General features: G+C 37.6%; 3 protein-coding genes across 8 annotated transcripts in view; 2 read left to right on the forward strand and 1 right to left on the reverse strand.

Moving 5' to 3' along the window:
• Positions 1-2,124: 2,124 nt before the first annotated feature.
• On the reverse strand, positions 2,125-70,425 carry cdc42bpb (CDC42 binding protein kinase beta (DMPK-like); the record flags this gene model as incomplete). 5 transcript variants are annotated; one of them, XM_084431585.1, is made up of 38 exons in its annotated part: positions 69,602-70,420; positions 48,145-48,236; positions 42,270-42,353; positions 39,531-39,626; positions 38,420-38,568; positions 33,175-33,268; positions 30,850-31,050; positions 30,205-30,453; positions 29,826-30,060; positions 28,953-29,072; positions 28,558-28,691; positions 26,935-27,177; positions 26,017-26,127; positions 24,832-25,079; positions 23,754-23,859; positions 23,552-23,676; positions 23,273-23,378; positions 20,442-20,590; positions 19,756-19,853; positions 19,388-19,467; positions 17,689-17,739; positions 16,161-16,244; positions 15,901-15,975; positions 15,653-15,758; positions 15,335-15,471; positions 15,069-15,208; positions 13,276-13,357; positions 12,960-13,176; positions 11,927-11,989; positions 11,238-11,834; positions 9,080-9,177; positions 8,897-8,981; positions 7,578-7,698; positions 7,370-7,487; positions 5,882-6,073; positions 5,017-5,125; positions 4,848-4,918; positions 2,125-3,784 (listed from the first exon to the last, which is right to left on the reverse strand). In XM_084431585.1, the coding sequence occupies exons 1-38, from the start codon at positions 69,774-69,776 to the stop codon at positions 3,656-3,658; spliced, it is 5,370 nt and encodes a 1,789-aa protein (XP_084287711.1). In that variant the 5' UTR covers positions 69,777-70,420. The 5 variants fall into 5 exon arrangements, with proteins under 5 accessions (XP_084287711.1, XP_084287712.1, XP_084287713.1 ...); XM_084431586.1 differs by lacking the exon at positions 17,689-17,739 and having other exon boundaries at positions 69,602-70,425; XM_084431587.1 differs by lacking the exon at positions 5,882-6,073.
• Positions 70,426-79,094: 8,669 nt separating this feature from the next.
• On the forward strand, positions 79,095-93,651 carry LOC311305112 (protein LBH). Its single transcript, XM_084432606.1, has 4 exons — positions 79,095-79,958; positions 85,644-85,747; positions 91,410-91,575; positions 92,681-93,651. Exons 2-4 carry the CDS (start codon positions 85,661-85,663, stop codon positions 92,731-92,733), a joined length of 306 nt encoding a protein of 101 aa, XP_084288732.1. The 5' UTR covers positions 79,095-79,958; positions 85,644-85,660; the 3' UTR covers positions 92,734-93,651.
• Positions 93,652-133,824: 40,173 nt separating this feature from the next.
• The window catches only part of tnfaip2a (tumor necrosis factor, alpha-induced protein 2a), a 14,574-nt gene continuing 4,219 nt past the window's right edge, over positions 133,825-144,179 (forward strand). Inside the window, exons 1-11 of one of the 2 annotated variants that reach the window (XM_084431590.1) lie at positions 133,829-133,946; positions 136,056-136,154; positions 138,569-138,754; positions 139,217-139,363; positions 139,857-140,493; positions 140,617-140,731; positions 141,747-141,869; positions 142,014-142,108; positions 142,191-142,283; positions 143,758-143,884; positions 144,080-144,179. The exon at positions 144,080-144,179 is cut by the window's right edge and continues 26 nt beyond it. In XM_084431590.1, the coding sequence (XP_084287716.1) occupies positions 133,922-133,946; positions 136,056-136,154; positions 138,569-138,754; positions 139,217-139,363; positions 139,857-140,493; positions 140,617-140,731; positions 141,747-141,869; positions 142,014-142,108; positions 142,191-142,283; positions 143,758-143,884; positions 144,080-144,179 (1,747 nt within the window). In that variant the 5' untranslated portion in view covers positions 133,829-133,921. Of the gene's footprint in view, positions 133,947-136,055; positions 136,155-138,568; positions 138,755-139,216; positions 139,364-139,856; positions 140,494-140,616; positions 140,732-141,746; positions 141,870-142,013; positions 142,109-142,190; positions 142,284-143,757; positions 143,885-144,079 lie in introns of both variants that reach the window. The other variant, XM_084431591.1, reaches the window with a different exon arrangement.

Genomic DNA, 144,179 nt, shown 5'->3' on the forward strand with positions numbered 1-144,179 from the left:
TTGTTTGCCTGTTTCTCCTGCGTGTTTTGTTTTTCGATTTTGTGTTAATAAAAGATACTGCTGCAACTAAATCCTGCCTCAACTCTCCCTTGTTGCAAACCCCTTATTCGCAGTCATTTTGAGGATGTGTGCATCAAAATTGCACCTATAGGGGGCGTTACAGCAGAAAATATCTGTATAATCGGTAGTTGAAAATGGATGTGCATATTCCTTAGGGGACGTCAGAGCCCGTCTACGGAGAGCCTGCCCACTCCCTATTAAGTCCTATTGTACCGAATTTTGGTTGTAGTTCCACCAGAGTTCCACTGGGGGCGATCGCCCATGAGTGCAGAATGAATGGGAGTCTATGGGGCTAGACGGCTAAATTTGTCTCTTTCACCCGATTGCCGTTGAGAAATCTCAGATTCGATAGTAGTTTTTGCAAGTTCAACATGGGTTATAGGTCGAAAGTTGAATGAACGAGTACTTATGTCCTTTCGATTTCTTACAGGTTGAGTTGTTGTTGCCCATTACACGCTAGCATTCTGCTAATGAACGCTGATTGGTCAGTGAAGGACTGATTACGGCCAGAGACCGTATCAAGACGCTTGATGGCATCGTGGCATCCGAAGTGGGACCAGAAACAAACAAAACAAAAACTCGTCTAGCACGTGTATTTACCTGTGTCAGCTGTGTTGTCGATGACTCGAGAGAAAAGAAAGTGCAGAGCGCGAAAGCACCAAAGTGACTGAAGGATTGCCGTAAAGCAGTATCTCTGGTCGTACGATGTGTATGATGTCATTGACACTTTAAAAGACTTTTTAAAGCAAATAAGTGACTCTAAAAAATATAACACCCAGCAATGTGTAATTTCTTTGCATCTCCTTTCAAATACAATATTCAAATTACTAGACAAAAAATTATATCCTGAGAAAAGTGGATTTTGATGGGTATACTCTGCCATACACCTCCATTCATTCTGCACTCGTCCTTGTGAGCGCCCTCATATGGAACAAGAGTGGAACTGCAACCAGTTCAGAAGCCGGAAGTGTACTGAGTGAAACTTCGCGCCTTATTAGACATTCTCTGGGGACGTCATAACATATTTTCTAATTACTAATGTATTACTTCGAAAAATCTGGTCTGCCAGCCCAGGAGCCAATCAAACTTCAGCCACTAACCACATTAAATCTGAATCAATATATTTTCTGAAAATGAATGTATACCAAATATCGTGGAAATCTGCCACAAGGAGGCGATAATGTAAGCAGCAAGTGCGTTTTTTTGTTTTGTTTTTCTGAATCCTTGACTGAATCTTGAGCTCTAACAAGTGTGTATCTCATATTGATGTTTATGTGTAAAATGTATTCTCCATTTTAATTTCCTGAAAACCATATTTTGTCAAACTCCTCCTAGGCCTCGAGTCAGATCTTCACTAAACTTTGCACACATCTACACTAGACCAAGCTGAAAACATATTTGTCAAGTGGCCAAACATGACAATGTATTGCTGTCCAATAAAAAGAAAGATAGTGTATACTTTATTATGCTTGGCACCGATTCCTACTGTCTGTATCTGTACTATCTATGTTCTTTTGTATAGTCAAAAGAAAAGGAGAATAATAAAGAATAAAGTAGTGCATTGTATATGTCATTAATTTACTATAGAAGTCCAGTGCCATCCTAAGGATTTTGTAACTGCAATTAATGTACATAATGTATAAAATAGTTGATACTATCATACTACAGTTCTTGACCAATAAGAGTGTGATATTGGTTACAGAATAATCAGCCAGCAGCAAGCAGTTTTGAACCCATCAAGACAAAAAAAAAATGTATTTCCCTATGTGGATTCATCAGTTGCTCAATCATTCTCTTAATTATCTAACACAAACTGCTTAAATTTAGAATAGAAACTGTTCAAAAACGTTTTGAACTTCTTGGTTATGCAAAAAGCTGTCTGGTAAATGTGTTGTCAGCACCGTCCAAACTGCTTACTCGATGCAAATAAAATAAAACAGTGTCAAATCTCAAAAACACTGGCATTTTTACCCTTAAGTGTAATATTTTTTGTGTAACTTTGACTTATAATGACCAAAGAGTAATTTTATCCTAGATATGAAAGATTCAAATTCAACAAAAAAAGCACAACAGGTACTCTTTTATTGTTCGTTCAAATTTATGTGGCTAACAAGTCAATAATTACAAAGATTTCAACCTGTGATTCTTTTTTTTCTTTTTTTTTTGAAGTAAAAGCAGTAGTGTTCTGAGGATAAACTTCCATCTGATGAAGCGGACAAGTGAAGTATGGGAGGGGAAGGAGGTACAGGTAAAACCATTCACACAAAATTATTTCCTTGGACTAAAAAAAAAATGTGCAAGTGTTTTACAGTATTTCAGAAGGGTGGGGGACAACATAATACATTACCGTCAGCCTCGTCAAAACCACTAAAATGCTTTAGCAGACAGTTTATTACTGAAACGGAAGTTGGCACTGAAGGCACACTTGAGTGATAATGGATATGCCGGCCATGCATGCGGATCTCAAGCATGTCAACACACAAACTCATATCAGCGTTCCGATAGGAGTCTTTAACAGTGACGGTCCCACATGGCTGCTCGCATGTGTCAAACATCATAAACCAGAATCAGAGCATGGCTATGGTGAGATAACCTTATCACATATATATTTTTGTACTTTTATTTTTAAATAGAGCACACAAAGCAGCAGTAGCAGCTTAAGATGAACTACTGAAATCCTATGAATAGTTGAAGCTGTGTGCCGTTCTCTTTTGTATTCTTATTAAAACACTTATCTATATGTAAAGTCTTCATTTTTGTTGCTTTCTTTTTTCTCCGGGTGATAAGCTGAATTAGATATCTTTGTGGGAAACATCTAAGTTAAAACATGAATATTATAAAGGCTGGTTTAAATGAAGAACTGGAGAGAGAGAGAGAGAGAGAGAAAGAGGAATTATATGACAGTAAAAGTGCCCTCTGGTTTAGCTTTGAACCCTAAAGTCTCTGTCACTGATCTATTGCTCATATGAGATGAGGCGAGACGTTTCACGGGTCTGTGGCGAATCATGTTACGGGTCCAATTGGTTTGTACAAGAAAGTCACAGTCCTATATCATCCTCGGTTCCTTTCTTCCTGATACGCTCCTCTCTTCGGCCCCCTTGATGAGTGTTCCTGATAATATACATTTAAAAACAGCATAAGAAGTCTCTTTCTGAAGGGAAGCTACGAATCCAGAAGCAATTCTGACACAGCAGATGTAATGCATGTTCATTTACTAAAGTAAAAAATTGCAATTAAGATTTAAAATAAAATAAAAGTCCATTATACTGCTAATCTGACCCAGTTAGTGTAATACCATGACATTTCCACCAGGGGGCAGGCTTTAATATTGTATCTTTTTTTCTTCTTTTTTCGGTGGCTCTGACACGCTCAGGTGTTTCGTCTAAGCCTGCCAGCACAAACCCAACACCTTCCACTTGTGGCGATTGATGCGTCTACCCAGCAGCAGGATTTAGGGTAAACCTTTGGCCCTTGTGTTGAGTGAGCAGGTGACTTGGAAGAGTCTTGGCACTTTTTAGTGAGTCCTAGCAGAGCGGATTGATAGTGGGGAGGGTTGGGGGGGTGTGCAGGGTGAAAAAGAGGGAGTTGTCCTTTTTCAGCCGTCCAGTGATTGATCCAGGCTGTCCAGAGTGAGCTGACTGCGGTGGGGAGAGTTGGGACTCGGGGGGCTGCTGGGGTTGGAGCTGTTGGAGGGGGTGGAATGTTTGGTCGAGTCAGAGTCGGGCTACAACAAGGATAAAGAAGAAAACAAGATTAGCAGATCAGTTTCTTGTTAACTAGTTAGTTTTCAAATTCTTGCAAAGTATAAAATACCTGGGTGGGATATTACAGAAGTGTTGCTATTGTTACCTAAAACTAAAAAAAATATTGAATAAAGATAAAAAAAAAAAAGTAAAAAAAACTTTAAATTGAAAGTAAACTTGAAAAAATCTTAAACCAGAATTAAGTATTATGATTACTAAAATAATACTGAAATAAAATAAATTAAAGCTAAATAATAATAAAAAACAAAGTTAGGGGTGTAACGATACTTTCATGTCACAATTCGATACACATCACAATACTCACGATACGATATTATTGCGATACTCCAAGACATATGATAAAAGGTTAACAATTTTTTTTTACTGTTGATTAAAATGCTAAATGTTATATTACATTGTGGGTGTAAATGAATAGGCTTGGACTTGGTGCTGGTAACCCAATGCACAGGACAATGTTGACATTGGAATAAAAATATTCATGATTCTGAAGCTGAAAATACTGAATTTTTTTAGACGCATATGCTTGCATTCTGTCACTGACTAGATATATTTAAAATAAAGTTTTTTTACACAATTATTCCCCTATTGCATTATTATACATTATATTCAACATTATATATAGTAGTTTAATGTAGTACTGACACTAAAACTCTGAAAACTCCCCCCCCCCTCACACGGTAATTTTTATTTTGGGTGAACTATCCACGATACATATTGTTGCATTTTTGTATTGCGTTATATTGTTACACCCCTAAAAGCACAACCAATTTACTAAATCTTATATTGAAATGAAGAAAAAAATGAAAGCCCATTCAAAATATTGAAAATAGTGCATAAATACTACTAAAATAACACTGGTTTACAGCTGTAGTATGTATTACTGTGAAAACTGGGGCAGTTATTACGGACCACAAAATTAGGACACAAGAAAACTCGTTCCTCTAACCATCCATCATGTCACCTCAAGCAGCGAGTGAAATAAATCCATATTTGACATCACTGGGGAAGTCATTAAATTCGTACCTCTCTGTCATAGTCTTGATCTTGATCAGAAATACTGCGAGATGACCCTGCTCCTCCAAAATCTCCTCCTCCTTTAAACAAAGTACACATTTCGGGCATTTAGAAGGGTAAGCCGGTGTGTGTCGTCTTGCCTGTGCTAGTCAGTGTGTTTTTAAGGAATGGCACCCACCTGAGGCAGTGCGGGTGATGTGGGTCTTACTCCTCTGTTGCCGTGAGATGCTGGACAGAGGCCGCGGCTTGTCTTTAGACAGGTCGTCCTGAGAAGAGGGCATCACACTCTGCAGCAGAGGTACAAGAAGTCAGACAGAGTAGGCCACAGTAAGAGCTACTGCATGTAATCACTCTTTTTTCTATCTTTTAAACTAGAAGACTATTTTAAGTGCTTTAACTTCTGTCTTTCTTCAAATTAATATTGTGTTAATTACAAGTTAACCTCAATCAAAGGCATTTTTTAGCAATATTCAGAATTATGGGCTGTCGCAATATATACGTTTTGTCAATGACGCAATAATATTGTTGCCGTGAATTATTTTACCCACAAGAATCGTGTACTGAAAATCTTATATTTTAACAGCCCTAATTTGGAAACAATTTTACTTGGACGTAGGCCTGGTTTCACAGACAGGGCTTAGATTAAGCCAGGATTAGGACTTTTATAATCGTGCCTTAGAAAAAAACATTACTGGTGTGCATCTTGAGAGTGCATCCGCTAGTTTACATCAATAAGTTTGACAAGCTAATAGCACACACAAACATAATTAGAATGATCGATTTTAGATTTTTTTAACTTAAAATCAGTGTGAAAATATGTAGTCAAATTATAAACGTGAAGTATTACGGTTTATTAACCTCCTGATATGGCTCATTTGAAACATTTTCACTACCCAAAAAAAACAGAGTTCAGCAGGACAGGGATGGTATAACACAGGAGAAGAGGGAGGAAAGGAAGTCCAGGGCCTGGAGGGTGTGGTGGGGGAGGGATGGGGAATTGGGAGGAAGAGGAAGTGGGGTGGGGAGGGGTGTTGCTAGCCTACCCTTCCTAGGGAGGATGTGGAAGGAGAGGAGGAGGAAGAGGAGAACTGAAGTAGGCTCTGCTGGGAAGAAGGCTCTTTCTGCAGATAGAGCCCGGCAGATACGGGACTCATGTGATAGACGTGCTCAAAGTTGATCGGAGGGGAGATCAGGGCATGGTGGCGAGAGGATGAGGGGGAGGGAGTCTCGCTCTGCTGCTGCCACGGCAACCAGAGGACAGAGCGAATCCACGACCAGAGCGAAAACAGAAAGAGAGACATGAACAGGAAAGAGAGACAGAGAAAAGGGTGTGAGGGTGGAAGAGTGGGGCTGGCTGGCTTTGAAGAAACATGCAGAGAGAAGGGAAAGATTTTGGCGCTGTGCAGTAAAATGAAAGAAAAAGGATGTTAGGATGAGTAATAAAACCCTAGAAGTCAATGGTGTGTCCAAATAGCACTTCTGTAAATTATCACAAACCCAACTGTACAAACCTCCACCACTGAAGAGCATTCAAGACTCAATTTAACTGGCAGAGACTCATTTATTAAATAAACTTTACCTGGTTCTCTCATTTAGGAGGCCATAAAAAAATAAAAAATAAAAATAAATTATAGTGGATAAACTGCATAATCAGTTTTCCTGGAAACCGTAAGCTGAGATCATTTTGAATACAAGTATTTCAGAGGTGGCATGATTGCGGTCTACTGATTGGCCTTAATTAATAATACAATAACTAAATGTTAAATCTATACATATACACACTAAATATAATAAATGATACATTCAATTTGAACTACAAAGTACAATATTATGTATATCTTTATCTACATACTGTAACTCAACCACTTAGTAAGTAGACTGATTCATGTCTCAATGTAACAATGTCTGATTAGAGTCATTTGCTCGGGAATCGTTTGGACTAATCTGGACACACTGCATGTTTTTGATTCACTAACAAGAACGACTCGTGAGAATAATTTGTTCAGAATCAGTGATCAGACTGCAATGGCTGTGCTGCAAGTTTTGTGGCGTGCTGTAGATTAATTAGCGGTGTTATTGCGACTGAATAGTAAAAAAAAAAAAAAAAGTGAAATTATGTTCTGTTCCATGGTATGAATAAAAATGAAAATGGTCTAAATAAAAGGTGGTTCTTGGATTCCTCCTGCCCTAATTAGAACAGTGTTTCTTAATTTTGCTCCTGGGGACCCCATAGCGCTGCGCATTTTGAATCCTCTAGCTAACACAACTGATTCAAATAACTGGGTCCATGACCTGAATTAGATGTGTCAGATTAGTGAAACACCTGAAGAGTGGGGAGGACCACTCAGGCAGCAGAGTTTAGAAAGACACTGCCTTGTAGAAACTCAAGGGCACATTGTTGACTCTGGTATTTGCAGGATGAAGATTTCAAAAACTCTTCAGCTGATGGGTCGCCCCATGCAGATTTGACAATGGCATCTGTGTATTTCCGAGCAATTCCCTAAGCTTTTAGCACCAGGTATGTTTATTACCAGAGGCAGATCCATGAGGACCTGCATGCCGTCGCCTGGGCCCATGTGAGCAACATGGTTGAAGTTGGTGGGGTTTGAGATCAGCTTGGATCTCATTTCAGGATCCCTCAGCATCTCTCTATAAAACGAAAAGAAAACAGCGTCACACGGATTAGGAGAAATTCAGGAGTGCGGCAGCGTGAGAAATGTACACCTGAAGCCACCGTACCTCCTCTGTTGCAGCCGCTCCTCCTCAGGAACTTTAAAAAGGAACTTCCTCTTGCTGCGTGTCCTCACCATCAGCTTCTTGCTGCTGTCTGAGGTCTCGGGGATGGCTAGGTCACAGCCATCTGTGGAAACAGTGTGAATGAGGTTTTAAAAAATGGTTATGGTTGCTAAAATATTGCAGTCCTGGGTTTCTGAGCTCCGTGCCACTGTTTCTCAACGCACTGTGAAACTTGTTGGCAGTGAGCCTAGAGGAGGTGTGACAAATGAGGTCATTTTAGTTTACCAAACAAAAGCGTCTTTATCAAGAGGGCAATCTGCCAGAGTGGGTAGGGAGTGAATTGTAAAGGCACCACAAAGGGTGGAGCCGTACATTTTATTACCTGGGCTGCTCTTATGGATCAGTGTTTCTTTCGAATCAGTTTTTGAACAAATCTTGTAAATGAACAAATCGTTCCCAATCACTTCTATGTAGTGACTCATAATCCGTGTTTTTGAACAAATCTTGTAAGTGAACAGTTTTCTTTCACTTTAATGTAGTGACTCATAATCCGTGTTTTTGAACAAATCTTGTAAGTGAACAGTTTTCTTTCACTTTAATGTAGTGACTCATAATCAGGGTTCTTAAACAAATCTTGTAAATGAACATCATTCTCTTTACTTTTATACACTCATTCAGTGTTTTTGAACAAATTTGTAAGTGAACAAAATAAAATCTTTTTCATTGAAGGCAGGAAACCATGTGCTTTGCAAAGAAGATATTTCAAAGTATGACTATTGAAAGAGCCAAGAGCGTTCAAGAGTGGGATGTGAAGAAATGTTTCAGTGGTTAACTGTACTGAACAAATAAGTCCCCTTACTAAGCTTCAAGTCTGAATTGAACAAGACATCTAATGAAAGACATCTTATGATGTTTTAAACCCCTTTTAAAAAAATCAGTTCAGTGAATAATTCAGTGACTCATAACACTCATTCAATGATTCATAACGTTCAACTCAAAGGGCCACTGAACGAAACAGTGAACAAATCATTCTAGTGAACCGATTCAAAAGACTCAAGTTACTGAGATGAATCAAAATCTCCACCACTACTGTCCTCTAAGCGTGTGTGGGCTTGCTAGTATTTATATACGCGTGCGTCTGTGTCTGTGTAGGTGGGAGTGATTGACATCACTGTGGAGGACTCATATCTTCACAGGTGGACTATTGTGATCAGCGACTCTTGCTACATTAAGCAGGGAAAGAAATTCGGCATCAGCAGTGAAGCAGACGCAAGGTTCAGTGTGTGTTGACATGATGAAGGGTGTGTGCGGTGGGATCAGACCTGAGGAGTTGTTGCTGAAGTAGATGAGGTGGGGCTGCTCAGAGCCCAACAGGTTCAGACTGCCCTCCACATTCAGGGGCCGAATCTAGACATATATTTTAAAGTCAGATCAGTTTATCTCATAAATATTAATTACATTAAACACTGCTTTCACAAACCGTAAAATTAGGATACTCGACTCACCCTTCTTAATGAGATGGTCTGGACCCATTCTGTGGTGTGGACGTCAAACACATCTACACCATAATCGCTGTACACCGTCAGGTAGTTCGAGTTTGAGCCTGAAAATAATGAATATGGGTTTGAGATCTCATGCACATGGTCAGAAGAATGCCTAGGCAAATCATTAATGATGCCATTCTCAAAGGATTGCCTGACATGCAGTGAAACTGGGTCATTGGCCGGAGAGTTTTGTGGCTCACTATACTGGCTGAAACATCTGGGGCCTGATTCTCATAATACTCTTAAGTACCATTTTCTTCTTATTGTCTGACTTCAGAAAAAAGTGGAAGGGCAACTAGTGTCTAAAAGATTTATTAATGATTTGATCTTTTTTACTTAACATCATTCCTAAGAAAAAAATAATTGTAAATAACTTAAGGATAACCAGTAACACTTCACAATAAGGTTCATTAGTTAATGTATTAACTAACATGAACTAACAATGAGCAACACATTTGTTACAGTATTTATTCATCTTTGTTAAATGTTAGTTAATAACAATACAGCTGTTCATTGTTTGTTCATGTTAGTTCACGGTGCAGTGTTTCCCCTACCATTATATAAGGGGGGCGCCCCGCCCTCCTAACGGCTCCCCCCGCCCCCCTTGGAGGTCAAGTAAATTTGATTTGATTTTCTTTATAGCGACAGATTACAATTTGTTATTTTATAAAAAAAAAAAAAAACCTAAATGGCCCTTAAGTAATATGTTATTTATCTTATTTCCACGATGGCATGTCTTTTCTGTCTGTGTTTACAATTATCCCAATGAGTGGGCACACTCACACACAAACAAACACTTGCGTCACATACAGTTGTGAACGCGCTGTGAAGGCGCGTTCACAGCAGTGGTGCGTCTGACAGGATTATTCTCTCCAATAAATGCATCATAGAAATAAAAACTTCTCATAAAAAAAGCCCATTTAAAATTTATATATATATTGGTTAGTATTTATAAATCTTTTTTTAGTTGTTAGTTAAAAAATAAAACTATTTAAGCTCTGGTCCATTAATATTAACAAATACTTCTATAAATTTAACAAAGGTTATTTGCAAAAGTCAATTTTAAAAAGATTTAAATATGTTTATTTATTTTTTTAAAGAGATATCTTATGTTAACATTTTTTTACTTTTACAAACCATTACCCTCCCAGACAACCAATTTATGTGACAGATAGATAGATAGATAGCGTCTGTGTCAATTTTCCCCAAACCAACCAACCTTTGATTTTAATAACATTAGTAAATGTTGAAATTAATATTAACTAAGATTAATAAATGCTGAAGAAGTATTGTTAAATAAAGTAGTTAAATAATGTTAACTAATGAACCTTATTGTAAACTGTTAACCGGATAACCTCATACTTTAATGGATTGATTGGATTTTTATATACTAAGCGTTGCAACATTGTATAATACTAGGTACATATAACAATATTGCCCTTATCTGCTCCCTTGACCATTCTGCTTCTTTCCGTTTACTGCTGCCCATTTTCCGCCCACTCACATCCCTGAATGGAGTTGGCGACAGCTTTCCAATGGCCGCCTCTTACTTTACGACATGATATCAAGGTTCTCGAGAAGTACTTTCTTCTTTGCACTAATTACCTTAATGAGAATTGTCAGCGTTTGCCTACTTTTGAATTTTCATACTGTACATAATGTAGTGATGGCTAAATGTACTTCAAAAAATGATTGATTTTAGTTACAGTGCTTTTTTATTTACTTTTTTAATATCGAATTTTAATATCTGTCAATTATTGGTCATAACATGAAATTGGTATAGACAAAAGTAATTTGATTGCTACCGGTCATTTAACTCATAAGCTTATTATTAAAATAAACTATTTGAGAACCATTTGATATTTTTTAATAATGAAACCAGCTCCTGGTTGTTCATTTATTTCTCTTTTAAGCCACACATTCTCTTCTTTGTCTTTTCTACCTCCTCCCTGCTTTGCTGTCTCTCCTCTGTTCTTTCCTACTCCTCCCTTCCTCCAAGTCTACACATGAAAAACACTGGAATTTCAGGAGGGCTGAAAACATGAAAACAAACACCGTTGCTTAGAAACTTTCAACAATTATTTCTTCCTTCCCACACAAGCACTTTAAAAACACTTACTGCAGGCAAGTGGTGTGGAAGGCCACATCAGCTCCTGTGTTCGAGAGCGTCGTCCTGTCGCATCCACGTACACTCCCAGCTGACTAAAGCACAGCAGCAGTTCATTTGCCCCCACCTCCATGGCGTGCAGTGCGTCCAGTGGCTGCTGGGCCAAAAAGGCTAGCGAGGGATCTGCTGGGCCGACCAGACTCACTGGTGACGACTCCCCCTGCATGGCCAGCAGAGCAAAGCCTGATGGGTAACCCACGCACAGCCGATCACGAATAATCCCCAGCCACTGGGCGATACCGGGCGCCTGCACCTCCCACAGCTTGCGGTGATGGGGCTTTGCACGTGTGATTTCATAGCAGATGACCTGACGCTTCACGCCTGCTAGGAGACACGCCGGGCCACCGGGGCGTAGGGTACCTATAGTCATCGCCTGGCAGCCTTTCGTTTCGGTCAGCTTGGTATCGAAACCACCCTCTGCACCCTCTAGTGCCGCCCAAGCGTATAAATGGACATGCCGATTACGGCCAGAAAGCAGGGCCACCATCTTCTCTTTGGGGATGAGCTCAATCTGGCAGACTCTTTTACAGTCGGCAGCACGAACAATGACTGAAAAAGGATAATGGGAAATTAGTTAAAGTGAAAACAATGGCAAAGAATTAAGATAAGAACTAAATCTGTGTAATACAGAATACTCATACTATCTCTGGTGAGCTCGACTACAAACAGGCCATCTTCTGTCCCCAAAATAATTCGTTCTCGATCTGTAGAGACAATAGCAGGACAGATAAGATTTGAGAAGGGTTTCTTCACCCAAAAATGAAAATTATGTTGTCATTTACTCATCCTCATGCTGATCTAAACCCATAAGACTTTTGTTCTTATTCAAGACACAAATGAAGATTTTTTTTTAATGAAACCTGTGAGATATCTGTCCCTCTATTAAAAGTCCATTCCTCAAATTTATAAAGCTACTCCCAGGTAAAACGGTCTCTGGCTATGAATTGCCATTTTTAATTACTGAAAATATTAATGCTAGATATTACTATTAAAATATTAATACTATTACAAGAAAACATGTCCAAATGGACAAATGTAAATGGAAGACATATCTATATTTTCAGAGGAAAAGAAAAACAAATGACAATAAAAAAAAAACTAAATTCAATAATGAAACTCTATGCTTATTTGCACAACCGGAGATGAATTTGAATTTAAAAGTTTACATTTAAAAGAGAATTCAATGATGAATTTTACATTTAAAAGAATTCAATGATGAATTTAAAAGTTTACATTTAAAAGAGAAGCTTTTCTCTTTTTGCCTGTTCTAGTTTATTTTAAATGGTCCTTTGGTGTGACAAATTAATTTTAAAGTACAGATATCCCATGTAGTCTCTCAATTAATTAGTAATGTGCCATAGGTATGCAACAATTAGAAAGGCAGTCAAATTCTAGCATGTCACAGGAACAACTTCTGAAAGGCATTTCATGTTAACTTCACAAAAAAAGTGCTGATTAAAATCACTTTGAGCTAAATAGGGATAATGGACAAAAAGCGGCATAAACAGTCTCACATTTACAAATTCAAATATGTGAAAATGATCAAGTATTCAGAAATGCTCATTCCTCTCTTAGAAAATGCGTGAAAGTGGTACATTATATTGATTTGTTTGACTAACTAATAAGTAGCAATCACAGAGGTTAACATCCCCGCCTCCCAAACACTGTACTCGCCTACGATGGCGGCAGAGAGTGTAGTTTTGATGGCAGGCAGGCTGCTGTCGTAGGCCTCGTGCAGGACATGCACCACGCGGTTCTTCAGGCGGTTCTTGGCCAGGATGTTCTGCAGGCCCTCTAGGATGCCCACCCACTTCCTCTTCTCTGCCTCACTCTCAGCTAACACCAGCAGAGGCACCGGTCGGATCGGGGAGTTCAGAGTGGAAGATGATACCTGCGCAGTTCAGGGCAAATATTGACAATTATCGTGATGTATGATTAGGCAGACATAGCAATGGAGTATTTAAAGAACAGGAAACATTTCAGAGCGTACCCGGAATATGCAGGGAATGTCTTTACGACTAGCATGGATCACATCAGATGCCAAAACAGAGCTTACGGAGAACTCCTCGTCTCTGTGAGGAAAAGAACGAAAATGTCACACAAATAAAAAAAATACTGTCTGGGCTTATTTTGTGACAATGACAGAAAGTATTCTTTACTTACACTACTGTTAAAAAGTTTGGGGTCAGAATGTTTTGTTTTTTTTACCGTTTTTAATGTCTTAAATTGATCAAAAGTGACATTAAGGCATTTATAATGTTACAAAAGATTTCCATTTCAAATAAATGCTGTTCTTTTGAACTTTCTATTCATCAAAGAATCCTAAAGAGAAACAAAAAGTATCACAAAAATAATTTCTTCTGGATAATGTGACTCTGGAAGACTGGACCAATAGCTTCTGAAAATTCAGCTTCACCATCACAGGAATAAATTCCATTTTAAAATATATTAAAATGGAAAACTGTTATTTTAAATAAATTATCCAAATTGACAGAGTGTGTTAAAGATATAAAAGATTGGATGACGCGTAATTTTCTTTTATTAAATCCAGACAAAACAGAGGTACTACTTATCGGTTCAAAAAACCGCCCACAAAACCTCTCGCAATACAACTTTAATATAGTAGGATGTCCTGTTACTTTATCCTCTACAGTAAAAGACCTGGGTGTTATACTCGATTGCAACCTGTCTTTCAAAAATCATATTTCATATGTTACAAAAACCGCCTTTTTCCACCTTAGAAACATTGCTAAGCTACGTAATATGCTATCAGTTTCTGATGCAGAAAAGTTAGTTCATGCATTCATGACCTCGAGACTAGATTACTGTAATGCTTTATTAGCCGGTTGTCCTGCATCCTCAATTAACAAGCTACAGTTAGTCCAAAATGCCGCCGCTAGAGTTCTTACTAGATCAAGAAAATATGATCATATAACACCGATTTTATCATCACTGCATTGGTTACCTATAAAGTTCCGTATTAATTACAAGGTATTGCTACTGACTTATAAAGCCCTAAACGGCTTAGCTCCAGTCTATTTAACGGATCTTCTATCGCCCTATAATCCATCGCGCTCTTTAAGATCACTAAATTCAAGGCTTTTGGTCATACCTAGGATATCCAGAACCACCAAAGGAGGGAGAGCATTTTCACATTTAGCTCCAAAACTCTGGAATAGCCTTCCTGATACTGTTCGTTGCTCAGACTCGCTCTCCCAGTTTAAAACTAGATTAAAGTCGCATCTCTTCAGCCAGGCATTCATATAATATTTTTAATCTTACAGTCCAAATTACAATCCGGCCTCTAGTTAATAAACGCCAGAGGAGAACTGGCCCCCGACTGAGCCTGGGTTCTCCCAAGGTTTTTTTTTCTCCATTGGGTCACCTGATGGAGTTTTAGGACACCAGTAGGTCACTTGATGGAGTTTTTCGGTTCCTTGCCACTGTTGCCTTTGGCTTGCTCAGTTGGGGATATTCTGGATATCTAATTTGATTTTATCAATAAATTCCACTAGAAACAAACCTTGTTGTATTATTTTAATTTAATACTGTGAAGCTGCTTTGATACAATCTGTATTGTGAAAAGCGCTATACAAATATACTTGACTTGACTAAATGGCAATAATATTATGCAATTTTATTCTAGTTTTGATCAAATAAATGCAGCCTTGGTGATCATAAGACTTGAATGGTAGTCTTTTGAATGGTAGTGTAGCAGACCACTACATTATTCATTGACTGTGTGTTGAGTACATGCCATTTGAGAATGTGACTAATCCTAACCTCAAATCGAGGACCTGACTGGCCATCACAACAGGCTGAGTGGACTTCCCTTCTGGCACCTCATAGAGGAAGAGTTTACAGTCACACACTACAGCATAAGCCCTCTGCCAGCCCTTCTTCACTCCAGTGGGCTTCGGGATCTGAAAGAGCAGTAAACGCAATTTAAGTTACCGGATGGCATTTAGTACGAAATATGGGTTCAATGCAATTGTTCAGGTAAAGTCAATAATAAGTGACCAGAAATGTTACTACATTGTCATTCTCACCCTGACAAAGCCTTTGTAGGCTGTGCCAATGCCCCTTTGCACATCAATACCCAGAGGCCTCTTGGCCTGCTCTGGAGGAATAGGGCAAACCTGGGGTGCGTTGTCTTTACAAGACACATGGCAGATGAAAGAGCATACTAAAAGAGATGCAGTGAGGAAGAGAGAATTACTAAACATTCACATCACTTTCTTACACTGACAAGTGAAGCTTGCATATAAATATTTCATCTTAGTTCAAAAACTCCTTATCAACTCGCTAAGCCACCATTTTAAAGACACTGTCTCTGATCTTTTTTTTATCACTAACACTTAGCTCACCCTCGCAGGCGTAGCCTTGTCGGATCTGGCCCACCATCAGTGAGGTACAGTGAGTGCACTGGGTCGGGCTGGAGAAGGTCTTGATGCTCAGCTGATGAGCTTTAGGCTGTTGACACAAACAAATATTAACAATCAGAGCAATGAACGTATGCTTGAAGGCTGAGAAGCCAATAGGAATACACTGACAAACATAAAGACCTAAAGGAACAGGCTAATGATGAGTCAGACACATCCTATGGCGGTTTTACCTTTGGCGCACAGAGAGTCGGCTGATACATTGGAGAAGGTGTAGCAGGGGTGGTCGCTTGAGGCTTGACTGGTTCCTAAAGGATTACAACAATTCCACAAATAATAATTCTAAATTATTTTGTCACATTGTCACACATTTTTTTTTTAAGCTTCGTCCTATCCATTACTATTCAGGAAATGACTCAATCAATGACCAATGTATCAGACAGGAAGTCTGACAGCGGCAGAATGTAATAGGAAGTGTTAGGTGGACACTCACATCCTGTTCTGAAGCCACTGATGGGGAGGAAGAGGGAATGTCAGTCTTCTGGGGTGTGGCGTCCACATCACCGATGGAGCTTGTCTGAGGGAAAAGACCACATTTGTGAAACCGCTCAAAATGTGTATGAATCATTTGGTGGGGGGGTATTTTTATTCCATTGACTTGGTTTCTTTATGGTCAGTAGATGAGGTCAAAAGCTTTAAAAACATCCTTTAATTTCCTCAAAAAGCTACATTAACACATTTAAGTCACGCAAACATTATCACAACGTGACTGATGACATTTGTGAAATGTATTATGTCATAACTAATAATCACACAGCAGTCATGTGCTTACTCATTATTACAATTTACAGTTTGAAAACAGTTGTTCTGTAAATATTTTTGTGGAAATTTTTTTCAGGATTCTTTGATGAACAGAAAAGTTCAAAAGAAAGGCTTTTTTTTTTTTTTTTTTAATGAAAAAGTCTGACTGGCTGAATAAAAGTATTACTTTTTTACTGGGTTCAGTAAGAAAAATCTTACTGAACCCAAACTTTCAAATGTTTACATTATATAAATATATATAATGCTAATGGGTTTGTTAATGTGTAAGCAATCAGCAATAAGGCTTAGCAAACACCACTAATAAATGCCACCTATAATTCAACTTAAGATCCATTAGTAAACACTAAAGCACAATACTTGACTGACATTATCTGTAATTAAACCCCAAAATGACACAAAAACAATACTTACCAAGCACTGTAAAACAAAAGTTACTGATATGGTCTAATCTATGCAACATTTAGACAACAGTGTCAAGGGTGATGCAGAATTTTAGGATGCAAAAAGAATGGCGGGTAATTAAAAAACAATTAAATGACATCACACTTTTTCCTCAGAGAATTACTGTCATATTCAATTAGCTTACAAGCACATACTCACCATCACCTCCTATATTGGTAAGTTATGAATAATTGTGAAGCATCCTCACAACTTAATCATCTTTCATCATTTTATTTCATCTGATTCATTTTACGGCTGGTTGCCGTTGTCATTCTAAATTATGGATGTTTATTGTCCTAGCAGACTCCAAGAGTTAACTAACGGCTTAGTGCATTTGCAGACTTGACAAATGAAGAGTGACGTTATTCACATTAGCCGTTTAAGAGGTTAGAAGGCAATGGGGAGGTGGTTAATACTAATTGTGAGTCTCTAACCTTTAGCACCTACAATTAGGCTGAATTGGATCTAGGGTCTGATTGCAATTCGACAGAGGAATGCAGTCAGCAGACAAAATGGACGAAGGGCATGCTGGTTAGGCTAAATGTAAGTTGTATAGTCAATGTCCGGCCTTTAATGGGGAGTCAGGCATTGTTAATGCAAGTATAGTAAGTGCCGTTTTATTTTGACAAAGCAAAAGAGGAACTACAGTATGAACTTCTTGACCATAATGCAAACTTTTGAGATACTTTGTCTGCTGACAGATCACTCCTGCCGAGGTTAAAGGTCACAGAGGGAGGAGCTTTGTTTAACAAACTTACTTCATCCCAAAATGCAAGCAGAGAAGATGCGGATGAGGAGGAGACAGAGTCCTTTTTTTGAGGGGGACAAAAATAAGATGACAAGTAACAGCTTTTGTCTTTATAAACTTACTGTCACTTTAGGCCTTTTCCCTACAATCCAATGAGTGTTAAAAGTGTAGCTTGGCTACATCGGTAGACCTGGTCCCTACTTTAAAGTGACACAATAGGGCTCCTCTCAGATCCTCAATATGGAAGCAGTTTCGTTTAACTGAAAGATAGGCATCTGTCTTGCAAAACTCTCAGCTGCCTTTGTCTCTACTTAGGCAATCAAAGCATGATGGGACATCTGGCCCAAAGTAGAAATACAGCGGCTACACTGGTTTCCCTCTGTACATCAAGCAGTCCTGTGCTAATAAACACCACTTTTTAGGCATTATACAGAGGTAGGATGAAAAGGAAATGCCATCAAAACTTTTCTGAAGACAATCAGGAGAGGGGAACGAGATTGGCAAAGGACCTTGAGCCAGGAATCGGCACAGTTGTGCTTATGTCGAAGTGCTGCCCATGAGGCTATCGGCTCTGACTACAATCATTTTACAAACAAAAAAATCATGGAGGGTTACGCATTACAAGTAATTCAAGCTTTGCAATCAGATTACTTTAAGTAACTAGTAAAGTAACACATTACTTTTAAATTTACACCAAAATCTGAGTAACTTTTTCCTGTCCCCATGTAGAGAGAAATTGGGAGTAAGGCACAGAGGCCTTCTGTAAACATGATGGTTACTGTAGTTGCATTTTATTCATCTCACTTTCACAAAAACAGTTTTCCTCAAAAGGAATAAAACCAGTGAAATGCAAACTCAGAATATTGCGCAAACCATGTCCATGTACTAATCTCACTTTAACCAACGTCTTTCCCACTAGCCTTTGATGATCCAATTCAATCATACCAATAAGCAAAAATGACTTTAGATAAACATCACATTTGTGTTTCTTTCTTTCTTCTTTTTTTGAAGTAAGAGTGTTAAACCTAACTTTCTTCTACGTCTTATTCTTCTGTGATCCAGATTGGCAGCACAGCTAAAAGGTTTGTTTGAGCTGCGCCCTCTACTGTACAGGCGTGAATTTGGATTTCCTTCAGCCTGAGACTTATTCATTTCACTTTAGGTGTGAAAGGGCCTTTACAATTGCCAAAAACATAACTTTATTTTTTTGGGGGGGTGGATGGGGGTATTAAAAAACAAACAAGTAAGTCCAGCCAGGTGATAAGTAGTAATGCATAAGTAACAAAATGCATTACATTTCCTAAAAAGTAACTAAGTAATGGAATTAGTTACTTTTTGGGGAGTAACACAATATCGTAATGCATTACTGCGAATGACCAATGACAAATGACAAATTTCCATTGTCAGAACGGCAAATTTTGCCTAATGGCGACAAGGTATGGGAATCTACAGTCTTACGCATTTCACAAGGCAATTGAGTGAATCGGGGATGTCAAAATCAGTATCCATGTGCTAGACATTCATAAACATGTATACTCCAGTGTTTCTGTCTGGCTACTATGGACGTCATCTCATCGTTTGATAAACAATCTATTAGGTCTCTGATGTTCTGAGGCTGGAGGTCATAAGGTTGATTAAATGAACAATGGGAAGCTTGTTACGGCATGTAACGCAGTAGCAGATGGCAAGATACTTTCAGAAACACTCACTCTGAACGTCAGGTCATGGGCGAGGGGAGAGGTATTGAAGTACTCAAAGATGGAGTCCTGGAAGTCTGGAAGTTTCAGGCCTACAGTAAAAAAAAAAAACATTTTGTTAAGAGTAATTTCTAGTTTCAAATAATAGAAGAATCCATTGTTAAGAGTAATTGTTCATTTCAAATAATAGAGGAATCCATTGTTAAGAGTAATTGTTAGTTTCAAACAATAGAAGAACCCATTCATTTAACAATCAGCAGCAGCATTTATGAAAGGTTCCCTTCAGATGTTCCTTCAAAAGGTGACATAATATGCTCATGGTTTAAGGACACTCAAGTCTATTAAGGGTGAAGTAATAACATGTGTATCAGCATTTTCACCTTTGTCTGATCGTGAGCGGCTCTCCTCCATCTCTTTCTTCATGCTCTCAAGCTGTTCCTCTAACTCTCTGTTCTTGGCATCTGTGTCTTTCAGTTTGCTGTAGGTGTGTAGGTGAGGGAGTCAAAAAAGTAAGGCTATCACAAAAAGCTACATAAGGGGTCAGCAAACTATGGCATGTATGTTATCTTGCCAAATGTAAATGGAACAGTTTTAACAAAACGGATATCTATCCGATCAGCAAAAACGCATGAATGACCAGGTGTAAATTGGCCCATTGGAAATATGTTCTTCAAAGTCTAATTTAAACCTGCAAGCCAACAAACTAAAGGATGTTGACAAAATTATAAAACAATATATACTTTTTTTATTTATTTTTTTAAATGCTAAATTGCTTCAGAATTATTTATGGTTCCGCACTGCTTCTATGTTAGTCATTATTAATATTTGAAATATGTTTGTGCGTATGGCAGTGATTAACTCGGAAACTTGAAAATGACACTTAAAATGGCAAAAAGGTTGCCAATCCCTGAACTAGATCATTTTTACTAATAACATGCACTCATTTGTATTATGCACATAAGACTGAACCAATACCATGCAACACACACAGCGAGCGTGTTTATTATGCATGTATGCATCTAAATAAATGAAAAGGCTGCTTATTATCGCAGAATCAAAGACTGACCTCTCGAAAGAGATGTTGGCAGCTTTAACCTTGCGCAGCTCATCCTGAACCAGTTGCTTGGCACGGATTTCAGCTTCCAAGGCCGACTGCAGCTCCAAACGGGCAGACATGTCCAACTTTTGACTGCGGCGCACCTTCCACAAAGGATCCTGCCAAGGAATGGAGATGCAAGTTTTGAAAAGAAACCAGAAAAAGGACCATGTGTACACTGAATCATGACGTTGTCGCCTTTAAAACATAATTTGGTACATTGGTTGCTGGGTTTTTAATTTCAAGTAGTTATTACTTAAAGACAGATCATATTGTGTTTGTTTAGGAACTTTCGTGGGTTGTCTATAACAGCTAGGGACCATAAAATATTGTTTCTACAGTGTCAAGAAGCAGTGCAATGAAGTAGTTATTCAATATCACAAAACAAGATGCTTTTCCTACAATAGTACAATGAAAGCAGCGTGCATGGAAAAAAATGCATGCCCAACAGACTACATCACATGACATAGATACCGTAAATCCTCTCTAGCACACGAATGAAATCCCTTAAGATGCATTTTCCATAAATCTGATGGCTCACGAGGGCTTATCTTAGATCTCCAACAGTTTAATAGCTATTGATCTCAGCTGTCACCAAGGCTCCACAATTTACACGTGTTGCTACAAGACAACATTTGTCTACGTGACCTATGTAGTGACTAGACAGTCGTTTACAAAAAAAGAGACAGTGAACGGCTGCACGACAGCTGAATATTTGCAATGAAAGAAGAGGATTACATCCATTTCATTGATTAAACAGATGAAGTGACTGCGGCTCATGTGCGAGCTCCCACAGCTGATGAGAATTGAGGCAGTGAAGGGCATTCATGGGAGTGTTCCTGACCGAACTCATCAGCTTTACATTAGAGCGGCTGGTATTTTCCAGTCCGGCTCTCAAAAACGCTCACGATTAGGCATAATGCTGTGGCACTCACACTTTTGTTTAAGCTTATCAAATTAGTGACTTCTCAGCGCAACTGATTTGATGTCATACAATAGCGTGCAAGCGGAAGGTTAAGGGTATACATACTTGACCTCATGAGAACAATGGAGGCAAGCCTATCCAAAATGTTTTCCATGTTTTGTGAATTATGATCGGTAATGAGGAGAGCTGATGAAGCATTTCCATTCATCTGCCCTCTGAAACTTCAGCTGTAAATACGTTTGCTATTCATAACCCTGATAGTTTTGCAAATTAAGTAAGCAGACAGATGAATGACAGATTGATTGGCCAATAGCCAAGATAACAATCTTGTGCGCCGCCTTCTTTTTGGAGCTGCTCCACACTGATTGGAGGTTTGATGGATAAACTCACCCGCTTGGTGACCCGAGGTGCCACCATTGACCTCTGGGTTGGGATGCTTACTCCAGGGCCTTGCTGATTTAGCAATTAAAGTTTACACAAAAAAATATAATACATTCTCAACAAATCTATATATATAAAGTTTTATAATAAATATGTATTTTTAATATAATAGTGACAAATATTTAACTGTATACATTCATACATACATTCAAAAGTTTGGGGTCAGTAAATTCAGTCTCTTATGCTCACCAAAGCTGAATTTATTTGATTTAAAAAAATACAGTAATATTGTAAAATTTGTTATTCAATTTAAAATGTTCTTGTCTTTTTAAATATATTTTAAAAATGTATTTATTCCTGTGATGCAAAGCTGAATTTTCAGCATCATTACTCCAGTCTTCAGTGTCAAATAATCCTCCAGAAATCATTCTAATATGACAATTTGGTGCTCAAGAAACATTTCTTCTTATTATCAACGTAAATTTTTTTCAGGATTCTTTGATGAATAGGAAGTTCAAAAGAACAGTGTCTTTAGTAAATGTCTTTACTGTCACTTTTGATCAATTTAATGTATCCATCCATGCTGAATAAAAGATTTAATTTCTTTAAAAAATATATTACTGACCACACACTTTTGAATGGTAGTGTATTTTATATATATAATATATAAAACTGAACAGCCTATTAATTACATTCCTTAAGAGACATTTGAGCGGGTATGAAGTAATGTTGTCATATTTGAACAAGAAATGTCAATTTTGTTTACAGAAATTATATTTAAAATCAGAAAAACCACAACATGGCATTTTAATGAATTCAATCTGTGATTTTTTTTTTTTTAGCTCTATGACCCAAACACAGGAATTTTATGGCATACTTTGCATACAGCATTTGCCAAACTCTATTTGTACCATATCCTGTAGCAACCCTGTAATTAAGCCAATTAGTTCAATTTGAGAATAAGCGACGTTGACCACATCTTTGGACGATGGCTTCAACCCAAACCTTCAGGGCTGCAAATCAATAGTTCTCATCAGCAGATCCCACTGTGGCAATAACAAGAGGGGGAGGCACTCGTGTCAATGTCCTACAGTCTGTCCTTAACCTCCTTAGAAAAGGATATTAAATCAAATGTGACCTCCATCACCTACAACATGTCACTTCCCTTCAATCAATTTCCATTAGATTTGCTATTTAAAGCAAATCTAATGTTACTGTGCTACGGCTCAAAGGAGTTAGAGAGAGCTTTCCACTCACTGACAAAATTAGAAGTCTCACTCTATCATCACCGATGCCCTATATATCCCTATAAACTAAAAAATGGAGCATAACAGCAGATCAGCTGTTTAACGAAGTTCAGAGGTGAAAGCCTGATTATGCAGTTGTGGAAGTAAGGCTGGATATCGGCACTGATTCCTCAAATCAATCATCGGTTTTATCCTCAGATCACAATGTAACCTCCCCTCTATTAATTTGAACTTTTTTAACTGTTTACCAGAGTTCTGGATCCCAGACTGGAGCTTCGCAGAGACTCCAACTCTTCCGTCATCTTGGAGGCCAGAGCCTGAAGGTAGCCACGGGCATCTTTCTCATCGCTCACCCTACAAAAACACACACAGTCTCACATTCGGCCATTTGACTGCAACGTAACCAAACCAAGATTTCCATTTTAGTGCAAAGTTCACCCCAAAAATCCCATTTTAAGATTTTTTTTTTTTGCGGACTACAAATGGTTATATAGATAACACTGTATACAGATTATAGATTATCTCACCATTGGATAATCTCAGCGATCTGTGCTTCCCAGTGTGCTACACTCTCTTTCTTTGATGCTAGATCCTGGAGCTCATCCTCCAGCTGCCTGTTCTGAGCTGTCAGCTTGTCCACAAAAGTGCAGAGCTACAGGGGAGGAGATTTCACGATCAGTGTCAAGTCGTGAATATTACTCCTGATATACATGCAATACGGTGTCCTACCCTGTCTGTTTCTGCTGTGAGTTTACGGTTTTCATCACTCAGGAGGTTGCGTTCACGTTCATACTTCTCCTTCAGAGCACCCATGGACTCGTCCATCTCGGTTTGCCTGTGGACATAGAAATAGGGCTGGAATTAGTGGTCAATATGAATAGTTTTTTTTGGCTGATGATAGTGCTGCATTAAAACTAAATTGTTATATTAAAGTTTTGACCTAATTAAAAACATGAATTAAATGTAAAGTGAATGGGGAGGTGCTTAGTTCTGTCAGTAAAATATTTCAAACACACAATGATTCATAAAATGGGAGTGCAGTGTTTTTGAACATTGTTCATTTCACTGGGCAACATGTAAATGCTCCACACAAATCCCATCTCAGACTTGGTTCGATTTAAGTCAATGTTGGATGTGCTTTCAGCATGCATTGAGAAAATGAAGAGCTCCAGGTTTATATCCTGGGTGGAGTTAATAGCATTTGACCATGTGTTAAATGAGGAGAATATTATTAAAAAGCTAATGTCTACTATCCATGCAAACTCAAAATCTTTGCTTAGTTTTATGCCAAAATAAAGGCATGAGCATTCATTATGGTTGTATAACAAAAATGTATAATATATTATAATATAATTAATATAATATCATTCAAAAGTTTGTGGGCAAGTAAAAAAATATTTGTATTGATTTTTATTCAGCAAGGGTGCATTAAATTTATCAAAATTGATCAGTAAATACTTTTCAGTCATCAACGAATCCTGATGGCAAGTTACACAGATTTTACAAAAATGCTGAAAATTTAGTTGACATCACAGGAATAAATTACATTTTAAAATATATTAAAACAGAAAAGTTATTTAAAATTATTATTTTTAAAAAACGACCCTCAAAAGTTTGAACTGTAGCGTAAATTTGCAGGGTAAGTACATAAAATGTGGAGTCAACTTCAAAGTACAATGTGCATGGGTTTCTCTCAGATTTAGGCCAATGCTGATAACCTCATAAAGGTTAAATATCAGTCAGATAATCAGCCTGGCCAATATCAGTCGCTGGAATCACAACCCGGACTGTTGACAGAACAGCTTACCGTTCTCTCTTGGCCTTTTCCAGTTTGTCTTTGAGCACCAGCAGCTCTTTGTGCAGGGACAGATGTTGACCCTCAGAGTCATGAAGCTCCTTCCTCAGATTCTTCAGCTCTGTAGAGTGGCTGGCATCACGTCTCACCAGCTCCTCCTCATAGAATAACACCTTCTTATCCAGCTCTGACTTCACCTTGGTGAGCTCCTGCTGAGTCTCAGAACTGAGGCTTGAGGAACGACCTGTTCCCTGCTTCACCTGAAAAAGAATCAAACAATCTAAATCAGATGAAATCCTGAGACTTTAATCAATTCAGGACAATAATTAATAATTAATTAAAACCCTAATACCATATATAAATAGAAGCATATCAATGGAAAGCAAAGGAAGAGGAGGAGTGAGCAAGGAGGCAAAGGAGAGAGCTTGACTTTCAAGCAGATGGAAAAAACATAAAACATAGCAGGAACATCCTGCTAAAAATAACCCCACAGGATATCCTACACAAGGCAGGAGGAAAAAAGAAAGATGGGAGGCAAAGTAAGGCGATGTTTGAGGTTAACAGGGTGAAAGGCACTAGAGAGGTAGATAAAGATCAGACGAATGGAAGAGGAAAATAGTGAATCTCAGAGAAGCTGTCAAGAACATGCCATATTTTAGCCAAAAATCTGAAGAAATGAATAAGATATCATATTTTGCTGAAAATTAAGCATGCACAATATATTGGTACAATAGGCCTGTGCGCTATTAGACGATATTAAAGATCAGTATCAGTCAATATAAATCCTTTATTTTCACATTTAGATTATCTTTGCTATCATCTTACGCTCACTTCTTTAGATAAAGTAGTATAATTTATGGCAGGACTATCTGTAAACTGACCAATGGCAGACAGGGTACTGACCAATGGCACACAGTAACAGGTTCAGGAAACCTGTATCAACAAATGCATTATTTTTGCAAAACTATGCCCTGATCACAGTGATGCAGAAACTACACATTTTACTTTTAAATGAAGAAGTACATAATAAATAACATTACAATAAATAAGGTATTTTTTTAAATCACAATTTATTTTTATTTATACCATTTTAACTCTTTATTAACAGTATTTTGTTACCATGAGATTCCCCATTGAAAGATTCACAAGTTGGCTGAAGTCAGTAGAGAGGCAGTGTATGAATGAGTGCACTCTGACCTTGAGTGTCTCCAGTTCACTCTCCAGTTGTTTAGAGTAGACTTCACTGTGCTCTCTGAGCTTACGCTCCTTAGAGGCTTCGGCACGCGCATCCTCCAGCTGAGACTCCAGCTATCACACACACACACGAAAAACAATCAATAAGGAAAAAAAACAAAAAACAAGGACTCGTATAGACATTCTCATAAACCCTTCAATCTTGACCTAATTTCAACCGCACATGCCCCGTGTGAAATTCAAGCACTGAAATGTCTTTGAGGCATGTCTTTTGAGTCTTCCTTGATGTGAAGACTTCACATAAAAAAAAAAAAAACTTCTTTTTCCCCAAGACGAGTCCATCTAAAGTCTAGTGCATGGGAGAGAGAGAGAAAAGAGACAGAAAAGAAACATAAAAAAAAAAACATAAAAAAAAAGTGTATAAAAAGGGGGAGGGTCTGAATCCAGCTGCAGTCAACAGTGGGCCTGCACTGCGGTCAGTGTCGCCCATCTGGCTCGAGTTAGACACTGCGGTCCAGAGGAGGTCATGGGGTCCGTGAGGCTGGCCTGCAGGGACAGGAGGGGGCGGGAAGGGGTGTGAAGACATTCCTGCTGTCGTCTAGGGAGATCTGGGGCTGCCGAGCCTGCCTTTCTCTGGAGCGTGACTGATGAACTTCAAAAATGTGGCGCATTCCAAGGCCTTGTTTTCATCTGTGCCCTCAGTCAGCCCCGGGGTGTTAACATGATGACGATGGGTAATAAACACCCGGTGGGAGCCGGACAGCACCGGTTCGGAATCCCAGGATGACACATGCAGCGTGGATACGATTTCTTGATTGAAAGCCCCTGGCAATTCATCTCTATTTACTTTGAAAACACACCCAAAACAGTCATAACATTACAAGAGAGGGTGCATGACCCCTTTTCAATCATGCCACTCACCTCCTTGCGGGCCTTCTCGGTTTTGCGGATGTCCTGGCGCATGGACTCGATCTTCTGCATCACCACCTCCATCTCCTCCTCCTTGTCCCGCAGCTGCCGCGACAGACGCTGCTTCTGCGAGCGCAGCTCGGCCATGCGCTCGTTCACCTCGGAGAACTCCTGCATGGCCAGCTTCCTCTGCTGGTGGGCGTCCTTCAGCTCCTTGGTCTGAGACTTCAGGCGATCCAGAGACTCCACCAGTTGCTGGAAAGGGAGAGCAAGAGAAGGGATTGAGGTTGAAGATATTAAAACGTAAAACGATAGCAGGGAAACAGATGCGCGGGTACAACTGTGAGAGAGGAGCAGTGGAAGGAGAGAAAAAGAAAGAGCAGCCGCGCCTGGAGAGAAAGGACTGAAAAAGAGGCTGAGTGAGAAATAGAAATCATCAAGAGAATTGGGAGTTATGCGCTAGCTAAGAGAACGGGACACACACTCGTAAGGACGATATCAACTGGCACAAGTGAAATGAACAAACTTTACAGGAAGTATTTCGACTGAAAACAGACTCGTATGGATCTCATACAACAGCCTTGCAGAGCTTCGGCGGGTAATAGCCAATCGGGGCTCAGGGTCAACAGTCAAGTGGAAAGGCCCGACAAATGCGATTAGCTAAAAATGTGATGCACAGTGAGAGAATTTTGACCTGCCTTATGTGAGGGGGTGATGACATTAATCTTGATGAACGAGCCCAGTGTTTATGAACTTCCTGATTGAATAAGGCTGAAGAGGACATGTTATCTTCAGCACGAGGACAGGAGAGAGGAGGAAGAACCATTCTATGGCCGTTTTGTAAAAAAAATGATTTAAATTTAAAGTATATGAAAACACTCATTCTGAAGGTGTTCATAGGATTTTAACACCTCAGTATCACTGTACAGCAGGATTGAGAACTGAGAATCTGTTCTTCTGAACAGCTGTATTTAAAAAAGAAAAAAATACATTTTTGTGAACCAAAACTATACAGAATGACCAGTGTAGTCAAAATGATTCTCGAGCATAAATCAAACACACAAAGTTACTTAGTCATCCTGGAACTGAAGTAGTGGCAGATCTTTTCTTTCGTATTGTGATGTACATCCGAGTGTAATAGATTATAAAAAAAGAATGTACTAGGGTGGGACAAATAAGATCAATAAATATGGATTTTAAAAATAGATACAGTGAATCTCTTTAATCTCATGCAGACTTTAAGGCATGTAAGACTTTAATCAGTGTATTTACTGGCTGGTTGTTTATTTGACAAAATATAGTTAACAATAAATAAATAAATAAATAAATAAATATTCACTGCATCTCATCACCTGCCAATGAAATTGCATTATTTACCCAAAAATTTCTTCCTCGAAGTACAAAAATAACTGTTAAATGGAAAAGCTTTAGGGAACTAGAATCGTAAAGAGGAAGCAGAAATGTTACATTTCTTTTTGATTACCATCTTCCCATCCAGAAAGGAACTTGATCTAATGTTTAGGGGGCTGAATTTCTGGGCATAATTTCTCTTACAATGAGAAAGTAGTTCTTGCACACAGTAATACCTACACTCATACATTTTGGCGGGTAATTAAACTCTCTAGTCAATCATACCTTATGGATATCCTCTTTCTCCAGCTTGAGGGCTTTGACTTGCTTGTCCAGGGCCTTTAACTTGGAGGAGGAACTTTCAAAGTCCTGTCGAAGAGTCACTGCCTCCTCAAGTTGGTGCTCCAGCCTATCAGAGTCTGAGGCGGGACAAGTCAGAGTTAGATGGATGTGATTAATTAGCTGACACAAAATGAACAGCCAAATAATCAAATTATGATAAGTGGAGACAGCAATGACTCATAATCGTAATAATATTCTTATCGAAGCACTTTTCTATGAGTGACCATAGTTAATCTATAACGTAGGCGTGCGTTTAGTGCTTTGACATGACTCATAAGTTAACTTACTAGACTTTATCATATCATATATCCACTGACAATGATTGAGAGACCCATTACCTGCCAGTTTCTTTTTGAGCCGATCGATTTCCTCATTAAGTTTTTTAATCTCTTTATCACGACCTAATGTGCCGGCCCCACGCCCAGAGCCATGGAGGGACTGAACAGCCTGAGTGGATTCTAGGAAATCACATGTGGAACAATCAATCATTATATACTCAGAATACAATTTACTGATGCATTTACAAAAATGAAACAGAACTGCTGAAACTACTAGATGTTATTACAAGGGCTTAAGGTCATAATTCACCCAACAATGAAAAAAATAATAATTATCATAATTTTCCAAACACTTAAGACTTCCAATCATCTTCAAAACACAAATGAAGATACTTAAATGAAATCTGAGAGATTCCTGTCGCTCCATTGAAAGTCCAATTCACCAAAACACTGACGCTTCAAGAAGTTCGTTAAGACATTGTAAAAGAATTGAGCGGTGTTCTGAAGAGAAATAATCACTTTATAAAAGGAACAGATTTATTTTAGTCTTTTATTAACATATAAACACTGATCAATGCACATACATACAGCAAATCGAATATGGTAAATGGAAGCTTAAACGTACTTGCATGATAAACCTCAGTGGTTCTCACACGTCAAGCAAGCACGTTTGAGAAACCACTCAATTCAAATTACTGTTACTATGTCTATATTAACTTTTTAAACCATCAATGTTTTGTTGGCATTTCCTTTCAATGGAGGGACAGAAATCTCTCTCAGGTAAAAATATCTTCATTTGTGTTTTAAAGATAAACAAATGTCTTTTGGGTTTAGAATGATGTGATGGTGAGTAATTGATAACAGAATTTTCATTTTTGGGTGAACAAACCTTTTAAGTGAATGCTTTCTTTAGATATCAGGCTTATTCATTACCCTGCAGTTTACGGTTGAGCTCCTGTTTCTCCTGCTCCAGGCAGCGAATCCTCTTTTCAAAGGCTTCCACCTGCAGACCCCCATCCGGGAGATCCTCCCCGGCGCCTCCATCCACCAGCGAAATCCTCCTCACACTGCCACGGTCCGAGAAACAGCTCTCTGTGGTGTAGGTGAAGCCCACGAAGGGTAAGTGCTGCCCGGTGAAACCCGTGTGAGATACTGGGGGTGCAATGTCCTGCAAGGTGGAAAGGAAAGTAGTCAAAGGTCAAATACGAACAAGCGAGCAAGAGTATAATCAAGGCTTCAGGTTGTTCTTGATGTAGCATGTAACAAAATAACTTTTCCTTCAACGATAAAAGCCTTTCAGAGTTAAACCAACCGGGTTTTTCAGGACATCATCGTCTACATCAAAGTTGGAGGTGTCTGAGGGAGAGCTGACGTCAGGGATGTACGGTGCCTCCGTGTTACGGATGTTCTCCCAGTCGATGCCGGAAAAGAAGGGATGCTTCTTGAACTCCTCGATGCCTTGCTGACCCAGCCGACGCTCTCTACTGCAGATCAACCGCTGGATCAGGTCTTTAGCCTCCTCGGACACATCCGTGATGTGGGACGGGAACTGGAAACGCTCCTAAATAGTGCAAATTAGACCAGTTTACATTCGACATCAATTTTTCCACATTTTCCACTTTGGTTAAGGAACCAAAACATAGACCAATGAAAAGAAAAATACTATTCTGAGTAGTGGTTTAGGGGTGACCAGATGTCCCGATAAAATTAGCACAGTCCTGATTTTATGAGCCATTTCACATGTCCCAACGGAGTTACAGGCGGGATGTTATTCGTCATGATAATTACCTTGAGCTTTATTTTTTTTATTGGCTATAAATACATTTTTAACTGTGTTTCATGCTTTTTCTATCATGAGAAAACCCCAAGATGCAAATGTGTGACTGTATATGGGTCAGTGGTGGTGAACATGTAAACTGGACAAATACCAAAAATACACAATGATGAAGCATCTCACCTCGTGGTTCATGATCTTCCCGTAGGTCTCCACCAAGGATTCGGCGTAGAAGGGCGTCTCGCCATAGAGCATCTCATACATACAGACGCCTAGAGACCACCAGTCACACTCCGGCCCGTATTTCCCCATGCCATCCTCCATGGCCTGCAGGATCTCTGGAGAGATGTAGTCTGGTGTGCCCACAGCCACTGACGACTGGACCTGCACAGGGGATGACAGGAAGCAAAATCACAAACGAGACTGGATAGGTCTTCATTTGCAATTAAATGCGACTAGAGCAGGGGACACTACCGTTCAAAAGATTGGTGTCAGTAAGATTTGGTTTTTGAAAAAAAGATGCATTAAAATGATAATGTTAATAATGAAGATTTCTATTTCAAATAAACATTTTATCAGGATTCTTTGATGAATTCAAAAGACTGAGTATCGTGGTTTCTACAAAAATCTTAAGCATAACTGTTTTCAACACTGACAATGTTTCTGAGCAGCAAATCAGCATATTACATTTTAACATATTAAAATAGAAAAGGTATTTTTACAGTATTTCACAGTATTACTACTTTTACTGTATTTTTTAATAAATAAACACAGCCTTGGTGAGCATAATAAACTAATGAGACTTTTGAATGCTAGTGTACTCAAATGAGTTAGACACATTAACTTTGAAAATTGCACAATAACAATACTATAAAGAACAAATCTAGACACATCAAATTCACCATGCCAAGTCTTGCTCAATCTCACTCATAAAACATGTAAGCACTCAAAACACGTCTTGACTTTTACGGTTATTTTTGTAATATTTAATTGCTGAGAAGACAAAGACTGTCAGCTGATGATAACACTGCAACATATTGAGAGAATTCTATTGCCTTTAAGCAATATATAACGATCCCAATCCCCTATTTAGGGAAATTATTAAATTGGTTTGCTCTGCTTATTTGTAGGCCTGCACAATTGGGGTAAACATGTTGTGATTATATACCAATACCAATATGACTAATAATTATTATTACTATTATTATAATATAATTTAATAACCATTTTATAATGTGTATTTTTAAATCTTTAGGTTTCAGTGCTATAGAGAAACAATGGAAGATCCAAAGCTCTCATTGGTTTTATGGTGTTTATGCTACAAAAATGGTAAAATTATGTGCCTGGGTACTTGTAATGGGATGGGCATGGGTATGGGTATTCATGAATCGAATTACCGTACTGTGCGCGCGTTTCAAAAGTGTGATATAATATAAAAAAGTGTGTTATATCATCAATGATGTGGGCGCAGTAACCTGGTTCCCTAAGGATTCAACCCCAATCCCAATGAAGGCAAAAACATTAATTTTCTGGTTGTCATACTCATTAAGTTACAATTAAAGTTAGTGAGTCCATGCGTACAAACCTAAATAGCTAACTGTTCTCACGTCATGTACAGTGTAGGTCAAAAACACCCGATGGCTCAAAAACAGCCATCTGCGATCGTGCTGACCGTAACATGAGGCTACTCGCGCTTGCATGGTGATCTGTAAACCCCTCGCCCATTTCTAAACCCATTTCTACCATATTTATTTTAAAATATTTTATATATCCCTCCATGGTATATTTAAGTCCCAATTGAATGCTCCTCGACGAGAGGTGGTCCTTCTGTGTCCAAAATGTATCAAAAACATCTTGGGACAAGGTTTTCATTCTGACAGCTGTCATTGTAAGATAATTAGCAACTCCGTTTGTTTGTCCGAGATAGCAACAGTAACTAAGGGGGGGTTGTGGGGGGGCTTACCGATAGGTCAATTGCAATTGCAGCCTTTGTGATTTGATAATTGCACTAAATATCACGATTTGGGTTTATTTTTCGATTAATAGTGCAGCCCTACAATCTCTACTCAATATCTAAATGAAAGAGTAACATCCACAAATATACAGGGATCTGCTCAGTTGGTGGAACACAGCACATGTACAGCTGAAAAACTAAAGCCCTGTTCTGCCCTTCCACATGCTGCTGGCACAAAGGACACACACACACACACACACACACACACAAGTAGATAAAAGCAGTTTTGGCCTTGGTCTTGTTATCAGTGCACTATGGTGACTCATCAGTCTGTGAGCCAGAAGGGTGGGCAGTGACGGGCCTTTCTAATTAGCCCTCCCCTTCAAGGCCAGAAGGGCCAAAAGCAGCTCTATTAATGTCAGAAGCAGAGAGAGGAGAGGGTAGGGGCAGTGCTTTCACCAAACAGATGGAGACCACCCTGCAAGGATGACAAACAGGCTCTGGTTTTAGACTGACACTGGAGTTCAAAGATGGGACTTTCATCACATACTGACCGTGCCATCTTGCATCATCTTCAGACAGGAGCCGAAGTCAGCGAGACGGATGTGACCGTTCATGTCCAGTAGCACGTTATCTGGTTTTATGTCCCTGTGGGAACAGAAAACACAACACATAATTCAAGAAAAGCTTTAAAAAGCAGCGGTTCTCAACCAGTTTAGCTTTACATCAAGTGATGACCCAACTCTGCACCAAAATGTTTAGCTCACAAAAATGTCATTAAAGATCGGTAATTAGAATTATTTATTAGAATTAATATAATTAAATGAACTGCATGAGCCCACTAATATGTAAAAGTACTAACATGACACGGACTGAAAATAAATCAATCTACAATTTTGGTTTCTAAAATGTCTCTTGAATTTCAGTGGTTTCATGCTCTCAGTAATTACACAAACACAGTGGGGTCAGCACAAACTGTGTTCATCCTCATTGCATCTTAACTTGTATTTAATAAAGTCTGGGTTGCATAATTTTTCTTTTAAACCATTAACCACAGATTTGTTTTTGAGGATGAGAGGATATCACGCAACCTGTCCAGGTCGATATTTGCCTTATTTGTCTAGATTGGCAGATGAATCCGCTCCAAAATAATGGTTCATTCATAGTCTCATTTGTTAACATGGGTTAAAGGTATTGCAGAGGATTTTCTTTTTCCGGGTGGATCATCAAGACTATTGGTCCTCCTAGTTGTGAATCATTCTGGTGATATGTTTACGTAAGGCTGTCGTACGTGCTCGTCTCTAGGTAGTTTTCGCTTTCTGCGCATGCGCATTTCCGTATGTGTGTGGTGAGCTACGGTTTCAGCCATTCATTGAAGCTCGCCCGTTCTCACCGGGTTTTTTCAAAATGTCTGAGGGTCGCAAGAGAAAAATTGTCTACAAATTGTATGACAAGAAGAGAAAGGCCTCTGAAGAAAGAAACAAGACCAGAGTGTTTTTGGGAGAATATTTCACACGCTGGCGTGCGCTAAAAGCACAGGTTGGGCTTCCCACTGATGCCTCAGTCGCGAAGTTTCTACTCGACAGGTAAAGGAAAGGTTTGCAGCCGAGTGTGAAGCGGCTGGGATGAAAATCAGCACCTCCAAATCCGAGGCCATGGTTCTCAGTCGGAAAAGGGTGGTTTGCCCGGTTCAGGTTGGTGGAGAGCTCCTGCCTCAAGTGGAGGAGTTCAAGTATCTTGGGGTCTTGTTCACGAGTGAGGGAAGGATGGAACGGGAGATTGACAGGCGGATCGGTGCAGCTTCTGCAGTAATGCGGTCCCTGTACCGGTCTGTCGTGGTGAAGAAGGAGCTGAGCCACAAGGCGAAGCTCTCGATTTACCAGTCAATCTACGTTCCTACTCTCACCTATGGTCATGAGCTGTGGGTCATGACCGAAAGGACAAGATCCCGGATACAAGCGGCCGAAATGAGCTTTCTCCGCAGGGTGGCTGGGCGATCCCTTAGAGATAGGGTGAGAAGCTCGGTCACTCGGGAGGAGCTCAGAGTAGAGCCGCTGCTCCTCCACATCGAGAGGGGTCAGTTGAGGTGGCTCGGGCATCTTTTCCGGATGCCTCCTGGACGCCTTCCCGGGAAGGCGTTCCGGGCATGTCCCACCGGGAGGAGACCCCGGGGAAGACCTAGGACACGCTGGAGAGACTGTGTCTCCCGGCTGGCCTGGGAACGCCTCGGTGTCCCCCCGGAAGAGCTGGAGGAAGTGTCTAGGGAGAGGGAAGTCTGGGCATCCCTGCTTAGACTGCTGCCCCCGCGACCCGGCCCCGGATAAGCGGTAGAAGATGGATGGAGGTAAAGGAAAGTAGGCTTGTATGAGCCATGCCAACAGCAACTTGTAAACAGAGCGTGCACGAGGAGAACTAGGCTCGTGCAAACGTTTAATAGGCGTTACCTTTCGGGAGTAGGTAGAGTGTTGTGCATGTGCATGAAGGCGGTTCTTTTCTAAAATTCGTGAAAATCCTCCGCTATACCTTTAACTACATAAACTATTGGTTAAACTAACAATGATCAATACTTCTATGGCTACAGCATTTATTAATTTTAATTATTTAATGATAATTATTTTCTAATACATTTAAAATAAATTTAAGTTCTGTTAACATTACTTAATGTACTGTAAACTGATATGAATGAACAATGAACAATTGTATTTTAACTGACATTAACAAAAACTAATAAATGAGATATATATATATATATATATATATATATATATATATATACACATATATTATAAATAAATAACATACAGTCGTCGTCAAAAGTTTACACACACCTTGCAGTTAATTGTTAATGTTAAAATGTTAATTATTTCAACAAAATAAGAGGGATCATACAAAAATGCATGTTTTTTTTTTTTTTAGTACTGTCATGAAGAATATATTTTACATACAAAGTGTTAACATAGTCCACAAGACAAAATAAAAGTTGAATTTATAAAAACTACCCCATTCAAATGTTTACATAGCCTACACTTGAATCTTAATACTGTGTGTCGTTACCTGGATGATCCACGGCTGGTTTTTTTGTGATGGTTGTTCATGAGTCCCTTATTTATCCTGAGCACTAGTTTATCTTTTCACACTGAGGACAACTGAGGGACTTATACGCAACTATTACAAAAGGTGAAAACATTCACTGATGCTCCAAACGGAAACAATGCATTTAGAATTCAAATTTTTTTAATTTGAAAATCAGGGTAAATTGTACTTATTTTGTCTTCTGGGAAACATGCAAGTATCTTCTGTAGCTTCTGAAGGGCAATCAACATGTGATCAACTGCAAAATTCAAATCTGCATTTACGCTTTGGCTGATGCTCAGCGCTCGTGATCAGTGTTCTAAAGCATATGTTTTTGATTGGTGAGACAGTCCAAAATTGTACAAAATACAAATTTCTAGCCCTCTGTTAAAATGACAGAACGCAGCATACGCTAGGTAATGGAGGACGCCAGGTTTGAAGGACTTCGTTCAAAGAACAGCCTCTGATTCACAAAATGTGCTGTCAAACGCCTTGTGGTGTCAGTGCTTAGAAGCTTTAAATTTGTTTGTTTCTATAAGCTACAAAATACGCGGAAGACCGAATCAATGTAGGACTTAGGCTTAACACCCTATTCTCAATGTTCTGGAATAGCGACAGTAAAAGCGTTAATAATGCTATTGCTTCAATAATTCAAAAGTATAATCAGATATGATGGCATTGGTGTAATTATTACACTGAAAGCTTAAATAAAGTTTTATTATAAATATTAATAGTTATTTTTATTTGGGGGTTGGTTTTTTTCCATTTCTGCTGAAAATAACATGGAGCTTGATTGGATGCACATTCATGTCTACAACAAAAGGTGTTATATATGGTAGGTTGCATATTATTTGCATTCAGAATTCAGAACAGACCTGCCACAACCCACCAGTTGAGAACCACAAACATGGCATTTTGTGCCGTTCATCACACAGCTGACGCAGCCCTGCACTGTGAGGTGTTATTACACCAGTGGGCAACCCACCCTGACAGCAGCTCTCCAGGGTGGCTGTTTCTCCATGCCCAGCCATGCCCTGCTCTCCATGTAAACAGCCTGCCTTTGTTCAACATCCCCCTTTCACACACACTCAGTCCCTGTCTATCGACGACTGGGCCACACACACAGTGCCCTCTGATTCACAGCCCTGGCACCATGGCGAGCACAGCGGGTACAGAGTAAACATGGTGTCAAAACTCATCGCGCACACACAAACCACACCATTCACAACCTCACTGGGTGTCAGTATAAGCAAGAAGGGTTGTACCGTGGAGACACATGTATACAAGCACTTTTATTTTCATTTCGTCAGTCGCTTTGGTCTGGCAGGGTGGTTACTATCGGTGAGAATAACGGGATGAGTTTAAAAGGCTGCTGTGACTGCTGTGATGGGCTGATCCATCAATATAAATAAAAATCAAATAAAGTCATAATTTACTCATGTCATTACAAACCTGTATGACTTTCTTTTGTGAAACACAAAAGGAGATGTTTTGAAGAATGTTCACGCAGTTCTTTTCCATACAATGAAAATGGAATGGAGCTGTTACCCAAAAATAACAAAAACAAAAAAAACACACCATAGAAGTAGTTTGGATGACTTCCACTATAATCCAAGTCTCCTGAAGCAATATGATAGTTTTGTGTGTTAGTTATTTACTAAACATATTGGTTGACAGCAGTACTCCCCATTCATATCAATTGTAGGGAAAAGAGCAGAGTGAACATTCTGCTAGGGCCGCATGATTTGGGGGAAAACCTAATAAGATTGTTCTAATAAAAATGCAATTCCAATTTAAAATGTGATAATAAATGTTAAAATAAACCTCTAGGCTTGCTGTGCTTGTTTGTTGGGCTTTTGTGTTTGTTGTAATTTTGTGATTACACATCAATATGAGAATAAAATATATTTATATGACTACAAATAATAATAATAATAATAATAATAATAATAATAAAAATAATAATGGTTGCTACTGTCACTTTTGTGGGTCAGTCATATGGGTTTGTAAAATCACATGAGGGTGAGTAAACTACCCCTTTAACGTCGCTACTGTTTCAGAGGAGAAGCCCTCGTAAGCTTCCATAGGAGGAAGGAAGAGGGGGCTCAGCTGGACCGGATGGCAGCCCAGGACAAGCAGCCAGGAAGAGGCCCCTGAACCTGAACAGATCTGCAGCCCAGAACACCACAGTCTACTGCGGTCATTTCATTAAATGTTTCATTTGGGAGTGGACATGTGGGTGGGGTGCTGTTGATCTCCAGTGTGCCCATCACTCAAACAAAGGCAATAACCACTCTGTCTTGATTGTGAGTACATGTTCAAACAAAAGTGCAGATCTTGATTGAAATGTTGTTTTGGTTTGAAAAGCTTTTAGGGGCTGGTAAATATAATTTATAGAACAAATCAAAACCATGCTGAAAAGACCAGCACAAATGCCCAGGTATTGTTTTATCATAGCTAAAACAGCAGAACACTGTGCTAGCAACGCCTAGGTCATGAGTTTGATTAATGCAATGTAAGTCTCTTTGGATAAAAGCGTTAAAATGCATACATGTATATGTCCAGGCTGGTTTATGCTGGTTTTGTGCCAGTCTACCAGCATGGTCTTTGTGGTAAACTGGTTGACTAAGTCTTACTGGTAAAATCCAAGTAAGAATCCAGTCTGGGTCTAATTCTCATTTGTTCTTTAATTCCCTCTTTACACACACAAACACACAGTCATGTCACCTGTGTACATAGCGTTGCTGATGGATGGAGTGGATGGCGAGCACCATCTCCGCCACGTAGAACTTGGACATGTCCTCTGGGAGTCGGTCTTCAAATTTACTAAGCAAAGTCAGCAGGTCCCCGCCCACATAATAATCCATCACCAAGTACTGTAGGAGGAGACATTATCATCTCTTATCACACAACACCATTTAATTACACAAACACTGACTCAGCACTTCATAATATCAACCAAAAGACATCAATGAGTAGCATTATTAGTAGGATATATTTATCACACAAGCACACAAGTCGTAACATGCAGAACTCTGGATCAGTGTGTTTGAGGATTGCACTTTTGCTGAACTGAGGATTGCATCAGAGGTTGAGTTACAAATAATCATCAGTCACTCTGATAAACTTGACATTTTAATCGTGGTCAATTATTTTCCATAATTTCCTTGACAATTATTTAAATATCACAAAATTATATATTAATTACATTATATAAGCCATTTTATTTATGAATGTAATTAAAGTAATTAAATAATTCTATTAATAAAAAGACTTTATTTCATAGCCTACATGCTTACAGGTTTTCTCTGGATAGCTTATCTTTTAATTACACCCAGAATGGACGTTATTTATGCATTAGAGGTGTTGTTATTTTTACATAAAACTAAAAAAAAAAAAAAAAAAAAAAAAAAACATTTTTTATTCATTTGAAAAATAAATTAAGATAATAATATGTTATGAACTTAAGCTTATTTTATTACAGTTAGTTGGCAAGGCAAAAATTCGCATTTTGGTTTAAGTTTTGAGTATTAAAATGACTATACTGAAATCAAATCAAATGAAAGCCAAGTTGTAAATAAATAAATAAATAAATAAATAAATATATATATTTTACATTATTTTATTTTTTTAACTATTAAATATGACAAAATGTCACAAACTAAAATTAGTATTAATTTAAAATATTAAGAAATATTATAAAAGCATACAATTAATAGTAAAACTACTGCTTAAGGTTTTAAAATATGACAGTTGAAGTTTTAAAATGTGATAAATGATGGCCAAAGTTCAGTTACGTGCTATGAGAATAAGTGCATGTAGGGACAGAGATGCACACCAGGTAGTTGTCATCCTGGAAAGCGTAATGCAGGGTGGTGATCCACTGGCAGTCTCCATTCACCAGGACGTTCCTCTCTTCTCGGAAACACGCCGTCTACATGAGTTGCAAAGAGACTTGTTAAATCAAAATATTAAAAAACAAACAAAACAAAAAAACTTTGAAAACCTTATAAAATCTAATTGGCACAGCAGCCCATTTCCTTTCATAATGCACCTGAACTTGTAAGTAGATTTTGGTCGACCTTTCAGTACCTCTACTACTACTACTACTACAACACTGAAGATTAGAACTTTATTAAATTCTTTATTAATAATAATACATTTTGTTAATAATATCTAATGAGATATTAACATCATTATTATTATTATTATCATTATTATTATCATCATTATCATTATCATGAATTTTATTATAAATAAAAAATATATATATATATTTGTGTTACCATGAGTTATTTTTAGGAATTGTAGTAAAACCTTAAGGCCTCTTTTATGGTTTAATACTGAAAAGAGTTTGTGTATTTCAATATGTCCCTCATTTATTTTATTAATTGTGCAGCTCTAGTTTTTAGGGGGTACAGAAAGATTGGGTAACTCATTCAATGAATTAAACTACATCCAGTGTAGTGATGATGTACATGGCTTTCCCATTTCAGATGTTAAGATCAGCTATCTGTTTGAACTGGGACTCTGGACATGTGAGGAGGAATAAAGAGAGCCCAGTGAAGCTCAAATAGGATTACTGACAAGCCGAAGAGACCAGAGTTCTCCTGACACGCCTCTGGGAGGCCCGTGGGCACTGTCAGAACTGATCGGGCTGAAACTGGGGCAAGAAAGAGCAGGAGTAGAAAAGGAAAATGACCTTGCGCTTCTATACACTTCACTAGAGAGGTTTGATTGCAGTCAATAAGCCATTAGGAAGAAGCTTGATACTGACTAGAAGATAGTGTTGCAAAACATATCAATATTTCGATATGAATCGATACTAAAATATCTGAAACGGTTCCAATACTCCTTTTCTGCAGTATAGATACACCGATGCCAGCTGTGCATTCACTCTATCTTCTCTCCGACAGCAAATTGACACACACACCCGCCTACTATCACTTCACGGTGCAAACGTTTTCAATTCATTCCACAGGAATTGATACACCCTCACTTGTCTCATTCGCTCCGATTGAATTATTCCCACAGGTTTCGCGCTCAAACCAAAAGCATGTGGCGCTCACATACAGTCGCCTCTCAAACAGCTCGCGAGTATCAAATTGACTTTTTTTTTTGTGGCTTAATGCGCTTAAACGGTCAAATGCATACAAAATTGTGTCAAAGTGCCGTCTTGCAGAGTATTCAGGTAAATACAGTCGGGTTTGTGACATAGTTGAGAAAGAAAACGCATGTTTTGTAACATTACATTGGATCCGTGCTTAAGCTCTTAAAGTGACAGCAGCCTAATAATCCTGCTGCTGTCTGTCCATTTACCATGGATTTACTGTAGTCACACTAACTGGACCATGGTATAGTGGCAGAAATGTGGGATATTCATATCGAATTGTATAATATTTTTAATGTAGATATGTATTATATGTATTTAAGGAGTAATGGAATATAATAACAGTATTTTTGTGATTAAGATATAGCGCTTGTGCATTTATACTAAATGTATTTAGGCTACTGTTTGTTTTTCTTACAAAAACCATAGAAACCATATAGTAAAAATGTCCCCATGTTAGTGAGGTGCTATATGCATGGTTTTAACTGTGGTTATGATCTAAATTGATGCTACTATTGAAGACCATTGATTAATTATTTTTAATAAAACTCAAGCAGTCAGAATATTGAAATTTTACCATATAAAAGTTTGGCTGTTACAATTTTTACAGATGTTATTGTTAAATGGACATAAATTTACATCTGCATCCAAACACAAGCTACTACCACTGTCAACTCAAGCTACTCAAATCAACAAAAAGTCAAATGTGCATTTCTAAGAGACAAAACAAAAATGTATATATTGCATACAAACTGTGCCAAAGATACATGTCAAAGTCAGGCAACACAAACCTATTTCATGATTTGAAACAATATCACCCGTTAGAACATGCAGAAACTAAGAAATACATTTTTCTATTAAGATATTTATTTTGCTAAGGAAAAATGACAGGAAAAGTGTACAATATTCCAAAACGAGAAGTGTTTGACATGCTCTGACAAAGTAGTTTAAAACCACAATTAACAGTCTGGTTTCTACAGCTTTCACTTAAGAGCAAAAATCGGCCTTGAAACTTGAAAGAACAAGATTTGACATTTATATCACTGAAATGAACAAATAATTACGATAAAATTTGTCCATATCACCCAGCCTCAGATGGATTGTATTTTTTTTGGGGGGGGGGACAAAATGTTTAGTGCAATTTAGTTAAATGCACATTGTTAGATACATAATCAGTCAATAATAATACTAATATTAAGTCTGACGAACCTAAAGTACATGGTTCATTTGGTTCACAAAACAAACAGTGGTTCAGTGAAGGACACAATAACAGATCTGAATGATTCACTGAATGAGTGAGTCTGGTTGAGTGCTAACTCCTTTGCAGGTTTGAGCTTTGTTAATCATTTTGACTGACGTGTTAAAAGGAACGTGTTAATAAGAGTCTTTTTTTTTTTTTTGACATTTTAGTTGAAGCCCTGAAAGATCTAACAAATGAAAAAGACCCATGAGCAGAAATCTCTTTACCTCGGCCCTCTTCAGCATCTCCCACTTGTTTAGGATCTTCATGGCGTAAACACGCTCGGTGTGTTTCATCTTCACCACAGCAACCTAGACAGTTGAGATGAGGAGTTAGCCAATGCATACAAACAAATTAAAACTCAGCATGATTCAGAGGCTGTGGGGAATTTGACCATTTTTATTTCCCTCATTTATTCATCGTATGCACTCGTGGCCCACTTAGACCGAAAGCCCACAGGGAAAGAAACTCTGAATGAGATGCTTTTGATCTCTGATGCCTCTGAAATCAGAAAAAAGGAAAAGCTGAGACTCGAGACAGCTGACTTTTTGCCTAAAAAGAGAGACGGCACACAAGAACTGGCTAATTTAGGCCACAAGTCTGCAGTGCACCAAAAATGACAAGAGTGTGGGGTCTTCCCTTTAAGGAAAGTGACTCAATATTAGGAAAGGAACAGTTTGGAGGAGTGTTCAGTTGGAGGTTATTCATGTGGGGTGGGGAGAGCAAACACTCTGCCGGCAGGAAGACACACCAGGCAGGGAGGAGATGTATTAATGCAGTGATAACGCAGTGAGGGACTGTCAAATTGGTGACTGACATTAGTACAAAATTTTCATCTAATCACAATGTGTTATCGATTAACTTGCAGTTAGTGAAGGCGGGATATTCGAGAACGCGGAGGAGATCAAGTCAGACGTGAAGATGTCCATCCCGTCCAGTATTACACCATGAGAAATCTGGTCACCCTACATATGGACCACATTTTCTTTTTTTCCCCTTTAGAGACCCACTAAATAGATAAGAGCTGCGAACATCTCAAAACATGTTTTGAAGAAATGAAGTTATATGAGTTTGGAACAACTTGAGGATAAGCAAGTTTTTTTTTTGTGTGTGTGTGTGTAATATACGCCTTTAAATCGGACAGGAGCCATTCATAAAACTATATTATAAACCTCTCTGTGAGATCCAAGTGTTTGCTCCATGACTTATGTATGCGTGACCTTTATTATTCTGATATCTTCTGTCCACTAGCTATGTGTGACCGATTAGTCGGCTAATGTTAAGTGGAGTCATGAATTTCCCTGTACTTTGCCTCGCTGCTCGGGACACATCACATGATGTGTTTACCCTCAGTGGAGGAACAGTGTCCCCCTCACGTGGACTCGCATACCTGCCCAAAGCACAATGTGCTGCTTCAGCAAAGAACACAGTACAAACTGTAACTTTGCATAGTAAGGGCAAATTAGGAGCCCTGCTGCTGTTTTTCCGCTTTTTTCGACCCTTTGATGTTCTCTAGAGTGTGTTTGTGCATGTAACAAACTCAAACAGTCTTAAATCACACACATGCTTCTTATCTGTAAGGCTCCTAACCGCAGAAGATAACTGACCTCATTACAAAAACAAACTGAACCCTGAGTGCTCAGAAACCCCCAATTCCTCCTCCCACAGTGCCTCCTGTCCTCTTTCCCTCTCCTTTTTTAGACACACACTTCCACAAAGGCAGCTTGACCTGATTGAAAAGGCAAGGGAGGTGCATGAAGGAGAGAAAGCGGGTGACCAAAGTGGACGCTGCGATGCGATTGTCACCAACACACTCAAGTCCAAATAAGAGATCATGTAGGTAAAGCCAGAAGGTCAAAGGTCAGAGCGTAAACAGTAATTCTGATGTAAAGATCTATACAGTGAGACAGGTGCTAAGCAACCGTGCAAACCCGAGGATATGGAAGGGGTTGCTTCATTCTGAATATGCAATGTAAAATTGCACAACTTAAGAGTGTGATGCAGGGCTCAACATTATAAATCTGTGATACTGGTACAGTTGGATCAGTAGTTCAGATTTTAACTTGCCAAATTTTCACTTTCTCCCAATATATTATTGAAAAACAAAAAAAGAAGAGAAAAAACAACATTAGTTCTCTGTAGTTTTGCTGCTTTCCTGTAATTTTAATGTATTTGACTACATCATAAGTAAAATAATACTTAAATTCCAATAAAAAATAAAAATTTGGTTTACAATTTCCAGCCCCTTCTACCAGAGACTTCCAAGACAGTCATAAGCTACTTGCGTAAATTCACAAAAAAGCTGTAAATAAAGATTGTGATTTTAACAGTAAAAGACTGAAAATATTACAGTAAAAACCTGTTAATTGTTTGTAAGTTTTCTTACTATATTTGGTGAATATTAGGGCTGGGACGATACACCCATCTCCCAATTCGATACTATCACGATACTTGGGTGCCGATACGATATGTATTGCGATTTTTTGTAAGAATTGCGATTTTACAAGTATTGCGATTCGATATTGCGATTTTAATCGTTAAATCATTCACTTATACAGACTGTACATCATGTATATGTAAAATTCAATATCGGTAAAATTCTAAATAAGTCAGTCAGTCAGTAAGTGAATAACTAACTCAAATGTTAAATGTTAAATACACTTAACCAATGAATGCAACATCACTGAAACAAGAATGTAAATGTTGACCCAATAGGGCAAGAGTGTCCAGTGAATTGTCCCAAAATCCTGTCACACCAGTCCAGGATCATTGGACCATCCTTAATATTGAGCCCTGTAACAGCTGGGAAACAGAGTTTCATATCTTTAAATCCATTAAAATTTCTTCCATTTTTTTATTTTTTTATTTTTTTTGCTAGGCTCTTTGAAATGAATTACAGCCCTCTTTTTGTTCTATACCAGATTTGATATTGGACAAGTCAACACCAAATAATAATGCTATTCAAGATGCTTTGGGGACAACAGGAACCCTGCAATAAATAAAACACTGGACTTCTGCCAGGACTCACACTAGAACCAGCATGTGGGTCTGTGAATCAGTCTCCAGCTTGTTGTTGGCAAACAATCTTAATTATGTCAGTTTACCTTGAGAGAACAGAAGCCGGCATCTTCACTAAATCAATATGAAGGACAGGGTCTGCGCGTACTTTGACCTAACCATTCATTACATGAGTGATTCACTCAACTGAACAGATAAAGAGATCAACGCTCAACCTCAACATAGAGCGTTCTGACTCTGTAGTGGTCATTACAGGCTGTTTTGTTTGCTATGTAGTGACTCACAGTGACGTTATGTAAAAAATGTCTGCTTCAATCTAGTTCTCCTTGATTCCCCTCCCTGTTCCATATTTTCTTTCTTATTCTAGTCAAAAGAATAATTATTCTGAGCAAGTCTCAGGTGAGGCAAAAGGGAGTGCCATTTAAGTACGTCAACCACTAGACTCTACTGCAAAAAGTTAAGTCTTTCAAAGGGTTAGCTCAGTCAAAAAAAAACAATCATGTAGTTACAAACACTAATGACTTTCTTTTTGGACACTGATGGACATTGTCAAGCTTAAAAAAAAAAAAAAGTGTCACAAAAGCACCATTAAAAAGTAGTTAATATGACTATTCAAAATTTCCTGAAGTCATACGTTCTCAAATCTTACTTCCACAAATTGTGGAAGTGATCATTTATTGGTATCGGTAAATATTTCATATTTAGATTTAGAAAAAGGTAGGTTCCATTATTTTATTTTTTTCAAGATTCACTTTAAGCACTAAAAATGATTTTAGGCTTTCATGGTTTATTAATTTTATGTTTTATTTAAACCACATTTTTCATAATTTCAAAATCAGCTATTAATCTGTTATCGGCATTAACCTGAACATTTCTGGCTCAAAAACTTAACATTGGGTACATCCCTACAAAAGTGAGATTTGAAAGATAATCAATATAAAACTATGACTCAAAGTGACAATGAAAAATGGAAGAAGTGACGAATGTGTCACAATAAGGAGGAAAATATCTGAGTAAAACAGATTTTCGAAAACAGATTTGATTCTATCCATCGGTTGTTGACTTTAAGAAGACTAAATGATTAGATAAGTCCTTTATCCTTCATCAGAGAGAAGTATGTAAATTTACCAGATGATCGAGTTATGACTATTTTGATTAGGATTGCAAGATTTAAAAAATTAAAAACAGAAAGAAAAATATGCTTGGCTAAATTGTTTGCAATAAGATCAATGATAATTTTATGACTTCAGAATCTTGGAATATAGATCAAGAGTCGTATGGACTCTTTTGATACCGTGATGGTGCTTTTGCAAAAGACTGAAAGTTTCAGCAAGAAAGAAAATGAAGCTTAGAAAAAGTGTTTGACTGAACTATTCTTTTAAGCAGTCCCAAATTCCAGGCCTTCAGCTGAGACCACAACATCAATCATAAACAGGAAATGCAAGAGATTTTTCTGGAAGTACATCCTGTAATGCTAGAGCCACAGGAAACGGCTGGAAAAGGGAACAAAACAGCAGCATCATGTTCACACATGAGCCTGAACGCTCTGAAACCGACACAAGCAGCAGCACAGGCAACAATAGCCTGGCTTGATGATAACAGAAAGACTGCAAAAATCCCCCTAAGATCTGAGTCATCATTAGATCCACAGACAAAAAGCCCAGCGACTGAGAAGGAAGGGTTATTGAGGTCTCGGCGGCTGAAGAAGGGACAATGAACCGCACAAATTACATGCGGAGTGAGACACTATTTTTACGAAAGTCACTCCTTAGAGACGGTTCTGGTTTCCGGAGCCTTTCCTGACAGCTGCACCGTCCTGCCCTGCTTCCTGTGCCACCACTGCCATTCCTGACAGGAATCTACAGTAAGGAGGAGAACTATGGACAGATCTCTCCCCAAAATAAAGTCTTATTCAGCTTCAGAATCAAGCGATGAGACGCCCTAATTGTTTTGTTTAAGCAGAGTTAACTTCTGCTTTTTTTTTTCTTTTTTTTTTCCAGATGAACAGAAATACGGAATTGTACGAATTTGGAAATGAGTCAATTACACATTCATTTACGAGGGAGGTGTAATGACAGAGCAGAGAGGTGTGACACAGCAAAATGTTTCTCCTAATTCAGAAATATCTGATAATCTGTCCCCACATGATTGTTAATATTAACTGGGAATTTTCAGTTTGCTGAAATCGTACCAGTCCGTTTTTTTTTGTTAAGTCGACCTAACAGACCTGTTTTTTTTTTTTTTGCTTTGAAGCAAAAAAAGTATTTGAAAATCAGACAAAAAGACTTCATACTTAACAAGTATGTGTACTTAACAGCTTTAATTAGGGAAATAACTACAATCCCCTGAAGCACTGCGAATGAAATAAAAAACAACAGAGGAAAAAAAACGTTTTATCGTTAAAAATCTATTTCCCTGTGAAGAAAATTAATACGATTTTTACTTCGAGAACCCAACTGTTGCACTGTACCATGATTATAACTGTGCATGTAAAAATACTTATAGATGATGCAAATTTATTGTGATTCGGTTCCAAAAAAACTAATGGGTTGGGGTTGAAAACAAAGGGTCTGTTCGCACTTGTAGTTCGGTTCCCGAACTTCAATCTAATTCAATTGTGGTGAGAAAAAAGAAAAAAAAGAAAATGTAGGCGAGAAACAGTGATGGAAGGCAGATTGGCAAAGAAAAAGAAAAGTGAACCGTGCGTGTAGTGAATAGTCCAAGTGTTATAGTGCAGGAACGAGTAGCACATTCCCCCTGTAAAACAAATGATTAGCCTAAAATGCCTAGATCTGTGCCGGCCCAAGAATAGCAGTCGAACGCCAGGCCAAGATCCCTGGGGAATTGGCAGGGGGGAGAGAAGGGAAACTCAGAGGAGAGGAATGGGTTAGGTTTGTGGCTGCTGATAAGATTCTTGAGGGGGACATGAATACTTCACTGATAGTTTGGGGTTTTCATTGGACACACAAAATGGGTCATGAAAACAAACCACAAAATATGGCAAAGGCTGGAGAGATTCAGAGGTGATTTCCCTGCACTTTTAAACATGCCAAAAAGGCAGCAAGGGTTCACTGAATTCCTTACCTCCCCAAAGGCTCCCCGGCCGATCACTTTGAGCATCTCAAAGTCGTCTCTATGAAGGCGCATCTCCTTCACAGTGGTTGTGAACGGCTTCACTGCAAAGAGAGACAGAGATCGTTAGTTATGATCTCTAGTTTTAAGTGGTCGTCAATAGAGAAAGATGCTGACACACCAAAAGCAAACAGCCAAAATTTGAGCCACTGATATAGATGCACCAATACTAAAATTCTGGCATACAGATAAACTAATTATTCTGTTATGGCCACTATTTAAAAAACTCACACACACACTTGAAACAATCATAAAAAGCTACAACTGCATTTAAAGCATTATAATATACAGTATGATAAACGAATATTCATTTTGCCTAAAGATTTAACAGTGCTATTAAATTATAAGTATTTTTGAAATATCATCTTATCAGCACTGGAAATGAGCATGCACAATAAAATTAACATAAATGTACATAAAATATATATATATTACATGAATACTAAATAATAAAGTAATACATAATACTCTTAATAAATAAATAAAAACAAACAAATAAATAAAAAGAAAACTGATATGATACCAATATATTGCCCTATACAATATAAATAAATAAATAAATAAATAAAATAAAGTGTGTGTATATGCTACTAAATGGAGTTTGATCTCAATGTCACCACAATCTGAACAGAGACAATGTAACCTAAACAGCGTGTGATACATTTCATGTTGTCTTACTGTCGTCCCAGTTTTTGCCTTTACGAGGCACTGCTGGGGGCCTGGCGAGCACCCAAGATACCGCTAAACCAGCTTGAACGCCTCGCCATATGAGGACATACGCCGAGTCACATGTAGTTACAAAAGGCATTTATCACTCATAAGGGCTCTAAACTCCAAACACACGCCAGGCCTGCGCCTCAGCCGTTCAGACAGAACCGCACGCTCGAAGCTGCATGGAAAGAACATCATCTGCTTTTAATGAGAAGATCCCTCAAAGTGGCCCAGCATCTATTGACAGCTTTATAGCCCAGAATGCACGAGGCCAGCTCACTGGTATGTCCCTCCCAAGACAGCAACAACAGAAAAAAAAAAAGTCTGACATTATCGCTCATTTAGGAAGCTACTAACAGCACCATTGACAACAGGACTTACAATGTTGACTCATGAACTGGTGCTGATCCACTACGTCAACCCATTGACCACGCAGTGTTTCTTCCTGTAACCTATTCTTAGCCTCAGACGCTGTGGGCCATACATGGAATTATATGATGCAAGTTGTCATCTTCTGAGAATTAGGATGTATAACTACTCGTACTCATCTTAAGGAACTGGACTGTATGCATGAGGCATGCGATTCACAAGCTACTCTTCGCTGTTGATAAATCTGAATAGTAGTAGACCAATATTACATTTTTGAAATTAGACATTTTGCTTTTTATTTTATAACTTAGATCAAATAAATTGATAATGAATAAATAAATCTGTAAAATAAACAGACTTTAGATGGCAACTAAAATAAAAATGTAAACAATATATATATATATATGAATAAAAAGTGTAACCAACAGGGCACTCAATAATCTGGTAAGATTGTGCGCAATAAAGCATTTTTATTTATTTTTTTCAACTAAAGACAAGGTAGCTACATTTTACATACAGCACACAGTGAAAATGACATGAATATAACATAGTGGGCAACTGGATATAGCTTGAAATAGTTTGAAATCAAGGGTTTAAAGTTTGTCGATCATGCGTCTCCAGTGAAGCTGAACTCTTCAGGAGTCTGCATTCAATTCACACGGACCGACCGACGGTCACGCTCAGAGTAACACACGTTCATGCAGGCTACAAATGAATGCTGATGGTAAATGAAGAAGTATTATATAGTGTTTGCCTTTCAATTACTAATAAGATAAAAGCAAACACTATAATACTTTTTTCTTATACGGTTTACTTTGTTGAACAGTTTTATCTAATATTAGAAAGAACTGTTAAACAGAGACTGTAGATTAATAAAGACGGTGAAGGAGCGCTGTGTGTGCTCAGGTGCCGGCGTTCTTAGCGCAGTCAAAATAAAAGTCTGGTCTGGCGTCTGTGCCACAATTCAGGAGTTAAGTCGTCATGTGTGTCATGTTCTTTAACGGTCTGCCTAGAAACAAAGCCGTCATGACGCCAAACCCCTCATCGAAAAAGAAAGTTTTTAAAAGTATGTGAAATTTGTGGCTCCAACGCTCTTGAATGAATAATAGAGATGCACGCAAGTCTGTTATTGTAGGGACTTCACATTTTCATGGCCCTAAACGATGCGGAACAAAATGAACTGTGATTGGTTGCTTTACATGTCAGTCAGACATCCTCTTGGGAGGGCCGTGGCGTATAATGAAAGCTGTGATGGAGTCCAGACCGTCAGCCGTCAGTCTGAAGGTCTGGCTACGCGAGACTAGCTGAGAAGTAAATCATTACAAATAATGTTAATCCTCAGTACAAAAACCTGTACACTCGCATACACAATTTTAAAAGCACTCCTTGGGGACCAAAACAGCTTTTCATATTCAAAATTGTTTGCTTTGTTTTTCATACATGTAATCTGATAATCCTCCCAGCCCCCAAATATAATGAGGCATTTCTCCAAGTCTCCAGGTCCATGCATTCGCTATTACAATAAACTCTCATCACTCACATACTAAATGATTATGGCAACATCAAAACACCAGCTGCAGGACTGAAAATATGAAAACGAGCTGTTAGAAAAGTTCAGGCGTCCAACAAAAACATGGAGGCAAAAGTGAAACTAACAATTCACTTATATAAATGCACACCAACACACACACTTAAAATTAAAAGTTTGGAGTCAATAATACTTTTTTTTTTAGGGGGAAAAAAAAAGATTACACACACATATATATATATATATATATATATATATATATATATATATATAAATAATAGATGTGAAAATTTGTGATAATTATTATAATTTTTTTTAAGAATGTTAAAAAAAGTTACAAAAGATTCTGCACTATTTTTCCACTTCCTCGTCTTTGTTTTTTTATATTGCATAAATTGACTATTCCACGGCAGATCACACCATAAATAAACACATAATAGATTACTCTGATGTCCTCCGTGTTTACTTCCGTATGACAGCGTGATGCGTGACGTCTTTTAGAGTTCTTTTGCGCATGCAAACAACAATGTGAACAGCTATACAAAAAAATATGATCTGAGCAATAAATCGGAATTGAGCACTAAGGCTAGCAGTGTGAACGTAGCCCAAGAGTTCTTGTCTAAATGGTTCTGGCTGTCACGCTGTATCACTTCCTGCATCCAGAAGAGTTGTGCGGTACTGCGGTTAGCATGCACGCTCCATTAGACAGAACACTGGAGCACTGTGTACAAAGACTAAACTGTGCTAGATGAAGCACTGAACCGTCATTCTAAACCTGTCTCAATGCTACAGACACAGAAACTTCACTCACTGTAACTGCTATTCTTAAAAATATCTTCACACACATCATCTTACGATGTTTTCATGAAGGACACGCTTGACCTGACATATAAAAGCTCCAGCTTTATGAGTTTAAAATAGACTGCTTGATCCCATGTGTGTCAGAGCGGAGCGTCTCCAATCAATATGACACAATTAAATATTTAACAATGATGATGGGTCACAGCACAACTAAAGCCAAATTAAAAAATACTCTTCCCTATTTTATGTCTAGTTGCTTTACCACTTTACTAAAAGGTTCCATTTGTTAACAATAGTTCACTACATTATTTAAAAATGCTTTTAAAGGTTACATAATATTCTCCCTTTTCACAAGATGTAATCTATGGTGTCCCCAGAATGTGTCTGTTGAATTTCAGCTCAAAATACCCCCAGATCATTTATCATAGCTTGTAAAATTTTCTCCTTTTTGGGTGTGAGCAAAAACGCTCCGTTTGTGTGTGTCCCTTTAAATGCAAATGAGCTGCTGCTCCCCGCCCCGTGCAAAAGACGGCCCATCCTTTACACAAGCTTCGGATACAATAACAAAACACGTGAATAATCATTCATCCAAAATCTCAGGAATAACCAGTAGCGGAGTGCAGCCTACAGAGAGACTCAGGAAGAGGTTGCAACATTTAGACGCACTTGGACGTTTCTGAATGGTTACTAGATACATTTATGTAGTTGTTGTGGAGTTACATTGATTCTGGGTGATGTCCGTTGAAAGTAAAATGAATCCACTGCTCTCGTCTCATCTGAGGCTGGGGCTGTAAATAGTGTTCTGTGCTCGTCTGTGCAGCCAACCACAGAACAGTTTGCGTGCTTTGCTCGAACTTTTGTCATTGCGTTAGAACTGGTTACACTGTAAGTCACCTGCAAAAAAACAAATGGCGGCGCCGTGGGTGGAAACGTGCAGAGGGGCGGTAATATTATAATAAGATCCCCTTCATACTTCAGAAGGGGAACGAAATCTGATCGGCTTATTTTTTGACATGTTTGCAGAGAAAAGCTTACCAAAACAAAGTAACTAGGTTTTCACTTTTCACGTTTTCTGGGTTGGTAGATGCATCCGGGACACGATTATAGCACATAAAGACGGAAAAAGTCAGATTTCCATGATATACCCCCTTTAAATCATTTAGTAATATTAGTTTTTTAAGGGATAGTTCACCCTAAAATGAAAATTCTGTCATTAATTACTCACCCTCATGTCGTACCAAACCAGTAAGAAATTTGTTCATTAAGAGATCGTAAAACTAATTCATATGAATTGAGCAGTTTAGGCAAAATTTTCTAAAGAGACTCGATCGCTTTATATGATGAACAGACTGAATTGATGCTTTTATTCTCTTATAAACATTCATCAACTTGCATCTATTGAGGTTAACGGAAGCTCAAGCATGTTTCGCTTGACATGTTTCGCTCATGCATTTAGTTAATGGATTAACTAAAGTTGACCAATGGAACCTTTTTACCATTTTGTTTAATGCCACTCCAATTTGTAAAGGTAGATTTTGTGTCATTAGCCTATCATCACACTTTCCCCTTCACACAAATAATAGGGATATTTTCCATAAAAAGAGATGTTTGGAGCACCAAGGACATTGATCTTCATTTAGAGTTGGGATGATTTACTGCATCAATCAGAGGAAGCAGACCACTGTATGTTGGCGTACCGCAGAAACAGAAAACCATTCACTTCCAAACAAACAGCGATTTGAATGACTGTGGCTCTCTGGATGGAAATTTTCCCAACAGCACGTCTCTGTAAGCATATGAGCGTACACCCGGAAACACCCGGAAAAGATGACGAACAGGACAATATTAGTTTTACATTCACAACTAACTGAGTCATTCATCTAAGTGATTTTTTGCAACGGAGGAGATAAGAAGACTATTGTTCATAGTGAGGCTTTCCTCTGGGTCTGGATAACACAACCCACACTGTTCGGCCATACCCACCAGGTCACAACACAGAGCTAGAGTTGCCACACTACGATTAAGGGCACGAATAAAATATGTGTAGCAGCATAAGAAAGGGAGAACGGAAGAATCAAGAGCTTGTTGCCTGAAATAAATTGTATTCTTAGATGTAATGAAAGAGATATTTGTACATGATCTGTATGAAAACAAATTGCCATCTATAGACGGTCTAAAGAGGTCTTTATTTCCTTTTCCTTTGACCGGATATGCTGCTTATTCCCTTGGAATTAAACATTTCTAATAACCAATAATTCAATAATGGTTGCCGTATTTCACGAAGACTTGACCTAGTAGGTATAATATAAGTAGGCCTGGGCCAATATTATTATTTTATCATGTAATAAAATGAGTTAGCCTATAATTTAACTGAATTATATCATTACATCATAAAACAAAATTAAAGCTGAAGAGTGTAATTTTGTAAACTCCTCGCACCAGTGTTGATTAAATAGTATGTTGTCAGGGTAATATAACACAGAATAAAGTATAATAAATGTAAACTAAAATTCAAAAGTTTGAGGTCAGTAAGATTTTATTTCCTTCTTTAAAAATGTTTATACTTTATGCAAGGATACAACATTACATTGACCAAAAGTGACAATAATTACATTTGTTTTCAATTTCAAATAAATTTGAACTTTCTATTCAAAGAATCCTGAAAAAAATTAAATAATTGTTTCCACAAAAATATTAAGCAGCACTGTTTTTGACATTGATAATAATCAGAAATGTTTCTTGAGCAGCAAATCAGCATATTAAGAATGATTTCTGAAGGATCATGTGACACTGAAGACGCAATATGCTAATAGCACAGATATTACACACAGTGCTCAGTTTCCAAGTTTCTGTTTTTTATAAAACCCACCAAGAAAATTTAATAATTTTATATTCCACAAAAGAAAGAAAGTCATGTGTTTGGGACGACATAAGGATAAATTAATTTTAATTTCTGGTTGGACTATCTTTAAGAAAGATTTTCATAAATATGAAATAATAACTGCTTTGTGAAGGAAGACATGGTTCCAGTCTATTTTTACTACACGTGTGTGTCATTTACCTGGTTTTCAACATCCACACACTACTCATTGAGCCAGACACTTGAAAATGACAGACTTTGAGACCCTGATCGGCTCTGGAGCTCAAAGTGCTGCTCTAGACATCACTGATTCTCCCTAGTAACACATCTTTTATTTATTAATTGACTCTGTGCGCATCTTATCAAGTGTGCCATAGATTAGCATATATAAAAAAAAAAGTTAAATGTAAGATTCTCAAAATGAATGCAAAGTATGACTAACATATGTTGGTGTTAATTAACATTATTAAATATTCCTGCTAAATGTCAGGTCAGTTATTTCTGAGCAGGTGGATAACATTGACTAGTGATTTAAAGCAGTGGAAAATGGAAATCCCAAGCCTCTGTGCCACTGCCATGCTTGGCTTACAGTTTCCTGCTGAAGATGAACCTTCCAGTTATCCAGTGAGTAACTAACAAACTCACTCAGAGACCAGACCACAGACACGAGCAGAAAATGGAGGCTGCTATTATCACAAGGCACACAGTAAGATTCAGAACACAGCCCCTCCAGCTTTCACAACTCCAGATGATCGTTGCTAACTCATCTTTCATTCAAAGAAAAACTAGGTCGAATACTTAAAATGCAAGAGCAAGTCTGTGCCGTAGCTTTGAACGTGCATCTTAGGAATGATCATAAAATCAACAGGGGACACATTAAAAATCCAAACTAGACTTTAATGGGACACAATTGCAGCGTGAAAGCAAGAACAACCACTGGCACAACAGTGATTTTTCAAGTAGGTTCCCTTTATGAACTTTATTAACCCTGATCAATTGGACTGAATGAGATACGTTTACAGTAATCCTCTGCTCAAGCCACTTGACCAAGGGCAAGCCAGAAGCCTGATACCTTTCCTGTATCATGCTCTGGCAATGGCATTATAGCAATCGTAGTACCAGTGTAAACTTTCACTGGACAAGTCTGAAAGTTTCCATTCCCACATGCATACATATTAGGGCTGCACAATATATCGAAAAATTATCGTTATCGCGATAATAGTATATGCGATATCCGTATTGCAGAAAGGTGCGATAAATTGCATTTATTTTATGTGCCAAGCATTTGTGTGATGGATGCATGCATAGGTTGTTTATCCAAATTCGACCAATCAAATGGGGCTTTACTATCTTTATACCCGCCTCCCCAGTAGCTGCTATTATGCTATTGGCTAGATCGGGTCCAAAGGGGAACCTAGTGAGCAGAGAGTGGAAAATAAAAACTAATGGCGGAAGTAGAGACAAGCGAGGAAAATGACAACAGCGAAGAACCTGTGCCTAAAAAGAACTGTACGTCTGAAATATGGCAATATTTTGGCTTCAATAGAGAAGACGTGTCATAAATGCAGGTACTGTGTCACATTTCGCATCTAAAAACGATTGGAAAGCGCGGCCGCACCGTTATCTTTCCAAAAGCGCTTGCGTCTGTCGTTGCCATGCAACCATGACCTGCGTGAGCTCGCGGAATTCTGAAAAGTTGAGATGTTCTCATCTCGTCGCGGCATAGGCGGGCCTGGAAAAATGTGCTTTCATTTTGAGCGCAGCATTTGAAATAACGAATTTGCACGCGCAAAAAGAGAAGACGTCGAGAGAAAACTAATCTCCACAGTCATCTGGAACACAACCTCAGGGAGCTATATGAAGACTTCAAAAAGTGTAAGCCCAAATCTACCAAAACTGCTAACGAAATGCCAAGTAACAATAACAGAGTCTCACAGACAACCATTAATCAAAGTGTTGCATGTGTAACGTTAACTCCTTATGAAAAAACTGAGATATTCTTCTGAAGATCAGAAGAATATCTATTAGCCTAACGTTACCGGTTTATTTTAGTATGATTATTACATATATAAATGAATAAAATAAAAAGCATTTTTGTAGGGAAATGTTATATCGCAAGAAATATCGTTATCGCAATACTCAACATACAACATCGGATATTTTCCCATTATCGTGCAGCCCTAATACATATACATACATATATATATTACGATCTCTTTCTGAACTTTTTAAAGCATCAAAGTGGTAGTTGCTTTAACTACCAGTCAACAGAGGGTCAGACTCAGAAAGCTCTCAGATTTAACCAAAAAGATTTTAATTTCTGTTCTAAAGATGAAAAAGTCTTTTGGGTTTGGAATGACATGAGGTGAGTAATTAATGACAGTATTTTCATTTTTGGGTGAACGATCCCTTTAAAACTAAAGAAATAATTTAAAATAAACACAAGTGAATTGCTATAAGACATACACTACCATGCAAAGGCTTGGGGTCGGTAAGTTTTTTTTTGGGGGGGGGGGGTGTTTTTGAAAGTAGTTTCTTATACTCAAATATGCACAAAGTAATATTTTGAAATTAAAATTTTCTTTACCATTTCCAAATTAAAAACCATTTCCTTTTTCTTTTTAACCATTCAATTATTCCTGTGAGGCAAAGCTAAATTTTCAGCATCATTACTCCAGCCTTCAATGTCACATGATCCTTCTAATCATTCTAATATGCTGATTTGCTGCTCAAGAAACATTTCTTATAATCATTATCAATGTTGAAAACAGTTGTGCTGCTTAATATCTCTGGCAACTGTGATACATTTTTCAGGCTTATTTGATGAATAGACAGTGCAAAAGAACAGTTGTCAATATCCTGAAGAGAGAGCCATATTGATATGCTCAATCAGTGAGCAGGCCTGACCGCCACTAAATGGCTTATTAAACATTGATGAGGAAGTCATCCTGAGACAGCCGCGGAGGGACTGATGGCTGCTGGACGGTTTGGCTGGTCGCGGGAGGTAAAAGCATCAGAGCCCTGCCCCGAGTTAATCCATTATCCTGCACCAGCTGCCACACACTCCCAGCCCCCACCAAAACAGCCATTTACTGGCAGCTTCCTGCTGAGAGACTCACTGACGCACAGACCAGTGCTGGATCATCACTCCAGCTCACCTAGTTCTGAGGTGATGTTTCTTATCTGGATACGGAGACAAGTTGGATGGCAGAGAGGCTAACATGGGTTTACAACCAATGTTAACCTTTAAGACTTCCTTTGTGGAAATCAAATAACTTTCCTCATTTAAGAGAGAGAGAAAAATAGACTTAACTAGGCTTGTCTTTTAAACACACAAGTGACACAAGGTTACAGACATGCCCAGAAGCCTTTTACTAAGACTGCATGTCTATCAACCCACATCTTCCAGCCATTACCCTCATCTGTCATTGCTTCCAGTAAATCCAAGTGAAATCTATACTCTTGTGGTAACAGGTTGGAGATTTTTTTAAGCTTATTATAATCTATTCAAAATTCACATTTAGCATCTGCTGTCTCTGGTACCCACTCAGCTCATTAACACTGCTTAAACACGGATTTTTGTAGAAGAAACTAAATAGGCCTAAACAACTTCCTCTCGTCATGACCCGGTCCTCAACTTCTCCTTCTGTGGGAAAAAAAATAAGCTAATAATATGACACTGTGAAAGCTCAATATTACCACACGATTACCATCATCCTTCCTCAGAGCAGCTGCCAGATGCATGTACTACATAGTCATAAACCTAAAATAATAACTTGAACCAGATGTATTGGTGTCACTTTAGGGTGTATTGAATATACATTACGGACAAAGATTTATGCAGTGCTGCAGATGTGTGAATCGTAGCAATAAAATTAAGCCCTTTGGTCCTAAAGTCAATGTCGCATGAGTAAAAAATAAAGAATACAATTGAACATCATTTAACTAAGGCTGTAACATATAATCAATTAGCAATGAAAACTGTGCATTTCATTATCGATTAATGGGGCCTTACCAGCTCTCTTTATGTTTTATTATATATAATAATATAATTAAATGCATTGCATGTATATGTGGTGATTTTCTTTTGTATGCGTTACATGCATAGTGTTCAGTATGCACATTAAAGGAGAAGGCTGGGTGAGGAACAGTTGATTAGTTGATTAAATTAATAATCAATTGAATAATCTATTATCCAGATATTTGTGAGTTGCAACTAGAGCTCTCAGGATTATGACATTTGATTTTACGTGGTGATTAACTGTCATTCAAATAATTGGGTCAGAAGAGTTGAATCTCCACTCAGACTGTCTGAGATCATGCATGACTGGACTGGGGAGAAAAACCCAACGTATTTTAAAATTCATCTTTTGGGTGGCAAAACGTGATTAAAAATTCAAATGCACAATAAATTCTTTCTCTTAAATCCTCACAATCAGGCGATTATGCAATCATCACTACTTTTTAAAGGGTTTCAGTGGCAGTGATGACACTAGAATCGTGACACTGTGAGAGAGAGTAATGCCAAGTAAACTAATTCTATTACCAAGTCACAGACTTATCAAACTGATAAACATCACAAACCTACTAGTCAGGATAACACAATACAGCTCTTGATTTAATCAGTGTGCACTGAGGGCAAATATAGCCACAAACCTTATTTCCCAACAGCAGAAAACCACAATAGCTGCTGCAACTAAGATCACTTGATGCAAACTTATTTATTTTAGCACTACTAAAAGTTAAAACAACACTGACATCAAGATTACAACATTTATTGTCATAACTGATCCAGCGATAGCCCCCAAAATCCTTACATGGACTTTAAACCAGAATCCAGCTGGTGTTACACAATAATGAAGATGTAGAAGACAGAAATAAAGCCAAGTGGGAAAGAATGTGGCCTCCCACCACAATTGGACTGATGGTAACAGTCACCACCATTGGCATGAATGGGTCAGTGGCTTTCCAAACAGACAATGCAGTGTGTCTCAGGGACGGAGGCTCCGTGTCATTCATTACTCGTGTCTTCAGCTGTTAAGGCAGACATTTACGCAAATCACATCCATCAAGCAAGACTAGGTGAGTCGCTTAAAGTCTTGCCCAGACAAAATGGTGCACGCATGTAACTTTCAAATTGACTAAAAATCTTTAGTCTTTCACAAAGCTCAAATGTAAAAACTGATCCCACAGTTTATACTGAAAACTGATCACATACGATGAGGGGAAACCTGAGCATAAGGACAAGATGACTGTATTGAATCATTTTGAGGTCAAGTTTGAATGGAGCGGCTTTTATTCTCCTGAAACGCAAAGCATGTTTAGAAAAGGGTTGACAGGAACAGTGTATCTGCAACATGTCAGAAATAGCAGGAATAAAAGGACGAACATTCATCCCTTAGAGGGTTGGCACTTTGACTAATGAGGATCCTGTCCATGCCGTATTATTGCGAAATTCGGAGAGGGAGTGCGAAAACACTTTGGGGATACAATTTTAAAAAAAAGAACCCAGAAGAGTTTCTCTCTGCGTGAGTGAAAGAGCTTGGAGGAGAAGAAGAAAAAATAAATAAAATAATTTATTGGAGTTGTATGGGCATGACAGATCTAAATCTAGAAAATAGTGGGCTGTGCCCTCCGTTCACCTTCACCCTCGATCAGATCGTGAAAAGAAAAAGAACTGGTTGATGTTCCAGAACAATGTGTGACAGTTTCTAGAACAAAACAATGTACATCTGCAATAAGCTTAAACTGGGGTGCACAATATTGGAGGAAAATGACATGTTTGTTCTGCAATATATGTTCCAAAATGAAAAGATACAGGAAGTTTCACCAGATTACTTGGATAGCTGTATTTGGAAATAATTAATCATATACTGACTGGGGTGATTTTGTTGGGGAGTGCATCTGCATAGAAAAAATTAAAAAAAAGGAGAAAAATGTCAATAAATCAAGACCTGTGAATCTGAGCAATCAGTCCTATCCAAGCTCCAGCTGTAAACCAGTGTCTGATTGGTCTCGACACATTGTCCCTACCCACCATACACACCCACTACGGCTGTCACTTTTGTGGAAAAATTTAATCGAAGTGTTCATTGAGTCGATGGTAAAATCGATTTTCCAAGTCTAAAGACGTTTCCATTTTCAACGCCAAATGTAGGCCATTGGTTGGTCCATTGTTGGTTGGTCCGATCGATTGGTGCAATCGATTTTTGGACGTAAAGTGACAGCCCTAACACCCACCATAACCCAAGATCAAAAGGAACTGTAAAACACTGCGTCATGATTGTGATGTGATTGTATTCCAGAAGCCCTATAGCTTTAGCCAAGCAGCATTTCATGTCACTCCGTGTAAGATCTTCTCAAGATCTTTGCATCATGTTATGTTGAGTGTAGGCTTAAATTACAATGCTAACATTTGATCATATTCAAATGGTATACCATCCCAAAAAATTTTTTGAAGGGCTGCCAGGAAATAAACAAATGCATTGCCGTTTTCAGAGTAAAGGCTCTGTATGTTCATTTACACGTGTGCAGCTCACAATGTCTCAGAACGGCTTGACTCACGTAAATGAACCAAGCCGTTTTGACACTCTGAAACACTGTCATGAACTACATGTGTGCAAATGACACGCTTCACTCCTAAACTGGTAGCACATACATTTATCATTTGACAATTGCGCTAAGCCATATTGATTTTATTTTGATACACCGTGCAGCCCTAGCACACGTCTAACGTTAACGTACGTCACAACGTGGCGCGTAGGCCTCGTGCCTATAGGCTAGGCTTTACAGGAGAGCTGAGCGGCTAATCTGTGTCATGCTTGCGGCCGAAGGCCTGAAAGCGGAGGAGGGGAAGGAAGGGGGAGGGGAGATCACCCACACATGCCTCGTGTTGGGGGAGGATATTAACAGGAATGACTGGAATTCACTTTAGTCCAGCCACCGCTTTGGGTCAGGTGACCAAGTCCTGAGGGACACAGACTTTTCAACGTGCAATCCTCTAATATATTCATCTCACAAACCGTGAGTGGTGGATCACAAAGTATTCATCGCGGCCCATACATCTGTAAAGATCAGGAGTGAACAGCGTTTGTTTTGAAAGGCATTCCTGACACAAGCCCTGTCCTGACTCTGCACCTAAAGCACGCCGAGTGCATGTCAGAGTGGTATGCAACGATTCAGGGTGGCCTGTGCTGTGAAAAGAGAGATGCCTCACACGGTATAGACCATTTGGCCTGTTCACGGGCAGCAAAATAACTCGTTCTGGACATACCAGACATTTCCAATGTAATGGGAGTTGCAGCTCGCTCATTTCCTCCTGTTTAGAGTGACGCGTACCAGGGCTGGACTTGTCTGGTCAGCCAAATTAAAGAGGTTGTCTCTTCTCAGAATTTAAAGGGGGTGAAATTTATTTAGAAGTTTTTTGTTTTTTTTTGTCACAGAAAGAATATGAAAGTGGACCATGAATATTTTGTACCTTTTGCTTTTGTGTTTGAGTGCGTTTTTGTCCTTTTAAATGAAATTTAAAGATTGAGCTTTGCCACCACAGGAAAAAAAATGACATGTTAAAATATATTTAAATAGAAAAAATATGTATTTTAAATTTAATTCGATTTCATATTATTGTTTTGGCTGTATTTTTGAAAGAGGCTTCTTTTAAAAACACCAAAAAAATCTTACCAAACCCAAACTTTTGAACACTACTGCAACTGCATCAAAGAAGATGCTGGTTAATAAAATATTGAATAGGATGAAAAAGATTTAAACAGTGTGCAAGTTCACCATCAGGGAACATCTGTGAGAGTAAACAATAAAATTAACCATCTTAAACCGTGAAAAGTTTACTAGTCTGCCTAATTAGCATATAATTGCTGATCTTGCTGTGTTGAGTAGCGGTTTAATGTATAACGTTATGAGGGTCTAAATTAGGAAACACTACAGAACATACACAAAAGGGATGATAATGATATTCAACATATAATAAAAGCAACAAAAAAAATGCTTGGCAAGGCCTTTAAAACTGTGTGCGTGTCAGAACGGCAACCAGGAATGTCATGAAAATGAGGCAGAGAGAAAATCTCAGCAGGTGCAGACTTAAAGAGTTGCAAAGAGTGCCTGTAAACAGAAAGCACGGCCAAAACCCAAGCTTACACAGCTCGATCTGAGCTTACATGGCAGGGCGCACAGCTTTTCACCTTCTCTCAGACTAGCAGTTTCAAACAGTCTCTCCAGCCACTGCGGTTTATTAGGTTATTTGCTGCTTGTTGTGAAAGTAGGCTAGTCGAAGGCATCTCCCACCAGTAGGAATAAGGGGCAGCAGCTGCTGTGAATAAGGACATGTGCAGCGTCTGCTGTACGCCGCAACAAACAAGACGATTCCTCCATCAAGATTTGCCCAGGTGACATGTCGAAGACCCGTCTTTTTGAAATGCAGGCTCATGAGGGGAGTATCGACTGTTTAAAGCCCCTGCCGGCACACATACGCTTGACAACAAGCAACTATGATGTTTGAGGCAAGAGCCAGCTGGTAAGTCAGGTACAGTTGAGTTTACCAGCCCCACTTCATACAGCTTCATTAGGACAGTTAGGTGAACACTACGGCAAAGGGCTGTCTGTATACAAACACAGGGGTTCTGAGTGCTCCTGTAGCTCAACAGCTAGAGCATGGCTGGCATCGCTAATGTCACAGGTTCGATTCCCAGCAAGCACAGATACTGAAAAATTGTATGTCATTTTGATAGGTATGCCTATGCCAATGACAAGGCCTACCACAGGTTTTGCGTTTAGAAAGCGGGATACTCCTGCGCCAACATTTATGCACTATTGCATGTAGGTTGAATGAGTAAATTAATCCAAAAAGATTATCAGAGCAAAACAGATTTGAAAACTTTCTGCGAGACGTAATATTTTTTACGAACTGTTTGAGTGATTCAGAGGTAAAGCGTTTTCTCTCTCTCAAAATGCGCAAATGGCTTCACATCAGCACATTGCGTCTGCACTGCAAAGTGAGCTGCGATATAAGATTTAAACTTGCGGTGCGGGAATTTCAGGACGAAATTTTCACTTGCCCAATTGGGCCAGTGTTGCACCATCACTGAAGTTTATCATTTGCACGTGTCGTTTTGAGTCTTGTGGAATTTCTTACCTAAATCCTACTGTTACACCACCTGAAAAACGTAAAGTGCTGTTTATTTCATTTGTATCTTTATTCTATTGTATTTATTAGTTCTTGTTTTATTACTGACTCCTTACGTCTTTTTTTCAAAGTTCAAAGTTTGTAATTAACCTTCCTTATGCTGTCTGTAAGCTTTACCAAAATTACCCCAAAGTAAAAACACAAATACATTTAGTGAGCAAACATTTAGGTGAGATAATTGTCATTCAATGAGGTTATTCATGCATTCAGGCATCACATTATAAATGTACAGTACGAAAAACATATTCATTGTAAGAATTGCTAAAAGATTAAATTTAAGTGAGCAATAGATGAAGGAATCCTAATGTAAAAGGAAACAAGTACGCACAACAAAATATACAATATTAGCAAATTAAAAAAATCTCTGATAACGGCTAAACAATAGGGTGCCAATATATTTTTAAAAACTCAAAATATAAATTTTTCATACTATCATGATGCCTAAATGAATTAGTAAAATGTAAACTTTTTTTTATTTTATTATTTAACAATTATTTATTTTATCTAAATACTTAATTGTTTAATAATAAAAAATTATATATATATATATATATATATATATATATATATATATATATATATATATATATATATATATATATGTTTACATTTTACAAATTAATAAAGTACTGAATTTTACTATCTGCCAGTTATCAGACAGAATTTTAATATTGTGCATCTCAACTTTGGATAAAAGTATGCCAAAATGTGTAAATGTAAAACATTCTTTGTTGTATATTTGGTGAGAAAATTAGATTTCAAAACTGTGCCATTCCGAATTTGGTCCAATTTATGTGCAAGCACATATGCCTTTCATTTAACAACAATGGCAAATACAATATATCAAATTGCATGCTACCAACATTGTGCGAGAGGGAGCAGTGCAAGCCTGTACATCCCAGCAAATGCAACCACACTGACAGTTCACACCAAAACCTGCCAAGGAGGGAAAATACTATAGTCAGTGTTCATTCTGCTTAATCTTCTCCTTTAATTAGCCTTCAGTCTGCTGTCGAAGAGGAAGTCAGGCATAAACACCTGCATACTGCTCTCTCTCTCTGTGTCACCACTGACCTTGGCAAGCTGCGTTTGAGAAATCAAGCAAAGGAGAAATACACTGCAATGATTAATATGTGCTCTGCTTGTTGCTTTGGCAAGAGAGCGCGATCATAAACTCAGTTATTAGGAGCATGCGATAAATTCATGGACTAGCCAAGCTTGACTTCCTGTCAGGCTCTTACAACAAAATGGATTCATGTGCACTAATTCAGGTTCATTAGCATTTCTTGTGCAACACTGAAGAGGAATTTCTCCAGTCAGAGCTCGTCCTCTCTTGGAAAATTGCCCCAGTGAGACAAGATGGACTGAACTAACAAATCCGGTCAATAGCAGAATGTGAGGCGCAGTCAATATGTCTGTCAGTGATAATGAGGTGCAGATCCCGTAGGGATCTCAGACACAAAAATGTTTGTGAATGGCGACATTTTTAATCATGTTACTTATTCTGAAAACAGAATAACAAAAAAATAAACAGAAACCCAAACATATCCCCTATAGTAAGTACTTGAAGTTAATTATTACAGTACTTTGTGTAATTACACTGTAACAATGTTACCTTATAATAAAAGTGTAACATTAAATTGTTCAAATATCCATTGACAAAGCTGCAAAAATTTTAACTGACAAAGACTTAGAGCTGCACGATTAATCATTAAAAGATTGCAATCTAAATTCAAACAAAATAGAGTAAATCACGTTTTGAAAATAACTTTTCTAATTAAGATTGTATCTATTACATCATTACACCAGTAGGTGGCGACAAGTGACTTTTTGGGATGCTGAAAAAACTGATTTCATGTTGACAATGTTGTGCGATATTAATATTAGGGATGCACCAATACCACTTTTTCCAGAACGAGTCCGATACTTTCATTTTTGGTGCTTGCCGATACCGATTCCTGTATTTTCACTGCATTTGTAATTTTTTCTTATATTGCGTAAAGAAACCAAAAGAATATGAATTATATTAGTTGGCTTTGTTTAGTAAATATATATTTCCTCCAGGTTATTTTCTTGCTTATTTATGCCTGTAAAATGTATTGAATGAGCTTCTGCTACTCTCACTGTTCATTCTATTGCTCTATCATATTTTGTCTTTAATTTAATTGCACAGCACATATTTAGAGCTGCTCCAGCAGGGCTCCGTGCTAAGGATTGCGTCGGTGGTTCAAATGTTTAAGATATCAGAGAAATTTCACAATTCTCTATTCCAATTTTGATGCTGTAAAAAGTGAACAGTTGGATCGACTTAAAAAAATTACTTCAATTGGTAACACCTAAAGAAATTAAGTTCTCAACTTAAATTATCACGTTTTTCACGATAAAATTCTTTAATTTTTTTAAGTTGATCCAACTGTTCACTTTTTACAGTGTATACATCAAAAACTAGTAGCCTAATTAATGTAAATTAAAACATTATTAGAATGATTTCTGAACAATCACTGAAGACTGGAGCAATGATGCTGAAAATTCAGCTTTGCATCACAGGAATAAATTACATTTTATATTTTATATTTATAATTACATTAAAACATTACAGTTATTTTAAATTGTAATAATATTTCACAAAATGTTTTTGTATTTTGAATCAAATAAATGCAGCCTTGGTGAGCATAAGAAAATTCTTTTAAAAACATTAAACATCTTACTGATCCCAAACATTTGAATGGCAGTGTAGGTCTAACAGCAGTTTTTAGGCACATAATATGAATAAAGTAATCAAATGTGAAATACTGCATTTTCATCACTGTATAAATGAAATATAGATGAATCTTTATAAATTTACAAAAGTAATTCAGTTAATAGCAGTGAGTGATTACTTTGTAGTAAACCCTACTGTACATGCGTTTTCTTTGTTAACGTTCATTATGATATAACTGACTATATTTACCAGGAAACTCGCCAAGACGGACGTTTTACATAATTTTTTGTGAATTTGTCCGTTCAAGCGCAAGACGTGAAAGAGAATTCAATTCAATTTGCGTGTGTCTGAGGCAGCTTTCAGGGCAAGCACTTCGGATGTTTGTGTTCATGAAACCTCTTGACCTGCAAACGTCCTGTAATAATAATGTAGGGAACCACTCGTTATAAATTACGTAACAGTTCATATTTTGCTTACACGCAAGTGTGCTGAGTGAATGATCAGCAATCAAGAGCATACAACAGAAGCGCTCGCTCTTTCTCTCTCGTCAGTTAACTTTAGTAATACATGAATCGTTTTACTTTCTTTGCCATTGACATATCCGACAGAACTACAAACTTTCCACTGATGTCTGCGAAAGAGGGATGCGCTCAACAAGCTTGCGCATCTGTGCCGCTATAGGCAAAAATATATTTTGTTTAATATTTCACTAATTAGATTTCTAAGCCTTCTCTTTTATCCACATTATACTCCATGTCTCACGCTGCCTGGTATCGTTTGTTGGTATCGGAGCATTTTTATTAGAACAAGTACCCGAGCGCAGCCTCGGGCCCGATACCGATATCAGTGCATCCCTAATTAATATACTGCAATACACTAATGGCATAAAACATTGAAATAAAGACAATTTAGGCGCTTCACCGAAAAAATCCAATACGTCAATAGAAATGTGCTATGCATTTGACTAAAGAAGATAAGGATTTGATAGGGTTGCTAACAAATGTAACTTTGCTTTCCATTCATTACTTAAATAGCTAACACTAAGCACTTCAATACCAAAGCAAAAACTACAAGCCTTAGCCTAACTAACACATTTCAAACATTATTAAAGACAAGTGAACAGTTGATAATAAAATAAGAACAAATACATCAATTACGAAGATAAATACAATATATAACAGTTACAAATAAAGTAAGGTCTAACAATAGTTTTCAGGTACATAAATGTAATGTGTAATAACACTGCACAGTGTTAACTGTAAAAATTAAATATATATATATGTTTTGTTGTTTGATTACTTTTACATAATTATGTGTCCGCACACTGCAGTGTGTAGGCTACACAACAACCCTCTTATGGTAAAAATCAACTTTATTTCCCCATAAATCAGAAAGTGTCTCAAAATATTCAGGAATGCTATAGATTGTGACATCAAAGTAACAGGCCCAAAACTGACAGCCCCATTAGCTCCTCCCCTTTTCGGAGAATTGAGTTCTCTTTCACCTGTTCGTGCACTTGAATGGTTTAAAATCGCTTGAAGATTTAAATAGCCAAGTCTTAGAAACACATGCAAATGATGAACTTGATAACTAATCTGCGAATCACATGCATGCTGAACCACGGGACCTGGTCCGTACGGATCAACTACAATCCGTTACACCCCTAAATTATTGATAATAAACACTTCAACATTGAGATTGTCAATTTTGAATGTGAGGCAGGAGACAAAAACCGTGAAAATCCAAATGTCGTCAAATTGACAAACACTGAAACAAAGTCAGTCAACAGTCTACTGTTAGAGCTTCTCTTATTTTCTTACTATATTCAACCAAAGATGTTTATAGGTCACTTCCAGAAAGCCATGTGTAAATAGAAGATAGGGTACATTTCTTTTACCACAAAAGGTAAACCAGGAACTCCAAGCGGCCATTCTAAGATGAGGAACACTTATACATAAACACATGAAATGGAAAGGAAGTATTGAGAGCAACCACACTGCCAATACTGCACTTTAGAGTAGCATTAGTGCATTGCTTGTTTAACCGGCAGAGGCATAACATCCTCCGCGTAAATCATTAACCTCCACAATCAAGGGCGCCATAAGAAAGCGTGTGGCCTACCAGCGCTGTAGTAAGACAAGAGCAGAGGAGTTTATGATTCCTGGAAATTGGGTCATACTATGGCTCAGTCACAGTGATGGGATGTGAGGTGGCACCTGCTAGTGACTGGTTGCACGAGGACAGTGGCGGTCTTTACAGGAGCAGACACACTGGGGTGTAATCTCATTACTGACGTCAACCCAACACCCAGGACAGAGAATCTACTCACGGTGAAGGCCAACCGCAACCAACAGGACCAAGAGCCCGAAAAGGGACATCCCCACCTACTGCAGTCCTGTTTACACTTTACACTGAACTCCACTAGGAAGCGACTGAAGCCACGGTGACTATAAAAACAATACTGTCAGACTCGACTCAGCTTCACCCTTATGCAAATGGTGATGGCAATAGCAACAATAAATGTAGCATAAATGTAAGAACATCAACAGAAATCAATGTCCCCAGACTTTATAAACGGAAACATTTGCATTGCCCTTGAAACCAAAGTCCAAGATTTACATTTATCAGCAATATCTGATTAACCCTACAAAGCTTATTGTGTTATATGTAGTACATGCCATGGATTTCTAAGGTCTCTAAATGATTAACATAACCAAAACTTGGATGAAAAACCTGTTGTACCCAATTTTCTATGCCTTCCATAGTCTGACTAATAGTCCATAGTTTAACAAGTAGACCTTTTAGTATATGATTTTTATAAAGAGTGTACGAACATACACACATATATATATATATATATATATATATATATATACACACACATACACTGATTTTTTAAATTATTTATTAGAAAAATCACGTCTGAATGAGTTTTAATCATGGTCCATTAGGCTTTTGATTAAGGTTTATTTGAACACCTATCAATCATCATTGTATTGCATTATATTAAATATCTTCTCCCCCCACAATTAAAAATACAGAGATACGATTATTCAACTAGTATTTGTTCAAACAACGAGGCCAGGAATTCCAAGAGCAAATGTCACTGCAGCAATTTTGACAATAGCCTGAAGTCAGCTGGGTGATTAAGGCAAATGTAATAACAGATTAACAGCTCTTAAAGGGCCACGCACTGATTTATATTCCCAAATGCAGTCAGTACACCCAAATTCATCAACTTACCCCATTCCAAAAAGTCCGTCACGTGTTTTTCCCGTTTTAAGGGCGAGTTGCTGCACTCGTTGTATAAACATATGAGAATATCCAGCAGTGTCTCCACACTCAGTGACTTCTCGTTCTTCTGATGGCCATCCAGCAGCAACTGCTCCAACTTCTTCAGGCGCACCTTCGCAGACATTTTCTACCAATTTAGCGGCCTGGCTACCACTCCCACAGCCAGAAAATATAAAATAACACTTGTCGATATTAATATAACAGGGATTAGCGCTATAAATATATACAAGTGGGATTTATCTGGCTGATATGTGTGGAGATCTGAAGTCCCAGACTCCAACTGCTAGCCAGCCATCCAGCTAGCCAGCTAGCAAAATGTGCCCAACATTGTGCTCAGATAAACGAAGACCTAATGCGCCTAACCCCGTTGTTGTCCGCTGGGTTCCAGCGTTTCCACCCCCCTCCTCACTCCCGAGGCCCTGTCGGCTCCATTTGCCTTAATCCGGACAAATCTGTACTTTCCACTTTGCGGGATGTGTCGGGGCTTTTTCTCCCGTCGAATCTCAGGATGACTGGACGCTCATTCCGCTCTGCTGTATATCTTCAATAATAAATTCCCTAATGAAGAACTACACACTTCTTTACCCTACATAAATACGCCCTCCAAAAACTGGGAGTGGGTGCTTTTTCTAAGTAGGCGAATCCTTGCGTGTAAGTTGGCGCTAGCCGGTCTGCTTCTCCCTGAAGCCGAATATGGCTGCATTCGTGTTCAGCCTTGTCTAGCGCTCCCGAATGAAGAATCCAGACCGGGATCGCGGAGCCCCGCCCATCGCACCGGAAACGCTGGGGATATATGACGCCATTGTTTGATTGACACCGGGAGGCAGCTAGCACTGACCTCATCAGCCTCTCATTGAAATTAACGGGAATTTAGAGATTACAAGTTTCAGCAGTTACATGTTCTTATGTGTTTTACTTTTATATTTCAATTGCAATTCCATTTTTTTTTCAATATCATGCTATGTATATTTTTTAATGTAATTTATTAATATTAATAATGTACCATATAATATGATTAATAATATTATATAGGCTACTGTTTTATTAGTCAGATACATAACATTACCACAACTATTTTAAATGTATATATTGAGAATGCAAATGACTTTGGTTAATATTATAAATATATTCACAAAAAGGTATTTTTGAGAGATAGTTTCTAGATAGTTGCCCCCTGTCTAAACTTGTGACAAACAAGCTCAAGTGTGTTTTTTTACACACAGTCCAGGTTTCCATTGTTCAGGTTCCAGGTTTCAGTACAGGTTATTAGCCATTGTGATAATATTAATAATATTGTGCTATATTTTTTTTACATTTTTGGGTTTCAAATTTTAAAAAGCAAACTTTTGCACAACAAGACAATCAGTAAAGTTCATTTCCAGAAGTTTCTATTAGTCCCCTTTAATGGAGGGACGTTTGACAATAATGAAAATACCTTTTTCTGAATAATTTTTAAATACCTGCTTTCTGAAAATACCTCATTTACATACACACCCACACTGATTTATTTGCAAATCATGTTTTCAAGTAGGCTATAGCTCAACACGAATAGATTAACTCAAACATCAGTTTGTCATGGAAATGTACTGTGGTCAAAAGATACAAAAATGTGCTGACAATAATGTTCCAAGCCATCTGCAGTGTAAGAGTCACACTTATGACCTCTCGATAGCCTCTTATTGCAATAACATTTACTCAACGCAGATTATTGCCTGGTCATTCACTAAGCCATTAGTCAGTGACCTTTTCACTGCCACTGCAGTCTGCTCTCATGATCCAAGAGCATTATTTATTATCAATATTATACCATTATAGTTATTTATTCATTTGTTGAGTGGTTAGTGCAAATGGTAACAAATAAGGTGCATTAGTTAACATTTGTATACCTTAGTTAATTGAACTAAGAATGAACAATACTTCTTCAGCATTTATTAATCTTACACTAGTTAATATTAATTTCAACATTTACCAATACGTTATTAAAATCAAAGGTTGTATTTGTTAACATTAGTTAAAGGGATAGTTCACTTTGAAATTAATTTTTGATATGTTTTAGCTTACCTCAAGGGCATCCAAGATGTAGGTGTCTTTGTTGCCGCAGTAGTTTCAATTTTGATATTTTTAGGTCAAACCGTTCTTGTCTGTCAGTCATATAATGCAGGTCTGTGGTCACTGTCTCAAAACACAAGCACAGAGTCCAAATTAAAACAATTCCCCATCGTCCAAATGAAACAATTCCCCATCATAAGTACACATTGATGGCCTAAGACACGAAACGAGCGGTTTGTGTGAGAAAACGAACAGTATTTATATAGTTTTTAGCTCTTGAAAACAGCACACGTCCAAATGGTCTGACGGCGCGGGCGAGTATAGATGTATACATAGATGTCGCCTTGGCTACTCCAGTTCATTGGAACGAAACCGTAGCAAAGCGACATCTAGTGTATATATCTATGCGGGTATAGATGTATACACTAGATGTCGCCTTCGCTACTGCAGTTCATTGGAACGAAACCGTAGCCAAGGCGACATCTATGTATACATCTATACTCGCCCGCGCCGTCAGACCATTTGGACGTGTGCTGTTTTCAAGAGCTAAAAACTGTATAAATACTGTTCGTTTTCTCACACAAACCGCTCGTTTCGTGTCTTAGGCCATCAATGTGTACTTATGATGGGGAATTGTTTCATTTGGACGATGGGGAATTGTTTTAATTTGGACTCTGTGCTTGTGTTTTGAGACAGTGACCACAGACCTGCATTATATGACTGACAGACAAGAACGGTTTGACCTAAAAATATCAAAATTGAAACTACTGCGGAAACAAAGACACCTACATCTTGGATGCCCTTGAGGTAAGCTAAAACATATCAAAAATTAATTTCAAAGTGAACTATCCCTTTAATGCACTGTGAACTAACATGAAAAAACAATTAACAGCTGTATTTTTATTAACTAACATTAACAAAGATTAATAAATACTGTAACAAATGTGTTGCTCATTAGTTCATGTTAATACATTAACTAATGTTAACTAATGAACCTTAATGTAAAGTGTTGCCGTGCAAATAATATCTACATATTCATTTAGCCATTCAAACCTAGCTGTAGCATAGAAATGTCACATCCTGATCTCGGCGAGTTATATCGTTCCTGAGTCAACATACTTTGTTGATCCTGGAACAACATTCCTGTCTGAAAATTTAATCAAAACCCTATAACCCCTATATTTAGAGGGCAATGATAGGTGAATAACACTGATGTAAAAGCACCGGTTGTAAACTTGATATTAACTGTAAACTTGTCCCACAAATCTGATTGGCTGATTGGAATGTTGTTCCAGGATCAACAAAGATATTGTTCCAGGAACATGTTGCACTTGGTGAAATCAGGTTCTGCCACAAAATGTTTTCAAAGAATCGACAGTAGGATTACTATCAATTCTTTGAAAACATTGACCTCTGGTGGTGAGACTGAGTGGCCCTTTTATCACTCTCTGCAGTCTTTGCACCTCCCATCGAGTTTTTTTTTTTTTTAGATGAATTGCAGACAGCTCTGGAAGACAGAATTGTGTTAGTGGCTGTTTAATATTTTATAAGCACAGGGCTTCAAATCTCTGTGGGAGCTTGTAAGTGTCAGGACGGATTATTTTTACTGCCTCAAGCGTAATTTCTGCCTTTTGCCTACATTTTGGTGCCCTGGGGTGTTTTTGGGGACACACAAGCTTGGAAAATAGGATACCCTGTTGAGATTATTTGAAGTCTTTGCTTTTCCCCTCTTTCTGGTCCGTCGTTCTCCCAATCCGTTCTGACTGATTGAAGGTGGGGGGAAATGGACCACATGCTACACTCATTCACTGATTCTTGAATGTCACGCTTTAGCTTGCATTCCTCTCCTTCTATCACCCTGAAGCCTAACAGCTTCTGTTGCCAAGTGATAAGGATTCATAGAGGGAAGCACATATATATAAAAAAGTCAAAGTAAGTTACTGTTGTTTTTATGTGTCACACTGGAACTGTCCGGGGGTTAGGCCTATGCAAAAAAATGGCAGTTCATGTTTAGAATATTACTGTAAACTCTGTCATTATTGCATTGAACATGTAAGACATGCTCATTTTCTTTTATCTTTGTTACATTCATTGTGCAGCAGAGGGAGCACCAGGCCTTCGCATCTGCTCTCTGCACAAGCAGTGTGACGGATTCATTCATTCATGTTTTGGGATTGCCCACCGCCACTGAGTGCATCTCACAACACAGCTTGGGCATCGTTCATACATCAAAGCTAAAACTGGCCTTTAAAAACATGAGTTGGTTAAGGCCTTAATGAAGAAGACCATATTGACTGTCCTTAACATAAAAAAAAAAAAAATTTTACCATCAGTTCCTTAAACAACGTCTTGCAAATGAACATGATGTGGATATGCTTTAAAAGCATGCATGATTATTGTAACAGTTTAAGGGTATTGTGGTCTAATAGTCTTTCTTCATTTGGCAGACACCTGTCATAGGCTACTAAAGTATAGGCTTACATCATAAATTTCATGAATATGTGTGTTCACTAGGAAATAAATGATTGTAGTGTTAATAGCACCATCTACCAGTTAAACTTCATGACATCCAATTATTCTTGTGTCTTAAAGTCCCCCTGTGGTGAAAATCAAGCTTTTAATGTTGTTTATATGTATATGTGGTGTTTTTAATATGCTTTAAGACAAACCATGTGTAAATTCATAAGTTGACACACCATTGCTGAGTATTTTCTCCTTAAAGGCAGGGTAGGTATATTTTTCTAAAAAAAAAACATTCCAAATTTGTTTAAACTGTCTTTATATATCAATACATAATTAAAATGTAAGTACTCTGAAAAAGAGAGTATAAAAATCGAGTGTCTGTAGACCTCTCACGACTGTTGTAAACACTGCTAATTATTTCCATTAACTCCACCCCCTCCCTTCTGAGCTCCTTCCAAAGCCACGCCCCCAAAACGCATGAACGCGCGACGCCAAACGATCAGGCTCAGCTGGAAGACGCATTTATTTTCCTGAGACGAGTGGAGAGGAAGGAGCGCAGTGCATGTAGTGACATCATGTCAGAATCACATGTAATAAAATACCTAACTTTATCACTATGAATATAAACAAATAAGATGGCTTTTAGTACTCACTATCAAGCTAGCATATCGACTGGTAAAGTTTAAAATATATTTTGTTTGATTCGGTAACGAGCTATATTTATAGGTAACGAACTATATTTATAAGGCAAAGCTAAAAACAGGTTGCATTGATACACGTTTTTCCATTACCATCAGTTACACTGTGATGAAGTTGAATTTCGTGTAAGATTCATAACATATATGGTGTTTTGCATGTAAGAGTTTCCATGATGAAAACATTGTTGACTCTGATGAAGAATACACTCCGGAGACAAGTACCGCATCCTCGGTTCGATGACAGGTCCGGGGTCGAGGGCGAAGCAGAGGAATGCGCGCATATGGGCAGATCTTGTAGCAACAGGGGTGGTAGCCATGGTTGCGAGAGAGAGTGACAGTCGCCCAAACCAATCAATTGTTTCGTCCTGGATGGAAATAATGAGCTGAGTTTATTGCAGATTAAAAGGTCTACAGTCACTCGATTTTTATACTCTCTTTTTCAGAGCACTTACATTTTAATTATGTATTGGTATATAAAGACAGTTTAAACAAATGTGAAAAAAAAGTTTTTTAGAAAAATCCTACTTACCCTACCTTTAAAACTCTAGTGAACCAAAGACAGTCTCAAAATCGCGCTTTGAAATCGCTGGTGTTTCTGACGTCACAAACTACCTTGTAACCAATCAGGTCAACGTGTGATCGTCAACGAGTGGATCTCTGAACTGGTGCGAATGAGTGAAGGCGGGGCTCATTTGCATATTCATAGAATGAGGCAAGGGTGTAGAGCAACTTTCAAGCTATTTTAAGGCATGAAGAATTTTATTTTTTTAAGGAAAAAACGTTTAAATATGTAATTTTGGTGATCAAAAATGAGTTTTAAGGGATACAATTATTGACTACAGGGGGACTTCAATAATAAAAGGAGGAAAAGTTTGATCCCTTTGGCAATGTCTTCCAGAGTCCTTTTTGTATCTTTCCACATATTTGCTTTTGAACTTTCACCATAAAAAGAATGCTAATGACTTTACTTTTTGTAAACGTCTGGATAATGGATTTATAAATATATATTCACAACTAGTAGATAGTAGACAGTTTCCACCTGTCCAAACTTTTTCACCAACAGATGCTTTTTAAACAGTACTTTAAATATTTAGATTGTTGGCTTCATTATCAAGTTGAACTCATTCTTTAAAAAAAGAATTAGATCAATTTTAGTTTTATAAAGAAATTCATGTCACAATTTATTACTTTAACACCATATGAAACTCAGTAAAGTGCTTTGAAATGTTGATTGTAAGCATATAAAGTATTAGGCTGTAGTATGCTGTATTATGGTGAATACGATTATGTGAATAATTATTCCAATTATATAACTTGATGCCATTCAGCACACCAATAAGATTTATATTAAGTCTTTAATCAAACATTACGATCTGATGTTAGAGATTCCTCTTCAGTCGGAGGACATCAGGATATTGAAAGATATTTCAGTTAATTACTTATTTTCCTCAGAGGTGCTTTCAATCTGAGACTTCTACAAAAGCTGAGGGAGAGTAGGCAGATACATGAAGTGCTAATTGGTTGAATGAATAGAGAATGTCATAAAGCAGGCCTGAAGTAAATTTATACGAGATGGCAAAATTACTGAAAGGTCACTCTATTACACTCCTCCACATACGCAGAGTTCAGAGCTAGCTCTTCATTCAAAGAGACACAGCAGTCGTATAAAAGAGTGAAGAGGAAAGGAGAGGAGAAGCGCTACATTTCAATTACTCTAGAACAGTCTGCAAGCTGGTTTCACTGTCCCAAGTCTGAACCTCTTGACTTGTTTTAGAAATTGCATTTCAGATTGTGTTTGGTGTGAGACTAGAGAAACTTTTCTGGTCTTTTTAATGAGAAATAAATGTCAGCAATACAGTGGCCCCAAAAAGTATTTGAATACTTAATTGTGGAATTGTCTTTGCACTTTGTAACAAAATATTAAACAAGTGGCATTTATTTAAGAGAGATATAGCACAAGCACATTTCAAGCAAAAAAAAAAAAAAAAAAAAAAAAAACACGTTTCTTGTTAAAATTTGCTATTTGTTAAATGCTATTAAGAACCTCATACTTCAATGACTAATGATGATATTGACATTATAGTCGCTTAAATTTCATTGCAAAAACTAGCCCAGAAAAGAGAAAATGTCCTTTTTAGCTGACAATTTGTTGATACATTTTATAACACAACAATATTCCTATAATTTTAAGTGTAACTTGAGTGTACAAAGGCATCCAAATGCTTTTTGGCGATCATAACTAAAATTCTTTTATCTTTAGTGCAGGAATACATGAGCATTGTGCTGAACCGACACTGACTCTTTCTGTTTAAAAATTAACATCCACAGAGGTATATGTGTCAAAAGGGATACCTTTCCTTGTCAAGTTACAGAGCCACTGGAAAAATCTGCCTGCCAAGAGGCTGAGGTCTGGGTTTTACTGGATCCTGAGCTGTGAGATGATCGCCCAAAGCATCTATATGAACAGCAGCATCTCCTTTCACTCGCTACTCACTGTGACATCATCATCAACACTATCAGGGTTGAGCCAATAGGAATTTGAGGTGCTATAACCTCTGACATTTAACTTCTCTCCCTGTTTTCCATCACGCTGTGTAATTTGACACAGAAATGCCAGCACATTTGGTACCAGTGTGTGTGTGAACTCCAGAGGTCTTGACTTTTTACATCACAAATACAATCTCTTGCTAACTGGTTTAAATAGCCACTCACTCATAGTTCACTTTCACATAGTAAAAGTAAATAAAGTAAAAAAAATTAAAGCAGTTCAAATGTTGACATATCTTACTAAGATGCGATTATATATAGTTTATACTCTTTATTATATACAAAAATGGACCATGGTGAACATATTTAGACAGTTTGTGAACCCTGTTTTGTTTTTAGACAGTTGAATATAACTTTTAAATAAGTCCAGTACAAATGTTACTGCCGCTCGTCAATGGCAGCTGTCACAGTTGGCGACAAGAACAATCCTCTGCTTGACCGTCCCATTTAAAAACACTCTGTCCGACCTTCGTGGCCTTTGAAGGCGTGGCCTTTGAAGTTTGCATCCTTTGAAGGATGCAGCCTCTGAATTGGGACCCAGCTATAATAACTAAGAAGATAATGCAACAAAGTGCCCTATGCCATAAGAAGGTATGGATTGGATTTAGGTTATATGGTGTTGCAGCTGTGATTAAGGTCAGTAAAAAGTACAAAAACAAAAGTCTAGTCAAATATGTACTTTAGTGAAACTTAAAGGTTTCACAAAATTTTGGCTGTATTTTATAAATGTTTTCATTAATGCAAATTTGAATTTTCTCAATGTTGTGATTATATAATCCAATGTTACCTGAAATTGTTAAGCGTTAAGGTCATGCAGTTAGTTTTATAGTTGTTAGACTTCTGAATAAAGTTGTTTAAAAAAGTAATTGCACTACTTAGTATACTTCTTATGGAAAGTAATGTGCTTCAACAGCAAAGAAATGTGTTAATAAAGTGAGATTAAATACATTAAATACATATTTGTGTAATTTAACATATTTAATCATTGCAGGTTTGCATAATATAGCTTTTATACCTTTTTTTCTGAGAGTGTATGCGTAAAATTCTGAGGATTAAGGGCTTAAACCTAAGTCTTAAACCCAGGCCTAAACCTAGTCCCAGCATGTTTGAGCTGTTTTAACTGAAATCAACTTAATTTGCACTATTATCTTAAACTATGTCAGTGCCATTTTTTGTCTCAAGATGCACACTAGTAATGTTTTTTAAGGCATGTTTAGGAAAGCTACTTAAATGCTATAATTGAACTAAAGCTTAATCCTTGGTTAATGTAACCCCTGTCTGTAAAACCAGACCTAAATCTGTTTTTGTGCAAGCGAGATGAGTAAATGCAAGCTCACATTTAGTCTAGAATTAATAAGCATCATGTTTACACAGCGCTCAGTATTTCTCTCAACGTGGGGACAGGAGAGAGGCTAATTTTAAAAAGTAATGCATTACTTTACTAGTGTCACGTATGTGTTTAGAAAATGCATGATGCAGAGGAATCACAGGCAATACTAATAACCAATGAGTATACAACATGGCAAAAAATACACTAACACCACTTAACACACGGCAAGAAATGAACAGACCAGGCAGGGAGTATACAGAATTAGCAAGGGAACTTAATGATAAACAGGTGAACGTAATCAGTAACCAAGGAGACTAACTAAAACACTCTAAAGACTAAACTGAAAGGGTAAAGCATGAAACCAAGACAACAACACAACTAAACAAGATGAAACACTGACAACCATTTACTTGAAAAAAAGTAATCTGATCAGACACTGTACTTACCCACAACTCTATTTATAATTATATATTGTGGTGACTAAAATGGTGAGGAGAAATGCCTCAGAAATGTTAAGAATAAAAGTACAAATGTTCAAATTATAATATCCAGTAATAATAAACTAATAAAATACAACGATTAAGTAAAAATCCAGAAAATACTACAAGAATAAACTATTTTTTACTTGATCCTTAAAACTAATTTTGTTTGTGTATTAATATTGAATAAAAACAATTAGCTCTCGTGTATATTTTTAGAACAGTTATTTAAATTAGTGATGTTAAGTCGTGATTTTCAGAGGATAAATGTGAAAATGTGACCATTTACTTTTAAAAGAACTGCCGGACACGAGGAGAGATTCAATATTTCATAAACCATTATTATATTTAATTCTAATGCATAGGCATAGCTATACATATTTTAACAAAGATTGCAATAAGACCATATCCAACATCTAATTATGGCAAATGTTTAATAGTAATGTAGCCTACACTAAACTCTCTGCATGTTAAAACCATCGTGAATTGACAGAGGTTTCTCTCTCCCGCGCGCGCGCGCGCACACACACACACACACACACACACACACACACACGTGCTCTTGTGACTTGGGTGAGTGCGCGTGAAATTACAGTCGCTATCTCAGTCGCGCGCTCTGAGGTAACAGAAGCAGCGCTTCAGTCTGGGAGAATCTGACTTGAGTGAGTCTAGCACACACATCCACTGGAAAGAACAGTCACGAGCTTTACACGGAGGGACAACACTTCTGAAGGCTACAGGTAAGCACTTTACACATCAGCCGTACAAATGCCGTGCACAATGTGCGCTTGAGCTTGAACTCAGAAACTGTCTGACGAACACTCAAAGGATTCATCAGCAATAAGTGGTCCAGGTTTACTGCGTGATATGTGAGATATTTTCGTGTTTTGAGAAAGATGCATTGCCTTGTGCGATTGATCAAATTGATATTGCCTACTATTGAAAGCAAGTCTCTGAGGTTACGCTTACGCAATATTTTAAAGAATGAAACGAAAACCCGCAGTTCTTGATTCTTGTAATTCATGTCAGTGCTATTCTGTCACCAATTGTGTGTTCTAATGAAAATAACTGTCAAATATAGGCTACTACTTTTATTTCTATTACCATTATGCATTCAGATTTAGTATCTTATTAGGCTATAGTATTACCAGCAACTGCTTTAGCATGCCTTCTGATTTTAAAGGAATAGCCTAACTTTATATAGCTATCTAAAAAATCAGCATTTTAGGTTCCCTAAATAACCTTTCAGGGAATAGTTCTTAAAAAAAAAAATTATGTGTGTGTAAAGAACATTTTAATAAACCTTTTTAACTTTAAATAACCTTTTGTGCAATGGAAAGTTTCCATGGTTCTTCCTGGAACCACAGATGCCAATAAAGAACCCTTATTGTTAAGAATGTTCTGTCATCATTCACTCACACTCATGCCATTCTAAACCCGTACTGTATTATTTCTTCCATTTACGGTGTTACGTTACTGATTACACATTACACAAGTATCTCTGAAATCAAATCAGTACCATAATCTTTTTAAATTGCCTTTTTATAGGCTAGTCTTATCTCATACTTTGTTGGATAAAGTGGTCTATCTACAACAGAGAGATCCGGTCTGGATGCTTATTGGTCAATAATTGTCCAGGATATTCAATTCACATTCAATTAAATTCAAATCACATTTATTTGAATATTGATACTTGGATCATTCATTTGTTGCATAGCAATGTTCTGTTATGCAAGGGACTATATTCTAGTGGAGGAATGGTATTTTGGGAGCTGGTCATTTGGAATGGTAATTTCAGTCATAAACGGTCAATACAAATAATACAATCAACGTTTTTTTTTTATTTGTGTTATTAATATCTTTATGAATTTTAAAAGGCACCTGGGCTATCGTCACAGGTGGCTGTTGCAAGGAAGCGCACAACAAAGGAGAATTCCAGGAAATAGTCTTTTAATCCAAACACTCAGGAAACTCAGAAAACGACCACTTCAACATAGACGAGACAGGACCAAGAACTGAACAAAACAGGGAGTACTTGTACCAGAAATAAATGAGGGAACCAATGAGTTAATTAACGAGCAACAGGTGAACTGAATGAAAGTGACAGACTAGAAACTAGGTAAAGGGGCTGTTTACATGACACAGTTTTCAACTAAATACATTAAACTTTTTATGCGTTTTGGCCATTCGTTTATACGACAGAAACTTTTTGGGTGCCTGAAAACGCAAGCTTTTGAAAACGGGTTTCAAAGTGCAAGTTTTTGAAACCGGTCGCAGTGTAAACAACAAAACGCGAATCTCTAAAGACGATGACGTCATGCACATGCGTATTACGTGTTCAGTCTATAGTGTTTCATCGCCATCTAATGGTCTGGCAGCAGAATACAGCGTTTCTAGTCCTTTTCACGGATCTGTGTGAATGGGGATCGTTTTGACAATGGTGTCGTATGTACGCGGACAACTCAATGGAAAAACGTATCCGTTTTGAGGATATCGTTGTCGTGTAAACGTACCCTAAGACAGGAACAAACACAATGCAACAAAACATACACCTGACAGCTATATTGTATGGAAGCTTGTTTTTCTGTCACGGAATAAAAAATAAAAATGGTGATTTCGCAGTTGTGAGAAATAAAGCCAGAATTATGAGAAATAAATTCAGAATTGTGAGATATACAGTACTGTGCAAAAGTCTTAGGCATGTTAATATCCCCACCCCACCCCAAAAAAATGGTTTTAAGTTAGTTATGTACATATTTTGCTGTAGTGTGTCAGTAGGAAATATCAGTTTACATTTCCAAACATTATTTTTGCCATTAATTGTAATAATCCAGTGAGATTTCTGTATGCACAAGGAGTCTGACAACAGCCGGTATGATCTGATCTCACCATCATCGAGTCCGTCTGTGATTACATGAAGAAACAGAAAGACTAAATCCAGAAGAACTGCGGGAACGTCTCCGAGATGCTTGAAGAAACCTTCCTGCAAAGCTACAGTACTGTGAAAAGTACTGGCACTTGTGTTAAAATGCTGTAAAGTGAGAATGCTTTCAAAAATAAAATCATAAATTAAATTGATTTATGATTTAACTTCTATTAACGAATTCAAATCAATATTTGGTGTAACGACCCTTTGCGTTTAATGTGCAAGTGTACCTGGACAAAAGCCGCTTTAAACGCAAAGGGTCGTTACACCAAATATTGATTTGAATTCGTATAGCATTCTCACTTTACAGCATTTTAACACAAGTGCCAGTACTTTTCACAGTACTGTAGCTTTGCAGGAAGGTTTCTTCAAGCATCTTGGAGATGTTCCCGCAGTTCTTCTGGATTTAGTCTGTCTCAGTTTTTTTCTGTTTCTGGTAAATGATGTCAGAATTTTGTAATGTGCTCAACAGTCAATTATGTTAAAGCTAGTGTGATATTTTACATGTTTAATTCATGTGTGAGTGGTTTGTGATGGTAACTAGAGTTTTGCTATTGATCCAAGCTGACTGCAGTTCAGTATCGGTCATTTGCCTAGATTTGAGTACGATTTTCCATGTCACCAGGAAGGGGGTGAGGTCTGTCGCTGCACCCAGTCATGTTAAATTATTCAGATGCCATCTCTATTTTTCACAGAAACGCAGAGCGACGCACAGCGAGACACCTTTAACTGGCAGAAAAGTCACCGTGCACTTTTTTTTTTTTTGAGCATGGGGTTTTCTTTAAAACAACGGAAACTCAATAGTGCAATGACCCACAATAACACCTGCACCCATCCGAAAATATTTTGATGATCATATGAAGTCTTTGTGCGGCCGCCTACAAAGCCAGTCTTCTACAGTGCTTTGTCTCACTATAAATGGCACCAAGCGCACGCACAGCCCTTTGATCCCTTAACTCAAGTCCCTTTTGTCTTTGCCGTTCACATTCACCAATGAAAAAGCCTGTATGCTAACAAGGGTCAGGGGAGCGAGCTGTATTTGTGCTGGTCACCATTAACATAATAGCAGCATGAATAATCAGTCCATTTTCAACCAACATTAAAGGCAGAGAACATAAACAGCTTAGTTTCTTTTTCTGTCTGCCATCCAGCATCTGTGTGGTGCTAATTAATCTGAATGGTGCTTTTAGTTTATTTAATTATTTTTGGATGATTTGCCATGGTCACTCTTCAGTGTGTAAGATTGTAGCTTGAGGGTCTGTTTTATCAGGCATACTGGTGCCGTTCTTTGGTCCAAACAGTTTATTTCTTCATCGTTTCATTTTCACTGTCCTTTAATCCCTTTTCTTTTATGGTACTGCTCATTGCTGCTTTCTTTTATCTGTTCACCCTCACTTTTTCCACAGCATCCTTTGTCCTTTGATTCAGTTGAGTCACCCAGTTCCCAAATGGAATCAAGGGTAAACTAAAATGATAATGAGTGACAGTATAATAACCCTCTCTAGTCTCTTTTGAGGTTTCTCAGATAAAACAAAAATATCTTTAAAGTGGCTGATCTGTAGTAAACGACTCTCTTATTTCATCTGTCAACCGTGTGGCTTTAGAGCATGGATTTTTCTCATTACATCAAAGCACGAGAAGTATCATTGTGGTCTCTTCACAGCCTTATCTCAGATCAGCTAAGCCTGGATACTGGTTTTATCCATGCAAATGATGAGGTGATAGTATGTGTGTCATCAGATTAAAAAAGCAGGTTTTTTTGGGGACGATGAATGTGCAATATAGTGAACGAGCAACATTGTATACATGCACACCTTTAAAGCAGTATAATAATAAAATATTACAGTATAATAAGCAAAGGTTTACATGACAGAATAAATTGTTTAAACACTATGAGAGTAAAATACAACGAACTAACGAATAAAACCCCATTCTTTAGCAAACAAATACCATGTGTTGATTGTGCTAATGCATGTTTTCATGGTAAATGTCCATATTAGTCACCCTGCCTTCGTCATTCACACAGGACGGTGTGCACATGTGCCATGCGGAGGGCTGAGGACCACCAGCTGCTCCACATTACATCAGACCATCAAATCGTGTGGCAGACTTAAGCAAGCCAACTGTACTCATGTGTAAATATGACCAGTCTGTCCTGTGTATTATTTATTTAATCAGTATCTCACGAGCAAGAGTACTGTCATAATAATTCTTAATAAACAACTCAGTACCTTGTATTTTAGATGCAATACGAATGCTCCGCTACAACGAAATGTTTCCAAACGAGGCCATTACTTGTTTTTGAGCAACACCCACTGATGTTTTGCTCCTGAATGAATCGAGTGAATGATTCAATGAATTTTTTTGTTCATAAAGACAGCCAGTTGCATTGTTCTTGATTGAATCAGCGTTTTTGAATGAATCATTTGAGTGAATAATAAATTACGTACTCATACGTACATTACGTACACAGTCACTTGTCGCCATACACTGGTGTAAGAGTGTCTGTCCAGATCACAGTCTGTCTGGAACCAGTGTTGCTATTCTTAAAAATAAAATAAATATGATATAGCCTATATCATAAATATATATGATATAAATATATATATTTTATATAATACAATTATAAATGTTGCCTTAGCAACTAGCTGAAATAAAATAAGTTTAAAGTGGAGGACTACATTTGAAATAAATTGAAAATATAAAAATAATTCAAAATATTAATAATTAATATAAAAGTATAAAAAATAGCACTGTCCAGAACGCTGCTCTACCAATCAGATACACATAACCTAATAATAGTAGATAACCTAAAAATGTACTTTATGTGGTTACATTATTAACATGGATTTACTGAAGTTAAAGATATTATATAATGTCTGAACCAACCTGACTACTATAGGTTACATTAAACAAAAGTAATTTTATGTAGTATAACTGCCAATAAACGTTTTACAGAGTAAGTTTTGAAAAGTGATGTTTATGATGTTCACCTCAAGAATAAAAAATGTATTGGTTCTTTTCATTTAAACAAAGCTGCTGATCTGAGATTTTGGGACCAAAATTTAATAATTTCATACAGCCCACTTCTCACAATTGGATGCTCAGCACCATTCAATTTGTATCTCCTAGATGAGTTTTGCATTTAGAATGAATTGGAGAACAGCCTTGATATTACTTCTACCCACTGAATGTATCCTTGCTCTTTAATTTAGTTGATGAGCGTGAAAGTAATTTCCTTCGAAAATGGTGGAAGAGTTGATTTGAATAACAAACTATGTACAGACTTGCTCTGCATAAAATCATGGTATAGGTGCACATGGATTGGCTGGATGGTTTTGGCAAGATCTTTTCATAGATGAGAAAAAAAAAAACCCAGCTGTGGTTATTGCAGGTGGCTCATCTGAATCAGTCTCTCACTCATTCACAGGCAAATGAGTGGACCGAGCGACACTGTGCCTATGAGATTCTAAATGTGCTTCCTCCTGACTTGTTGTAGGTGTCTCACTGGGCAGTATGACGGATGTGATGAACAGCTGTGACTCTGCAGTAGGAGACTACAATGTGAGCGGTGCATCTGAGGAACAGAACATCTCTTTACAGGTGGGCTTTCTCTCCTTTGGATCTCCCTTGAGATTCATATCAATTATTTTATTGAAGTCAGAGGAACAAGGCTAAAAAACTGCACTTTGCGATAGCGGTAGTACATTAAATTGCTATTTGCCAAAAAAAAATAAAAAAGAAAGAAAAAGGAAATGGATGGACATGAAATATTGATCAGTGTTGTTAACAAATTACAAGTAATGCGAGTTACATAATCAGATTACATATTCAAGTAATTGGTAATTAGTTACTTTTTCAAATTAGTAATGCAAGTTACTTTTTCCCATTTATTGACTGACATCTCTCCTGTCCCCATGTTGAAAGAAATTGGATGCAGAGGTGTTGTGTGCGCTGCGTAAACCTGATGGTTATTGTAGTTCTCGACCAGTGGTTTCCAAACTGGGGTACGCATATCCCTGGGGTACGTGAGGTGACAGAGGGGGAATGCGGTCAAAATGCTGAATTTCGCAGTTCATTTAATCCTACCCTACCTTAAAATCACATTTAAAACCAAGTATGTATTTCCAACAGGCAAAATGCCGTAAAAGGTCAAATACATGACATCCAGTCAAATTACCTCATCTTTCACAGCCAAAACTGACTGCATCCACACAAGCAGCGTGCATATGATATAAAGACACATACCCTGTGTGAGTTCTTGATTGGTAATATATTATAAGAGCAAGAATGAACATTTTCCCAAATATCCACGATTGCACATTTGACATAGATTTTATACAACAGTTCAACAAACAAAAGGGTAATATTAAGTGATGTTTTAAACTGTATCGTTGTCAGTATTGTTTGCTCTATTATGCAGCGAAATAATAGTTTCAACAAAAGCCACAGAAGAACTGCAACACACACCAGTGTTTTGTGAACAAAAACGTCTTTGTGCATCTTTGAACGAATCGTGAGAGTCAATGATTCAATGACCCATTCATAAATATAGCCACTTGCTTACTGAATGAATGAATGAATGAATGAATGAATAACTCACTCACTCACTCACTCCTTAAGACAGTAACTTACTGCCACCTACATGCGTTTTTAGTTTGATATTCAAAAGTATTATTTAGTTTTTACCATCATTGCATATTTCTCTATTGAACATCTTTTATTTAAAACATTATTTATTTATAAAGGTATTTATAAAGGTAAAAAAATCCAGTCAAAGTCGAAGAAAGGGGGTATGCAAAAGGATGTTTAATGCCTCAGGGGTAAGCCACTATAAAGAGTTTGGAAACCACCGTTAAATGTGAGAAGGCATTTACTGAAATGCAAACTCAGAATATTATGCAAACCTGCAATAATTAAATATTTTAAAGGTGGTCTAAGCGATCCCGGGAGACGTTACTTCTTGTTGACGTTCGAATTGTTGTCAAACAAAATGGAGGCTAGCTAGACCCTCCCTCCTCCTCATCCCGTCTCCTCCCTCCTCCCCTCCCTTCCGACTTAAAGGAAAGTCAAAGTATAGCTGCTAGAAACATATATGTTGTATTCACCAAAGTTAACGCTGACTGCATAGTTCTAACTAATTACATCCTTGTGTTGGTTTGGCGAACATGAACGTCAATTTAGAAAGAAAAATGGATTTAGTTCAAGTTCAAGTTCATTTTATTTGTATAGCACATATACAACAGCCAATAGGCTGACCAAAGTGCTTTACAGATGATACCACATACACAGAAAACCAGACCAAGCAAGCAAAATTTAATATAACCCAATTTAAAAAACAAAATAAAATAAAATAATCACAGTAGTCAATATCACAGTAGTCAATACACTAAGGGTGGGATTTACCCACCAGTTCTGCAAAAACAGAGCAACTGAATGTCGGATTGGAATCCCCAGAGTTCTCGTCACCTTTCGAAGTTTTTTCCGATGTAAATTCGGTACTTCGCGCGTTCCTTATCCTTGTCCCTCTTCTTTGCAATTTGTTTATCGGAACGTCGTGTCGTGTCTCTTTGGTCGTGTGTCGGCCGTAATTCAAACTTCCCTCTTCATGCTTCTCTCTCCTCCACACACCCCCTTCATGTGTACGCGCACTAACCCCCCAAACCCCACCCTCAAATACTTCTCTCCAGTTATTGGTTGGAACACTGTTTGTTGTGTTTCGTGGTGCGGGTGAGCCCAGTTTGTTTATGTTGTCGTTTGTGGAGCCTGGGCTGTCTACAGAGACCGCGTTTTTTTACAGTGTGTTCAGGGGACAGGCAGCTAGCGGATAGTGAGGAGATGTTTGCTGGATGTGACAAAAAATGTTTTGGCCTAAAAAACGCGTGACATCACTTAGAGCACCTTTAAATATCACAGATATACTTTATGTATTTAATCTCACTTTATTAACCAATGTCTTTGCTGCTGACCTTTGATAATCCGATTCAACCATATGAATAAGCAAAATGACTTTAAAGATCACATTTGTGTTTAATTTTTTTATTGCTAAAGTAAGAGTGTTCTTTCTTCTCCTGCATCATATTCTTTTACAATCCAGAATGGCAGCAGAGCTGAAAAGTTTATTTGAGCTGCGCCCTCTGATGTACAGACTTGAATTTGCACTTCCTTCAGCCAGAGTTTTATTCATTTAACTTTTGGTGTAAAATGCTACCCTGGAAATCCAGAGTTCTCGCGAGAGCACAATTTGAATTTGCTCAGTGAGTTGCTCTGGCATTGAGTAATGATGCTCATTACCTATGCCCTTGTAGCCGAGCTGCACCAATCACATCGGTGTATCTGATATAGGCGGGCCAGAGGCGAGCTAATCAGATGACGACAGCGCAGTCACGACAGTGATTGGTCGTAGTGTTATCCAATTGCGTGCAGTGAGATTTTCAAACGCATGCTTGGTGCCGCCCCTCGAGTTGGGCGATTTTCATTACTCGATGCCAGACCCTTAATCTTTTACACTAAGTGCAAATAGCAATAGATGCAATAGCTTTTGCAAACAAGAAGGGCTATTTGCATTTAGTGCAAACAGACACTACTTTTATGTTCTCTCTCATACGGCTCTTTAAATCTCTGATTCGTTGTTCCCAGCTTTGCTTAGTGATGTTTTTGTTTTTTAGCTTTAACTGGGGACTCCAAAGTTCTCTAGACATCTTCCAGAAGGTTTACGTTCTCCATAAATATAAATACTGAAAATATACAGTTAAAGCCTGTTTACACCAAGAACGATAACTAAAACAATAATTGTAAAGGCGGTAAAGGTCACACAACACTTTTCATTCCATTGACATAAGTTCATATGCGAATGAAAAAAAGGCATATGCTACTCATGCGTAAGTTGAAAATGCGTGACCGATAGAAGAATGATACGTCACGGCATGACCTCTTAGATGAATTAAAGTGTAACTCTCGCCAAAATGCAACCTAGGGTCTTTTTGTTAATCTACCCGAGGCAAACTTTCATTTAAAAGCATAATCAGAATGGAAACGCCACTTAAGATTGACCGTATTTTCGTTTTCGGTCAAATTGCCTTTTGAATGGGAGTGCTTGGGGCACTTCTATGATAGCATAAAAAAATCGCTATTTTTAAAACACTAAGAAGGCTCGACACAACATGAAACTTTGCTCGAAGTATCACCAGGGGCTGTACACATGAACTCGAGCATTGAGAACATTGTTTGTGTACACAGAGTTTACTAAAAAGAAAGATTGCTGTTGCCGTTGTTGTTTCCGTCCGCCGGCATTTTGTCAGTCAAAAATAGTCGATCTCCGAATGCAACGTAACAGGGAGGAGAGTAAAGATGGAAAGCTCCTAAAGCTTAGTTCCATATAAATTCATGGATAATTTGTTGTTTTGTCGTTAATGAAAATCAATATTGACCTTGTATCTGAAAAAGGATCCTCATATAAGAAACAATACTAAAATTCAGAGTCAGTTTATTCGCATTTGGAGGTTGACTATTTTTGACTGACAAAATGGCGGCAACAATGTCACAAACAATGTTCTCAGTGCTCGAGTTCATGTGTAGAGCCCCTGGTGATACTTCGAGCAAAGTTTCATGTTGTGTCGAGCCTTTTTAGTGTTTTAAAAATATAGAACATTCTAATAATCTAAATAACCTTTTTCCACTATAAAGAACCTTTTGTGCAATGGAAAGTTTCCATGGATGTTAAAGGTACTTCTTGGAACCATTAATGCCAATAAAGAACCTTTATTTTTGTTGTGGACCCAGAAATATTTGAGCTTTAAATACCATGATTGTCAAATCAAAATCCAGTATTCCATAGAGACAGGTAAATAATAGGTTATATTTTAAGTCATAGTCACGCAGACATACATGCTGAGTGTTTTTCTAGCTCCTGGATAGATGACGGGTCTCCGTGGATCTATTTTGAGCTCCATCATTTCAGCCTGATTGAAGTCCCTTTTATTTTGCTCACATCACTACGAAAAGCCTATCGGATGCGTGCTCGTTCATACAGCCTGATGCTGGATGAATTCAGATTCCTCTCAGACACTCAAGAGAGACTCAAAAGGTCACAATCTTTTCAGGAAACGATCATCATTACTCGTTCTTTACCACAGGATAAGCAGTGGCATTATATGCTAGCTGAATGAACCCTGTCTGAATCTGTCATTCACTCTGTCATGTAAGCTCTTTCTGTGCTGTGTAAGCCAACATGGCGGTCGGTGCACACCCTTTTCCACAGTTGGTACAGATGCTTTTAGTCTTAATACCCGACATGTTGCAAACGCACAGATACACACTCAAGATGCTCTTGTTCACACTTCACTGCATCTACACAACATGAGTCATATCCTGCATGCTCTCATGAACTCTAAACAAGGCTGCACTATAGCAATATATCTCACACAAGGCATGAGGTGAATGCCAAACACCTTCATTAATAGAATTTTTTTATGAAACTGCTGGGGGGAAGCTTTTGTAACCATATATTTACTCATATTATAAGTGATTGTCCACTAAAACCAGATTTCATTCTCCTCTCTGACTGCTTATAATGGGAATGCACTGAAAACTTCAAGTAGGCATTAATGCTGAATGCTTTCAAGGATAAATGCTATTTCTAAGCATACATAAAACACAATAAATTTACTAAAAGTTTAGATAATATAATGAATTATTTAATTTAGTAACACTTTATTTCGATGGCCCACTTTAGATATTCTGCTAACTATAAGTAACTTTGCAACTACATGTCAACTAACTTTCATTAGAGCTTTAGTAGACTGTTAGGGTTAGGTCTTAGGGTTCCGGTAAGTATAAGTTGACATGTTATGTTACTTCTAGTCAATAGAATGTCTGTTGGATATGGCGTTATTTTAATGACAAATATCAAGAGAGCATTATTGTAACACACGATTCTCTGTGCTCGCATGCAAATTTCCTTCTCTCTTGCACATAACTGGACACACTCTCACAAATATACAGTGCTCTCTTCCCTTCTGGATTAAACATTAGTGGACTATTGAAATAAAGCGTAACATTAGATTTTTCTTAAACCCATTTAAAAAAAAATGTATATATCTTTTAAGCACAAATTTAAGTCAAGTCCCCAGATTTTGAATAGAAGTAAATATCAAATTGTGCTTGTTTCATGAAAACTTTCAGGTCATTTTGAGGGCTTTCAGACTTTAAAATACATTTTAACAGACTGTCATGTAATGCGGCTTCTTATGACCCAATGATATAGATCTTCCCAGACTCCCATGAAAGGTTTCCCAAGCTTTCCAAACGCTTGCCGTCCATCGTGGTTGAGCCCACTGAGAGCGGGGAGGTAGAGAGCGGGGAACTCCGCTGGCCTCCTGATGATCTGAGCCCTACAGACGACCCTAGAGACAAACAGGCCCAGGCTGCAAGTAAGCTCATATAAAGCATGAAAAGAACATTTTATTTAGTTTACTCTTGCAACTTTCTCATAATACTACAATTTAATATCATATTTTTTTTCTATCTTGAGCTTCAATCTCAATTTCTTTTCAATATTTTCTTTATTTTAAAAACTTTGACTTTTGAGTTGCCTATTATTCTCAAAACCTTACAACTTTATTCATGTAATGTTGATCTTAGATTTTTATTTTATTTTAACCCTTAAATGCATGAATGTTTTGCCAATCATAATTACATATTCAAGTTTTTAGCGACCTGGATCTAAATCTAACACGGATGGATCTCTACCTGTTGCAATAACATAAAACTCTCCTGATATTAGAGTAACAATTACAGAAGAATAAAATAAAGCATATTTTGTTACCTTTTGGAGCTTGGAAGGGTTCAGTTTGAGCAGGTGTTTTATACCATAAACACTGTCCTCATCAGAGCTCATTTTCCAGTACATTCAGCATCTGGCTCATGTTCGCAATCTCAAACATATTCTCAAAATCATCATTTTCAACATCTTCAAAATAATTTTTTTTGGATTGCGGACAGCTTCTTCACCAGATCCACCATCACGTGAAAGTGACACTATTATTTGATTGCATTCAGTGCTTGCTTTGCTGTAAATCGCTGAGCCATTTCAAGTTTTGCTGATGATCCTTCCTATTCTTTTGTTTTCTGTCTGCGGTAACTACAAGCGAAACGTCGCTTGATCATTGTGTATCAGACATTGCCACCTTGTGGAATAAAGGTGATTTGCACTTATTCAGTCATCAAAGATTGAATTATTGTTATGCAGAAAAAATATCCTTACACTGTTACTTACACTTTTGATCAATTTAATTTCTTGGCTGAATAAAAGTATCAATTTCTTCAATAAAAATCTTACTGACCCCAAACATTTAAAGAGCAGTCCAAGTTAAAACTTTTTTATTTTTTTTTATTACATTTCAATTGCAGTTTGACACATTTTGAAATGCAAAAATGTGGGAATTCGATATTGCTCATAAAGTGTTTCACCCTGTTGCAGCATCAGATACGAATGCATTTGCAGGGATGTTTGAGTATACTGTGTTTGTATTTCAGGTGACAAGCTCACAGAAGACAGCAAAGAGGTCGGACCGGGGACGGAAATCTAAGAGGCAATGGTTGGCACTACTCCAGCCAATCACTGTGAATGTCTTCATTACGGACAGGAGTGAATGGGAGACTCCACCAGTTAGGTCTGCCTATCATCCACACTAGAGCCGCCCACCTGTTGACCTCCACTCCACTAGGTGGAGCCGAGGCCTGAGAGACTTCTTAACTGAACTAGCTCATGTGCCAAACTCTAGTGGTAGTCAGCTGCAGTGATTGAGTTTTAAATGATCTCCAATAACAACACCATGATACCCGTTAGAAGTCACCTACCCTGTATCCCTGCTAAATTATAGATTAGCATTCATTTATGTATTTATTTGCTTTGGACCAAAGTCTTTCATTCCTTCCTATACAAAGGATCTTATTTGATGTACTATATCAGCATACTTTAAGTGAAAATGGATTTCAAATAATATATAAATGACCTAGAGTGCGTAATGGCTAGATTTTAAACCCTACACAATGTGCAGTAGATCTCAGTGTGTTTACACATACACACAATATAATAGGGTTTCCTTTTTAACAAGCTTTCCAGATATACATATTTGCACAAATTCTTTGCCATTCTCTGCTGCTTATTTACAAGTGTTCGTCAGAGCTGCTGTAAATGTAGCTTTCTTTGCCTTAGACATTTATTTGTACTTACACTGCAAGTACGTCATAATTTAAATGACATTACTGTTTGTATGTATATGTTTGGACCCTCGTTATTTTTCCCATTATATGTATCTGTTACTTTCCTTAGGCGAAACTCTTTTGGTGCTTCAGAGTCTGTTCATCACTGTATTATATTACAAATCTACTGCTCTTCTTTTGATGTTTAAGTATTGGTCATAAAATATAAATAATCTGTCTGGGAATGGGAATGAATGCAGCACAGTATCACTTAATTTAAGCATTAAAGGCAGTTATTTCTACATCTGTGCTCTGTTGATTCATTAAATGAACATGTAGGATCCAGCCTTGACACAACACTGATTTCTTGTGGGTGGATGTCAAGCACTAGCCAAAGGCTTGTTCAGTTGAATGCTGTGTTGACATAAGAACTCGACAGCATCCACAGCTCTGAGCAGTCTGCTAGAGCCCCCTTGTCTTTCATCTCATTCCTCCTAAATATTTTTTTGATTAACTGTTGGAACATTTTTAAATCTGTTATAATGTGATCGTTCTTACAGTTTGCAGAAAACAGTGTATGCGGTAAGCAATCTGATTTTAGGAATGCCGTTAAAAAACGTTATTTTTTTTTACTTTCAAACAAGTTCATCTTGACAAATTTTCCTATTGGGGTCATTTGAGTACACTAAAGAGCAGGCAGGATCAGAAAGGATTACAAGCTGAGGCTCGAAGGCTCCTATCAATGCGGAAGTGAGCCATTTCCTGTGAATGTGCGTGACTTCCGATTCATTAGCTGCTATAGGCAAATAACTAAGAATAACAAAATGCAGCGAATGGCAAAACTATTCGCGCTACAACCCAGTGTGTTTGTGACTATAATAATAAATGAAAATAATGCGATAACAAATACAACAAATTGCAACAAGCAGCACAATGGACTGTTTTTGTACGACTAAAATTACTGGAAGTGGCTGCCACAGGAAACCTTGCACATTCAAGTTAAAAATGGCCACATGCTTTTACCTTAAAAATAACCTTTTTGACTCCAAGGCCCCCCATTGTTCACAACAATTTTAATTTTTTTTTTCAGTTGAGATGCATTTTTAGTTGGACCCTTATTCACTTTGATTCCCTCATTCACTTTTCTCTAAATTACCAATTCATTGAATGAGAGAATGAAAATGAGTCAGCGAATTTGGACACTGAGCACGACATAAGTGCTGGGTACGACATCTTTTGGTGACACGCTGCAGTTTAATTAACACATCGATCACAGTGCATAGGTATTCTTTAGCGGTTAGCTGTTAAGTGTACATCGGTTGTTCACTTGTTAATGAGGTGCAAGATTGATTGAGTGCACTCTATAGTATCCATAAAGTCATAAATGTGTGTGCCTCAAATATTACATTATATAAGGGTATAGTGAATGTCAGTTGGGTCCAAAATAAAATTGGACCCCATTGACATTTAATGGAGATAGATAGATAGATCTTTTTATATTCCATAGAAGAAAAAAAGTCATACAAATTTGGAAGGACATGTTCACCCCAATGAAAACTATAACAATGACTATATTGTCCACACCAATACACAACATCGTTCTGTTTAGTATTAGTACACGCTGCAGTTATGTAGTCTGCAGCTTTAAATGCTCGAACTCTTTAAAGCAGGATGGATTCTGATTGGCTGTCAATGTTTTTATCATTCATCAGCTGGAAAAAAATTGTAGTGATAGTGATTCCAATCGGTTTTACAAAGCCCCTTAAGGACATGGTGAAGTAAAAAAAAAAACACGAGATAAGAGGAAAATATGTTTAAAAAAAATTCTTCCAATCTTGATGCTTTTTTGATGCGATCTCTGCGAACGCAAAGATTTTGCAATCAAAAGCAAAGTTTCTTGTGGGAATGCAATTTGTTTTTTCTCCCATTCCATATTTTTTTTTCCCACCAGCATGTCCCTTACTATAGTGACTTAGTGGTGTGGACAATTTTTACAACTATTTATCATTATCAATATGTGTATCGTCCTTGGTGTGAACGGGCCTTAAAGGGATGGTTCAGAGTAAAATCAACCTAGGGTCCTTTGCACCATGACCTCGAGCCTTCATTTTTTAGATGAACTGTCCCTTTAAAATGGCGTTACAGTGATCTGTTTAAAATTAATTTTACTCTATTCAAAGATTGGCTCATTCATTTCACAGAATGCACAATCCTACCCTTTCCCAGTCTCAATGTCGCCATCTCCTCTCTAAACGAAGCAGAGGATGCATGTTCATAGAGAGCTGTCACGTCGCGTTTGTGCTCTCCAGTGGAGACTGACTCTCTCCGGACAGAGCACTAAAAGCTCATCGTCAGGCGGCTCCTGAGAAATGAGCCACTGTAGAGTTCAGCCACCTCCAGCGAGAGCGGCGACCTGACAGGCCGGGGATGATTTTCACTCATTTTCTGCCAATGCTGCTGGCAGAGTGACCTTGTTTAGAGTCGCAGGTTTCCGAAAATAAACTTGTCACTCTCAGAGGATCTCGAAAGTACTAAAGCTCGCTCGAGTGAGAGATATTACGGAAGCTGCAGGTATGAGTCGGCTCTGATTTATAAGTGTTCCTACGCATGCTCATGCACCCACACGCGCAGAAATACACAACTACAGTGCAGCCAACACACTTGAACATTCTTAAAGGCTTTTTCCCGTGCCTCTGTGAATAATTAAGGTTGGAACCGTAGGTGGACCAAACATGTCGTGCTATTTTGAAGACTAAAGCTTTCTGGCATATTTCTCAGAGTTCTTGAATCCGAGGCATTTAAAAAAAAAAAAGTGTAGCTACCTCTAGCCTCCATTAGTTCTTAAATTAGCCTAGTATTTCATGGTCTCAATCTTTCAGATTGATACAGCCCCTTTGACTCAGTGATAAAAAGGAGTTTCAAGCCCACGTACGCCGCTATGGTCCGTGGCTCTGCTTCATGATATGTCAATTGACGCCGACAGCGGGACGTGAAGCATGTATCGGCGGCAGCGAGACGCATCTACCTATTATAAAGTGAGCGCTGCACACCTGCCCCATTACTCACTCCCACACCGCCCACCTCCATTTCCATCCTTCTTTTATTTATCATTTCATCCCTCCCTCTCTTCCGCACTCATTTTCTGTCTCTCGTCTGCTGGAGAGCTCTTGATGTGCTCGTCCTTTAGGACTTTGAGCGGTGGTGTTACCATAGCAACCACTCTGTCAAGCAGGCATCAGAGTAATGTCATTCTCCAGCTGAGCGCTCCTCCCCACTGACCCACTCGCATCGTTTGAGTCGACTTCATCATAATACATTTTTTGTGCTACTAGTGGCGCTATTAATCAGAGCAGAGAGGGAGGCGAAAACAGTATGTTTCTTTGATGGCTTTTTTTTTATATTGGATCGGCCTTTTTGTGGCACTCACTGTAATGTGTTTGTGTAGGCTACTTAAACGTGCCTCCTGATGCAGACCGAACCTGCGGCGTTATGCATCAAGTTATGCAGAAACAGCTTTCACGTGCGCCCGCGTGTACATTTGCATATTTCTTTAGGTAGGCGATCCTTCAGGTCACAATCTTTCCACCCTAAAGACCTGCATTGCTGCATGGCGACCATCTTATATGATGTGTTTTGGATGCTGAACCAAACCTCCCTTTGTAAACCAGCTTCATCTATGCTGGGCTGCGTTTTAAAAGCATATGCTATGGCACCAAACAAGCAATAATCCAGCTTGGTCCAGCATGGAAATTCAATTTGTTCAAGTTCTTTGTTATTGGGCGCCACAGAAATATTGACAGTGTCTGTTACAGTATAATATATTTAAGTAGGCTACTGAGTAATAATAATTAACTACATGTACTTATAGCGTTAGGATTAGGATGTGGTTAAGGTTAGTTGCACTTTATTTTTACAGTGCCCTTGTTACACATTAGTTACTCTAGTAATTACTATAAATTGTGCACAATTACTGGAGTAAGTAGGCTACATGTAACAAGGACACTGTAAAATAAAGTTTTACCATGAGATTAATGAATGCTTTAAAGTATTTTTTTTTTGTTAGCTCAATACTAATGTAATAAACTCCAGTTAGCAATGAAACCTTATTAAAGGTAGTCAAGTCAAGTCAAGTCACATGTATTTATATAGCGCTTTTTACAATACAGATTGTTTCAAAGCAGCTTTGCAGAGATAACAGGAAAATAATGCAAAAAAAGTTTGTTTCCAGAAGAAAATAGTGTCACAGTCCAGCTTAAGTAAGTTTAGTCATGTTTTATTTTGTTTTAAAAAGTTATTAATTTAGTTCATTTATATATATATATATATATATATATATATAGCCTCTCTGGAGTAAACCATGATGTCATCGTCCAGCTCAGTTCAGCTCTTGTATAATAGTGTCAATGCAGGCAGATCAATATTATGGTTGAATATTAAATTAAATGTTACATTTAGGCCCGGTTTCACAGACAGGGCTTAGACTAAGCCAGGATTAGACCATAGATCAATTAGGACATTTAAAGGAGTCATAACCTGCAATTTTCACTTTTCCACGAGAATCAATGTATGTTATGATCGACTAACGATTATACACTGGCCGGGAAGCCGATATTTAAAAGTGAAGCGTTTGTTTACCTCAGGGTAAATAAACCAGCGCGCGTGCACGCGCACTCAAATACGAGATTTTGATTTCAGCTCCCTCTTGACGTCATGAGATAGTAGGATATACCATATATGGACACCGCAGCAGGAAGCCTTCCCCTCTCCCCCTCATATTCAGTTCAGTCGAGAAAGATGGAGAAACCGAGTGCACACCGGACTTGCTCTGTGGTTGATTGCCATAAAAAACATGTAAATGTGTTTTATCTCCCAAAATCGGACGAAACTATCAGGGACCAGTGGATGAAATTCATTTTTAATGACGCTGTCCCAACAACCCTTTCAACTGGCGTGCAGAGCCATAGCAGAGCCATATAGAGCGTCCACGACAGCCAAAACATCGCATTGATCTCGCGAGACAATAATGCCTTCAGAAATAAGGGTAAAAGTAGGTCTGTGTTTTTTTTTTTTTCCACTTTTCTTTTTTAGAAGGGCCTGAAAGACTATAATACAGCAGTAGGTATCCAATGTAATACTAGGTTATGACTCCTTTAAGTCATTTTTATAAACATGCTTAGAAAAAAACATTACCGATGTGCATCTTAAAACTAAAAAGGCACTGATATATTTTTAAGATCAGTCAGTGCAAGTTTATTTCAGTGGAAACAGCTCAGACTTACATTTTAGTCTAGGACTAGTCTTAAGCCCTGTCTGTGAAACCAGGGGTTAATGTCCCCAACTAAGTAAGCCAAGCCAATGGCAACAAAGGTGGAAAAAGGCGACAGTGGCAAGGATCCAAAACTCCATCAGGTGGCAGAATGGAGAAAAAAAACCTTGGGAGAACCCAGGCTCAGTCGGGGGGGGGCAGTTCTCCTCTGGCCAATAAGCGAAGAGTGTATGATTATGATTCAGGCAGCATTATAGGTCAGAAGTCAGATTGGTTTGGAACAATCAGAATTGAAGTGAAGTGCTATATAATATATATTAATAATTTGTACAATGCATTTGGCATTGTTTGAAACCCCCTGAGCTACTAGCACCTAACCAGCATAAACCAGTTTTCACCATCATGAAAATTCATGTTCTTTAGGTTATTTTGGTTCATTTAAGGTTACATTTTCTCTAGAAGTATCATGTGTGGAGGTGAGCCAGACGTTTTCCAGCAGTCGACAGCATTAAGCTCAATGCAGATGCTCACACCACTGATCTGCCATGGAGCATTTTGCAAAACACTGAGGCCAGTGTTTGCGGTCTGATGAACGATCTTACTATTAGTGATTTGGACAGCGTAATAAAATCTTTCATTTTCCATCCGGCACCCACTGATGGCACAGAGGGGCAAATTTGAAGAGTAATTTAAAGGGGAAATATACAAGCCAAGCCGTGAAACCATGATTTCCATAGAGAAAGAGAGAGAGGTGAGATTGGACGAGAGAAGGTTAAAAAACATCAAAAGGGAACTGATGATGTTCTTTGTTCTGTCTGCTGAGCTCCAGAGAAAAATAGCCTCAGGTGAAATGTCAGCATGTGAAATTACTTCAAAATCTTTCCTTCTTGTGCGGTGCCATCTTCTATTGTAAATCCAGCGAGCTCCTATTGTGCAGTGCTCCTTGATTTCTCTGCTGAGGTCAGACGGTGGATGTTCAATAAGAAAATGAGAGAAGACGTCAGAGCAATTCAGTTGCCAATGAATCTAAAATACATTTCATATTCACACCCACGCCAACAATAAAATATATCTGTAAGAACCATCTTGACATCAGGTATGTGTGAGTCTGGTTCGGTGTGGAGGGTTCTCAGGCGGTTCCTCTCCTCCATGGGACTGCAGTGCTCGGTGGTGTGCAGCCCAGCTGGGATCAGAGCGCTCACACTGAGTCAAAGTTCACCCTGCTACCTGCCAGCCACCCAGATGCCACACTAAAATAACAGCTGATATTTGCGGTGGAAATGTCAAACCCAGTTGTTTCATCCAGCTGAGCTGAGCTCTAGCTGGTTTCCTTACACACATGCACACAATTAGGATTATATAGTGTCAATTTAAGCATATTGAAGTACACTATTGCATTGACATATTTGTTCAATTAAAGGCTATATCTATAAGATGAAAGCACACACAATGTAGTAGATGAAAGTCTAGTTTTCCTCAGTGATTCAAATAGTTTCTTTCCAAGTGAAACTATTGAATGGTACAGAGGCTCAGAGGACATCAGTTCCCAAGTGTGTATAAGAAAATGCAAAGAAATCACAACAATAAAGTACACGCACAGGTAAATTATTTAATGCAGCCTATTGTTTGAATAAACATTCAACTTTTTAAATAAGTAATTTAACATCAAGTGAAAAATTTGGTAGAGTCCAAACTGTCACGGTTCTGCTACATAAACACTATAGTGATGTTCGGTTCTTGAATTAATCGTTGTTTTGAGCCGGTTCATAGCATAGACAGTAAAATAAATGGACACAGCGACCCCATTGGATTCAAGGGATAAAAGTGAAGTCAATTAGAAGCACTCACTTCCTGATGGCTGAGCGTACTGTGCAGACTCAAACTGAGCTTGACGACGTAGATGTGACGTGAGTCTTAGTAGCTGTGCCAAGAGAAATCTGAATCATTCCCTTCCGAAACATGCAGAGACGGAGAGTGTGAGTAGGAGGTGTCCATGAGCTAGGAGCAGGAGAAACTTTCGCTAAGTATTCTGATTAATTATTTTGTCATTTTGCCTCCACGTCCCCCCGATTGCCCGCGAGCTTCTCCTCCTGTCCATACGGTAATTTCTCTACTGTGCGACAGAGAGTCGCGTGGTTATGATGCAATCGTTAGCCTATTTTTACAAAAACTGCTTCTACGGGGCCATAACGTAAGATACAAGGTAATGGAGCCTTTTATACATTTTCGTGTTTCTTTAGAAATAAATAATGGACAAATGGAGTATTTAAACGCCTCAGATGTAAAGTTATTTGCTGTCAAAGTGACGCCAAAATGAATGGGAGTCAATGGAATGCTAACAGCAGGTAGGGGTCTGCTAATCAATTGCAGCGCCCAGGGAAGCTTCATTGTTTTCCGAAACATTGCCCCCCTGGTTCATAGGAAGTAACCGTTCCGGGTTGATGACGCAAGGCGAACAAGCCGATGTAGCACGTCCGACTCAAAAGAACCGAATGAGCCGGTTCAACCAGCTGTCGAAGTTTACCGAGGATTACCGAGGAATCTGATGAGTGAGTTGGCGATACTATGCAAGCCTGTCGCACATAGCTACTGGAAATAGCCTATGCTTATTAAGACTACTTATTAAATAACATTTTATTAAAACCTGCAAAAACATTTCTGTCAAGAGATGTAAATAAATGTTACTATAGGCTAGTTTATTGTGCATTTATATTATATTTTAAAGGATTAGTTCACCTCAAAATGAAAATTTCCTGATAATTTACTCACCCCAATGCCATCCAAGATGTTCATGTCTTTCTTTCTTCAGTACGTTTTTTGAGAAAAACATTTCAGGATTTTTTACATAAAAATGTATATTTCTGGTCTGCGACGCGCCAGGCATTCGCCTATGTAATCACGCTGGAAAGGTCATGCTACAATAAAATTAATAAAATATATTATTAAGTATTATTATCATTATTGTACTAGTTGTACTAGTTCAATGATAATTTAGTTATTGTTTCAAAAAGCAGAAATAAAACAATAATTAAAAATAGGTTCTTAAACTAAAACTTAAAATAATAATCTCTGTCAGTATTGGTCATAAAAGGCTACTATGGCTCAATGTCTTTTACTACATTTGAAAGAATAAATTCATGATACAATTATGATACATCTCCAAAGAACCATGGTAACAATTTCTTACAGAGCAACATGTGAATTAAACCACTGCCTCATTATTTGTATGGTTACATTCATCTGTGCTTAATGGGATCAATTATCATTACATCAAAATCGCTATACGCTTGGCTAGAGTCAAATCTGGACAAATGCTCAAAGGAGATTTCAGAAACAAGAAGACACACACACAAACACACACTTGCTCTCATCACTTCCTAATCCTTCACACCTGAGTGGTCAACTGTGTCTTGGCAGGATATGAAACCTCTTTCCATGAATAAACATTGATGTCCAGTGCTGAGCAATGTCTCCTTTGAGTATTACAAATCCAATTACCACTGAACAGCAGCACTCCTTTAGTCACAATCATTTTGCTCTCACGTCCTGTCTGCCTCGCTTTTTCTTTCATTTATTCTCTCTTCAGCAGCTCTCTTGGACTAGACCTTGTGCCAATAGCCTGAGATTCCTGCCTCTTACAATAAAACTGCCTGCCATTTTCAGGAGATTAAAATAAAGGGCTGGTTCAGAGTGGGTTTAAGTTAAGGCCAGGACATGCTTAGTCACTTGTACTGACATGTCTCAGTTTGTATATGTTGGTCTAAGTGCCACTATAATGTTCTCAGAACATTCTGGCTAAACACCAATCCACTACTGTTAATAGAATGTGCACTGTAAAGAGGTTGCTGTAAATTTTACAGTAACTTACTGGCAGCTGGATACCAGTAATTTACTGTAAAATGTTTACAGTATTATTACTGTATTTTCACTTACAGTATAGCCTACTGTACCATTTGCTGTACTTGCATTTACAGTATCATTACTGTATTTTAATTTACAGTATACTGTATCATTTACTGTACTTGCATTTACAGTATTATTACCGTATTTTCATCTACAGTATTAGTATTGAGTTTTTTTGTTTGTTTGTTTTTTTACCCCAACCCCCAAAAAATCACAATAACTCACAAACATTTGTCCTTATAATATTCTTTTCAATCATTGAACATTTTGTTTTAGAAGTACAAATTACAAATCTTGACCTTTAGGAGCCACTAGCTGAAGAAAAAAAAGGCAACATCTCCAAAGTCCTTAGAATTAATCTCCTGGGGACCATTTGTATCTGTAGCATGGCAAAAACGTACACACACTGAAAAGCAAAACAGGCCTTAAAACAATAAAATACAGTCAAAGTCAGTTTGTGTTGTTATATTTCAGTAATTTTGCCAGTCAAAGTTGACAAGCTCTCTTATGAGAAACAATGAGGGTTTCAGGCTGATGCTTTTCTTTGGACCTTTCCAGATTTCCATCTGATGATTCCATCTTTGGTGTTTGGTGCCATCAGGGTTGATTCTCAGAATGAACCTGCAAGCACAAGCAGGGAAAAATATAGAATTTTTTCAGACCGGTGTTGGCAGAATTTTCCCTAACTCTTAAACTTGATGCTGCATGTACTTTGACGTTAATAAAAGCACTACATCTGATTCTGAATCCACCTAGTGGTGGGGGAAAAAATCGATTCTGTTCAGTATCGCGATATTTTGCGCACGAAATTATATCGATACAGTAGCGCAAAGTATTGCAATATTTAATTATAAAATTATCTGTTTTACTTTCAGGTTATAGGGCTGTGACGGTGGCAGTTTTTCTACTTTACCACAGTAAAGAATGTGAATATAATAGGCCTATAAAAGCGAACCAAGGAAGAAACATTTATAATCCCCTTCAAAAATCGAGACGTAAGTGAAGATTTTGGGAAAAAAACAAAGGATTACATGCAGGGATGAGTCAAGATTTTTGAATATTCGATTAGTTTATTTTCGTCATTCAGACGAAAACAAAACGATAAATCATGTTAGTTTGCTATTAACATAAGTAAAAACATTTGAAAATGTTTGTTTTACATAAAATAGAAATAATATACTAACTTTTTTGGTGAGTTACATGATATTTTGTTCGTTAACTGCCACTTCAACCTGTCAAAAAAAAAAAAAAACACTTGAAAAGAAATCTTTCTTGCCATTGGTCAGTTTTTGTGGGCAAGTTCACTACTGTAAATTGATTTACAGTAGGAAAGGATTACAGTAGTGACCATAAATTTTCCCATAATCCTTTGCTGTTTACAGTAACATAGTGTATACATATTTTACAGTATCTTACTGTACATGAAGAGTTCAGATGCAAAAGCCTCTAAGTGCCATCTGAAATTTTCTTCTAGAATTATCATTTTTATCAAGCTCGTATATTTAAGTTCAGTAATTTCACTTAAATGGCAATGGAAATTACCTATTAATTGTCATTTAAGTGAAATGACTGAACTTAAATATACGAGCTTGATAAAAATGATCATTCTAGAAAAAAAATCCAGATGGCATTTAGAGGCTTTTGCAACTGAACTCTTCACATATTACAGTAAAATACTGTTCAAATTACAGAAACCCGTTACAGTGTGTGCTCAAAAGTTATCTGGTCTTTAATAATGTTATCTGGTCTTTAATAATGTTCTCAAAACATTTTCACAAAAACATTATTTATACATCGTTTATGGAACGTTTTTTTCCAGAAACATTATTGTTGGATTTCCGTCTAACATTTTTTAAATGTTACTGCTTGTTTCAGAATTTTTTAAAAGTAACTCCCATAATGTTTGCAAAATGATAAAATGGAATGTTTCCTTAATGTTTGTATAACCAAGAAAAAACGTTTCAAAAACATTAAAAACTTTTTTTGAATGTTCAGAAAACATTTAGATATAATTTTTCATATTTTAATGGGAATGTTTGCAAAATGTTTTTAAAACATATTTTTGTTCTGGGAAAGCATACCAGTACAGCTCCTATTTGCTTGAATTAAGACTACGATCTCCAAAACATATATATCAGCAATACAATCTGACAACTATTTTCTATTTTTAAATAGTTTCTTGGTTCTCACTATTCTGTTATCGATTTAAAAAAAAAACAAAAAAAAAAAACAAAAAAACAATGGTTTTCATTTATGCCTGAAAAGACAAAACAATTAATCAAAATGAAAATATATTTTTCACATTAAACATGTGACTCTTCCGTTGTGAAAAAAGACATGTGCTTAATTGTATTGATGGTGCACTTGAAGTTTACTTCAAATTGTAAAAGTATATATTTTTAAAAATGTACTTGCTGATATAATACTGAAATAAAGGTCTACTTAAGTGTACTTAACATACATTTTCATGACTATGTTTCTTAATATTCCTAAGTACACTTTTAAAAAGTGCACTTTGTAATAATGTCAAATCAAATGTTTTACTTTAAAGTACATTTTAAATCATTATGGTTAATAATATTGAGTCATGCTTTAAAGTACACATAAAGCACTTAATTATTTGATATTTATTGATACCTTCAATGGTAGTGTGTTATTCAATATTAAATTAAAGTTTACTGTGTTTTACCATATTTACTTATTTTAGTTTACCATAAATTCTTGTCAGTGTTAACCATTTTTCAAAGACAAAAGAGGTAATTATGAAATTGCATATAAAGAAGTGTCAGAGGTGGCTGTATATAGAGGAATGCAAGGAAATAGTCTTTTAATTCAGTAATACAGAAACACAGGGCAGCGCATCCACTTCACAAAGATGAGACCAGGGCTGCGTTCAGCCCCGACAAAACGTTGCACAACGTTTTTTAAACAGAAACGGTGATGCGTTGAACACACTGTTCTGATGACGCAAGAGTTGCAACTATGGCAGCTGAGAAGGCCATTCTTTGTGTTCTTTGTGAAGAATTTTCTGAGCCTGATGAAGTCGGAATAAATATGTGTTTAATACTACAAAATATGTCCGATGTTACAGTTACTGCACTTGCCGCCCAGAACAAAAGAGAACATCCCAATCGAGTGAAGGGATTTGTGGAAACTGAAATGGAAGCACACATTTCAGACTAAAACACATCTATTTAGCCTCACATACTGACTTTATTTGTAGATCATACTGTTTTAATACCCTGTATTTTCTTTCTCATTTTTAGGAAAAGCACTTAATTACCATTGTTTATTTCTATACCAATACACTTGCAATGAAGCTAAAAATATAAACAACTACATCATTATGTTGATATCCTATATTTTTTACAATAAAACTTTCGACAAACATGTCTTCTAATATCCTCAGTTTTTGCGTATACCGAGCTGCATCAAACACATTTGTAAATTACTTTCCTTGAACCCATTGTGCGAGTTCACTTTAATACCACGTGCTTTATATACATGTTGCTGCTGATTGGACTGCAGTTCTGACACACCCACCAAACAAGAGAAAACGTATCTCAAACCCCGTTGCACACCGGTGCACGCCGTTTCCAGGAAACATGACGTTCAACCCGGAAACCGTAGCAAAACGTTGCGCACCGTTTTGAACTTGAACATGGCCATCTCTCGCTTCATCTACCCAGCCCAATCATTGTCAGTTCCCAAGGAAGCAATCAAAGCAATAAACCAAGCAAACTTTAACTACATCTGGAAAGGTAAAACGCATTATATAAAAAAGAGTACAATGATTAGAAACTATGAAGAAGGCGGGATTAAGGCAATTGATTTTGAATGTGTTGATGGTACAATCAAAACCAACTGGCTAAAACAATTTCTAAATAAAAAAAAACACAAATTTGGTTTCACATTCCCAACAATATCTTTATGAAACTTGGTGGCATCAAATTTCTCCTTAGTTGTGATTATGACCTCAAGAAACTTCCCTATAAAATCTCTTCATTTCATTATCAAACTCTGTTTTATTGGAAAATGATATACAAACATAATTTTAGTCCCCACAATATCCCAATATGGAACTGCAGGTATATTTTACATAATCGTAAGTCTCTGTTTATACAAAACTGGTTAGATAAGGGCATTTGGTCTGTTTCTCATTTACTGGACGGTAATGGTAACTTACTCTCATTCGAGGATTTTTGTGCTAAATTTAATATTATAGACAAACAGCAATATAAAAAAGTTTTTAATGCAATACCTAAGCAAGTTCTTTTAATGATATCTCACCGGCATCGAGACTGTTCGAATCCAAAGCTTCCTTCGCTTTTGGTACAAGGGAGTAATCTGTTCGAATGTAAAATAAGTAACCTCGATATTAGACAAATATTTAACAAAGAACTGTACCCGTTCTCTAGATCTTACAATTCAATCTCCAGATTTTTTTCCAAAAAAGACGCTGAATGTTTAAGATCCTTTTTTTTTTTATTTCCACTTGTGCCAAAAGTTAAGGAAGTGCACTACAAGGTCCTAAATGGAATCTATCCATCTTCTGAGTTTCTTTCTAATAGATTTGGTTTTGACTGTAAGGACTGTGTGTTTTGTACCAATAACGCAGAAACCACAGATCACATGTTCTATGATTGTATTTACATCACTGCCCTCTGGAGTGATTTATTCCATTGGTTGTCTAAATATCTGCCGGTTCCTGTTTTAAAGAAAGAAAATGTTTTATATGGTTATAATAATAATAATAATAAGTTTTATTTATATAGCGCCTTTCCAGAGCTCAAGGACACTTTACAATAGACAAACAACAATAAAGGCAGTTGACAAAGACAGCAGACAGAACAACAGTAGGCAGTTGAGGGTGCAAGTACAGTAAGTGAAAAATGGGTAGATGGGGAGGCAATCAGCATAATACAGACAGATATAACTTTGAAAAAAAAAAAAAAAAAAAAAAAAAAAAAAATTAATTAAGAATTATAACATTCAGAAAATAGGTGAGTTTTGAGCATGGATTTGAATTCAGAGATAGTGTCAACAGAGCAGAGTGATCGGGGGAGAGAGTTCCACATTTTGGGCGCAACAACACTGAATGATCTGCCCCCCATTGAAGCAAGACGATGCCGAGGGACGACGAGATTTGGTTTTATTGTCAAAGATAACTATCACAATATGTTGATCAACTCCATAGTAATACTTGGAAAATTCTTCATACATAAGAACAGATTTATGAATTCCATTCCCAAATTTTTTGCTTTTCACAAAGAATTGTACTGTTACTTTTCATCTCTGAAACACATGAAAGGAAAGAATGCTGTGAAACTCTGTACAACGATAGACGATCTCGAAATGCTAAAAAATCCCTAGCTCTCTCCCGTTTTTTTTTATTAAATTTAATTATTATTAATTTTTTTTTTATCTCTTGTAATTCTCTCGCTTCTCTTAAGCGTCTTTTGTGTTTGACTCTGTCCGAAAGCCATCTTAAACTGTCATGTTCAAATGGTAATGGAAAGATTTCAATAAAAATAAAAAATTAAAATTAAAATTAAAAAAACAACAGGTGGACAGAATCATTAATGAAACACACTATAAATTGGGTCAAATTACAGGGCACACAGGCAAACAGGAATAGAACTAAAACACAAAGAAACTAAGCCAAAACAGAACATATATGTGACAGGATGTACTGAAGTTTTAAGTCCTCTTTAAGGTGATCAAAAAGCACTCTAAAGTTCAGCTTGTTGCATTTAATACAAATTTAGCATGTTATTTAATTATAAATAACATGCAATTATTTGTCCAAAAACATTACATTCAGTTTGCACTTAATATTCTTTTGAAAGTGTATTTTTACATAGTTCAGATGTTCTTTGGATCATTTTCAGATCATGCATACAAACCATTGTCATTTTCTTTATATCATTAGTTCAGTGAGAGGACCCTCGTGTGGATGAATGGCTGGTTATGGTTAAATATTCAGTCCCTTCTCTAAGGATGTCGGTCTTCTCACACAATTTCATCCTGGGTGTCTGACCCATGAAATGGACTGAATAGATAGACTGGCCTCAATTAGTGGCTGTCTGCAGGCATCATCCACCATGGCCATATTCAGCAACCAGTCATGCTAAGCGAGCAGACAGACACATTTATTCAAAATAAATTTTTCGATTCCATTTTTTAATTGATTGCATACACAAATGTGCACATATTTTGTCTAAGGATTTTGAGTATGAGTTGTGGATTAAAAAAAGAAAAGTGTATACTGTAAGGCCTGCCCAATCGGTCCAACGACAGTTTCCGATAAGCTGGTGAAGGATCACTGCGTGTTACTGTCTTTTCAGCGTGGCAAAGTAATTTAATTACTACTTTGTTTCATCTGACTCCAAAAATGAAAAAGGTTTAATTGATGTTTGTTAATCATTAAATTTCAGTGAATGTTTGATTATTCTATTTAACTCTTAATTGAAATTACATTTGTTCATCCGGATTCCTATAACGCTGGCTTGCACCAGCCAGGTACGATCTCTTAAACATAAGCTTGTCAGTCTTGGTCATTAACAGAGGCGATTGACTACTACTTTTTAGATAACTGCACCATGCTTGTTAATTCCTAAAAGTATATTATGTAGTCCCCATAGATCTGTACACACTTAACTAAGGTAAAATCATATCTAACCAGAGGACACGACCATTACCATAAACAAGCTGACCAACTTAACTTCTTCTAATGATAACTTTGTATAATAATGCCATGGTTTCCCACGTACACTTAGTTAGAATAATATTACAATAATCAGAGGTTGAGGCTCACCCGAATTTAGATTGGTCTAACAACATTCTGTTGCTCTAAACGGAAAACCCATTAGTAGCCTCCACACTATAAGTATACATTGATAAATGCCAATGTGTTAGGCGGAGATCTATGGCTTCAGTTTGCGTGCCCCAATTCTTGACGACACTCAGTATCACGGGCAGGTTTGGACTACAAATCGCCCCGAGCCTCTGGAGACATTTCTTTATATACTCAGACCAAGATGAAACATCCCCCAATGTGGGTAATGAACTTACAATAGGAATTTGCATTGACTAGAGTTATAGACACAGGGAGTTCACACCTTGTTGAGGAACAGGAGGTAGTTTGGATGAAGGACCCTGGGAAAAAGTGCACACCCAATAAGCAAAGTAACTCTAAACCCTTATTACCATTTGGTTTACTTCTGAGAAGATGAGACCATTGTACCAGTCGCACTGAGACATTTTAAATGATACCAAACATGACTGTTAATTCACTTATATTGACATAGAACATTATCATTTTTATATAATCTTTCTAAGTGAAGAGAAGAATGTGTACAGGGAAGGAAGTGGGGGGAGAAGGAACAAAATGTTAAGGAAGGACAGGAAGGAAATAAGCTTTTCCGCAACTTCACTCTGTGGGGTGTGGAGACAAATGGCAGTATGTGTTTGTGGTGTCCATATATCAGGAGATCATTGGACTACACACACACACACACACACACACACAAATGATATACCAACATTAATGTATAACGTGTATATTTTAACACACACTTAAAAAATAGAAAGAATACAAATAAAATAATTAAAAAGAAATACAATATAAATAATAAATCAAATAATTGAACTCATTTGTGCTCACATTTTAATGTGATAGAATAAAACAGTTTAAAGTCCCCATGAAATCAAAATGTAAGTTTTTTGGCTTTAAGTATGAATATGATAGCTGGTTAGTTGGTGCCGATAGCCTCATGTGCTGCACATTGACATATAGAACCGTTGCGCTTCGGGTGACCTGTGTATAAGTCCTGGCTCACAGATTTCTCCAAACCCGCTGATAGCCTTGTGGTAAGCACACTGACATATGGTGCTGTTGTGCTTCAGGTGACCTGAGTTCGAGTCCCGGCTGGTGAACTTTTTTTTCTGCCTAGATACTGTCCTATCATGATAAAAGGCAAAAACGCCAAAATATCAATCTTTAAACTGGTACTGGTTAAGCTCCATCCACACAGATAATATAAGTAGCATCTTTTAAGCCACTACATCAACTTTTCTCATCATGGGGTTGTGGGAACGGATTCCGACAGCTGTATTTTTTGCCATCGGATTCTGTTCCCCCCAGTTGTTTCTTACAGATTGAGGTTCTAATATTTTACAAAACAGTTGAGAGCTAGATGTTGCTTATAGCCTTGTGGTAAGCACCCTGACATATGGTGCTGTTGGGCTTCAGGTAATCACAGAATTGTACTGTATTTACATAATACAGTATTAGGCTGTATCTTTTACAGCTTTAAATATACAGCACATTTCTGTTTTCATCCCGATAAATTCGTAATACAGTATCATACTGTAAAGGCATTGCATTGTGGGATTGATTACTTTCGCACTCAATTCAGATCATATGTGACGCGAACAGACAGTAGCTACTACAGGCAAACTTGAGTCAGCAGGACTCAACTGAACAGAATCATTATTCCATTATTAGCAATTTTTAAGCTTTTGTGAGCTTTGGTTCGTGTGAGCTTCAGTTCGTGTAAGCTTTTGTGAGCTTCTTTCAAACATAAGTTGCCTGTGACGCAGCAGAAAATGGAGGATGTTAACGTCACATGAAGACGGGAGGAAGAATCTGTCATCTGAATAATCTAACTTGTGCCTGTGACCATAAGTGGAGTTTAGAGCTTGAGAAGATGGAAAATTATTCAACTGAGTGATATGGTAAGCCAATCTATTTGTTGCCAATTCTATTTAATTCTCTATCGGTTTGTTACCGCGAAAAAAATATACCAAGTAACTTAGATATTTCACATAGGCAACATTGACCATGTCATTTGCATTACCTGCTTTTTATTATATGTATTTTTTTTTTTTTCGTTTCAGGTTTTGTAATCTGATGACCGTCCAGTGCTAACATAAGTGCTTTAGTAGTGTTACAGTTATAGTCCATGTGTTCACAAAAATGCCATGGTGTCAGTTCTGTGATTGTGTTGTCAGCATTTTGCCAGCACATGAAAATCCATATTCATGTTTTCAAATGTGGTATTCCTGATTGCTCCAGAACATTTAAAAAGTTCACTGCTTTCTGTAGCATCTACATTGACTTCACATTTATCCAGGAATCATCGAAACTCTTCAGCAGAAAGGTTGCTTCATAATATACTGCAGTCAAATATTTCAGTACAGAGGCCGCATGGTGAGGTATCTAACATGGCTGAAGACTCACATCCACAGTCTGAATTATTTGATTGTGGTGATGGCATAGAGCAGTTGGATAATACACTATTGCCAGATAATGCAGATTATGAAAAACATGGCTCTGTTTTATCTCAAGTTACAGGAAAAGCATATTCTCTCCTCATCTGTGATTCAGTCGGTAATTGATGGGCTGCAGGACATCCATGATATTAGCCTGTCTCAATTGCTACTCAAGCTAAGTGAAAACTTGACTGCGCTTGGTATTTCTGGAAATTATATAAAGAGCGTTGTTGATGCCTTGCAAACTGATGATCTTTTTTGGAGGTCTAATATTAACATACTTAGCACTGATAAGAGGAGAAAGTCTTTTTATTAAGACAATTTTAAGTTTGTGGATTCTGTCCCAGTCTGTCTTGGTTAAAATTAATCTGGCAAGCAAAGCATTGCTCAATATATTCCTATTAAGAAAAGCTTAGAAGCACTGTTCTACTGTAAATCAGCGATAGAACAACATAAGAATTCACGATCTGAAGTCAGAGCAAAAGATCCTTTCTGATGTATGGGATGGCAAAAATATTGATGAACATATCCTGTTTAAAACTGATAAAGATTCATTAGCTTTAATATTATATGAAGATGCTTTTGAAGTTGCCAATCCACTTGGGTCTGGTAAGAAAAAGCACAAAATTCTTGCCGTTTACATGACACTTGCAAACCTGTTCCCTCATTGTAGGTCAGTCATTGACCATATACTAGTTCTGCTGTGTAGGGAACAAGATTTTCGATTTTTTGGACAAGATTTGGTCTTTGCTACTCTGTTAAAAGACCTTAAAGGAGGAAAATGGTGTTGAATTAGCTGATGGAAAGGTGCACAAAGGTACATTTTGTGCCATAGCTGGAGCTTGGATCGCATTACATTGGTGGTTTTGTTGAAAATTTCAGTAAAAGTAAAAACTTTTGCAGATATTGTGAAATTTACCGCCAGACATTTATCACAGCTCCCCTAACAAAGGCTGTAACAAGAACTGTGGAGTCGTATGAGCAAAATCTTAAGGATTTGGATGCTGGTCAAACTGAAATTGCAATTGGTGTCAAATGTTACACCCTTTAATAACCTGAAATATTTTCACGTTTGCCAGCCAGGATTACCTCCTTGTCTTGGACACAATCTTTTTGAAGGTGTTGTGTCATTTGACCTTACTTTGTATATCGATCATCTTGTGAATCAGGAGAAACAGTTCACATACACTGAACTGAATCGTCACATTAACCAGTTAAAGTATCTTGGGAATGATGCGCGTGATAAACCAGTTGAGGTGACTCCTGGTACTGGGAAATTAAGCGTACATGCAGTTCAGAATTGCTGCCTTCTCTGGCTTTTACCTCTTTTGGTAGGGGAAAAGATTGTCAGTCCAACTGAAAATGAGGTATGGTAGTTAGTACTTCAACTTAGACAGATAGCAGAGCTCAGCTGTGCTCCTTCCATTAATATTGGTCAGATAACATATTTATCAGTGCTAATAGAGGAGTATTATTGAGACTCAAAAGGTGGCTTTTCCAAATCATCCACTTAAGCCAAAGCACCACGACTTGTGTCATCCTGAGCTCACTGATCGTTTTGGTCCACTTATTCGCCTATGGACACTACACTTTGAAAGTAAGCATTTATGCTTTAAACAGTGTGTGAGAAAATTGCACAATTTCAAGAACCTGCGTGCTACATTGGGAGAAAGACATCAACTTCTGCAGGCTTACCTAAATGCAGGAAGCCCTTTCCCTGAAAATGTTGTGGCAAAGAGGGGAATAGAGTTTCATGTTAATGACTACAATGATGACATTCGAGGATCTGTTACCTGTCTTAACTTTCAGCCAGGGAATACAGTAGCATCTAATAAAGTGACTGTAAAGGGAAAACATGCATGTTGTTTTGCAGAAGAATGATGAGGGAATTGTATTTGGGAACATTCAGTTATTTCTTGTACATGACAATTGCAATGTGCATTTTGTCACAAAGAAAAGTCAGTCTTTTTTGTCGTATAAACCAGGGAGTTCATTGCTTGACATCACAAGATCAAGGCTACCTGTGCATAAATCAAGACAGCCTACTGGATTACTATCCTCTGCCTGAATACTTATTGTGTGGCTTGTCAGTAATTGTTCTCCATCACTCCTTCCCAATTCTAGAATAATGTCTGGAATGAAAGAAGTCCTGAAAGATGCTGTATTGTCGGTGTTGCCAAGCCTATCTCCAGATGTAACCAACCAGCTGGTTGAGAAGCTCATGGACCAAGGTGTCGAGGGTTTGGATGATTTGGTTTATGAAAAAGAAGATGACATTTTGGAGTTCATACGACCTATCCAATGCAGAAAACTTCTTAGTTCCTGGAAAAATCAAGGTAAAGAAAAAAATTCTTTATTTACACAATATGAATCTCCAAGACATGTTCACTAAAGCACCACGATGCATGCGTGCTGTGTTGACATGAGAGCAGACACTGTTGTGTGAACGCACATTGGTGATTTTTATTTTGTAAAAAAATGTGATACATTATGTTTTTTTGTTTTTGGGGGTAAACAAAGCACTTGCATTGCCTCATAAAATTAAGATTAAACCACTGGAGTCATATGGATTACTATACTGAAAGTGCAAGTTGCATAATACTATAGAGGGACAGAAGTCTCTTGGATTTTTTTAAAAAGATCTTCATTTGTGTACCAAAATTGAACAAAAGTCTTACTGGTTTGAAATGACGGGTGAGTAATTAATGTTAATATTTGGGTGAACTATCCCTTTTAACTGTGTTACAATGCATTTCAGTACTGTTTATGGTGTAATTCATGAGGCAATAACTGATTATTTATATATATATGTACTCAGAACATCAAAACTGCACAGTGGTACTGCAACCTGCTGAGGTTCTCCCCTTGGTTCCCCGCCGAAACAAACGCTACTCTTGGTTCACCTCCATCAAGCTCCTCAGGGCCAACATCAAGCAGTCTAGCATCAACCAGTGCGTCACATTCATGGCCTAAAAATTTCAAAGTTCCCTGGAACTTAGTGCCAGTCGGTATAAAGAGTTCTGTTGAGAATGGACAGAGACCTTCTCCTTCTGACCGAAGACAAATGATTAGAATCCTTGCTGACGAAATGAAAAAACATGACACAAACCCCACCAGATCACAGTGTCTTACTGTTACTCGCAAAATAGTGAGCCAGTATCCAAAGTCTTTTGCTGACAGGTTGGGGATATGGGATATGAATCTGTTCTTTCACAGCTGAAAGTATGCATACAGCATCTGAATCGAATAAGTACACAAGTCATCATAGGATCCAAAGAAGTGACACTGGAACTACTAGAAAATGAAGTTCCACTGACTCGTATGGTTGTACAAGATGGCAGCCTGCTCTTCCACCCGGTGAAAGTTATAACAGTAAGTCTTGAAGTGAAACGTCAGAAGATGGAGGAGATACACCTTCATGAAGGAATCTCTGGAGCAGACAGAGGAGACACCTGCAAGCTCATTGGCTTCAGCGTCACATGGTCAATGCAACCCCATCCCCTACAATTGCAGATATAAAAACCAAATAGCCATATCTCTTCACACAGAGGCATATATATGGCCATTTTGAAGAGCTCACTGACAAAAAAGTACTCCGATTTTTGGAATTGTCTATTCAGGAGTGTGGACAAATCATGATTGAGTTTTTCAAAAGCAAACCAACCAATGATGACATTCGGAGTATACTCTCCAGAGGTGAAAATGATGTGGATGCCATGGTCCTACAACTACTCTTGCACACTTCAAAGAGAAATTAGATGGTGTTTTCCTTCAAGGAGATGTAATTTAAGATTATTCAACAAATCTCATTTATCTTTCAACTCCATTTGATGTCCAGCAATCTCTTCATTTGCCATGGAGTCTACGCCTTATATTTCTTGGTATGTAAACATTAAAGGAGTAGTTTTACCCTAAAATCAAAAGAAAGTCATAATTTACTCACCCCACTGCAAAAATAAATTGTTTTCTTAATTAGTATTCTTGTTTCTAGTCCAGATATCAAAAAATTCTTTCTGTTTCATGAGATGAAATAGAAAACCTTTTAGGCTACTACAGATGCGTCCCAGTATTAGAGGTCTGCACGGGCTTTAAACTGAAGCCCGAACCCGGCCCGTACCCGCGATCATTTAACCCGACCCGACCCGACCCGACAATTAAATTTACATGTTAAGCCCGAACCCGACCCGAACCCGAGGTCCACTCTATTTCTCACAGCAAATAAATACCATTTTTGAGAGAGAGAGCCTGTGTGTCTGTGGTCTGTGTAGCCTATGCATACATTGCACATCGAGAAGAAAGCGAAAACATTGCAAAGCGAGAAGAAACCGCTCTGGATGAAATGTGAATTTTAAAACAAATTAAATGAACAACAACCAGGGCTTAATTTGAGCCCCACCTCCGACATTAGATCCGGAACCTTTTTTATTGGATCCGGCACCTCCTGTGTCACTAAAATGAATTGCCTAAATGAAATAAAATAAAATAAAATTACTGTTTGTGTAGTGTTCAATGTTTGTGACTCATGACTTGCGCGCTTGTACGAGTTGAGATTGCTGTTAGCCTCGATCGTTTCACTCAGGGGAAAAATGTCAAAAAGACAGGAAAGTTTGCTTAACTTTTTAAAATACGCTGGACAGTCAGATCCCAAACAAGCAAAAATCGTTTCCGCTGATCAAAAAGGAGACCACGGTGGACACAGTAGCCTAGTATCGACATAATATCTCGTTATTTCAACAAAATAAGGGGACATTCTAATCTGCATTAAGCCACATTAAGCTTTCTTATAATGGTTTTCTATAGGAGGAAAATGCTTAACGTGTAAATGCGTTCATATTATTGGCTCATCTGATTTTTTGTACATAGCATAGCCTATTTGTTAGGATTTTAGTATCATAATGATTAATAAATGCACGCACAATTTTCCGTGAACTTGATTTGAACAAATGCCTTTCAACTTGTGTGTGCAAAATTCAGAATTAAATTAATGCGCAGAAATTTGTACAAATAGAGAGTATGTAGGCCTACTGTTGTAAAGCGCATTTAGTTTCATATTTGTTAAAATATTATAATGTTATTTTTTTTCATTTATGTTGATTTATGAAAAGTGAACAGCACGAGCGAGTAAGATAGGATGCGCAATATGAGACATGCAGCGGGTCAGACATGATTTTGACCGTTGAAGTTGAAGTTGTTTTGTAGAAAGCCTTTCTTTAAAGTGAATTTCGTTTTGTATAAATTGTATCTTAATTTTAATAAATTTTTCATCAACCAATTGCCTGTATTTAATGAATAGGCTACGAAACAAATATAACGGAGGCGCCCGCGCGCTCACTTGCATTGCACGTGAACTAGCACATCCTAACTTAACGAAACTCAGTGTATGCCTCACACAGACATGACAAATACACAAAGCTTGAAATGTCTTTAAACGAAATCATTCAAAACGAAAAACGAAAAAGGCTACTCTCTGATTATGTAATCCATTAGGCTTATTTATGTGCATTTCTCTCTATAAGCGCGTTCACACGGAGATGGCGATCGTCAACTTCATCTTTGCAGCCGAGTCGACACTTTTAGAGAAAACACTTGTTTATTAATAAAAATCAATACACGCGTCACCGGATTTACAGATGCACACACACATATTATTTCGAAATAACGAGATATTGTGTTGAAATAACATTATTAATAATAGCCTATATCTTTTAGAATATTTAATTGAATGCTGAATGTTGCGCTTGTTCAATTTAATAAAATTAAAGCATTAATTCTGATCATTAACATAACTAAACTGAATATTAAATATTTTGTGGCCAAGTTTTGCGCTGCTCCCCGTCAATGATCTTGCACCCACCCACTCAGCACATGCGTTAAAAATTCTCTGGCGCTGTCCCTGCAGAGAAGCTACGTAGGCAGTGTAATTAATTTTTTTTTTTTTTTTTTTTTGTTCCGTTACCTCCAACCTCAGTTTTGAGTCGCCGGATCTCTCTCTCGCGTGCCGGTCACCACAATACAGCAAGCAGGCAAAGCACACGGCACGCAAACTAGGCTATATATAGCTTATATAGTTTTTCTTAGTTACAAACCCGAGCCCGACCCGAACCCGAGGCTGTTCAATAAACATTAACCCGAACCCGACCCGAAACCCGCACATTTTTCGGGACCCGTCGGGCTCGGGTCGGGTAGCAGACCTCTACCCAGTATCCCCATATCTTCAATCACAACTATACCACTGCTGCTAGTAACTCACAAATGAAAAATTTCACCTTTAATTTCCACAGTGTTTTCAGATTTAATACATTAGTATTTATCCTCCATGATGTAACATGGAGCAGAGATGGATACCCAAAACCCACGGATGTCCTGAAACGATTTGTGACAGTTTAAATCTTTTAGGTGACAACTTAAATCTTGTGGAGGTGTGCAGTGATTGAACATGAGTTTCCAGAGAAGCCCACCTGTTAACTGGGGAGGAAAATAAACTCATCGCAACCTCTGGGTCACGCTTCTGAACCGCCATCTATGGTCGATGAATATGCATTCACAATCATCCTCATCCATTACAATCTCATCAAGGAAGAGAGAGAAGAAGAGAGTCGAGCCCCCCCACCTGAGTCACATTCAAATCAGCTCTATCCCCTCTTATCATTATAACCCCAGGCACATATGTACAGACAGATAGAGAGAGAACGAGGAATCCAGTTAGTGGAGGGGAGCGGGAGAGAGAGAGATGTAGTGGGAGAGAGGGGACAAGAGGGGGAAAAGACAGGATGAGGAAGAATGAGATTTGGTGAGCGGAGGGTGCTCTTGAGCCTTTGTCAGAGGCAGATTAAAATTCATACAGTCTAATCAGCCGCTAAATTTAACCTTGTCAGCTCCCCCATCTCCCCCCCCCCCCCCCCCCCACACACACACTACCACCTTGCCCTGCTAACGTTCATAGCAAATAATGGATTCAGCAATGCTCCACCTACTGTATGAACGAGGCCTCACATGAACAATATTACACATTCATATCTCTTGACTATAGCTGATTAAATTCATACCACATGAGCAATGCATATTACGTTAATGCTGTTACTTTATTCCACCACATTACAGAGTGATCCACAAGAGCTTTGTTTTTATATCAGAGGTATAATATGAACATTATGAACTGAACTTTAACACAAATAGTTTCTTCAAAAGATGTCTCTGAGGAAGATATCCATTGTGGTAACACAAGACAAAATTTACAAAGCAAATAAAAGTTTAAAACAATGAATCTAAACCACAACACAACAAAATGTAACTAACACACAACACAAATGCTCCCTATTACAAGAGGATATAGTGTCAACCTGGAAAAACAATATTTTTAAAACTCTTGTGCCATTACTGGTCAGGAGCATTTCTTTTGATTGAGATAGATAGATAGATAGATAGATAGATAGATAGATAGATAGATAGATAGATAGATAGATAGATAGATAGATAGATAGATAGATAGATAGATAGATAGATAGATAGATAGATAGAGACGAGACCCTTACTTGGGTTTAACACAATTTATCTTTGGCGGTATGGTTCCTTATGGGGGTTCTTGCTCCATAATTAATGACATACTGAGCTTTAGCATTAGCCCCCCCCATCCCCCCCCCCACCCCCCACCCCCCCCCCTGACGCGGCCTATGCCTACGTGGCCTGTCTGAACTAACGCTGCGCTCGATATAGACAGACAGCCTTAGGTTTCTCCTTCAATGAAAGTCTATGAAATAATTTCTCACACAACAACATCAACAACACAAGTGAACCATTTTAGAAAACTCATCATATGCTAAAGTTGAACTAATCTGCTTTTCTAATCTAATCTGCTTTTTGTAATTTGCAATTACAACATGTCAGAGGAATAATTTTCCTCTAAATGATCTTGATGTTCATTCAAATAATCAAGATTGTGAGTAGTTCATTTCCATAGGGGTTGCTTCCTGTTAACTTTAATTTCCTTCAGATGGAATATTGAGAAGTCACAGTGACCTCAATTTCTTCTTCCAAATAACCTGTATCAGACTTTCATTTCACTTCCATCATACATTAGCCTGGTATAATTGTGGTGAATCTCTCTCATTTTCTCTATTTTTTTTTTTTTTTTTTTTTTAAGTGATCATTTGTTGTTTAAATTAAGAAGCAACAAAAGTCAACCATTTCTTTAACTCTTGACATTCTATTATTAGAAAATTTGAGTTTAGCATCATATGATAGAGTTTATGATCACACGTAATTATAGCACGTTTTAAAACACACACACACACACACACACACACACACACACACACACACACACACACACACACACACACTGAGTAGTTAAAACAAGACCTTGAGAAAAAAACTTTGCTTAATATTGTTGTGGCATTTGGACAGAGGGAATGACTGGAGGTAACTGAGGAGGGATAACGAGCACATTTACATTACAGGCTTGCAGATGTTCCTCGGGGAGCCAGATTAGGAATTGCCCTCTGGTTACCAAGGTGATTATTATTCTAATTGAGTCGCAGGATTTCCAACTACAGACTCCTGCGTTCTCTTGGAAGAGTCAAGTGATCTGCATAGAGACAAAAGTCATGGGGCAATAACAGCTTAGGAGACATACAGTGACCTGAATGCATCTAAAAGTCCTAAGAGACCCATTGATTGTCCCAGTAATGCTTAGTTTTGGTTTTGTTTTCTATCTGTCTGTTTAATCACCTTTTTGTGTTCCTTTTTTCTCCTTTACCCACCATAATCAGTCACCATGGATATTCATGGCGGTTCATTATTTTAGTTCCTCACCTTCACTCATTCTTGGTCTGGTTTTGTTTTGTGCATGGCACACTTGTTGTTGTTGTTGGCTTTTGTTTAGTACAAACTGCTGTTATTTGTACCTTCTTCTTCATCCTTGGACTTTAACCGTGACACAGACTAGTAAGGAGGTCTATAATACTGAACCTGGATATCAATTATCATTCCTATTCATTTCGGGAAAGTTCCTGTTGGTGCAGTATTCCCATTTCATGCTTTTAAGAGCCTCCGAAAACAAATATGAAAAAAAAAGAAAAAAAAAAAGAAACACTCTACCTGTCACAGTTATGTTCAGTTTGTCTTAGTTATCATGGAAATTTAGTTTGTTTTCATTCATTCTCATGTGTTCCTTTGTTTGATTTTCCCTTTGTTTCCATGGTCACGTCATTATGAATTTGTTTGGTTCAGCTGTGTTCTATTAATCATCTTGTTTGAGTCACTATTTAAAGAGGTGGTATAATGACCCTTTTTACAATATGTAAAATAAGGCTCTGTTGTCCCCAGAGTGTGTATGTGAACTTTTAGCTCAAAATACCCCCCCAGATAATTTTTTACAGCATGTTAAAAATTGTCCCTTTTTGAGGGTCCGTAAAAACTTGTCCTTAAGTGCGTGTCCCTTTAAATGCAAATGAGCTGCTGCTTCCGGCACAGAGGGCGGAGCTTCAAGAGCTCATGCTCACTATCTATCTATCTATCTATCTATCTTCAGCAAGGATTTATTAAATTGACCAAAAGTGACAAAGTAATTGATAATGTTATCAAAAAATCTATTTCATATCAATTTTAAAGTTTCTATTCATCATAGAAACATGGAACATAGTGTCATGGTTTCCATGTAAATGTTAAGCAGCACAACTGTTTTCCACATTAATAATAAGAAATGTTCTTGAGCATCAAATCATCATATCAGAAATACTTCTGAAGGATCATGTGACACTGAAAACTAGAGTACTCTTGCTGAAACTTTTGTAATACTATTTTATATTATTGTTTTTATGGTATTTTCAAATGATCAAATAAATGCAGCCTTAAGAGACCTTCAAAAACAATTAAAAAAATGTTCCTGACTCAATTTATGAATGTTAGTGTAGTCTGTGATCCATGCTGTTGACTAAACACAAAAATAATAATATTACACAGCAAATTTTTAATATCCTCAGCATGGTTTGTAGCAACAACAACAGCAATAATAAGGAAGAGTGGTGATTGTTACTGGTCCCGATGGGTGTGGATGCAGCATAACGCAAAATAAAAAGTTTAAGAATTGCCAGGTTAATTTATTTTGCAACAAAAGTTGATTTTTTTGTTTATAAATTCAGTATCATTAAGTGATGAGGGAATCATAATAGAATAAAATAGCTTTTCCTTAATGACATGCAAAATTAAGCTTTCTGTACTTTGGATTAGTTGGACTAATTACTTCACAAAATGACTCACAGTTTGAAGCACTTGCATTTAATGATGACATTAGATGATCAATATAATTGTTCTAGAATTTTTGAGGGGAATTTTGACCTACTATATCATGTGTTTTCAGTGTTACCTGTCTTAGTAAGTGCCTGCATTTTGGGTAATTTATTGTTAACATTGTAAGCATCTGGATAGCATATAGTTTTGGAAGCCAACATGTGACCATGTCTATCACATAAGAAAAAAGAATGCTTTGGTAAATCATAATTATGGCTCAAAAAGTCGTAATTATGACATACAATTATTTAAAAAGTAATAATTACAATTTTTAATTTTTATAAAATAAAAAAATTATTAATTTTTTTCTTAATTAAAATGTTCTACCTCATAATAAGGACTAAGTATCCCATAAGTTGTGGTTTTTATCTCATAATTATGATTTACCAAATCATATATTTTTTCCTTATATATAATTAGGTTTCCATATAATTCAACTTGCACATACGGCATTAAAACAGCCCTAATTTTCTTCTGCAGCACAAAGAAAGACTGGGATGAACCTTATGGTAAAGGACCAAATCTTGAACTCTAACATTTATCCAAGACCGAAACGACTCTCATCAGAGCATCAACTAACTTCCTGTGTGTCATCAGCTCTGAGCTGACACCACCATCCTCCACTCGGATAGAAAGAGAGGCATTGTGCACAGGCATTATCAATGACCATCATGCATCGTAAACATTGTGACCTCTCATGTGAGGAGCTTTTATCATGTGGGTATCATGGCTAAATGTTTATTATGTGCTGATTAACTGCAGTTCACTGAAGCAGGCTTAATTGTAGGTTTATGTTTATTAAGTTGCACTGCCCTTATGAAAGAGTGTGCTTTAATACAATGCACTTATTGTGTACATGTTTTAACATTGTACTTAAATTTAAAAGTGCACATGTAATTACAGCTGTATAACTAATTTCTGTAATTATTCATTTCAGTAATGTATGATTACACTACTTCCCTTACCCCTTAACCCACCCTTAAACCTAACCATAAACCTGCCTACCTGTAATCAACCTCAATAGCAGAAAAAGTGGTTTGCAATTCAACATGAACAAAATAAGTACTGTAAAAAATTGTTTTTGACGTAAGTACAGTGTAAAAGTGTAAAGACACCTATATAAAGTTTGACCAGAATGTGTGTGTGTGTGTGTGTGTGTATGTATATGTATATATATATACGCATACTGTACTTGCAGATAATATTAATGAAATGCACCATAACACAAAGTCAAGTATACACTTTTAAAAAGTATGTTGCTGTGCTTTAAAGAAGTACACATTTTGATGAGTGATCTAACATAGTAAATCACATGTAAAGTACTTTATTATTTTAACCGCAGTGGGTTGGCCTATTTAATATTACATTTAAAGTTAATATATTTTAAATGTACTAAACTGAGCATTGATCATTATGTGTAATTACATGGGCTATATTTTTAAACACTTGGTATACGTTTCAAAAGAAATGCCAGTTATATTTTCAGCAATAGGCCTAAACTTTATTTCAAAGACAATATAAGGATGAAGTTACATAAAGATGTACTTAAGTCCTATAAGTGGGTCAAAAAATCACTCTAAATTTCAGCTAAACTATAATCAATTTTGATTAAATTGCAACAGGCAATTAGGGGTCTGAAAACATTACATTCGGTTAAGTAGCCTATATTCTTTTAAAATAGCCTAATAAGTAGGCTACTATTTTTTTTATTTATTTTTTAAGTATGCTAAAAGTGTGAGTCTTTTACACAAGGGTGGACTAAACTGTAACCATGTTGAATATGACTAGATCAGCATCATCCTCCGAACAGTAGTTACAACATTCATTTTATTCATCAAGCGCCCACTATTTGCTGTGGCAGCAGGTGCCCTTAAATATGTGGTTTTATTCTGTAAAGTCACTAACTGGCGTGTTTGCTGGTGAATGTGAATGAGCAGATGATGAGAACAAATGCAGATTAGCCCCCGCTAGCTAATATGTGCCGCAGTCTTCAAGCGGCCAAAACAATTTGTCATCGGTTGTGAAGGAGGTCTGAGGATGACTGTAAACAGGGCGATTCACATGAAGGTGAAATGCACGTGTCATATTTGCTCATAACGGACTCCCCAGGCACCCCCTTTCAATAAGGTCTAGAAGGGAACAGTTTAACATAGGCCTAAATATAATGTTACAGTTTATCAGTGTAGAGTGTCTTTTTTCAGACATAAGATAACCACATAAAGAGCCTTTGAAATCTATGCAATAGTGTAAACTATACGTAGGCTATAGTATGCTTTTCATTATTTGTTGGTTTGCCAAAGCACTCCAACACACTTCATAAAACCTTATTTCTGTGGCTTTATTTGATTTTAATTACATGTTCACCTTGATGAAGTTATTTTAAAGTGAACTAGTGACCTCATGCGGTATGTCAAAAAAAAAAAAAAAAAAAAAATAGGCCAGCACGTTTTATCCACTAGATGTCACTGTCTAACTGGGTCTAACATTATTTCTCAGTAGCCTATGGCAAGCCGTTTTAACATTTAATCCTTAAAACCTACTAGTCTCTATTTTCATGCTACTAGTACTTATTTTTTAGATACTAGTATCTTTTCCATTAAGTACTAGTACTTATTCATTAGCTACTAGTGCTTATTCTTTAGGTACTAGTGCCTATTTGTTAGATAGTGCTTTTTCTTTTGGTACTAGTACCTTTTTAAAGATAAGTATCTATCTAATAAATAAGAACTAGTATCTAATGAATAAGTACTAGTAGCTAATCAATAAGTACTAGTATCTAATAAATAGGTACTAGTATTTATTGAATAAGTACTAGCTAATCAATAAGTACTAGTATCTAATTAATAGGTACTAGTATCTAATGAATAAGTACTAGTAGCTAATCAATAAGTACTATGGCAAGCCGGTTTAACATTTACTCTTTTAAACCGACTAGTCTCTATTTTCATGCTACTAGTACTAATTTTTTAGATACTAGTATCTATTCCATTAAGTACTAGTACTTATTAATTAGCTACTAGTGCTTATTATTTAGGTACTAGTACTTATTCATTAGATACTAGTACCTATTACAGTTTTTCTCAGTCGCTTTGGTGCATTTCTCACATCACTATTTACATTTGCACAACAGTTAGTTCAACCTCCACAACATTTAGTCATTTGTGCACATCATAGTAGCAGTTTCTCATTCCTTCCAACAAACTGCAAATGCTTTTGGACATGCATCAATTGCTTTCATACAACTCTCTGCTGTTTTATAACATTATCATTTGCTTATGTCATGTCAGTCAAAATTAACTATACTTGTGAATGCTGAATAGTCATTCCATATAAAACTAATAGTCCTCATTTCATTGCTTGAGTCATTACATACAAAAATGTTGAACTAGTTTTCAAAATCTGTCAAGCAAATTTTACACATTTTTTTAAATCTTTTTTTTCCTGAAAATGTCTCCTAAATTGAACAATTTGCAATTGAGCAATAGATGATATTCGCTGTGATGTAGATGAAATTATGTGGCCAGACAGAGAGGAACGTCTGGATGTGCATGAATGATTACAGTACTATGTATGTTGTATGTTCAGTTCCAATATGTACTGCAATATTGTTTACAGTTGTGCACAGCTCTACCCAAAGGGAGTTTATGTTTGTTGTAAATAAGGGTGTATTTGTTCTTTTGCACAATGCTGTGAACAAATTAGAATTGCAAAGAGCATATGCAGTAAAAATGTGAAACATACATATTCAGTGTCTTGTACTCAGTCACCTCACTAAATACAGTAATACAAGACAATACTGTAACTTTACTGTATTTTTCAAATGGCTGTGCAAATAGTATATAGTGCTGTCTTGAGCATTTTCAGGTAGTGTCACCAAGATCTGACTTTTTTTGCATTGGAAAACATTTACAGAGTAAACTGTCATAATGAAAACATGACAAAGCCATTTGACTACCTTGTTCATAAACAATGGTGTCAGGACTTTTCATCTTGATGACACCGACACTTTCATTGACATGAATACTTGCTTTTGAGGAATGAGCTATCCATTTTGAGCAAGTGACACGCTTTTGCAGGTTATCAACAAGGTTTTGCAGTTTGTACTATTTGTTTTGAGAACTGCATTAACTGTTGTGCAAATGTAAATAGTGATGTGAGAAATGCATCAAAGCGACTGAGAAAAACTGTAAATAGATACTAGTATTTATTCATTAGATACTAGTACTTATTCATTAGATACTAGTTCTTATTTATTAGATACTAGTACATATTGTTATGGTTTAGAAGGAGAGAACCCAATCGCAGACCATTTGCAGACATCTCAAGGGTTTATTACAGAAAAACAGGGAAAACAAAACCGACGAGGGGGCAAAACAAGACAGGATTGACTAACAAGACTAGACTAAGACTGACAGAAAACTGAACAATAAACTAACAGCTAAGACAGGATCAAACACTTCACAAGACTTCTCAACAGGTTACTCACGAATGAATCTTCACATAAAGATTGGCAATGAACCGGCACAGGACAGCAAACACAACGGGATTAAATAGGGAGAAACTAATGAGGGAAACAGGTGACACAGGGGAAGCAATAATGACTAAACAAGGATAACAAGGGGGACGGGGCAGAGAACGAGACAACGCAAGCACACAGCCCAAACAAATGGCCATGTGCTTACACATAAAACATGGGTCTGCCATGATCCTGCCTCAAGACCAGGGAAAATTAAAGACTAGATGGCAGGATCATGACAGAACCCCCACCTTAAGGAGCGGCTTCCAGACGCTCCCCAAGGGGACACTAAACACGGGACATGACGGACTGAGACAAGGACACAAACCAACAAAACATGACAAATAACAATAAAGGCAGACATGAAAAAACAATAACAGGGTTGGGGTGACATATCAAATACAATAAACAAGGCAAGGGAGGTGGAGGAAACAAAGTTCTTAGGGGGCAGTCCAGGGTGAACAGGTGGACTAGGGGTCTTGGGTTGACAGGACGATGGCTGATGGCGAGGGGTCCAGGCAGACTTGGATGGGGACACATGAGGAAAAGTCTTAGGGGAAACAGTCCGGGGTTTAGTGGAGACAGGGGTGACCGGGGAAACAGTCTGGAATACTGCATTAGTGGCAGCAGCAACAGACTCAGGCACAGAGGAAACAGAGGAAGACGAAACAGGACTCTTGACGGGGGACAAGGCAGGCGAAGGCGAAGGCGCAGGACACAAGACAGGGGGTGAAACAAACGATAATGGAGCTGGAACAGGGACAGAGATCTCGGAAGACGATCCGGAATCGACGCGTCTCACTTCAAATTCAGTTGAGGCGTCGAAGGCAGCAGACTGGGGTACGGCGCTCACAGCAGCTGACTGGGGTACGGCGCTCACAGCAGCTGAACTGTGATCATGACTCTCTGCAGTAGACTTGAGATCGGTGCTCTCCGGAGCATCAGGAACAGGGACTGGGGACAAGACAGGACTGGGACATCAAGAATTCTGACAAGACGGGATAAATATTCAGACAGGGTTTTGGCAACGATGACTGGCATCTCCTGGCGAGCTGATACAGACTCTATCACGGCCTTTGCAGCGGAATCGGCCGCTGCTTTCTCTTCAGCAGACATGACTGAAGACTCAGAGACGACATTCACAGTACAAGTCTCTGGAATGGATCTCCCCAACGCCGACTGGGAAACAGCGCTTGCAGTAGCGGGCTCTGGGACAGCGCCTGGGACAGCGCTTGAAGTAGCGGACTCCGGAACAGCGCCTGGGACGGCGCTTGCAGTAGCGGGATCTGGGACAGCGCTTGCAGTAGCGGGCTCTGGGACAGCGCTTGCAGTAGCGGGATCTGGGACGGCGCTTGCAGTAGCGGGCTCTGGGACAGCGCTTGCAGTAGCGGGCTCTGGGACAGCGCTTGCAGTAGCGGGCTCTGGGACAGCGCTTGCAGTAGCGGGCTCTGGGACAGCGCTTGCAGTAGCGGGCTCTGGGACAGCGCTTGCAGTAGCGGGCTCTGGGACAGCGCTTGCAGTAGCGGGCTCTGGGACAGCGCTTGCAGTAGCGGGCTCTGGGACAGCGCTTGCAGTAGCGGGCTCTGGGACAGCCTGAGATGAAGAACGAGAGGCTCCCTTTCTCCTCTTCTTTCTCCTTGGCCGCGGAGCTGATGCCATGGACGGACTGGTGACAGGAGAGGGAGGTGAAGCAGGAACCGTTACAGGAACTGGGGAGCTCAGCGCAGGCGAGGAGGACTCCGGGCAGGAAGACTCCGATGCTGACTCCCACGACGGGTGCCTTCCACGCTTACCATGAAGACTGATGGACGTGGAAGGTGTCTCAGGAGTCGCAGAGGGACTGGGTTGGTCCCCATGTGTAGCGACGGCTAGCAGACGACCCTCAGGGATCACAGGAAGTGAAGCGGGAGAAGACCTTGTAGAACCCTCTCGATCACCTCCTCTACTGCGGCCTCCACGGATCCCGCGAAACACGACCAACCGGGTCCCTTCAAAAGATTGTCGCTTGGCAGGAAAGGACATACTGTCTGCTGGGTTCAATATTGGCCGGTTCATTCTGTTATGGTTTAGAAGGAGAGAACCCAATCGCAGACCATTTGCAGACATCTCAAGGGTTTATTACAGAAAAACAGGGAAAACAAAACCCACGAGGGGGCAAAACAAGACAGTATTGACTAACAAGACTAGACTAAGACTGACAGAAAACTGAACAATAAACTAACAGCTAAGACAGGATCAAACACTTCACAAGACTTCTCAACAGGTTACTCACGAATGAATCTTCACATAAAGATTGGCAATGAACCGGCACAGGACAGCAAACACAACGGGATTAAATAGGGAGAAACTAATGAGGGAAACAGGTGACACAGGGGAAGCAATAATGACTAAACAAGGATAACAAGGGGGACGGGGCAGAGAACGAGACAACGCAAGCACACAGCCCAAACAAATGGCCATGTGCTTACACATAAAACATGGGTCTGCCATGATCCTGCCTCAAGACCAGGGAAAATTAAAGACTAGATGGCAGGATCATGACACTTATTCATTAGTTACTAGTACTTATTATTAGATACTAGTATTTATTCCGAATGTTACTAGTAAGATTTTTTATTTTACTAGTCACAACTGCTTTTTTACTCGTCTTATGTTATGACTAGTCAGAACGGCCACTGGAGAGTTCAATTAAAAATCTTACTAGTAAAATAAAAAATCGTACTAGTAACATTTGGAATAAATACTAGTATCTAATAAATAGGTACTAGTATCTATTGAATAAGTACTAGTAGCTAATTTATAAGTACTAGTATCTAATTAATAGGTACTAGTATCTAAAGAATAAGTACTAGTATCTAAAGAATACATACTAGTATCTATTGAATAAGTACTAGTATCTAATGAATAAGTACTAGTATCTATTTAATAGGTAGCCTACTAGTATCTAATGACTTAGTACTAGTATTTATTGAATACATACTAGTATGTAGTAATAGGTACTAGTATCTAAAAAATAAGTACTAGTACCTAATAAATAACTACTAGTATCTAATATATATGTACTAGTCACAATTGGAATACATAGTCAGAACTGAATAGTTGATATCTGAATGACAGATCCCCATAGAAGTCAATGGCAAAAAAACAAAAATTGTTACTAGTAACAAAAGAATAGTTACTAGTCACTATTGGAATAAGTACTAGTATCTAATGAATAAATACTAGTATCTATTTAATAGGTACTAGTATCTAATGAATAAGTACTAGTATCTAATAATAAGTACTAGTAACTAATGAATAAGTATTAGTATCTAATAAATAAGAACTAGTATCTAATGAATAAGTATTAGTATCTATTGAATAAATACTAGTATCTATTTAATAGGTACTAGTATCTAATGAATAAGTACTAGTATCTAATGAATAAGTACTAGTATCTATTTAATAGGTACTAGTATCTAATGAATAAGTACTAGTATCTATTGAATAAGTACTAGTACCTAAAGAATAAGCACTAGTATCTAAATAATAGGCACTAGTACCTAAAGAATAAGCACTAGTAGCTAATTAATAAGTACTAGTACTTAATGGAATAGATAATAGTATCTATAAAATAAGTACTAGTAGCATGAAAATAGAGACTAGTCGGTTTAAATGATTAAATGTTAAAACGGCTTGCCATATTATTACTAGTATCTAGTAATAGGTACTAGAATCTAAAAAATAAGTAATAGTACCTAATGAATAACTACTATTATCTAATATATATGTACTAGTCACAATTCGAATATACACTAGTCAGAACTGAATAGTTGATATCTGAATGACAGATCCCCATAGAAGTCAATGGCAAAAAAATTAATTTGTTACTAGTCAAAAAAATAGTTAGCACTAGTAGCTAATGAATAAGCACTAGTACTTAATGGAATAGATACTAGTGTCTAAAAAATAAGTACTAGTAGCATCAAAATAGAGACTAATAGGTTTTAAGGATTAAATGTTAAAACGGCTTGCCATATTATGAGTGGCTTACAAATGATGAAAAAAATATCATATTTAGCAGTAAACAATCAATTCGTTCAAAGAGGACCAAAAAAATATAAATCTTTAGGCTTCTAAAAAGTGTAAAGTCCATACTGAACATAGTTTTACAATCACTCAAATTTGTAGTTTTAGTCAGGTCACATGATGCTCAGAGATACAAGACATCAAAACATCACAATAAAGGTCAAACAGCACTGCAAAGATGCACTTAAACTTGTATTTGACTCTTCAAAAAAAAAAAAAAAAGACACAGACAGACAGACAGACAGATAAAAAGAAAATGGTCTCTAAAAAGAATAAAAACAAATGTCTAAATAAAATTTGCTCATTGTTTCTGATTGTTTTGTTGCGGTTTTACATTTTGTAATTCATTTTGAGCTAAATATAAGGCAAGCTAAATACCAGTATGACACCATGCAGGCAGTTAGAGTTGTTCGTTACCATGAATCAGAAAAAAAAACATTTGTAAATTTGATTTAATAAAAATAATATCATATGTTTGGAATGAATTCAGCTCACCTTTTTAAGAGCCCTGCTTGAAGGAGGAATCAATGCTCTGTGGAACAGCGTAGCTATCGTGACCCACTACACAAGCATCCTTTATATTTGTAGTTAGACTGATAATAATTGCTATTTTAACTGCACAGAACACTTAACTTTGTACCTATAAAACTTAAATGGTTTTTTTTTTTTTTTTTTTTTGCCTCCGTTAATTTGAATAATTGCACGTTTTAAAGAGAACTACTGACCTCATGCATTACAATGAACACTTTAAATCCACTAGATGTCACTGTCCAACTGATGCCATACATAGTAGACTGCAGTCAACAATTGGCCATTGTTCTCATCTAATTTATTTACATTTCTAAATGCAGTCCAAAGCTGCCCTGAAATAATACTGACTTGTCCAGGATGAATGACAGTTTTGATGTTCATCAAATTAATTAAATATCAAATGTATAGTCTGGATTTTTTATTTATTTAAATGTATTTACCAAAATATCAGTTATCAGCTGTCATTAGATTATTCTATATTGGGAGTAATCATTCGTTTCATTAACATAAACCCCCATACTACAGAATGTAAGCGTTTCCCACATTGGAATGTCCATCCACTTGGGACACCACTGGAGGCAGCAGTGAGGGCATTTCCAGAGAAACCACGCGGTTTTTGAGAAACTGTAATGGCTGTGACCAATTCTGATGAAACAGAAAAAGGGGGGAATCTAGGAAAATCATTTTTGATAGTTTCATTTAGCTGCATACAGGTTCAGATATTGCAGAACATGCTGTAAAAAAAAAAAAAACAGAGGGCAGTACTGCTCAGGACGGACAAGGGGCTCATGAACAACAGTCAATCACAAAACATAAAAAACGTTGTGGCTTATTCAGGTAGCAACACACACTACGACTATACACTAAAGCATATGCAAGCTTTAGGAAAAAAAGGGTAAGTTTTTATATTAAGCTGCTATTTTGTTTTGTGACAATTATAGCCCACTGGCCTATTTGGAAGCAGCTGTAATGCAGAGTGCAAGAGAGAAATCACGTGGCTTGTGTGAAGTTGTTAGCGGTTTGCTTGCATAACAGATCTAGGTTGCCAATCTCTGAAAACAAAGACATTTATTTAAATGTTCTGACATAAAGCACTTATGTTTCATTATGCAGCAGGCCTTGCTCATCCTTCATTTTCTTGTTGTCTTATTATGAGTCTATTATTGTAAGCCATGAATACAAATGGGTAAATATTTATAATAAATAAATCCTAATGTCAGAGTAGACATTCAATTTTAAACCGAAGAAAATGAGGGCTGCTCAGCTAAATAAAATGAGATGCAATTTATTGCAACTACAGATTACATTGTATCACTATAACCAAAACTAAAATACTAGTAAATTAACTATATAGATTCAGTCAAACAGCTAAGCAAAAAAACTTGAATCTCATTAAATTATCCTTCTTCTCTGGCTGTTTAAAGGGATAGTTCACCCATAAATGAAAATGGTCATCATTTACTCATCACCCTAATGTTGTTCCAAACCTCTATGAGTTTATTTCTACTGTTGAACACAAAAGTAGATATTTTAAAGAATGATAGTTGACTGTAGCCATTTACTTCCATAAAAAAAAAAAAAAAAAAAAAAAGGAAGTCAAAGGCTATCTACTGTCTGGTTACCAGCATTCTTTAAAATATCTTCTTCTGTGTTCAACAATAGAAAGAAACTCATACAGGTTTGGTTTAGAAAAACATGAGGGTGAGTAAATGATGACAAATATATATATTTGGGTGAACTATCCCTTTAAAGTTTGCTATTGTGTTTTTCATTGTTAATGCTGTTAAAAAAATGTCTAAATCAGATTGCAGCACAAACTCTCAATAGCCTACATTTACAGCGCAATAGTAATGCTACCCACAATACAACAACTCAAAGGCCATTTCTAAAGACTGACCAAAATCCAGTGTCCAATCTGTAAAATAAAAATTCTGCATTAAAAACTAGGGCTGTCAAAAGATTAATCGCGATTAATCGCATCCAAAATAAAAGTTTGTGTTTACATAATATATGTGTGTGTACTGTGTATAATTATTTTGTATATATCAATACACACACATGCATGTATATATTTAAGAAATATTTGCATATACTGTATATATTTATATATAATTTATATTATATATAAATATAATTTTTTTATATATAAATTACACATTTTTCTTAAATATATACAAGCATGTGTGTGTATTGATATATACAAAATAATTATACACCGTACACACACATATATTATGTAAACACAAACTTTTATTTTGGATGCGATTAATCGCATATAATCAGCCCTATTAAAAACAACCAAATTTGGGTAATTTTGGGAACCCAGTGCTGGTCAAAAAGGGACGCTTGTTATTAACGCTTGTTTTAAGTTAAAATTAAGAGAGAGGAAAAAACAAGAACATGTAAATGGCATTGTTAGACTCATTCGTGAGTAATCAGGAATATAATTAGGATAATATTATTTGTATTCATTATATTTGAAGTCCAGGAAGCTGGCTATAGCAATCAAGATTTAAACGACAATGTTTAGCAAAACAGAGTCAAAAGCATCAGCAGTCTTTCTCTGGGAGTCTTTCCACTAGGTCACATGGAGATCAGCAGCCTATAAAAAGAGCTGTGGGCGCTCAAACACACAGCAAGCTGAGGGGGTTAAGTGACACAGCAAGCTGAAAGCTGAAAGCTGAACACACTTGGGGCTGCTTTCAGCTGCATTAAATACTGGATAATGATGCTTAGAAGAGTGAGGAAAGGTAAGACAGATCTATAGCATGCATGACATCATCCTATTCTGAAATGTTTCATTTTTGAATGCAAGTGGGCATGAATTAAATATTTTCTTGAGGTCTGGGTAGTTTATACATATACTATAGCCTACATTAGCACTATAGGCGTCGACAAAATTCTTAAAAGATTTCTACAAGCTGTCCATCTGCACAACAGACTGTAAACTGCAGCATTTTGATCCGCATATGTCTGTGGTGCTGCTGAACTGTGGCGCACGAAAAAACAAGTGACAGGCTTGTAGGCTATTATTTAGACGTTGAATGTCACGTAGTGAAATGACAATTCAGACTCAATAGGTTTTCCGAATCTCAAGTCACAAATGTGGTTTTGACCAGTTTTGTCAGAATTTAGGCTATATCTCGCTATATCTCTTTTTACACCAGAAAACGAACTGATTTTAGCATTATTTATTACTTATATTAAATTTGCAGCTTTTATCTCTCTCTCTCTCTCTCTCTCTCTCTCTCTCTCTCTCCCTCTCTCTCTCTCTCTCTCTCTCTAGCAGCGAGCACAAACTCACACACAATAGTTTCCATCTACATTTTGCGTTAAAAAAATGGCATCTCCAGCCTTTTTCCATTCATTTTAACGATGAAAATGTGTGCGTTATGACGTTGTCCTTAATAAAATGCATTATCATCAAAACAGCCATGACATTCAGCGCAGCGCCATGACAGGAATGAAAAAAGCGAGGCTGTGAGGCATCTCATTTATAAAACTGTGCGCAGGATCCTTACTAAAAGTGTACGTGCGCCTGAAAGCCAAAAAATATTCAGACGTATAAAACCGTTCGTACGCCAGAACATACGCAGAATTAACTTTATAAATCCCAGTCAGCGGGAGATTGTGCGCACATGCGTCTCCTCCCCGAAATACAACGCCTACTTTTATTTGACTACATATCCTCATCTGCATATCATTTGCATATGATTATTCATCCACGCGATAACATTTAACGGTAGAAGACATTAGGAAAATATGAATGACGTGTGCCGTCACACAAATCTTTTCCACTAGCCAAATTGTATTTTTAATTGATTTATATTTGTAATGGAAACAGATAGACCTTGTTGTGTAGGCTATATTTGCACGAAACTATTTTCTCAGACAATCTGCTATTATCATGATAAGCAATTATCTCTGTAGTTAAAAGAACATTAAGTTTAAATGTTTAAACATTTAATGTTTAAAGAACATTAAAACACAGCATGCCAGAGGAACAAATATTTATATTTATTGAATATAAAAAATGTTGTGACTTCTCAGTAATGATTTCATGTAGTTTAAGTGTTTAACTCCATTAATGAGAATGGCATATTTAATCTAAACGTTTAGCCTATATCAGAAGTAAAACAAAGTTAAAATCATTATTTTATTTATTTAAACTGTTATTGTGAACATGCTCTGTATTTATGATTAGGACTCATGATGAACTTCATATATACTTCACATATATAATGTTTAAAGTTTCATATTATGCTCTACAAGCCTGCATTTATTTGATCAAAAAAAAAAAAAAAAAAAAAAAAAAAAACAGCAATATTCAGCAAGGATGTGTTAAATATATAAAAAGTGATAGTGAAGACTTTTTAAAAATAAAAAGATCCTGAAAAAAAGTATCACAGGTTATAAAATAAATATTAAGCACAATTTCTAACATTTGATAATAAATCAGAATATTAAAGTTTTCTGAAGGATCACGTGACACTAAATTCAGCTTTGCATCACAGAAATATATTTTAAAGTATAGTAAAATAGAAAATCATTATTTAATAATATTTCACTATATTATTTTTCTGTATTTTTGATCAAATAAATCCAGGCTTGATGAGCATAAGAGAATTCTTTCAAAAACATTAAAAATAGTAATTTGTCCAAACATATGTACTGTATAAGTAAAAATATACTACATTTAAAATTAAATGTTATAAGGTAAATATAAAGGTTAGGAATCATATTTGTTTCAAGTGTTTTTTATTGGGGGTGGGGGGCCTCCAACATGAATTTTGCCTAGGGCCTCCTAATGTCTAGAACCGGGCCTGTGATGAAGACTCACGGTACTTTATCTGCGTCAGTTTCAGATAAATTTGCGTCAGTTTCACTAAACGGCCCAAAGCGCTCGATGGCGCGGACATTTAAGAAGGGATGGATATTTGCTTCAAGTGATAGGATTGGTGAGTGAAATTATATTTGTATTATCTTTCTGTATGTATTATTTCCTTTAGATTTTCTGTCTAAAAGTGACCAAAAATACATTTAACTCCAGCTCACCATCGGTTTCGCCAAACTGCTCCATCTCCAAAACGTTCGTAGCCTACGCATGGGTCAGAGTTTGCGCCAGGTGCGCAAATTCTCCCGTCAAGTTTGTTTTTATAAATCACACTATTCTCGGAAGTGGCATACGCCTCTTTCAGGCCCTGTTTTGTGCGTACGCAATAATGGTTATAAATGAGGCCCCTGAGCTGTGAGGTGTTTTCAATGGCATCTTCTGTAAAAAAATGTATAAAGCTCCTAGATCACTTATAATTTGCTAAAGTCCATGTTGTCTGAAGTTTTTTGTCTACTGAAATTTCTTGGAAAGATATATTTAGTGTTTCGTCAGCAGAACAATCCAAAAAACATCTCGGTTACGTATGTAACCTTGGTTCCCTGAATAGGGAATGAGACGCTGCAAAGCTGGGAACACCTTCGGTGTGACTAATGTCTGAAACCCTTATCATCATTCCATTTCATTGGCCAGTAGCGCTTCATCCTGCCCCGAGAATGTCACATATGCTTCTTCATATCACATATGCTTCATATCATATGCGTAGTCCTAAGGTCTCAAATAATCAAGCACCAAGTCACGATGAGCTACTGCCAAATCCTGTAATTGAGCTAATATCAGCCTAACGAACACTTTATGAACGTTCAAGGAGCCAGAGCCTGTCCGAACGGAAGAACACGGTATTGGTAAGCTTTGCCCTCGGAAGCGAACCTGAGGATCTTCCTGTGTCTCTTGACGATCTGGATGTGGAAGTACGCATCCTTTAGATCGACGGTCACAAACCAATCTCCGGTTTGGATATGAGACAAAATGGACAGCATCTTGAATTTACTTACCCTGAGCACAAGATTTAGGCAACATTAGTCCAAAATTGGACTCAAACCACCATCCTTTTTGGGCACAACAAAATAATGGCTGTAGAAGTCTGATTCCATCTGAGCGGGGGGTATTTCTTCTATAGCCCCTTTTTCTAAGAGTAACAAAATCTCCTAAATCAAAGCTTGCATCTCCCAAGGATGCACCGTCATAGGAAGAATCCCTCTGAAAGGAGGCTGGCCTTTCCAGAATTGGATGCTGTAGCCGTGACGAACGGTACGTAACACTCACTGCGAGATCTTGGGCAGGCGTTGCCACGTGGCCAATTAATCCACCAGGGGCCTTAATCATTCCATTTTTGGAACCTGCCAAACCACAGGTACCAATACATCCTCTGATTGAAGAGAGCCTCTGGCATCTGCGAAAACAGGTAGCACATGTGGAGAGACCACATTTAATGATCTTATTGTTATAGACTGAGCTCCTTGCATATGGCCCCGAGGCACATGAGTGGTGAGAACCTTTAAAACAGGAAGCTGCCCAATCGCCCGATCAGGGTTGGGCCGCCACATCGACAGCACATGACATGCGCACATGACCCTAGGGCTTTTCCACAAACTCTGAAGGCTGGAACGCACGGAGAATCTGAGTCATTGCTCGTCGAGAGGGCTCTGCCAAAAACCGACCCAGGTGCAGTCTGCGGTGGGACAGTTAAGACCAGAGCCAGGAGGCCACGATGAGAGAGGCAAATACACTTGCGCGGTTCGTCCAAACTCTCCAATGGAGGGCCTGGCATCCAAGGACGAGTGAAGGAATCAGGAACTGCTGCTGGGAACCTGAAAATGAGAGGCCTTGGCCGTCAAACTCAGGTCTATCCGTTTGCATTGCCCCGAGCGAACCGTTGGACGAGTCCTAGGACCCCAGTCTCTGCGAGGGGGTTCCATAGGCGATGGCTCACTTCATTGCACCTCACGGGGGCACTATAGAGAAGACGAGTGTGAACAAGCTGAAGGCAGTTGCAGCTCGGCCTCCCTAGACCTGCGTGGGATGAGCTGGCGAAAAACAGCAGACTGCTGTTTCACTGCCTGAAACTTCTCCACCACACCAGTAACAGACTCTCCAAATAGTCTTAGACATGCAACAGTTTTATCCTTTTCTTTGATGTCAGTAAGAGGAAGCCAAAGATGGCGCTGTACTGACACCATGCCCGCCATGGACCTGACTATTGCCCAGGCAGTATGCTTGGTAGCTCTCAGCGCCAAGATTTGCACGTAATTTACACGTTGTAATTACAAGTTCTACAAGCTCTTGAAGGCTTTTTACAGTTCAGAATCATTACGGTAATTATGACATTTTTAGAATAGCATGGTAGCACATCCTGACAGATTAACCACCATTGGGACACTTACGCCCTAATATTCAAACAAAGGGATTTATTTATTTGAAGAATTTACAAGATTAATGTTTTAATTAGTACATTCACTGTTGTGTACTTTCTGCTTTCAGAAGAAGACCTTGAAATCTGTGAAGAAATCAGAAGCGATGATGGCATAGCTGATAAAGATCCCAACGCACAATGTCAGAAAAAACAGCACAAACTCAAAAAACCAAAAAATATTCAACCGAATAACTTTACGAAACTCCAGAAGAATTCCCAATCTGAAGATGCTCTCAGCCCCGGAGCAATTTTAGGTAAAATAGCAGATTGTGTTGTTCATGTTCTGGTTGGTTTGTTTTGTTTTTATGTGTCATCTTGTTGTCTACATTGCTACATGTTCCATTTATGAAATTATAAGTCAGTGAAGCTCAGTTTGGATTTTCATTTACAGATCATTAGCACTATATAAACACCCTATTCTGATGATTTGAACAGAAATACCTAGCAGTACACCAGCATATTGCTCATTAGCTTTACATAAGCATCATAAAATGCTGCTAATATTGCACTGTCATGGTACCTCTTTCGTGCTGTTCAGCAGCTATGTAGCGCTAACAGGAGGGTTGGGGTGCCAGTGATATGCTTTAGCAGAGCAACTTCGGCAAGCTGAAGTGAAGTCTATTAAAGAGTCCATTAACTAGAGTTTTAATTAGAGCATGTAATTTAGAGAAAATTAAGCATGTTTCTTATCTGTTAATTTCTGATTTATACTTTAGTTGTGGACCTTGATGCCTATGAAGGCATAGCAAGTTCCCCCGGTGATCCCGAAGAGGAAAGACCGAAACATGGGATCAAAATGAAAATGAAAATTCCTGACTTCATGAAACGGCAGAAGAATTCAAAATCCCACGAAACTCCATCAGGTAACAGACAATCTTTTCATGAATTCAAAATTACAGGAACTATTTTACAGGGGTTTTAAAACTGGGTTATAGAAACCCAACAATATATATATATATACTGTATATATATATTAAAAAAAAATCTAAATGCCCATTTATACATTTTATCCTCTACATTATACATTTATTCCCTTGTGTGTGGTATAGCTGGGGTTTTCTCTTTGATGCCAAGGACTCTTTAATATGACCCCTACTAAAATATATTTAGCAGCTGTATATTTTCATAAACATCTGTTTAAACATATATAACAAATATTTAATCAGAAATGAGGATGTGGCGAGCAGGACGAGGCCGAGGGCCGTGAGAGAGCGGCACGAGGCCGATGGCTTGATTACTGATGAGTGACACGACGAGGCCGAGGGCCGTGAGAGAGCGGCCTGCTCGCAACAGAGGGTTATTTTTCAGAAAAAAAGTTAAGTGAATATAACAGAATTGTCTTCTCACATACTGCAGTGGAACCGGAACTGGATTTTAATGGAAACCTTGAACAGAACCATCTGGCTAAAGCACAGCAGCAGCTTGTGAAAGCTGAGGAACGTCTCTTCGGTTCAAATGAAGTGGCCAGGATAGAGGAAATGGAGGACAAGCTGCAGAGAGACTATGAGATCTTTAATTCGCGACTGAGGATGGCCATCCATGATTCTTTCACTGAGGACAATCAGGAGACACTCAAGAGTGCTTTGACTTCAATACTTCAAGAGGAGGAACAAGACAGACGCTGGGCGGAAGTGGCTGTGGATCAGCGTCCAATATGGAGGCCCACAGAGTGCAGAAAGATGCATGACAGTCTACTCCAGACGGTCGTGGAGGTACGAATGAAGACTGCAAATGGACAGGAGAATAAAGTAGACAAGCTGTCTACCTCCTTGAAGACAGTGGTGTGTCAAATGGGCAAACAAGTACAAAAAGACCTGCTTAGAGTGGTCCGAAATCTGAGAGAATGTTATCCACCAGACTTTGACATCTGCAGAACGTATGCTCAAATCTACCATCAAACCTTCTCCATCAGACTCCAAGAGCTCGCCAGATCCAGTATTGATTTTGAGGATTGCCTCTATATATTGAGTTGGATTGTCAATTACTACCCAAAGTAAGTGCCAATTAGCATTTTCAAAATCATGACCTATTACTTCCTAAATTATATTATAAATTATTCAACATTTTCAGACACAGTTTCAGAAATGTTAATATTCTTGAATATGTTTTTTCTTAGAGATGTATTGAAGCACAAAGAACTAGAGGAGCACATCAGCAATTCATCGATTGGACCTTTGTTACCTGAAGAAGATCTTAAGAGATTAGAGGAACAGTACTTCTCGTACAAAGAGGTAATTCAGTACATGACTAATGTTATTAGAAAATGGTTAAATCAATAGTAAACTTATTTCAGAATAACACAATTGCAAAATCTAACAGATTCGTATAGGACCACATTTCCAGAAAGGTTGGGATATTTTGTAAAATAACATCAAATCAAGAATCTGTGATTTGTAAATTCTCTTTAACCTTTATTCAACTGACAAAAGTGCAAAGAATAGATTTTTCAATGGTTTCACTGACCAACTCAATTGTATTTTGTAAATATAAACAAATTTAGATTTTTGATGGCTGTAACACACTGCAACAGAATTGTCACATTAACTTTTACCACTGTTTCACAACACCTTTACCGCTGCCTATGTTGAATGTTCCTTTTATACCCAATCACGATGCTGCACATATTACCAATTCACCTGCTAACTGTGGACTGTTTCAAAACAGTTTAACTTGGATATTCTGTCATTTTTTCATTTTAATTTTTTGGAGTGTGTTGCAGCCATCCAAAAATATATATATTTACAAAATACAATTAATTTGGCCAATGAAAACATTGGACATTTTTTTATTTGTACTTTTGTCAACTGAATAAAGGTTCGAGAGAATGAACACATCACAGATTCTTGGTATTATATATTGCATTTTACAAAATATCCCAACTTTTCTTGAATTGGGGTTGTACCATGTTTGCCCTCGGTGCGTCCATTGATGCAATGCACCACACCACAATGACTTGAGACTGCCTACCAAATCCATTCATCCCGTTGTCAGGAGTAGCACAACTGCATGTGGTACATCAGAAAGAACAAGGCATCCATTTACTGTAGGCGAATCACCACTATATGCAATGTGGAGCATCCAATTTAGGCAACTTGAATGATTATAATGTGTTCTATTTGCTTTTGACCGAACGAACAGCTCACATCTGGTGTAGATATATGGTATTAGTTAATGTTCTTATTACTCTCATATCATTTAGAGCTTTAGTTTATAGCCTAATTCCTGTTGCTTATTTTCTCTCATTAGAACGAGATCAGAACGTGGCTATCCAACGTTCTTGAGAAAGAAGTGAAAAAGTGGAGTGATGGCTTCGATCCAGAGATCATGGATGGATACTACTTCAGTAACCTTGCTGTAGATGTCTTACAAGTAGGTTATAGGCTCTACTCACTCTCTAACCATCATCTTAATTTAGTTATGCATGTTGGTATCATCAAAAAAAAACAAAAAAAGCAAACATTTTTTTGGCTTTATGTGGTTAGCCATTGAAGTGTAACCATTTTTGTTTCATAGCTTGTTGATGCGACTGTGAGAGAGGTCAACACAATTTTGAGCTGTGAAAGTAAAGCCTGGAGTCTTCTATGCCAGCTGGACAGCTTTCTTCTGAGGTAGATAATTAGTAACTATCTTTGTCACATTTTCATGCATTAAAATAAGACTGACATGCTCTCTCCTTTTTTTCAATGGCAGCTATATGGCAAGTCTAGAGGAACTTCTCAAAAGAAAACAAGAAAATGTTTCTAAAACTCTCAGTGCTAGTCTCAACGATATTTACCTGTTTAGGTGAGTTTAAATGATAATTTTTCTACCTTACTGCAGTAAAATATGTATATTTTTTAAAGGTGCAGTAAACGATTTCTGAGAAACGCTGTTGAAAATTTAAACCAACATCTAAACATTTTCTAGATGTCTGTTCTGTATATGTGCTGAAAAATAAAATAGTGTTTGAACGTATTGCTGGCTGTGTAAATAGGAGAAAAAATAAAGATGGGGGAGGAGAGAAAGTGAGCAAGCGGGACATTTGTAGAAAGACTATAGGAAGAGAGATGGCTGAGATATTACCAAAGAGAAAAAGGTCAGAAGAATATAATTGCAAGGAGAAGGGTTCCGATCAGGCTAGAGGTAGAACCTGCTTTAATACTGGAAAAGCTTTTCAGAGTTGGAGAGTTGCTTTGTTTCCGCTTGATACTTCAGCAACAATGGTTTTTTGCTGTTTCACTGAAGATATTCTGTTGTTGTTAAATCACAGTTGATTCATCCATACTTGTGCGAACTGTCTGATTTGGAAGCTGTTAGTGCATTTTGTGTTTGTTATATTGGGGGTGGATCAATGAGGGGCTGGGGGGTGTTTCTTTTGGGTAGGGGTGTGTTTGTTTGGGTGTCAATTTCAAATGGTGCATTATCGTCATGTCGGAAAATATCACATTTACAAGTTGAACGTACATGAACGCCACCAAAAAGTTGTTAATACCAGTGGGAGGCCCGATCTGAACGAGCAGTGACATTGTCAACAAAATAAACTTGCCTGCTCAAAATATGATAGCTTGTACATGATTGTAATAAAACAATATGATAAAGTTTACAAGCAATATATAAAAGCAATTTTTGTACTTTATTTTCTAGAAGAAGAGTTAAAAAATGTTCTGTATTTTTGTGTAGTGTAATTAAAAGAAGGTTAACCGCCATCTTGCTCCAACAAAAGTAACCGTGATCGTAATCGTAAACACGACTTCCCAGAGAGCAAAATATCATGTTAGGTGCTTCTCACTTCTTATTTGTGCATTTCCTTCCCTCACTTCCTTTCCTCGTGTCTTAGCTCCACCCCTTTAGGATGTGAGGGAAGGATACACCTGTGTATCCTCGCTCATGACTCCGAAGCTTCCTCTCTCCTCATTCCTCGCCTCATCGTGGTGCAATTAGAGAATTGAAAAGTCCTTGAAAGATGACTGAGTTCGATCGGTTTCTGAGTCACGGGCTGGTGGACGTAGGAGCGAGGAAATGAGGAAGCATCAATTTGAGTAGCCCCGAGTAGCACCCTGTGTTTCAAATTGCTTACTGCTCCTTTAATTGACAATAGTATAACGTCTTATATTACTCATTTTTGAATTTTTATATAATTTTTATATTAAACTTTATGTAAACTACAGTTCTCTTTTAACCAGAAACATGCAGTCTACTATCAGTATTTAAATTAAATTAAATGTAAAAAATTTAATTAAATTAAATTATAGCAACCATTATTTCTCTATATCCTCAGGAATTATGTACAAAGACCAGAGCATCTTTTCTCAGAAGACACTAGAAAGGCTTGTCTGTCCACATTAGCAGACCTCAAAAACATCTGTCACAAATACTTCCTCAGTCAGATTCACGCAGAACTGAAGGTTAGTAAAGAAGGAAAAAATCACGAGAGTACTTTTTTACCTGGAGATACTGCCCTGATCATTTTTTATTTTTACATGTCCTTACTGGGAAAATAGCATTGAGCTTTTCTTCCATGTTTGTGATGCTTCTTTACAATTCATATCTTAAATTAAATCTTACATTTTGGAAATAACCAGACTTGTTTATCTGTACAGCCGATGTACCGTAAGCTGTGGACTCAAGCCTGGTTTGCTGGACATTGTGAGGTTGTGGAGGAGCTGATGAAGGCGCTGGAGAATAACATAGATCAATTCA

This window comes from Rutilus rutilus (assembly GCF_951802725.1).
Source record: "Rutilus rutilus genome assembly, chromosome: 15".
In the NCBI taxonomy this organism is placed as follows: Eukaryota; Metazoa; Chordata; class Actinopteri; order Cypriniformes; family Leuciscidae; genus Rutilus; species Rutilus rutilus.

Excerpts from the sequence above, each read along its gene's own strand:
- LOC311305112 (XM_084432606.1), top strand. The coding sequence starts at position 85,661 with ATGACGGATGTGATGAACAGCTGTGACTCTGCAGTAGGAGACTACAAT. Across the intron at positions 85,748-91,409 it reads AACAGAACATCTCTTTACAG|ATCTTCCCAGACTCCCATGA; the intron begins GTGGGCTTTCTC and ends CCAATGATATAG. Across the intron at positions 91,576-92,680 it reads CAAACAGGCCCAGGCTGCAA|GTGACAAGCTCACAGAAGAC; the intron begins GTAAGCTCATAT and ends TTTGTATTTCAG.